At 39.5% G+C, this 144,179-nt stretch overlaps 1 protein-coding gene across 3 annotated transcripts; it reads left to right on the forward strand.

Annotated features, from left to right (window-relative positions):
- Window positions 1–3,828: 3,828 nt before the first annotated feature.
- LOC117403969 (SET-binding protein) lies at window positions 3,829–87,499 on the forward strand. 3 transcript variants are annotated; one of them, XM_034925600.2, is made up of 4 exons: window positions 3,829–4,609; window positions 22,087–22,705; window positions 63,262–66,721; window positions 83,615–87,499. In XM_034925600.2, exons 2-4 carry the CDS (start codon window positions 22,232–22,234, stop codon window positions 84,085–84,087), a joined length of 4,407 nt encoding a protein of 1,468 aa, XP_034781491.2. In that variant the 5' UTR covers window positions 3,829–4,609; window positions 22,087–22,231; the 3' UTR covers window positions 84,088–87,499. The 3 variants fall into 3 exon arrangements, with proteins under 3 accessions (XP_034781491.2, XP_034781489.2, XP_058851999.1); XM_034925598.2 differs by having other exon boundaries at window positions 3,829–4,605; XM_058996016.1 differs by lacking the exon at window positions 22,087–22,705 and having other exon boundaries at window positions 3,830–4,605.
- The last annotated feature ends 56,680 nt before the right edge of the window (window positions 87,500–144,179 follow it).

Below are 144,179 nucleotides of genomic sequence, written 5' to 3' on the forward strand. Positions count from 1 at the left end.
AGAGTAACATACTGTACAATATCTGAATCAATTAAACTGTGCACAACCAGGCCGGGACCATGATCAACCCAAGACCTTTATAGCTCAGAACTTCTATTCTAAGTGTTACATACTGTACAATATCTCTTTTCTCTGGTAACAAGGTCCAGTAGTATAATAGTGAATGCAAAAACGAAACCTAGAATTAAAAAGACAAAACACAGAAGGTAGCTTGATATCTCACACAAACCACACGACAGCAACAAACAAACAGACAAGCAAGCGAACACAATGCACCCTAACCCTCTCCATTCTCTCTCTTTCCAACCTGGTTTGTAGTTTTAAATAAGCCGCAAGCAGAAACTGATTCAATCATTTCTGATGCCATCTTGCTCCTGCGCTGAGGACAGCTGTCAAGCACTAGAAATTGACTACACACTCTGAAATCCAGCGGGATCATTCACTCAAGGCACGAATGTAGGGGCAGGAAAACAAAACAAATTACATATTCACACACACACAATGTATGCCATGCTCAAACAATTCAATAGTGGATAAACAATCATAATACAAATCAACGTTCTAGAGCTGAAGGAACTTTGAGTGAAGAATTGAAGACTCTTTGGCAGACAATTTGCAGAAGATCTAAAAAACTGAAAAGACAGCGAGGGAATGATATGTTAAGTCTACATCATGCCATGTCCCTGGGGAATGTTATAGGGCATAAAACCAAAAGAAAGGACACAATATCAGCAGGCTGTTCACTGAAGAGAAATAACATTCCACCTTAATAAGCACCTAACAGTTTGGGTTGGGGTACCACAGAACAACATGGGCAACCCCACCATCACTGACCAACAGTAGAACTCAATGTACCACAACAGCTTGCTGGCAGCCCGCGGTAAAGGACATTGGACAGGACTGAAGAAATGTGTTCAATGCCACTAAACACACTGTGGTAAAATTGCACAAGTCTGCCACAATGATGGAAGTGGTCCAACAAAACAATGTAAAACACAGCAGAACAACACAAGGTTTTAAAGAACACAGAACTGAAAAACAGGGGCTTGGTCATTTCCTAATTATACGCAAAACATTTTACCAAGGGCGTGGTTCCCTGCCTTATGGTATGGGTCCCTGCCCACTTGTTTTTAAACCTGCCCTTGTGGTTTTTATGTTATTGAATATATATATGTTTATTATCAATTACTTTATTATGTGAGTTTATTACTCCAGCAAGTAAGGGTGGTGCCATTTCTTTGTTTTTGATGGTTTGTATTAGAACTGACTTCCTCAGCCCTATTATGAAGCTTTAACTTCCACTGGGTCTACCCTTTAAAAGTCACTTCAGAGGGATGAGGTGACAATAGCAGAGTTCACCAATAAGCTAGCAAAATAAGCATTGGAGCACTCAAGGAGTGTTGATACCACAAATGCCTTGTTTGCTGTCTAACTCGAAATATCATCCTGAACCCTGCCTCGGGTTATCTGTTTTCTTACAGGTTTTATTTCAGTACATTCAGCCCTGTCTGTGCTATCACATGTGATTGCATGATTCCACACATTTATACATGACATTGCACCACTACTGGGCATCACAGAATCTGCATTTGTTTTTAAATACCACTGTTGAGGTAGAATTTATTTGGACATTTTCCCAAGAACTGCTAAAAACAATGCAATAAAACAATCGCAAAGTAGAACTACAACAGACAGGTCTATTTTAGGATTTTTAAGTACAGTATTTTAAAAAGGTGTTTTGCTTTTTTTTATTCTTACCTGTTAATATGGCTTGCTGTGTGCTTTGTTCAGATCACACTTGTTTTTTTTTTATCAATAGTGTTCCAGTACTCAGGTAATAAGAACTTGCTGACAGCCTGCATACTCTGTTGTTTTCTTGAATCGGAGTGCAGGCTTCTGAGGTTTCTGAAATGCACTTTCATTTTAGCTATTTAATTTAGGTAACACTTTACATTGTGTCTCTAATTACTGTGCATTTACATAGTAGTTACTTAGTAAATAATGTGTATTTACACATACTTACAATGTTATTATGCACAGTTACAATGCACTTAGGGAGTGATGTAAGTATAGGTGCAGTGCAAATAATTGCGGATGCAAAATTCAAATTGCATTGCGGCCAAGCAATTATTTTGCACCTCGCCCTATGTAAGCTTAAGAGCAATGCAATTTACTCAAAACGCACAACTAATGATCCGCAATTATGATAACGAGGGTCTCAATGAGCGCATTGGTCTATTTAGCGGCCGCACTTGCAGAGATAGGAGTACAGAGAGCAGTAGTCACTGTGTGACATGTGTGGAGCATGAAAATACAAACCAAAAAAATGTCAGATTAAGGGCAGCATAAGTCTTCTTGATGCACAGAAAAGAAAATAAACATTTTCTGGGAAGGAGGCAAGAGTCCTTATGGCTGAGATCACTCATGAAACAGAGTTGTTTGGAAAAGCCTCAACCAACATCAGTTACATTAGTATCCTTAGGAAATGATATGTATTGGCCTTCCCTTTTTAGCATGACATCCAGAAATTTGCCTAGCACTCTGGAAAAGGTGGATTGGGCAATACCTCCAGACATTCCGACTGTGGTCTGAAAGGAACCAGAGGCTAAGCAGTGCAGAGAACACAGCACTGTCACATGTGCAGGGATAGCGGTCCCTAGATTGACGCTGGGGTCTAGCTCATCCCTCTGTTCAGCTATGAGGTCAAGGGTGACCTGAGGAGTGAGATGTTATCGCTTAGCACCGCATCCTAAGGCATCCCAAACAAAGTGCCCCTGGGATTGAATATGCAGACTCTTCTTCGTCTTGACCTTCTCCTCCGAACGTGTTCCTGCCTCTCTTCAACAAGAGCCAAGTGTCGCCGCATCAGGAAGTGTACCACAGCATCCATCCTGAAACCAATGACAGGTCTCTGCAGGTGTGTGCTTTTACACAGCTCTTAGTTACTCGCTTCTACAATGGTTTGCACCTTGCATAAGAGGCGTAAAGTTTTTGGAGGGGCAGCAATTGCCACAGTGCAAAGCAAAATCCTTAAATCACTAAATCCTTAGTATCCAGATCCCGCACAATTCCATTCTGTTTTCTTCATTTGAATGCATTTCAATATAATTTTAATGGATTAATGATGACAAAGTGCAAATTTGATAGCAGGTGCAGAACGCCAGGTGAACACCATTCTTTACGGTAGACTTTATGGCTGCTAAACACGATTTATGGCAACATTAAGGGGGTTTTACACCCGCAAATCACTGCGCGTATCCTTACATCACCCCCTTAATGTGTACATCTTTTTACAATTTATTTATTTGGCAGACACCTTTATCCAAGGTGACTTACAGGCGTTACAGGGCAATACAGGGTAACAATGCAAGATTCATATTTAAATACAGTGTTGTTTACAGTAAATTATACTACTAAAATACAATATCAAATAAAATGTAAGAAGTTAGGATTACAACAACTTAAACTACAATGACATAATAACACGATATAACCCTAATCCTACCTTAATGTGTTCATACCACTTTCAATATTACTACATGAGAAAGTGTACAAAACAAATGTGACTAGAACCACAAAATAAACTTTATTTTTTAAAGTATACAGTACAGTAATGTCTTCACATGTCTTCAAAAAGTTGTGAAGGATCTGTGTGGTTTAAAATGAGTGTGCTTTCAAGTTTATATCACCCGAGCCAAACCAGCTTGTCAGACTCACTGTCTTAAAAGAACCAATAACTTGGAAGGGGCTGCATTGTGGTCCTGTGGTTAGAACTGAACACTAGGAACCAGGAGAGCCTGGTTTTCAACGACAAGTGAAAGGGGGATACTGCATCTTTTTAGCAGCTCGGAAGGTGCGCCTCCCTTTTTGACAGGTAGAGGCGGCATTGAGTTCGCGAGCGCATCGCTTTGCTGTTGCATGTGTGTGAGATCATTATCAGAAACCGCTGCAGGACTAGTCAGAGACCGAGATGGAGCGAGAAGCGCACAGTCACAGACATAACTCTGATTGAGCACAGCCAGAGGGGTGGAAAATCACTGAAAAGCACCTTCTTCTGATCATACTCAGTCGCCTTTCACATCTTGACAAACTATCGTCACAACTCCGCCAGTGGGATTCGGGATTTATTAAGGATATTCGTTTGTTTTCGATGCAGCAAAACACATCAGCTAGATTGTTTTTTACTCCTGGTCTAGGATTTGAGAGGGGAGCTATGGAGGTTTCTCTGATTGACCAGCCAAATTAAGCACGGCAAGGGATATTTTTGCAACCGATTCGCGGCTTTTAACCTTTGTGTTTTCAAAGGAAAGCTAGGAAATCTGTCGACTTTGAACCAGGGATCTGTCGTACACATTAATTTGTCTACAGAAACCTTTTTTAATTTCTGCATTTTCTTTATTAACTAAGCTTTCATCAGACGCCATTTTCCTTTTTTCTTTTTCTTTTTTTTTTTTAAAGCGTGCTTCTGTTTGACAGATCTTGTCGAAGATGGCATTGCAGCTGCTGCACGTTTATGTATAATTTCTGTGGATTTTAAGTAAAGGCTAACAAATGTAAAATAAAGAGAGAAGATTGTCCGGGAGAGCGACCCAGCATTGGATATGGGTTAGTAAGTAACTATACTGCTGTCTCTTAGTGAGTAGTATGATGATCTAATGAGCTCTGTTTATAAAAACATGTTAGTTTTGCTTAGCAAACTGTAGGCACACTGAAAGACGAGCGGTAATTTATTCGATACGAAATGTTGCAGAATGTGTCCGTGTGTGTAAGTGTAACATACACAATCGCACGGGACTGTATAATTTTTGTGATATTTTTGAAGCAATCTGACAAAGTGTCAGATTGGAGACTATGATAATTAACATATGAGTCTAATACTATCCACGTGTACATCTTTAGGAGGAAAAAAAAACAAAACTTTATTGATAGATGATTTAGCATGCATATATTATAAAATTAGTTGCCGGATTAAACTTCACAGAAAGACGTGACTGGCAACCGTGCCTTGTGTAAGAGATCACAACAAAACTATAAACCTGCACGTTTGATGCTTTTGGAAAAATATAATGGAAAAAAAAACTGTTTGGTTCGCGGATATTGCTAAAATATAATGCAGTTCTTAGAAGACGTAAACGTGGTGTGTGCTCTGTGTACTGACTGCATACCAACAGAGCCTGTTTTTAACCGAGTGGAAAACGTGCTGGTTGATTGGAATTAAATGCCTTTTATTTTTTCATGTACAAAAAACAAAGCCAATACTGTAGGCTAACTTTATGTAAAAAATAAATAAATACAAAAACAAATTGTTTTGAGCAGACCAAGGTTCATGAATAACGTGTGGAAAATGTATTTTCCCCGCGAAGATGAAAGAAGAAAAAAAATAGTAGGACCATGTGAAGTGTTATGTGTTGTCCCTAATCTTTGAATGTCATGTTTTAGAAGACTTATATATTTCTGTATTGTTCTACAGCTGTGTTACAGTGTTTAAGACAAGTTTGCAATGTGCATTACCACGATTTATAAAACATTTAACGTGTGTGTGCGCGCGCGCGTTTTGAATTCAAAGTGCCAAGTTAAAAAAAAAAAAAAAAAAAAAAAGGTTTTGTTGACCTTTCCTTACTGGCAGGTGTATGCAGTCAAAGGGGAAAATATATATTCTTGAACCTTATCTGATGAAAAGGTTTTTTAAATTGACTCGGTTCCTGTTCATAGGGAACCCCCTTTGATTGCTCAAAGCCCACTGCAGTTGCTACTGCTAACCTGCTTTTTGAGGGGGTGGCGGACAGGACATATCTGTTGATCTTTGTAATGTAGAGGCTTTCACCAGCATTCTCCAACACGTATTTATTGGGCTTCAACCACCCGTGCCGATTAGTTTTTAATAGTGGACTGGAATAAAATTATGCTGTGTCTGAAAATAATTATTAATTTACAATGCCAATGGAGAAAGTCAATGTAACCAACAACTTGTTTCTCAGTTCAGGCTGAATAATGTAAGAAAACGGGTCATTAATGGCAACTGCTAAGATCCAGTTTGGCTCTCAGTGCTTGTAAATGACATACAGGTAGAAAGACTGTGATGGGTCTATCAGTATTGCAGAGAGCTCCACGTTTTCATTTGATGTGTGTTCAGTCAGAATAATGTCCATGAACATGTCTATACACTTGCTACAGTAGTAGATTTTAAGCCCTTATTCATGAATCTGTTCCGTTGTTTTGAAGAATGTTTTTGAATAGTATCTGTGACGATGGGTGAATATTATATTACAGTAATAATGCTCTACTGAAAGCCTGTAACTTTGAGTGCTCAAGACTGTAATGAGTCATGGGTCACAAAGTGTTCCATTGCTCATTGGGTAGGAGCACTTCCAGGATAGCTGCTATGCATATGACCTGCACTTCAGAAACGGTGAAATGCAAAAAACACAAACCTGTATCCAGACGTGTTGGATTGCTTTGCTTTGAAAACACACCAGTCATCATCGAATGTAGATTGTTGCTGGGCAATCGGAGCCAGAAGGGGCAAGGGATCTTCAGGTGTAACGGCAGAACAGCGTTCATGAATTCACAGTATTCAACTACAGTACTAATTACTGGCCTCCAGCAGCTAGACCCCCTGAGATTCTTATCTTTGTCAGGTCCCTGAAGCATAGCAACATCAAGTGTGGTCAGTCCCTAGATGAGACCTTAACTTAAAAAGCTCAAAGATTAAGAAAACAGAAGCAACAGAGCTCCAGATACGAAAGTATAAAAAATAAATATGTGACTCAGTGAATCCATATTAAAAACACGTGTAGGCTTTTCAGCCAGTGGCCCTCTATAGGATGCATATTGTAGGGTGCAATAAGCTGGTGGCTTATAAGGAAACTGTCCCCCCTGAAGGACCAGAACTCACCGCATTGGCTTGGGGCACATTCCTGTATTTGAAAGAGCAGTCAATGCATGCAGAAATGTAGCCAGCTAATTTGAGGACAGGAACCCATGGCACTATTTCAGAGAAGCACTCTGTTAATCATAATGCTCTGTCAGGTCAAAGAATCACCCAGGTTGCTAAATCCCATATGGCTTAGCTTCCCCTAAAAAAACAAACACAAAACAACTCAGCACAACGAAAAGAGGCAAGTGTATACTTTAATTTTCTAATTTGTTGGCAGTGTGTTTGTCTTGTATCTAACCTTTCCCATAAATGAGGTAAGAGTTAAGCCAAGATGGTTTGCTAATCTATTTTTACTTGTGGTTACGTTGATGTTTTTATTGCATGCTACTTCCAGTTTTAATGAGTCACAATGCAGCACCCAGGCAGAAATAACCATTTGGGATGTTATCAACAATAATATATCTTTGGTTTCCCTATACACCTGGAATGGTAAGGTTGTTTTTAGTTTCATCCAGTTTAGTATCTTCCTTGCAACCTCTAGAGGGAGATTATTCTGGTTACAGTAGATGACTATTGATGAGGAGGTCTTACTGTTGCTTTGTTATGTGCAAATAATTATAGATCCAGGTGGATGTTATGTTAGCAGGGAAATAACCAAGAACTGGAATGCTTTTTGACCTTCTGTTAGTGTTGAGATTGTTTAACTTCTGTATCGTGATCCAAGTTACGAGAACTGCCAGTCAGACCAGCTGGCCCTGGACACGTTCATGTAAAAAGAAGCAAGTCTGTGTACCTAAGATAAGCACACAACCAGTATTGCTTTGCCATTGTGCAAAGCTCCAGTGTGATCAGTATTGGATCGAATGCATCTTCGCTGAGTAGGAAGACTTCAATCTTTAGAACACATTTTCCACCAGACTTGGCGTAGGCGTCCCCTGTCTATGGTGTTGTCCTATTATAGTTCATATGCTGCAGGTATTTGACTAAGCAGGTAGCCAAGTCCATAAAAGGATATTATGAACACTATGTTGGCTCAAAGGCTTGTTTATTTATAGCTGCCGGTTGCTAGGATAATGGCCGAATGGGTTAGTTTGTAACTTGAGACATTAAGGTAACAGCAATCAGTTGTAAGCAGTTATTGAACATACTGTGGTCAAGATTTCCAGGTCTTACAACTTGATTGGTAATTCCATTCTTTTGGGCAAGAATGTGAAAGTCGAATGTGAAGCAGATTAAGGCTGTGTCTTGTGAACTGTGTTTGTAAGAGTTTAATGACCTGCACATTTAAAGACGTTCTGCTGGCCCAGAATAGCAGAGTAGAGATGCAAAGTTGGGAAAGTGTGAAACACAGGATTGAATGCAATGTTAAAAACAAAGCAAACATTGCCTTGCACTGCAGCATGTGCTATTCCAGGTTTTAATATGGGTTTATAAGCCTTGCCTTGCATTGACACACGTGCTATTCCAGGTTTTTATATGTGTTTATAAGTATAGTATTCTGCATGCTAGTGGAATGTTCCACCTCCAATATTCCGAATATGCAGAGGTGGAATATTCCTCTTCATATTCCGAACATGCTGTTTACATGGCGGAATATATATATTGGGATTGTTCAGTATTCCCAATACTAGTGGAATAGCCATGTAAACGCACTGATTGAGGTGAAATACATTGCAGTAAATCCTCCTAGTAAAGTCTTTAATGACCTAAACAGCTATACAATGGGCATCATATTACCACTCGTGAACAAAACCTTCCCTTCTGCAAATACCATGGAACACAAAGGCTTCTGTGGGATTGAAAACCTGCTTCTGTTCTTTCTGCCAGGCACATGTTGTATCCTTCAGTAGTTTTCATATCCAATAATTAACCAGAACTGCACATTTTCAGAGTCTTGAGATGCGATTTAGATTTTTCTGTTAGCTTGTGTCTCCCGATTTCCATGGAAACCAGCCAACGCTTGACAGGCGATGGAGGAAAGAAGTGAGACGACCAAGGGCGAGCAGACTTGTTGGCAGGTTTTCAGGGTTGAATATTAAGAGCAAGCATACCTGTTGGCAGTGTTCATGAGTAGAAAGTTCATCTTTCTCATTGACAGCCATTTTGTGTTCCAGGCTGCAGCCAAACAGACTATGTGCTACACAACTATTGGATTGGTAGTTTTTTTTTTTTTTTTACTGATAATGCCAGTTTTGTGTGGTAACTATAATTGCATTCATTGGTAATTGAATGCAATTGTTTACTGTCTGTCATATGAGTCTTATATGCACACATGCTGGATAAATGCAGATAGATCTAGGTATGTAGAGATATGTACAGTATTTCATGTAGGTATGGGTTGGTGAAAATAGCCAGAGTGTATTTGTACTTGGATCCTACTAGGGCTGTATATCAGGGGTTAATAGATTCATACATATTTTCAATGAAAGTAGACTTGATTTAGAATAGTCTTTTTTTATTTAATATTTTACATGTTATTCTAAGTGGATTAACAGTTACATTATCTGGTCAGCACACAATCACCCAAAGTGTTAACAGCAGGATTACAAAGTAAATACAAAAAGAGCTTGAGTATTCTAAAGGCCAGTGTTTAAAACTGTAGCCTCCTTTGCTTGAAGGCCTTTTTATTTCCAAAGAAGTGTTCAGTAAGGAGGAAGTAAAGCTACATGCGTTCTGGGGCCAATACAGAAGTGTTAATCAAAGAACATTTGAGATTTCATGATTAATTTGAAAAACGTACACAGAAGAGTGAAAGCAACAAATGCTGTAATAATGTAGACAGAACCTGCTGCTTTTTACAGAGATTTGCATTTTAATTGGGACTTCTTGCTTGACATGTGCACAGCTAGGATGATACCGACTTCAGGAGTGCTTTCACGTTTCACAAATGCTTCACTCCGTCTCTAACTGACAAGTGTTGCCGCTCCGATGTTTCGGGTAACGATGTGTTGAATGTAACACAGTGGAACAGAACAGGAACCCAAGACTGTGTGACGCTGCATCACAGCATGCTGCTGTTTCACTGAGAGGCATAACAGAGATGTTTCTTACGCCGCTCTGCAGGCTACTGCTTAATCTCCATCACATGACTGGTGGAAACAGGGTCTAAAGCTAGAGATTTCTAGAGAAACAGAAGAGGCTGCCTTCTCTCTCACAAGGTTGGAATGTTTATAGGCGTTGGGGGACTTTTAAACTAAATTAGTGAATGTTTTTTCCAGGTTAATCAGTATCAAGGGACACAAGACAATGATATGCGTGGGGATGTGCTTCTGGTGTGTCAAATAAGAATCTCTTTAGTTTATGATCCTTCTCCCATGTTGCCCTGGTAAAAACCAGTTTGTCTGCTAAAACAGATTCTGGGCAGTGGTTCGGTCATTACTGTGGTGGAAAGCCTGTCCTTACACCACTAATATACTGCCAGCCTTGGCTCTAGAACCAGGATTCTGCTGTTTTTCCGTCTCTTCTTGGTTGAAGAATGCGGGAGACTTTCATGTCTCAGGCATGTCTGCTCATTAAACTGCCCTTTGCCTTTGCCAACACCTCAAGTCTATGACAGTCTGGCAGAGTTGTTTTTGATTTTCTGCAGGGCCTCTGTGCTTGTGGCCTTAAAAGGGATTGTGTTCGCTAGTTCCTCTCTTTCTGAAGTGCCTATACTCTTTGGAATCTGTACATTCAGAGGGATTCAAGCTCACAGAGTGTTTTTTTTAAAACACTTGTAGGTCATTGTTGAAGTTGGTAGGGATTGTGGTCCGGTCAGTACTGTGTAAACTTCACTTATCTTGTCTTTTTATTGCTAGCAGTTGTTAAGAGCTGAAGACTGAGATCTAGGAGATGTTTAACCAATCTGCTTTGCATTCTTCAAATAGTCACCTACCAAGATGTAATACCTAGACATCTGGGAGTTATATATTGGGGCTTGAATTTCAGCGCGGGATTGCGGGAATCGTGCATTTTCCAAGTTGCTCCCGCATATCTGCAACTTTCAGTGCGGGAAAATCCCACAGAGATATTTTAAGACACCAAGCTACTGTATTTTTAACCCAATTTAGAATGCCTGAAACGCTACAACAATCTATAAGGAAATGGGTGTCAGTGACAAAAGCACTATGAGTCATTCTGAGTAGTGCTGGTCAAAATAAATAAATAAATAAAAGTAGTGCTGCATATTTTAAGTACCGCAAGACTTTATTCTCTCGGCTGCTATCTTTAAGGATTATAGAAACTCGGTACACTGCAGTAAGTAAACAGTTTTGAAAAAAAAAGAAGATATTAAGTCTATCTAGGTGTTGTTTTGCAAGCGGTGACTTTCGCTTTAGCTCTTAAGGTTACGCACATATTACTCAGGCAACATAAAAGACACCTACCTGGTTCACATTGTTTAAAAGTACAGACTCTGGGCTTTCCAAAGACTTATTCAGTGTGTGTGTGCGGTACTCATAGCCGGAACTACGATCGCCTGAAGTTAAGCCTCTCATCATGTGACAGAGCTCACAGCTTGGGTTTCGTTTTGAGCCTATTGCTCCATAGCAGCTAGACAGACGGGGGCGGTATCGTTGGAAAGCTTAGAAGCTCAGCTTCCCCCCCCCATGTTAATTTCATTTTGAGGTTCAATGGTGCAGTGTTTTTTTTTTTTTTTTTTTTTTTTTAAATGTATATTCTCATCCCTACCACATTAGTATGACTGATCCTGTTGCAATTTACATCATATGAGAGGAAATTGTGGCCTTTCATTTGATGTTACATGCATGCAGTACAAACTATCCAGTAGTTAAGCATACATAAATGAAAACAGTGACAAACAGACAGAAACAGGGCTGAGTGTAAAGAAATGGAGCTCTGGTTAAAAAGAAAAGCACCTTTTTCTTCTGCTGCATGCAAAAACTTCAGGCAATGGCAAAAGCAATGGAGAGTGCTCTGTCTCACAGTGATGAACAGCTGTAGGTCTCCTGAAAGCAGCTTATTTTAAAGCAACACCAGTGTGAATGATAATGCAGTTATATATATATATATATATATATATATATGCAAAAGTGCCTTTTCCTTTGCCATTCTCCCCTAAAATTTTGGACCCCCCCCCCATTGGGTGCTGCATAGGGGGGAAATCCACCCCACGCAACAACAATGAAATTCAAGCCTTGTATATAATAAATGTAGAGCACATCACATATATGTGTATGAATGTGAAATAAGACTCCAAAGGGGGCGTGTATAAATATGAACTTCGACCGAAGGGGCGTGTGTAAATGTGAAATACGTGCTGCCTGTGGGAGCACAGACAGTAACTGTACAGCATTAGCTGCGGGACCACACCCAGCACGGTCAGGTTTGGAAAATTTAAATGCTCTGCTGCTTTGGAGTAAATTTGGACTTAAGTTTGACATTCATTTTCCTCTGTAAACTAAGTCTGGTAACAGGTTGTACTGTATATGTGTTTTGTACACTCTTAAACATACAGATCAGTTGATTTTAAACATAGTGTGTTGACCCAAACTATAGAGGAAGATCTGAAAAGTGTCACTTACAATGAGTACTTGCCTCTATGCAGTCGTTCATTATCTTAGCAACCACATTTTTAAATCACTACAACGCATGGCTGTTTATTATCCATGAGCGGTGTGGCTCGCTGGCAGAGAGCCTGTTGACTGCATCTTCCAGTTATTTGAGTAAATGAAACCGCAAGTATTTCATTGTCGCACAAACTGCATGCTTTGTGTAACCAAGCTGCAGGATTAATTTTGAACTGTCATTTGGAATTAATCACAGTAATTGTGCAAGCCCCTAAACAGGTATTACGAGGCACACACACCAGTTATTTGAGCGGATCTGTAAATGCTTTAGTAATACGAGTCTGATTTTGTTTCTGGCAAATTGATTCTCTCGTTAATATCTAATTTGCACCTCAACAAAAGCAGCATATAGAATTCCATTGAAGTAAAGGCTTTGGGAGGCATTTTAGGAACACATGTCATTTAAAGGTCCAGCATGTTCTAGACTCTGTTACAATGGATGGATTTGTTCAATTTCTTTTATATCTTTTATTTATTATTTTTTATATCCCTGCTGCGAACACAGCGTTCACCAGCACCATCCTGTTTTGGGTTTCAGAGCTTCGAGCTTAATTATACGGCGTGTGTTTTGTGAGTGCGTTCGATTTACACTAATTTACTACGTGAAGCTGAGGGGCATGATTCTGCAGAGTTCTGCTCTGTGGATGCACTGAAACAGACATCAGCAGGCTGGTAGAAGAACAAAAAAATACTGCTTCCTTTTATAGTGAATCATTAATTGTGTGTATGATGCACCGTTTAATTAAATATCTTGGTGTTGACTAACATGGTGACAAAAGCTGTATAATTCCCATCTCCATGACCGACTCAGTCTCTGTATCTGTTCTCATCCACTTGTAAAAGCAGTCAGGTGTATCGTTTTTACTTGGAGTAGGGGTGTTACTCATTTAGAGTTTAAAAGTTAGTGAAGTGTCAAACGTTTTTAATTTTGTTTAAACGTTGTCAAAAACGTGCAGGCCAAATATTAAGAACAAGAGGGGGTCTGCAAATACATTTTTATTTTTCTTCCCCCAATTTGGCCTGTCCAGTTATGTTTTTTTCTCCTCACCACAGTGAGTCCCCACACAACACAGACATTCTGAGGGCGTTCTGAGTGAGTTTCCTCCGCTCTCACAAGCCTAAAGCCAGAATCGCTTTTACGCTGAGCAATCCAGAGCTACCGATCCCGGAGAACAGAGATCAGCCCTGCTTTTTATCCACTCTGAATGTGCTCGGTGTCTGGCCAGTAGGGTTTGCTGTTGTGTGATGAGGAGAAGGAATCCCTGCCGGTTTCCCATCCCCACCCCTGGAGCGTCAGAGCCAATGTGACACCCCCTTCGGGGTCCCCAGCAAAGTTCGGCCTCTTTGCACAGGTCGGATGTGAACTGGCGCCGTCCATGCTATGTCCCTCATCTTGAGCTCCAAGCGGCAGCGCTTTAACTGGATGAGCCACTCGGGGACCCCGAGACTTGAGTGATGTTTAATACGTTTTTTTAGAAAAAGAGAGAAGATAGCTTACTTACATACCTTTTTTTTCCAACTGCTGCCAGTCAGACAAACTATTGTACAAACTATTGCTATTAGTAAATGTGACAGAGCGCGAATGAATCCTAGTCAACAATCTCCCTCCCGACCTGGGAGAGCACGGTATAACAGGAACAGTGTGCCCCGGACTGGATGGTTTGACAGTTAATTCCAGGGTCAGTTGGAAGTCGGCCATCCAGAAAGGGGGCAGAGCCACAATACCAGAAGTCATCATCTTAATGGCTTAGGCTATGTGTCAGTCACAGTTTGGAGGATTGTGTGATTGGACTCACCGAAGGAGGCATGACTAAGGGTATTTCAGGGGATGTTGCCAAGTCACTAATGACTGTGTGTTCACCACCAGCACCGTGAAAGCACGCGAAGCCGTGCCTGGACGTTGCCTTTGTTTATTATTGTTTCGGGACTGAAACCCAGTATTAATTCTCTTTGCAAACTAGACATTGCTGTGTAGCTGCCAGCGCTATTATTGAACGGTGCAAAACCAGGAAAGAAAAATAAAAGACCTGTTTGCACCGTGAACTCTGTCTGTGTGTTATTGTTGGAGTGCTGCATCACCTCTACACCTGCACACTACAAACTACTTTCCACAGTAAATTACTTTTTTTTTTTTTTTCAAAAACAGAATATTGATCCTGCAAATGTCACAAGTCTTTCTTTGAGTTTACGTGATACTATACTTTGAATAAAATCAGTTTGGTGTGAAGATAACTAGTTATTGTCTCTTCTGTACAGTAAGTAGGATAGATTAGTGATTTGGATTTTAGCACTGTTTGAATAATTAGACTTCATAACATTTCTGTAATAGTGCAATTAATGCTCACCCTCTAATCAGAACAAACCGTTATCATACCCACGATGCTATTATGTTTTCATATTGCTTCACTGTTTTTATACATCTACTTTATATGTAGTGCTTAATTTAGTAATTTATTAGATTTTTTTCTGTCAAACAATTTAATGGGCTTTTAAATAGGCCAAGCAGAATTGTACAAACGAGATCGCAACATGTTGATAAGCGAATAATCTTTATTAAAGCTATAATGAAAAATGAAGTATTATATGCTGGACACACTGTTACAATCGTTGTGCGTAACTGTGTTGACATTAATACAGACGAGTCGCTTACGATTTAAGACCATTTAGTTGTTTCACAGAAAAAACTTGTAAATTAAATCAATTTTACTATTCACGTATTCCTCAATTGTGATTTGAAGGAGCGTAGAAAACCTGATGTAAAATGCTGAAAATCAGAAGACCTATTTATAGACACATATGCGGTAATTTATAGAAATATTTATTTAAAAATAAGTAGGAGCACTATCTCAATGTTTATTTTTTATTTTAACATTTTAAACTATATATTTAAGTATATATAAGTATATATATAAAGTTTTTAAACGTTTAATAAATGAAACGGAATCTATCACCTGTAGCTTGGAGTAGAGCATGGTGCTCCTGTCTTGGGTATGACCCTTGGAAACCGAGTCCGCTTTGATCCAGCTGCAAGTTTTGAACATATGGTGCTAATTAGAACTAACCAAGAACATTGCTCATGACCTTATGAATGAGGGTTAGTTTGCTTTGGTGGGCGGGTTTAAAAATAATACAAGGACTGGGCAGCAAGCTTGGAACTGGGATCTCCCAGCAACACCATTTTTAAACATGTATTCAAAGTAGCTTCTTGGTAAGTTTCCACAAGAGCCCCATGCTCTCTGAGGCTATCCGGATTCATAATTTGCAAGGACTAATCTCTGTCAAGATTTTTTTTTTTTGGAGATCTTGGGTAGCTTGTCAGCCACATGGTTTCCTATGTTTTTTTTTCCCACATGACACACGATTGTCCTTCAAAACTTTATGGTAGACAACCCCTAAGCTCAAACTGCTGAGCAGTGAATGCATGCCCCCTTTTTAAAGAAGCATTCCAATGAAGAGCCACAGTGAGGAGCTGAATTCAGTAAGATCCAGTTTGCGACTGGAGCTGGAGTAGAGTTGAAAAATGCCTTCAAAACCCATTTTTTATTGAGACCAGATAAAGACATCAAAGCTTGTCTAATATGCATATTTACGAGGTACTTCTGAGTGTCCCTTTTTCTCAGAGTGTCTTTCTTCCTCCCGTCGCTGGCTTGTGTTGCTGTCAAGGCAGTCAGACAGTTTCCCTGATGGGCAGAAAAGCAATAACAAGTGTTCTTACCAGGAAGCAGCCCTCCGGGGGGTGTCTGCACTGATTTCTCCCTCCACTGCGTGATATTATCGCCAGGCTTATTAATCTTGTGATGCCAGTCACTCAATTCAAACTGTATAATGTGTGCATTGAAGATAATGGATGGGGAGGTTTCAAACCTGGCTATCTGCTGGGAAGAAGACCTGGTTTTCATTGCTCCTTGGCAATGTTGTGTGTGTATAAAATTAGATTATAAACCCATATGGGAGGTTGATACAAACAAAGAAGTGCTTGCCCAGTCTTAACAATTCCCTAACAGTGGATGAAGTTGAGCTTTGTCGGACACTGTAACTTCAGATGTCAACAACATTTGCTCATATATTTATAATTAAAAAGGCTTTCTGAGGTTTGCGTTCAATCGGATGGCCATTTTTCCTATTGAGAAGCTGATGCACTTCCAGAGATTGTTTTACAATCCAATAACATCCTAACAATGTAGTAGGTGTTTGTGTGCCTGTATATGTGGATGCATCTTCATATATATACTGTATGTTTACTGGGTGTTTGTTCCCAGCTCTGTTTTTGATTCACTTCTCTGCCTCTGAGTTCTTTCCTTTGCCTCGGATTGCGCTGATCGATATTCAGGGAGGTGTCTGGTAACCTTGGCTTGTACACTCACTGGTTCCTGGTTGAAATACAAATGTGGACTCAAGTGGTCCCATAGATCCGGTATTCAGAACCACTGGTATAGATATAGGTTTGGAAGGAATTATGTGACCAAAATGAATACATTTCACAAAATCACTGTGAAGGCTTTGTTTTTGTTACTTTTCTCTTTTTGTTAAAACTTTACCTTCATTACGCCTTTGCTTTTAACCAATGCCTCTGCCAATTAGTAGAATTGAAAGAAAAAGGAGAATGTAGTATAAATTAATTGCCAGTTGGACATGTAAGCTTCTAATGGTGGAACGGTGGGTGTTTTTGCAATTCTATCATGTATAACTGGGCAGCATTCAGCTCTCCACACAGTTGTTGAATGCGGTCATATTTAAGTTGCTCAGCTGTTGGCTTTCATGCATTTGCTGCTAAGAAGGCCAGTGCAAGCAAATTGACTCCAGGCCAGCATTTTGATACGGGACAACTGGGGGAATAAAAGGGAGTGTCATGCGGGACAAGTCAGCCTTAATACCCACATAGTGACTGCATTAGCAGTGCACAGTATTGATACTGAAGATTTCCAAAGCTACAGAGAGCATGGAATACCCAAAGCTAAAGACTGAACAATTGGTCTACTTATTTTAATTATACTTGTAATACACGCTGGGTTTATTAAGAAAGTGGTCAATTCCACAGGAAATGATGTCACATCCGGAGCAAAACTTTGTGTTAAACTATCCATGTGCTGACGGCATGCGAGCAGTGGATTGGAAAAGCGAGCAGCTTACAGTCATAGGGCACCCTTTTTGTGTTAAATGTCCTGTAACTGAAGTCACTTGGAAAAAAAACCTAGTCTAGTAGTAGGAACACTATTGTGTGAAGTTGGTTGTGAAGTGCTGGGAGACCATTTACCAAGGTTCTGCACAGAGTGTTCTCATCCTGCCCTGCCTTTTCACCAGGTCCAGTGAAAAGGCTACTGTAGCTCACCACACACTGTCACAAAGATAAAGGCAATGCCCTTTTAATTAGGGAACATGTATCTCTCCTTTTTGTCCTTATTCCTCCCTGTTCCGCCAGAGCTTGGATTCCTTGGTTTATATTACTTTATGGAGTATTTTATTTGGAACTGGGACAAACTGCAAGAACTATCAGCTCAAAATAGCCATCATCAATTATAACTAGACTTTAAACAAACTGTCAAGATTTTAGTTTATCAGTTTTATGGATTAATATCCAATATACAGTGACTAATGTTGCTTATAGGTATAATAAATATGTAATTAACATCTAATTGACTTTATTGAGGTCCCACTACTTTTCAAATATGTATTGTAATGTAGCCGATACATTTCTTATTTTTGCTGCCCTTGATCAAAATTAATAATGAGTTTAACCCATATTTATTATAAAACAATTAGAAACTTTGAAAAACAATATTTAAAATTGTGTAATTGTTAGTGCTGATGTTAGCACGTGTTATGTTAAGGTCTGAAAGCATGTTACCTTTCAACAAAGGAAAGCATGTTACCTTTCAACAAAGGACTGAATTCGTTATGGTAAGGTCTAAAAGCATTTTACCTTTCAACAAAGGAAAGCACGTTACCTTTCAACAAAGGACTGTATTCGTCCCATGAAGGAAACCTTTTATTGACTTACCGACTTTACTGTAATGATTTGTTTAATTCTAGTTAGAGGTACCCACATTTACTCCTAATGATACACATCAAAATAAGATAAGAGGTTACGTTTGTAGATGTAACAGAAGTGTATCCCACAGCATGGGACTCGTGTTCACTAACCACTGTTAATGCAACCCATGGTGACTCGGGTCCAAGCAAGACGAGATCAATATGGGCTGCTCACTTGCTAGGGGTTGAATTTAGTGGGAGTTCACAAAGTCAGACCACTAAGGCAGTACATTAGTGACATCTTGATAGTTATAGTCTCTTAACTGGAAAATTGACCTTCTCACAAAAGAGCTTGATTTAGCAGGGTTTATTTGATCACATACATGTTTAGTCCTTGGGAAATACAAGCCAAACATGAACCCAAGTGTGATGAGTATATTTATCTATTCTGTAAGTGTTTTTAAAATTATTTTTTAAACTTAAAATGTCAGAAAATGTTTACTGCCATCTTCTTGAAAAATGACAATTTCCCTGGCTGCTATTGAATGTTGAATACGGTGTTTAGCCTTTTGGGCCATTGGGTCAGCTGGTATTTAAGATTTTGTGTAGACCAATTTGTATGTTGTGTTTCGCACAGCATACAAAAGGTTTGATTTATTAAGCTGTTGCTACAGTGTAAGGTAGACACTGATGTGGTTAAAGCAGGAGGCATGCATTCCTATAAAGTCCTTGGAAATAAATTACAACATTCTGAACAGGGTTTCATTCCTACAGCCACTGGGGCTGCAAAACAATACGTGTAATTCGGAGGAATTGAACCCCCCCCCCAACTTCTGATCCAGTATCTGACTCCTGCTAATGGCCTTTTCAGAGTGCTTGCCAGTCTCTTGGAAAAGCAGCGTGTGTTTGTTCCAATTGTCTGTGCGTCTCAAAAACTTCTAAACCATAATGGAAATCTTTGAGTAAAACAGCTAGTTGGTTGTTGGTAATTTAGATAACTGGGTGTTGATGGCCAGATCTTTCCTGTTTTATTCCATTTTGTTGGGCTCCTCAAGTAGCGACTACCTAACCACCTGCTCCAATGGGTGGGACGAGCAGCTGCAGGATTCACTGCAGCGATTCCAGCCTTGTAATGCCCTGGTCCCGTTTCAGTGGCATGCACTCCTTAATCCAGTGAGATATACATTTACAAAAACATGCTACTGAGCCAGTCTTTGATAAGCAGCACATGTAGGGAACGGTCTGATCTTCATGTGTTCCCTCAAAGAGGTCTGACAAAAATGACTTTAGAATGCTTTGGTTGCTAATGGTTGCTTTCTGAAATATTTTTGTAGCAGATCTTTTTGTAGAGGGCTTTTGTTTAATGGCTTAAATGGCAGTGTATCAGCATACTGCCACAGTTCAAATAGTACCACAAAGACTTGCATGAACTGCAGTCGTGTAAGGATCGAAAGGGTTAAACCTAAAATAATACTAAATCAAATTTACAAAAAAGCTTAATGTTTAAGCTGTTTAACACAAATGTACAAGCCATAAGATTTTCATATCCTTGTTTCACAAAAGGGGTACATTATATTTTTATAAATGGATGTGCAGCTGTTTTTAAATTGTTAAAAAGGGAACCAAGGACGGGCATGATGCATTCTGTCAGTCTCCTTTCATCTTTTTGCCAGTGCCCAGGAATAGGTTTCTCCTCCATTGTGAGGTGATTGGAAGAGTTACCAACCCCTTACACTTCACTGTGGGAAGGAACATTCTGCACCTTGGCAATCCACATCAGTGAGGTGTCAGCTAGCGAGGGGCCCTCTTTTGTTGCCACGGGAACAGGCTGTAGCACTTGGCTCCCAGCAGCGGGGAGCTCTCGATGACAGCACAGAGGGCAGCTGAGATTGGATAGGCCATGGAGCTGTTCTCGCTGTGCTTTGACCCTTTCCCCTCATCCGCAAGCTTTGATGTCCAACTTGAAGCCAGATTAAAGCATTATCAGGACTGCCATGTATTATTACTCCCAACACCATTGAATGAGATTATTGTTTCTTGAGGCTTTCCATGTAAATTTACACATTTAATCTGCATTCATAAGCCTATAATGAAAATTGATTTTAAATGTTTTTTTGGGGGGAAATAACAAGAAAACCTTTATTGAAGTTAGGGAGATGCAGTATGTCTGTCTCCGTGTATGCCCAGTTTAAACCCATGTTTGTGGGCTTGAGGGAGGAGACAGTTATACTTGTCTGCCTATTTATTATTTATTTATTTATTTATTTTTTAAAAAGGGATTTTTGAATTGTGTATCTTTTTAAACATTAACTGTTCAGTAAATGTAACCTCCTTCTGTTGGTGCAACACCAAAGCTTGTATCGTAAGCTAAAGCCACCATTCTAGTAGGACGTGTTCATCTTTGTTAGTCTTTTGGGAGATGTGAAACGTTCTCCTTTTGGGAGATGTGAAACGTTCTCCTTTTTGTCCACTTGGGAGGCAGACTTACTCGGCAGTGTAAAGGCACACTGGCAGGTCAATATGTGGGGGTTTCCTACAAATACAGACTACCGTATTGTACTTGCTCGGTGGATCAAAAAATGAAATGCTGTCAGATTAGGAGGTTCTGTGTCATTGGTGTGAGTGGCAATCAGTGTGTCTGTGTTGGGAGTTTGAAAAAGAATAGCTTGCTGTTTTATCCACTGCGGTGAACTGCATTGAATAAGCCTGATTCACTGCTTTGATTAGAAGCCTGTTGTAAGGCACAAAGAACTGCAGTCATCAGATAGGCCTTATATCTGAAATGTAATCAATTTCCCATTGACCACCCCAGGTCTACACAGTGACGTATCCAAATGCTGCTGCTGGTTAACTCTGTATTAATCCTGGTTTTTCTTTTCTGAAACAGCCTTCAGTACAAACAAGTTGAAACAGCACATTTCTTTTGTAGTTGAGAATGTAATTCTTTGAGAATTTTATTTTAAGCAAGGAATGGGGTTTGTGTGGGTGCCTGCTGTAACAAGCATGCGTACCCTTCACAACAGGGTGACCCAGTTCTCGGATGGTGCACTCGGTTTGATTAATCTGTGGTTTTTGTACAAGCATGTACAGTAGATCTGTGCTGTTATTCTTCTCTGCGAGGCTAGCTTGTGGGCTGAGGTGATTTTGTTTCCACTCCGTGTCGATACCTACGCTGGTGCACTTTATTAGCATCTTTTAAATCCATTTTCTTACCCTTTGCTTTTTTTTGTCCCCCTTTATCATTGTTTAGGAGTGGGTTGCTCGTGGATGTTTTGGGAATTAACCATTTTTTGCTGAATTTACATGCAAACCCTTAGCAATGAGCCTCGTTGTATACAATCAAGTGTATGAATTGTCACTAGTAAGCAGGTAAAAAAGGATATGTGTTACAACTGTAACATTGACCCTCTTTGATTTAGAAAAAAAGCATGTTCCCTACATAACCCTTCCCATATTGAAGTCTGATCTCAAACAAGACAAATACTGTTAACAACTAAAGCATTGTTATCTCTATTTATATTTATGTAAAAATGTTTTTTTCTTGGTCAGCCGCTTGCTGCACACATTCAAGCAACATCATGAGGCTGATAAACCCATTGTGTTATCAGGAGTCTCGTTACCGATTTTATGCCAAAGTTATTTAATGGTCTTTCTTCTTCTTCCCTCTTACAGTTACACTTTTGAAGTTTTGTCTACATCTGGGATTGCTGGTGCAGTAGAGTATTGGGATATCTGAGCCTTTTCTCACTGGGATTATTGCACAGCCATCTGAGAGACTCAAGATTTCCTTATCCCGAAGCGAGTGTCGGGATCGTCGATGGAGCAAAGAGAACTTAGTGGGCCTTCTCGACCAAAGGGAGGTGAGGCTGAATTTCACCCAGGAGGTGGCCCCCCCAGTCCGGGCAGCATCTTGGATGGGACTGGGGTTCCCCTCCCTGTCCCTGGCAAAGGGGTCCCGGCGGGTGGAGAGAGAGTCGACCCTGACGAGGAGGATGACTTGGGGCTGGGCAGGGATGTGGACTCGAACTCGAACACAGACAGTGAGAAGTGGGCGCAGGGGGACGGGCTGGAGGAGCAGGAGTTCTCAATCAAGGAGGCCAGCTTCTCTGAGGGGAGCCTCAAGCTCAAAATCCAGACCACCAAGCGGGCCAAGAAGCCCCCCAAGAGCCTTGAGAATTACATCTGCCCCCCTGAGATCCGGATCACCACCAAACAGCCGGGGGAGCAGAAGGCCACCAAACTGGGGAAAAGTAGCAAGGGGGCCAAGGAGGAAGGGCTTCCCAAAAAGAAGGTAAGAGAACTAGATTGGCCAGTGAAGTACGTGTTACAACACAAATTGGCGACACTGCTTTCAGATCTTGTCCACATATTGTGCGAAGTCTCATTGTTATGCAATAGGACCTACTGGGAGAGCTGGGATAGTTTCTGCCTTTTAATGTCTTCTCCAAAGATTCAGATCAGGGGTACAAACCTGTGCATTAAGATTTTCATTGCAGCAGAATGCTGATGGTATTGCCCTACACCTCCCTGTCTTTATTTGGACAGACAAGGGCCGACAATGCAGTGACGCAGTTAATTTATGCTGATAGTTAAACATTTATGCTGATAGTTAAACATGTCTGCTTAATGGCTACAAAGCTGCTCGCCTCCAGGAAATGTTCAAACCAGCGGTGGGCAGTGGTCAGAGCAATCTCTACCTGATCTGTTAGAGGGTTGGGCTAGTGAAGGCTTTATTAGTCAGGTTGCATGTTTATACGTGACTTCTGAAGTGACTTTAATGTTTGTCAAGTCGCTGGAGCTTGAAGAATGCTGCAGTTGAAGGTTGTTGGAGCTGGTACAATGTGGCTCGAGCACAGTAGTGTCCTGAACAAAGGCTCATTTGTCCTGTTTTAAATATACCAGTACCAACAGGTATCCTGGCAGACACGGGGCACCTTTTCCAGGCATGACACATTTGGAAGTCTAGGAGGAAAACACTTGTTACAATGGATAAGTCATCAATATCCAACAAAGTAGCAAGACCAAAACTTTTTAAAGAGCAAAATGCTGTTGTGAAATCGATGCCTTATCAATGGATTAAACGTACCATTTTCATGGAGTGGGCCAGGAGAGTACATTTCGGGGAGGGGGATTGGGGGGAGGCACACTTCACAGCTGTTGTTTACCTAATGTTTCCAGCCAAAGCTCTTTTTCCCCCCTTTTGTCTCATGCAAAGGAAGTGGAGGCTTCTGGGAGAATGAAAGGACTGCATTGTGAAACTACAGGTCTATCCAGTAATTGAATGTAATTAGGGAGAAATCGCTTGCTTGCAGAAGCAAACTGGAACTGCCAGCATCAGCAGCTTTGAGCAGGAACTCCTGAGCTCAAATTGATTTTCTTTTTTTCTCCCAGAAACCTTGTGGAATTTGGTTGTTAACCAGTAGCTTGCTGTAGAATAGAAACCTTGTCATCTGCTGTTTAGCATGTTTATTGAATGAGTAAGTGTGTGTGTGTGTATATATATATATATATATATATATATATATATATATATATATATATATATATATATATATATATATATCTAGATCTAGATCTAGATCTATATCTATATCTATATCTATATCTATATATATATATATATATATATATTGCATTTGCTAGTGTAAGGTATATGCAAGTCATTTCCACCATTAGACCCACATTAATTGTAACAACATATGGATGATGTGCAGCATCTGAGTTGCTGTCAAATGTATTGGAAATGATTAATTGCAAAACAAGGTTACTTATATTTAACAACAACATATTTCAGTTGTACTGCTTTACCTTCCGGCATCATACATATTTCTACTGTAAGCTATGCTAAGAACTTTTACTACAGCATGTAGACTTCAAATAATTATATCTACGGCAGTAGCTTTGGAAATATGTGTTGAATATTGCAGATTTTATATTCTTTTCATGTTAAAATCAATACATGCCACTGTTGCTGGAGAGGTATTGGATTTGTATCTCACTGTAAGCGAGGTAGTCATTTTATTTATTTATTTATTTATTTTTAACAACATGCAAGGTAAGGAACTTGAGGAACAGACAAGAGCTGCAGAATCCTCCTTCATGGCTCTTCACTGAACAGCTGCAGCATTCAAATCATTTAAAATGTGGGCAGTGTAATATGTGTGATGTGCTTCACCAGATGTGTGACTTGGATACACACAATCCACAAACCAAAAACAGGATTTGTATTTGTCTTCTTGTAAGGCTTGTGAAACCTCAAAGTATAGTACCAGATTTAGAAGCCTGCCAAGGCATTGCTGCTTCCATTTCAAACAGTGCAGGTGGCAACTCTTCACCGTAGCTAAGGCCTAATTAAGGGCCTGTTACAGAGCTGCAGCTTGCGAGAGAGCTGGAGGTTTTGGTCTCTGACTGGAGGCTAAACTTTACAGTTGATGAGCTCTGGGGAGCTGGGACAGAGTGCCTGGAAAGTAGTCTAATCCAGTCAGGCAATACTGCTGTCAGCTCACGTCAGCTCTAAACCGGCAGGACAGAAGGTCAACAATGCAACAGACTTCAAACGGAACAGTTTTCAATAGGGTTGAGGCTAGTGTTATGGGCCTAGAGGTCACAATCCGATGCCTCTTCTTTTGGGGTGTAACAGAGAGATGCAGCCTCCTCTACCCCAGCTGTTTGCTGGTGCAACAAAGAGCTGCCAGAATGAGCCATTGCAATTTATCATTATTGGTATAATCAAAATGCACGTGTTTCAGATTGTGACCTGCTTGCACTACATCTAAGTGCAATCGATACTTTCTAAGCTAGTCTTCCCAGTTATACTTGCACTCTTTTACTGTTGCAGTATTGAATTAAATGAAAATATGAAAGTGCAAAACAAGCCCTCTCTTTGAGATCTGCCTGTTTACAAGCTGACGGGTCAAGGGTCGGGAAGTAATTAGAACTGGTCAAGAGTTGCTAAGGGCAGAAAAAACTGGAGTGTCTGAGACAGCTGCTTTCCCTGAATGAGCAGTGACCCTCCCCTTTACTGGGCTTCGTTCAAAAAGCTTAGATATATGTTACGGCAGCTCCGATGGGCCGATTAATCAACTAATGAATTGATCGGAGATTCATTTTCACAATTTAATTGAGCAGAATTTAAAAAAAAAATTTCACATTATAAAATGTCACATATCCTCCCTGACTGCTTGCCTGTCCTGATCAAAGAGCGATGTCTCTTTTCACTGCTGGAAAGGGTGTTAATAGGAATAAATTAGCACACGATTTCAGAATTGGTAAGAGTGCTGCTGTGACAGATATAAAAAAAAATCTGCATCGAGATAAAAAAAAAAAGCTTGCATTGGACGGGTGTCGACTTTCTTTGGAAGTAAACAACAAAAGGCTGCAATGCATTATGCAAGTACTAGTACAGCTGTGTGGAGTGTAACTTCTGTGTTATACTTTTCAGTTTTAGTCTTTTAATTTATTTGAGCAAATGAAAACAACCTGTAGATTTTTTGTTTGTTTGTTTTATTGTAGACCCGCAATGCACTTGTAAATTACCCGACAATAATGCAAATCTGTAGTGCACTAATAGGCCTACAGAGTGTCTTTCTAAACCAATGGGTTTATATTTAAGTGCTGAAACAGGAGTTACTAGGAATAAAATAGCACAAGATTTCGGAATTGCAATGCGCTGCTGTGACATTAAAAAAAAAAAAAAGTCTGCATCAGAGATAGTATACAGTGATACCATACGGTATACATTTATATACTGTATATAAACAAAGCATGCATTGGATGCAAACAATGAAACGCTCCAGCGCATTAATGCAAGTGCACAATGTAACGTCTGTGTTCCGATCAAATCTTTGAATCGAGTGACAGCCCTAATATATATACACATACACATGGAAAGAATGCAGAATCACTTATCTAACATAAGAAATACAAAAGTAAATGAACCAATAGTTCAACACTTTACAAATAATGAACATAACATTTAGAAGAAATAAAATTAGATAATGTACAATACAGAAGAATAAAGGAAAATGAATGGAGGAATACTCAATACCGTGATGCCTGAAGGTTTAAATAGAAAGGAATAGTAGATCATTAACTATGTAGTAAATTACATCACAAACACGTTAATAGATTTAAATCGAAATAAGTGAGTGTAGTTACTGTGGCATCAAAAGCCTATAAGTACCTTCACTGTTTGTTTTCAAACAAACGTTCCCTTGACAAAGGAATGTTAAACATACGAAACATTGGGAAGTTGGCTCTTTTGAGCAAAAACGTTTACATTTATTACACATACTCCAAAAAAGCTTTTTTAAAAAATACTTCTGAAACTAAACAATATACAGCAAACAGAAAATTAATATAAGTAAAAAAAATAAATAAAAAATGCTCCTGCTTATGGTTTCAAGTTTAAAAGCAGCTCTCCCTCGGAGAAATAACCGTTCAGCTTTTCATTGCACAGCAGCTGTCGAAGTCTCTCTGGGACTGCAGTGAATTCTGAGAGAGGGATTGTTGGTTAATAACCGGTTGTCAAGCTCTGGAGTCACTGTTAATAACAAGCAAGGGCTTCAATATTCCATTGGCCTGTGTTTCAGTAAACCGGTCTCAAGCAGAAACAAACTCAAAGAGGCAGCTGCACCGTGTACTGTGTCTGGGAGACAGCAAGAGGAGTGTCGGCCTCTTGGATCCGATGGAGGAGTGTCGGCCTCTTGGATCCGATGGAGGAGTGTCGGCCTCTTGGATCCGATGGAGGAGTGTCGGCCTCTTGGATCCGTTGGAGGAGTGTCGGCCTCTTGGATCCGTTGGAGGAGTGTCGGCCTCTTGGATCCGTTGGAGGAGTGTCGGCCTCTTGGATCCGTTGGAGGAGTGTCGGCCTCTTGGATCCGTTGGAGGAGTGTCGGCCTCTTGGATCCGTTGGAGGAGTGTCGGCCTCTTGGATCCGTTGGAGGAGTGTCGGCCTCTTGGATCCGTTGGAGGAGTGTCGGCCTCTTGGATCCGATGGAGGAGTGTCGGCCTCTTGGATCCGATGGAGGAGTGTCGGCCTCTTGGATCTGGGAGGCACCAATGGATAGGATGTGCCCTTTATTTCAGTCCCCCTCTGCAGTGCTGAAATGAGTGGGTGAGCCGACAGCAATTAGCTCTGGAGGAACATGGTAGACCCACATTAGGAGGTACAGCAGTCCTGCCATCGCTTAATTATAAGGTGCGAAAGCAAAGAGACAGCATTAGTAATTGGGCAGCCTGACTGCGTGGAGAACCCGTGCTCAGATTAGATTGAGCCGGTTGTCAGTTTGCATTATCATTCAAGGACATGCCAATTAATTGCATGTATTCTCTTTTTACATGCAGTAGAGGTGATCACATTGCCATCAGGGTAATTCTTACTGACTGTGAGGTTTCTGATCTAAGTGCCTTTTCTTGTGGGAGAGTGGTGGGGATGTTGTGGGTAAACACTAGCCCACTAATTGAAGTGTTCGTGAGTGCTGCATGTGTGACCTAGGATTTTAGACTTGAATGTGGTGTTGATGTTTCTGTGTTCCCTTAGGTAGTACTGATATACCCTGGAGGAATCTGTACATCTACCAGCAGGCCAGCTAACTGCTGAAACTGATGTCCCATCTGTTCTGAGGATTTAAAAAAAATTCCAATTCCACCCAGGGTATTGTTGTCCTCCTCATCTACATCATCATCTAATGTCTGTTTTTCATTTATTGGATGGCAATGCTCCCCTAAAATAGCATATTTCTGTGTGTGACTACTTTTAATAATACAGAATGACCAATTATCCCTGCTGATGCAACAAATACGATTGAATGACAGGACTGGAGATTGGGGTGATGTCTTTAGGAGTGTGATGTCATTAGCAAGCCTTTTAGCGAGCTTCAATAAATTAGACCCACCTGAGGCCAGATATTGAAACACTGCTCTTTCTTGACTATTAAAATGTTGTTCATACGTAACACATTGAAGGCTGATCTAGCCATAGTGACCCATCATAACCGTTGAAAGGGTTATATAGCTATAGGTTTTACCTGGAGCTGGTACCACAATATATGTAGAGTGTTTGCACAGTAAATTGACAGCTATAGGCCGCAGTCCACCACCCGTAGAGGTGCTTTGATCACAGCCACAGTGAGCCCATTTACAGCTGTGTCCCTAGGCATGCTACTTGAAGCTGGTGGATAAGTTTTCATTTCAGCCCCCCTTCTAACAGGGTTGTCAGTTTGTGTGTTGGTTCAGTTGATGGAGAGGAACAGGTTAAATAAACGAAGGCTTGTGTTTGGGTTAAACGCTGCCTTTGTGCCGTAATGATTGGGGAGTCTGGCGCTGAGCAGATGGGCTGCCTCCGTCTGATTGTGTCTGGGTCTCTCTCCACCCTGTTTTTTTTATTTTGGCTGAACTAATAGGCCAGATGGTGGCAAAGAGGAAAAGCCAACAAGTGAAGCGAGGCATATGGGGAGCCTGTTTAAAATGGCCCCTGCTGGGGAGGGGTGATATAATAGAAGGGAATTAAGGAAAGGACTTGACTTTAGTGGGGGGGTGGGGGTGGGGTTGGTGCTGTTTTTCTGAAATTGGGGGGTTGGTGTTATTATCTGTATGTATTAGAATATATATATTTTTTCCCACACTCAAATGATTTAGCAGCATTCGTGTTTTTTGTTGACATCACAACCGTGTGTCATTGTAGACAGGGACACTGGGACAGTGCAGTGCATGCCGATTTGTGTGTGTGGTTTGGCACGTAAATCAAAGGTTTCTTTACCTTGTTTCCTGTGAGGACTTTAAATAGTAAATCATAATTGGAATTCAAATCTGAGTCATTTCAGTGGCAAGTTTTGAAGACTTTTAGGCTTTGTAACATGCTACAAAGATTATGAGTTGGATGTACAGTAATAGACGCATGGAACTGACAGTATCACTCGCTGGACGAATGATACTGTAGAACAGATGACCCTGTAATGGCTGCTATTCCACAATGGTGGACTTGAGTGATCTTCTCTACAGCTCGATTCGTGGACTGATGAGAAGGGGATGTTGTGGGAAGAACAGATATCCTACGTACATTTCTATGCAAAAACCAACGGATTGGTTTGTGTGGGCCTAGCTCGGTGAAATGTCTTGTTTGTGTGAAGCAGTAAGTGTAGGAAGGCATCTTGTGGTTTTGGCTTACTATGGTGGAAATGAAACCCTGCTTCCAGTAGAAGGGTGGGCATCCCTTCTGTGGTGAGACATTTAGCAAATGGCAGAAACTAATATGCAGCTGCACTCATAACCTTGCAGATTGGCAATAGTGAGTATTTACAAAAAAAACCCAACAATCTGCTATAAAAAGAGGCTCATCCAGAGCAACACAAGCCACTGCCTAGAATGCAGTCGTTTGAACCTGCTGCTTTGTAGAGCCGCTGTCATACTTTATAATCCATATTTAGGATATTCTGGTCAGATGGGATGAAGATAAGAGCACAGAGGTTGGGCCTTGTGCCATTTTATATACTGTATGTAAGTGAATAGAAGCTGCCTCTGCATGTATCTCTTGAGGCTATGCCGTAACCCATAACATGGTACCGTATTCAGATTAGAGCAAGCTCTACACTTCTCGATATAAATTTGTATGAGTTATTTTTTTTATTTACATTTTTTTAAACCACTGGCTAGTGTTCGGTTTCTGTCTGTTCCCATAACCATTGTGGTCTCCATAGTCACCGTCTGTACTCAGAATTGACCCCCAGCTGTGATAATGGTATAAGATTGCTATATTGTAGTAGAGGGCTGCTGGTGGTGGCAGATCTCTTTCAGAGACAACTCTCCTATATCTGCTTCCATGGGACCCTGAATGAAGCCGTCTCATTTGTGTCTCACGCTTGCTTGCTGGCTGGCTGGCTGCAAGCTGTGGCTGTCTTTGTTGTGTGATCCATTGAGCCGGAAGGGGTTATTTTTTTGGGAGTCGTGGGGGAGAAGGGGTGGGAGGGGTGGCATACATGGTGTATGTATGTGAGGCTTATTTCAATGTGTTTCACTACCATCTAAACACCAGCTGTTCTCCTATGTCTTGACTACCCAAAGCCACCCCTTTTCACAAACTAGCTTGTCCCAGGCTGTCAAATGCATGAGCTTCAGCAAAAAGAACCTGATCTGACAGGAGAGGCTCTTATGCGTGTGGGTTTTTCTCAGCTCCTTTTAGACGGTTAAGGAGTTTGCTTTTGAAAGAAGGAGAAATAACAACAGTGATGTTTAGCTGGGTCCAACAGGGAGCAAATTACCTGGATTAGCTGAGCAGAAAGCTGCTAGACTGCTTACTGCTATGCGGATGCAAATTTACTGTTAACCGTTCTGGAAAGAAAACGGAATGTTGGATCGAGCGTGGCTGAATGCAGATTACATGGATTTGCATCTTTAGCAGAAGGCTGGGAGACAGTATTCCCTACTTCACGGTAGCTATACCTCCTGACATTGCAATTCCCAAGTCTTTGTATTTTATAAACTCAGCCGGTGTGCAGAACATTCACTTTTCCTCCTTTTAAATGTTTATTTCCTCCAATAACATTCAGCGTTCTTGTTGTATTATGAATTGATAATTCATGAATTGTTAATTTATGGGTAGTTGACAGTAAATTGTACATGCACTATACTGTGTAAGGACTCTTCACTACGTGAGTTTTGTATGAAAATCAAAGGTTTATTTACCTTTTCTGATGTGGAAGTCAGTGAAAAATTGAGACCACTGTAGTACAAAAAATTAACTTGCACTAACATTTGTTCTCTTGCAGTACCAAATGAAACAAAATGGCTGTGATCAATGTTACTGTTTTTGCATGTTCTGCAGGGTTGGCATTCAGTAATTGGACACACTTAGTATAGGTTTTGTAATGCATGGTCCGTAATGTAATCCTGCATTTAGTAATACAATTAGACCAAGCATTTCTGTTTAGAAACATTAAGAGCTTGATAAACTTCATATCATCATATTTACTTTGTTGCTTAGTTAGTTTCCCAGAATGTCCTTTCTATACCTTGCCCACCTCTTGTAGCAATGTCATACTACCTATCTTTTCTCTGCTGCAACTTCCAATAGCACTTGGGTCTCTGGGTCATGTGCTGTTTCAAAAGGCAGAATGTGTAAATGCATGCTATTGGAAGGTCACTGGGGTCGGCCTGTTTTACTTTCAGATTCCTAACCTTTGACCAGGAATGCAGTGACACGGTCTGTGTGCAACAGTGTTTTGTGCCCTTAGCTACTTTGCCTAATAAATAATCTGTGCTTAAGAAAAAAATGTTTGATTGTGTACATTTCAGTGTGTGTGTGTGTGTGTGTTATTTTATTTATTAATTTTCTTTCAACTGGGTCGTGTCGACTGGATGACTCTCTTCTCCAGAGCTGGGAGAACTGCAGTGTCATCTGAAGACCTGCAATTCTTTATCTCTAGACCCCTTGGCTATGAAGACTTCATGTACATCAGAGAGACCAGTAACACATGGAAGGAAGCTGTCTTCCTGCTCTTTTAATAACGTTTCTGAGCAAAACTCGGGCGCTCCCGAAAGTGCTACTGCACCCTCCTATTCTCACAAACACTAATCCATTAGGCCCGCCCCGGCCTGCTGTCGCAGAGTTTGATTTTCCTGGAGAACAAGGCCACTGTCGGGGGTTACGGTCCTTGTGCCTTCACTGTTTTATTAGGCCGTTAGCCCACCTACTTCAATGATTCATAATGAATCGTTTCATCCTGTTACATGAAGTCACAGATTAACCTCATAAAAGGAGCTGGTTTTAGTGGTGGGAATTATAAAGAGCATTTATTTTACAACCTCTTGAACCCCTTGCTTTATAAGCTAGAGATTCTGTTTGGCGGCTACCCATTAATCAAGTGTTTAACTCATTTTATTTTTTTGCTCTTTTAAAGAACTGTGAGTAATGCAGGTTATGCTTCTACTGCCACCATAAGCAGTCGGCTCATAAACTCTATCAGAGGCTTCCCATTTTACTGCCTTAAGTAAAAGAGGAACGAGCTGACCGTGGGGGAAACGTCTCCTGTTCTGCTCCTTTATAATTGGATAGGGAGTAATTCTGCACTGGCATCTGAAAACTAGCTGTCAGTCCTAAAATCAAACTGCAAAGCTGCACTTTTCATTTTGATTTTCAGCACTTAAAATGCCACACGTATGGAAAAGTTGGTGTACTAAAGGCACTTGATGCCTGTAGAAGCAGGGTGACCCCTAGCACAGTATAATGCATTAGAAGATGGTTATAGCATGGAATCTGTCCTCTTGAGGAATACTAGATTAGAATTTCCTTAAATGGCTGTTGCCCTGCTCTTCACCCCCATAGTTCTGCAATCCGTTTTATACTAAAGTAAGTATGTCAGTTTACTACATTCTTCCATCCTTTACCCTTGTGTGTACTTCATCTGGTTTCATTTAATTTGCATTCCCTGAAGGTGGATGCAGGAGTCTGCACATAGATCTTCTTCCCTCCTTGATGCCTTCATGCCACACTGTCAACTAATCAGGCATCTCCTTACTTCTACCTGCAACAGCAGGAGGTTATGATGGTCAAATCGAAAACTATAAACCTGTATAAAGAGGAACTGTCTTAGTGCTGACATGTTCTAGGAAAAGCCCATAGGGCATTATGACAGAAAGACAATGATTCTTGGTGGTAAGTCTCCCTCCTGACCGGAGAAGGCGCCAAGTAACGGCAACAGAGTACCCTGGACTATTTGGCCTGACACTTCATTCCTATGGTTAAAAGGAAGTCGGTCATTTAGAAAGGGGGCGGAGCTTTGGTACATTAACTCATCGACCCGGAAGGGAAATGATGTGGCAGCCGTGGATTGGAGGAGCATGAGTGACGGTGTAAGTAGGGGACGAAGCGACGTAATCTGTTCCTTCAGTTATGGTTACGGAAGGACCAGTGTTATGTTTTGTCTTGACTGAAAAAACTTTGTTATTGTTTAGACAGTTAACACGATTCCGAGCTTTCGCCAAAGGCCAGCACCAACCCGGACAACGTCCCTGCACTTTGTTTCATTAAGGACTGTATATTCACTACGAGCACTCGAGCACACACTGTGGACTTGTGTTTGTGTTACGTGTGGGTGAATAAGAACAGGACTGTTTATTATTTGGGAACCAACCGTGGATTTAAACAGAGCAATACACGCTGCTGTATTACCTGTTAACATTGTTTATTATTTACTGTTACGCCATCAGGCAATTGGATTACAAAGCATTAAACAACATTGCACCTGGATTATAATTGTCTGTCTGTTTATTGATCACCTGCACCTGCACACTGTTAACCACTTTGCCACAGGCATATTACATAGAAAAACTGTGGGATTATTATCAGTGACTGGGGATATTCAGAGGGATCCCCACTGTGGTGCACGTGTGTGTGTGTGTGTGTGTGAAATGATCTCCAGACTGGGAATGCAGAGAGGAGCACAACCTCCAAATAGAAATCCTCCGTGGGCTGTCGCTGTCATTCTCTCTGAAAACAAGGTGCCCCATTGTGGTCAGAGTGGTCAAGCCAAAGCCCGCTATCATAATGACATGCATTCTAATGGCATAGATTTAGATGCTCATTTTAAATTTGCACTATGAAGATATTAAACCGTACATAGGAATTTTAAAGTAACTTTAAAAAAAGGTTTATATATATATATATATATATATATATATATATATATATATATATAATATATATAAATGTTTATAAATTTATAAATTATAAATCTAAGTTGGAAAAGTGTCAAAACAAGATGTCAAATTTCTAAACTGAAAACTACCAACTGGGCATTCTAGTATATTTTCGGAACTGATTTGTGTGGCAGGCATGTGAACAAACCTGTTCACCTTGCATGCATACATTCAAAACCTGTTGACTTTCTTCTGCAAGGTTTATACTAGGAAAGGTCCTTCAATGAATGCCTTTCTAAAATACGAACACAGGAAAATGACTGTACATAGATCAAGGATAGTGTAACAGTAGTTATCTCAGTATTGTAGTTTGGGACTCCTGGTTGACTTGTTGATCTATATCAACCTGAATTGCACGTAAACATGTTAGACTGGAATATGCAAACTGAAAGTCACTGAGTGACTGTGAAATAGGGAGTTCCATTTCAACGCTCTCCGATACAGCAGACACATCCACACCATCAACTTTAGTGGCTCAGTGTTTTTTATTGCCCTTTATCTGGGTGGAAAGGTAACCTAAGTCCTTTTACGGGTCATGTTTGACGTCCACGGACAGTTCTAAAAAGAATCCCACAAAGAGCACATCTGACATTTCACCATCAGCTAGCTGTTAGAAGCAGTTCACTGCAAGTTTGGTGGGTGAGGAGTGCTTTGTTACAGCAGCCCATGAGTGACAGAAAGGTTCAAATACCGGTAAGATAGGATTTTCAATAGCTTGCGGATGGTGGTTCCAGGTGACTGCTAAAAGAAATCTAAAGACCTTTTTTTATCTTTTCTTTTTCTTGTTTACATTCCATCCCGTGGAGGTTTACTAACAAAAGAGCTTGCTAGATGTTAGTTGAGGCATTTTGATAATTCAATGTCCCTATTGTTTGTGTGTTCACTGTAACTCTGGAAAGTGAAGCTGTTGATTGTTTAGATTTCCAGTTAACCCTGTGCACACTTAATTACTGTTTTGGTTCAAGAGAAGTGTTTGAGGAATGTCGTTTGGTTGGGTGGGTGGGTTTTTATTTTGTTTTGTATTGTTGTCAGAGGTGGTCCTTGCAGTTCCGTGCACTCCCCTAAACCCATCTCCTGAAACGCCACACCCGCCCAAGAAGCCGCTTTCTCCTTTGCGTCGCCTCAAATTGAACTGCAATAAAAAATAATGACAGTAATTCTTTTTAAAACATTGTCTCGTTTTTCTAAAAGCCTGTCTCTGTGTGTGTTTAAATAAGGCCAGTGATTTCAGAAAAGGGTTGAAATGTGAAATTGCTCTTTGGTAGACAGCCAGGCCCACGGATTAGAACACACGCACACACAGTGTACTTTGTTGTGTAGGTTAATTACCAGGGTGGCCCAGATGACTTGCGTCATCTTGTTTCCATCCAGACTTGTCTGTTTGTATGACTGGTTGGGGACTGAAAGATGTGTGGAAGTAAAGTGCAGTGAAGTGTATTAGGTGATATGCCCTGGTACAGAATAGCACAGCTAGAGGATTCCTGACAAACTGGAAATGGGAGGTGCTGTTGGTTAACAAACACAATCTCTTTCAATACTGTTTTAGAAAGCAGTAGTCCTTTGAATCGAGCCACATTAGGTCAGTATGCCACAGTGGAGATTTAATTTTAAAAAGTTGCATTGCTGTCTAAAGTAAAGCCCAGTGGACATGCTGTGGAAACACGCATGCACTGTTTTTAATGTGTGCTCCAGCGACACTGGCACACAGAATGGCGTGCGCTCAGCCCTGCTACTCAAAGTTGTTACAGCTTGCCATATATTTGCAAGCTGCTCATTTCTTATGTTCTATTCATTATACATTTCACAGCATACTTACAGAAATCTGTGTTGCATCTGTGCCCCGTAAAGTGTAATTTTTTTTAAACAGGGTGAAGTAAATGTCTAACTCGTTGCTAGATTGCGTTTGAAAATCGCTTGCTTGTTGGCACTAAAGAGCACCAATGTGCAGTGCAGGCTGAACAGGCAGCCCGGTTCTGCGTACACAAATGACCTTGACCACTACACCCCAGCTGTTGTGCTGAAGCCATAGAAACACGCACCTCTAAGCATGTAGGCTTGGGTGGTTGTCTTCATTCCGGAGTGTATGATGTCACGGTTAGATTTTGATTGCTGTAACATTAGCCCCCTGTGCTTGTGCAGAAACGATATTAGGATTTGCTAACACAGAAATGTCTGTGTCAGAGGGAGGGGGTAGATTTAGTTGCTGTTGGCTCCTATCATATTAATCTTTATTAACCTGACCTTGCTGAGTGTAACATTATTGCAGCTTAAGTGCTGTGGTTCAGAAACCCTTGGGTCTGTTACCAGTAGCTTGCATGGGGCTGAACAGCCAACACATTTCTTTTGCACTAGGAACCTGGATTCTGTTGATCAGTTTCTTGTGGTTCGAAAGCTCAGTTTTTGTGAAAACCACTAAGTCTTGATAACACCTCAGACTGTAGTGGCAACTTGTTCTTTTATAGAGAAAGAGCTCTGAGGATCAGGCCAGGCTTCTGTAATATGTGTGATGAGTAGCAGGTGTAAAGTACACCTCTAACGTGGATTAGGTAACATGCACAAGCTTGTTCTGTCTTTGTTTATGCAACCTTTCACAGGCAGCAGGCATTCCATTTAAACCTGGTCTCGATCACTGAGCCACTGTCCCTCAAATGGGTCTCAGCCACACCTACTGGAATTAGTTCTACACTGGAATAGGTCAGATACAGGAAAACTATGTTGTAACATGCAGGGCTCCAGAGAAACTTTCTAGGAGCCAATTGCTCCTGGGCCAAAAAAACAATTGGTCACCAAATCCAATTGTTACCCTATTCAACTGCTTAAAATACAACCACTTGCTATGACACTAAATGCAGTTCACAAAGAGATCTTTTATCAGTTTAATACAGCACCCTTTCACTTCCGTTTTTTTAGTTTGTTTAATTATTGACCTTTTTGTTGCGTTTTTAAAACCATTTTTTTCTTTACAGACCGACGTCGTAGCGCATTCATTAATAACGACAAAAGGAGAAGCAGCATTTTTTTGTTTTACAGATGCCAATGGTGCTTAACTCCACAAAAACAGTTTTCTACCAGATAAAGGTTTTCTTTGCCGGGGAGTGTTGCGTTTTTGTTTATTTTCTGAGCTGCCTCTCTTCTGCTCTCTATGGACAATATACAATATTAAAATAAATAGGCACTCCAGCAAGGGGAGTTTATATCTTCAGTACGTTGTACCTGCTTTTCACCTGCTAATAACTTTTAAACCTTTTGAGATTCAAACTTTTGGTATCCATTATTTTGGCCCATGACTTAAGATGGCTGCCATGTTGTGGTCAGTGTTTGGTTTCCGGATGGTGGACCTCAGTCAGTAGGTTTACAAGGCTGCACTGCCAATAATACACAAGGATATCTGTAGCCATTTCACATGCAAGACTTGAACAGTGCTGATTGGAATATGTAGTTCTCTCCTGGGAGCTGTGGCATTCTCTATAGCACGCTCCCCCATGGCTGCTTGTCAATGCAGGTTGCGGAGCTGAGCTCCTGCTTGCGGTCCTCCCTGCTGTGTCTGTATTATTAGTAACCGCACATTAACCTGTGGTAAGTTCTCAGCTGGTCAATAGAGAGAGGGAAGTGAGAGGTAAGGGATTCCAGTGTGTGTTTGTGGTTAGATTATGTATCTGTGTTTCTTCCTCTATGAGGCCAGATCCGTCAAAACATGGGAAGATTTAAAAAAAAAAAAAAAAAAAAGCTCTACACAGGATTTTCATGTGTGGATTTTCGCTCATAATTTTAAATATTCATTCGTTTTCAAGAAGTAATAAAAGCAATTATATTGCTCAGAACGCAGGCAGAGACAGCATAGCGGCAGGGGCAGGGGGTGTGGCCCCTGTGTGTGTGTGTGTGTGTGTGTGTGTGTGTGTGTGTGTGTGTGTCTGTATTTTACAGCAAGACATCACTGTGTAACACGTTAAAATAAAAAAAATATCCCAGGAGTAAAGAATAAGGTGTGTAGGACTTACTTTACCCCAGTGAATCAACTACAAAACAAAGGATGCTAAATAGCAGTTCAAGTTAAAGGTTGTTTTGTTTTCTTTTATTCCTGAAATAAATAGTACATAAAGTTGACACCGCATTTATTTTCTTTTTTTTCATTCCTTGCCCGTTTTCTGCTTGTGCCTTTTTGTAGCTGAACAAGCAAACGAAAACTGAAATGTAACTTTAAACACTTCAAATGAAACAAAATGTGGAAATGGCGTTGTAAAGTGAAGGGGGAAAAAACTCAGTTTTGGTTCTTGTTTATTACATTCCACATAACAGAAAGTCACAACAAAAAATATACAATCTATATAAAAATCTGTATAAAACAAAAAAATCACTTCACAACATTTTCAACAAGTTGGGCACTGTTTATAGAGGCATTTCAGAATGATGTGCTTGTTTTTTTTCTGTCCCATGAGATTCTGACTCTCTCTAAAGCAGCACAACACGTTTTTGTCCCAGATGGCTTTCCATAGAGATCACTGTGTGTGTGAGTGCGCATAATCTAGTTTGTTTACTTTTTGCTAAAGTGTGTTTTTTTATTTATTTGTTTATATATTAATCTCACATCATACAGAACTCTTTCATTTGCCATTTTTTGAAACTGTCACAAAACTTCTGGTGAGGCAGTAAATAAGTGCAAGGTATTTTTGTCAATTCTAGTGAAACAAACATCTGGTTTTTGTATCCGAATACATGTAAAAAAAAAAATTTGTTCGAATAGTCGGATGTTTGTCCTATATATTATTTATTTCTTAGCAGATGCCCTTATCCAGGGTGACTTACAATTGTTTCAAGATATCACATTATTTTTACATATAACCCATTTGTACAGTGGGGTTTTTACTGGAGCAATCTAGGTAAAGTACCTTGCTCAAGGGTACAGCAGCAGTGTCAATAGATGGATTGAAATAAAGGTTAGGTTTTCTTCCTGTCCTGTGTTGGGGGGGACGTGGCTGTGGCTGTATTGCCTTTCACTCGATCTCACTTAAGCACGATTGAGTTTGTCAGTGAAACGTGATCAGGTCAATCAGCTGTCACTACATAAGAGACTCCTCTCCTCACCGACGAGATGTCAGAAGCTCCAGATCTTTTTTCAGATAAGGCCTTCCTCGGAACACCAGTTGAAAAGCAGATAATTAATAGCACTAGACATAGTGCTCTCCTTTTACACAGATCAAACAAAGGGGTCGAGGCAGGTGAAGGCAGTGACTTTTACTGAAATAAAAGGTGCAGGTCACAGACTATAGTGTCAGGGTTCTGTTCAGGCTGTGAAAACCTTACAGCAACTGTCCGTTTGTCTGGTGCTCTTTTAGCTAGGTTAGCCTGGAAATGTCAGCATGGTTCGATGTTGGGGTTTGAATGGTCATTGTTCGCTTTGTTGTGGTCTACAACCTTGGAAGGTCAAGGCAGCTGGATACACCAGGCATCTGCTCCCTGTTTTGATTGGAGTCTCAAGCAAAATAAAAATTCAAGGTTTGTGTCCCTTCAGTTCACTCTTTAGTGAATTTCTGACACATCCCCCTGTCCCACCAAACACACAGGAAAAATATTATATATATTTATTTTATTATTGGACTGTGCTTTCTCTGACTGTCATTGAAAATATCCAAGTTGCTGGCAGGCTCAGAGAAAATGAAACCTTTTCCATTGCAGTGCGAATGTCTGGCTCGAACTCGATGGAATGTTACATACCTCCTCATGACCTTTCACCCACAGCCTCTAGAGTTACACATTCCACAGGGGGGGCTGTCATACACCCAGGTGAGAAGAAAGGCCAGCTATTAAAAACAAAAACAGGAATGGAGTGTAGTACCAAGAAACCCAGAGAGCCTCCGCTGCCTTCACAAACCCTAACCCTTACCTAAACCCAGAGAGCCTCCGCTGCCTTCACAAACCCTAACCCTTACCTAAACCCAGAGAGCCTCCGCTGCCTTCACAAACCCTAACCCTTACCTAAACCCAAAGAGCCTCCGCTGCCTTCACAAACCCTAACCCTTACCTAAACCCAGAGAGCCTCCGCTGCCTTCACAAACCCTAACCCTTACCTAAACCCAGAGAGCCTCCGCTGCCTTCACAAACCCTAACCCTTACCTAAACCCAGAGAGCCTCCGCTGCCTTCACAAAACGTATTTATTTCTGGGCCTCTTGAGATGCTAGCAGCTTGTTTTCAGGGTCATGCTGTCAACTGTATCAGACATGATTGCTTCTCAAAGCCACAGTATCCTATTGGGGAGTATTGTACAACAGGATAACAGGGCTCTTCATTGGTAACAAAAAGGGCAAAGACAAAATGGCCTTCAGTTCAATACATTTGTAGAGGGCACCGAGCCCCACTAAATGTAAGTCAAGGACAAAGTGTAGGGTTCATATATAATGCTAATTATTGACAACAGAAAGAAACAACACAGTTTAACTTGATAACAATTTATTGATTCAGAAAATTGTGGGGTTGTTTTTTGTCAGCCAGCAGCTTACACCTATGGCCAAAACTTTTGCATCATATAGAATTTTAGAATCAAGACATTAATTAAAATAAACTATATGAACATAATTTAAATTAGGGATGTAATAGGTTAAACGGTTAACCGATAAATAAATGCATACTTTTTTTTACATAAGTTATATCCGTATAATACAAATTGATAAAATGTGTCTGGCATTTTGTGCTTTTAAAGTAAATATCCAACAAAGCATGTGCTATTTACGCACTGCCTCTGAACTCTGCAGGTCCTCTGCCTGTAGCGTTTTTATATTTGGCAACACATGACGTCGGGTTAGGCATGATTAGTCGACTGAAAACTCATCTATCAAACTAGTCTCAAGCTGTCGATTTCCGGTGTTCGTAAGCGGAGCACAGCAGCTGGCGTCAAAATAGAAAAGGGAGAAGTGTAAAGGTGGAGCGGTCAAAACAAAATTATGTGTCGAATACCTGCAAAATAAAATATAGCTGGATCAAGAAGCTGTCCTTGTGGTACAATCGCGTAAACCGTGGCAGCCTAAAAGCATTTGTAATTTTCTTTTAAATCTTTTTACTGTTGGCTGTAAAATATTGCAAAGTCATTTTATTTGCTACAACTAGGGGTCACAGTGCAGCGATGTTTGAGTAAGATGTTTTATTTCACTAGGGGGTCACAGTGCAGTGATGTTTGAATAAGATGTTTTATTTCACTAGGGGGTCACAGTGCAGCGATGTTTGAGTAAGATGTTTCATTTCACTAGGGGGTCACAGTGCTGCGATGTTTGAGTAAGATGTTTTATTTCACTAGGGGGTCACAGTGCTGCGATGTTTGAGTAAGGTGTTTCATTTCACTAGGGGGTCACAGTGCTGCAATGTTTGAGTAAGGTGTTTTATTTCACTAGGGGGTCACAGTGCAGTGATGTTTGAGTAAGGTGTTTTATTTCACTAGGGGGTCACAGTGCAGTGATGTTTGAGTAAGGTGTTTTATTTCACTAGGGGGTCACAGTGCAGTAATGTTTGAGTAAGGTGTTTTATTTCACTAGGGGGTTACAGTGCAGTGATGTTTGAGTAAGATGTTTTATTTCACTAGGGGGTCACAGTGCAGCGATGTTTGAGTAAGGTGTTTTATTTCACTAGGGGACACAGTGCAGTGATGTTTGAGTAAGGTGTTTTATTTCACTAGGGGGTCACAGTGCAGTGATGTTTGAGTAAGGTGTTTTATTTCACTAGGGGGTCACAGTGCAGTGATGTTTGAGTAAGGTGTTTTATTTCACTAGGGGGTCACAGTGCAGTGATGTTTGAGTAAGGTGTTTTATTTCACTAGGGGGTCACAGTGCAGTGATGTTTGAGTAAGGTGTTTTATTTCACTAGGGGGTCACAGTGCAGTGATGTTTGAGTAAGGTGTTTTATTTCACTAGGGGGTCACAGTGCTGCGATGTTTGAGTAAGGTGTTTTATTTCACTAGGGGGTCACAGTGCAGTGATGTTTGAGTAAGGTGTTTTATTTCACTAGGGGGTCACAGTGCAGTGATGTTTGAGTAAGGTGTTTTATTTTACTAGGGGGTCACAGTGCTGCGATGTTTGAGTAAGGTGTTTTATTTCACTAGGGGACACAGTGCTGCGATGTTTGAGTAAGGTGTTTTATTTCACTAGGGGACACAGTTTGTTAAAGTTGCAGTTTATCTGTAGTCATTTCAAGCAACGAAAAAAAATCTTGTTTTTTACGTACTTGCTTTTAAAATGGATTGATAACATGGATTCAAGAATCTTGAAAAATGTTGATTGCTACGCTAAGTTTATAGGATGGTAACATGTATTTTTTTTTTTTTTTTTTTAATGGTGTTTTATTTTATGTGAAACCAGTGTCTCCGGTAGTGGATCAAGATTAACTATGAAGGAGATACTAGAAACTTAGAAAGGTGTACCAGTACACATATCATCAATGTGATACAATCGTGATGCAATTAAAGAGGATTTCTGCTCTGTGAATGACTGTGCTTGCCTTCTTTCTGTCCCATGAGATTCTGGCTTGCTCTAAAGCAGCACAACGCCTTTTTGACCCAGATGGCTTTCCATAGAGATCACTATGAGTGTGCGTGCATAATCTGGGTTGTTTACTTTTTGCGGTCTAAAACTTTTAGAGGCTGTGTTGATCCTGTTTGTTTGTTGTTTTTTTTTTTATATATATTAATCGTTTGCTATTTTTTGCTCAAATTCTGATGAGACAGACGGTAAAGAAGTGCGAGGTATTTTTGTCATTTGTAGCAAATTCGAACATCTGATTTTTGTATCCGAATACATGTCAAAAAATATTCGTTCGAATATTTGGATATTTGTCCCAGCACTAATTTAAATGCAGTGCAGTATTATAATCTGGTCAGGTGGTGCTTTGTTCATTTTTCTTTGTTCATTTCAAATGTCATTAAAAATAAAATCTAATCAAATAAATGTTTACCCTAATGTGTGTGTCTTTCATGTAGGACACTGAGACCTGCAATAGGATAGTAATGCATATCAGGAAATATCTTCCCTCATGTCCTTTAACCAAACATCCTTTTTTTGCTCCTGCAGATGCAAGCAGTGATTGTTCTTTCACAACAAAACAAAGTTCAAACTGTGATTGCAGAATTGTAGCATTTTGGCGCTGGTGGGGATGCAGGTGCTTTCCGTTCCTGCATTCGCTTTTTTAAAATGTGAAGTTTAAAACATGAAAAAGGTCTAATGTAGTACATTTTCAAATAGACACTGCCTCATATATTGGGAGTAATATTCTTTTTCCAATGGGGTTCTAACAAGGATGTTGGGTCTGCACCGGTTCCTAACACTAGAGACATGGTGCTTCATGTTACTGTAGCACTGTTGTGTCTATAGATGGGCTATGAGGCTTGCTTCAGTCCTTTGGCGTTGAATGTACTGAAGCACTCGAGCTCCGATCCTGACTGTCCACTGGTGCTTGCTGTACACCTCTCTGTGTTCAGTATCTGTAGAGTAGGAGATCCTTCTCAAGGAGTAAAAGCAGCTGCTGGGGAAGCTAAGTGCACTCTTGACAAAAGGCCTATTGTTGACTTACCAAGGGGGGAAGCCAAGCAATCCTGTTTATTGGTTTATGTCATTAGGCTGCATATCTTAACAGTCTTTCAGTCAAAGCTTGGGTATTGGATTAAAGGATAACCATGAAAATATGTGTACAAGCGGCATGACTGGAGACAGTATATAATAATCTGATGATATACAACCCCTTTGTGTAACACAGTAGAGCATTGATACCAGGGTGGGGTTTTTATGTAATTGGGAACATAGTTACCAAGCTCCTGGCAGAGATAGCAGTTTTGGCATAAATAAATGCAATTACTTTCATAATTAAAAATACAAATCTGTTGTGTTTTTTTATTTGTGTTATGCTTCTCTTGTATCACACCGCAAGGCATGTAATATATAACTGAAGATTTGGTCTGGATTTGTAAAACACATTTTGTATTTCTTTGTTTCTTTTTCTTTTTTTAGTCTTCCTTTCTCTGTTCTTTCCCTGGTTTGTTTATTTTTCTTGTAAAACACAATCTTATAATCCACGCCAAGCCATCTCAGTATCTTGGAGTAGTCCTGTTGACTTTGAGTGCCAAATAGAAGCAGTGAAGCAGTTTAACCCTGGGACACCATGTGCAGCCACCTTATTCTCTCCCCCTATGCTTGTGTTCGGGCTCAACATGAGCTGTGTACAGCTATCACAGAAAGCTTATGAGTACATGGCTGTCCCTAAATATTTAACACACCACATTGTGTATGCAGATTGTGTTGTACCATTCATAAACACAATTACACATGATGAGGATAGTTCCTACTCTCCAGAATTATACCATTTCAGCAGCCGATTGCATTGATTGTTTACCTACTTTCATGAACATAGTTGAAGATAATTGAACATTCTGGCCAATTTACAACTTTATCTGTTGTCACGGACTTGAAGAAAATAGTCAAGTAAACTAGATTTTTCAAACTGTAAAGCCCAAGTGGCCAGCACACAAAGTTTTTTTGTTTGCCCTTGGTTATACACTTTCTGTACCTGTCTCTACCAAAGGAATAGCTTTGCAAACCTGTGCATGTGTTCAGATCTTGATAGCTTCAAGGAAATGTCTCCTGGTGAGGTCAATGATATGGAACTGGAGGCCAGCCTTCTCCTGCTCCTCCTCTTCATCATTCACGGAACACATTCAGAGTCTTTATCTATCCTGAAGAAGGCAAACAGCCAAATTGTGTATTTACTGACTGGCCCACACTTGAAACCCCAGGTTTTGGTGGAGTCGAAGTTCTTGAAAATACAGAATTAAGTTGCTAAATATTTATTTCTGAAAATCAAAGCCTATATGTCGGGACTAAACGTTTTCAACAGCTTCTTAAAATAATTGTGAATATGGTGGCAGCTGTATACAAATGGGTGCCATCTTGAAATTGTTATATTTATAATATTCAGTTCAGAGTCGCCAATACAAACAGCCTTTGTCTCCCTGGCCCAGGATGTGAATTGAAGGTCCATCTGCTTGTGGACATTATTGATCACAAGGCAGCTGGGGGGAAATGAACCCATTGCAAAGAGGCTACAGCTTCTTTAAGAGCTGAATTTAAACACACAACGGTTCAGATAGAAGAACAAAGGTCAACCAGAATCCTACTCTCTTCCTGTGGCATCTCATTATGTTCTGCTAACAACTTGATACAATCACGCAACATGTAGAGTATTCGTTTTGAACAGCAATGCATCTATCAGTGATAAGACAGAGAATTGTATGTACAATATACAGTGTGCTGCCCTTATTATATCAGAAGAATTTTCTTCATGCTCAGAATAGTTACACTTTATTAAAGTGGTAGATGGGTCCTGAAGCGCTTTGTAAAATGTTTGCATATGTAACAGTATTAACATTATCTGAGCAAAACAGAATTAAATTAAAGTTGAAATGCGAAAGGAATGAGGATTTACACAGTGGGGGCTGGAATTGAAGAAAGAGAATGAAAATGTACTCGAACATCTTACTAAGTTTTGAAAATCTTTAGGGCTGTATTAGAAGGTTCGTTCGCTAGCCAGGAATTCAAAGATTGTTTTAAACCTTCAAAGGTTCGTCAGACGCCATTCTTGCACTGTGTGTGTGTGGTTTTTCTTTTTCTGTTAACAGAAGTAGTTTGACAATGTGTGAATACTGTAAATCACACATTTAAAAGTCTCTTGCATGCAAAATTCGATCTTTTTATTGTATATTGTATATTACTTAAACAACAGTTGCTGTATTAAAATCCAACCAAATTGTAGCAACTACATTGCACCACTGCCGTGTATGGAGCAGGATATATTATCCAAAGCACTGAGCGGTACCTATAGCGGTTGTAGTGCTTCAGTAAAATATGTACTGAATACCTAGTGTACAAGAGTGTAAGAGAAGTGCTATGGTAGAATATGTTTGAAACACAAAAAAGATACGCTAACATAATTTTAATTTCGAAAAAACTGAGCCCCAATCCGTCCTTCCCCCCTCCAGCTTGTGCTAACCTGAGGCAAATGTCTTCATTCAACATCTTGACGGCAAAGCGTTGTACAGCATAACCTGTATTTAAAGAAATGTCTCGAAACCTCTACTGTTTGGGATTTTTTTTTGTTAAATGCCCAGACGACCAAAAAAAACGTTGATTGCAAACTGTGCAAGCGGCTGTTGATGAATCATGGAGGCACATCCAATCTCTGGGGTCACTTTACAATCGTAAGTTCATATTAGTAGTAGTAGTAGTAGTAAAATGTGACTGTGACCGATAACCTGCTTGGAACGGTGACTGTTAAATTAAGTTTGTTTTGCCTCAGGCCGCTGCAGTTAGTGCTGCTGCAATGTAAGCTTACGCGCAAGCAGCATCAACTACGTGTAAATAAACAAAGTGTATTTTGATTTTTATTGACTGTTCTACATAATGTATTTTTAAACTACATATGAATGTTTTATTCCATTTATATGGCTTACCTGTAAAAAAAAATAGGATTTTCAATCAAATATAAACAAGTAACTATGGTGACATCACTAGTAAATTATGCAAATTATTACCATCGAAGGTTCGAACCTTCCTTCGGTAATGTGTTCCGAACCTTCGAAGGTCAAAATGTACCCTTCGTTGCAGTCCTAAAAATCTTGCCCAATGGGTTTTGGAAACAGAGTAAAAAAAAAAAAGTAAACCATGGAGGAATGCGACGCCAGCTCAAGCTCAGAAGAAAGAGAATGATTCATTGTCCACCTCATGGAAGCGAGATGCAGCGCTCCACCTGACATCAGTGAAGCAGGAGTGAGAATCTGGAGTAGTTGATAAACTTCAACAAGAGCTGCGGCTTGAATGGCTTCCTCCTGTGCCACTCCTGCTTTTGTATTTGTATACACGTTATCCGCAGGGCCTTGTTGGGATTCTACACTTGGCATGTCTGCCCAGCAGAGGAGAGGGACGTGTCAGTCGTGGTGCTTGTGTTCACAAAGTGGACTTGCAATCTTATTTCTGGATTATATTAATCCAGAATATTAAAATAAAGCGTCTCAGAAAAAAGAGTTGGTTGTACAAGGCAAACATGTAAGTTTTGTGACATGTTGCAACAACGGGTTTTCATTTCATGTCAGACATGTGTTTACATATAAGTGTATCTTCGAAAGGCTTTTTTTTAACCGTTTTTCTGACTGCAGCTGTCGGCTGACAGGTGACAGGATGAAATGTCCTGCTACTGACAGCTGTGCAAAGCAATTAGTGCAGAAATAATCAACTCAACAAGGTACTATAAAGGAGCGGAACCAAAGGGTATAATCGGGACTACTTGGAAGGGAATTTACTGAGGAATTACCATATTTTGTATAATGCATATATTGTGATTGCATGTGTGAGCTGGGGGAGGTGGTTGTAAGTATATTCACGTACTGTATTCATTCCCAATCGTTTAATCTCAAATGAAGGTTAGAGCAGTGCTTGTGTACTTCTCATTGCAGTGTTTAACTCGTTCCTGTGGCAGACTGGAGGACTAATGCTTTTAAAAGCAGGAATTGATATCGACTTGCAGGGCATTAAGGACTTGGTTTACAGCTTCTGCCAGATAGGGGGGGGGCCGGGGGCTGTGAACTGCGAGGAGACCAGACTACGAGGCTGCATGTCAGTCCTACTTTCTTTTTCCTTTTTTTTTTTTTTTTTTAAGCACTCCTCATCAGACACAAAGGCGTGTTGGGATTCATTTTGTTTGTTTGCTCTGGACCCGTCGAGCTGCTCACACAAAGCGCAGGGAGATCAGAGCAGAGGCTCTCTCAATAGAACCCAAGGGGGTCTCTGGGGGTTAGGGTCTGAGAGCGTGGTTCCCACAGGGGAGGGGGGTCTTTGGGAAAGGGAAAGGGAGAAAAGGGGGGTTAAGAGGGGACAGGGGCTGGGGCTGGGGGTTGGGTAGTCTCAATGCCAAGGGAACTGTGAGGATCATATTAATCACTGTTTTTGGAGGGAAATGTTATTAAGAAGTGGGGAATTTCACCCCCCAACTCTTTCTCCTTTGTGAGGAAGATTTATTGGACATCTGCCCAGGATCTTACAAATGCTCCAAAGAATCCAAGCTACAGTGTGTGTGTGTGTGTGTGTGTGTGTGTGTGTGTGTTTAGCGAGGGATGATTGCAGAAAGATTGGGATACCATTTTTTCAGCAAGTCGAACATTTCCGATTTTATATCTGCTGTCGACTGTCTGCTCTTGCGTAAATCTGAAGCCTCGTTGTGTATTTAATATTACAGATTGACATCCATCGGTGTCCCAATGTACTGGTTCAATTCCTCTCTGCTGCTTCTGTTTGAAATGTCTCCCGGGGTACTCCTCAAAGCCAGGTGCTTTCATCTTACCCAGCTGCTCCTGCTTTAAATACAATAGAAATAACCAGGCTTTTGGGATTAAAACATTTTCTTTTAATTTATGTTGGATTTCTTCGGAACTACAGGTTACCTAACCTAAAACCAAATTTATATATTTAAGTGCAGACCATTTCAAACCAGTTTGGGCCACTAGGAAGCCTGCTGCTGGCAGTCGATGAGGCATGGCTGTAGTAAAAAACACTTTTTATATATATTTTGAATAAAGTTCTGTTTGACCTCCCACTTCGCTCTCTGATTGCATGATTGGTTTAGCGAAGAGGAAAATGTATTTGTGCAGCTAGTGTAACCAGTGTATTGAAAACCATGAGAAGACAAGGTTCTGGTTGGTTGCTTTCCCTCAGGCTAGCGTGTCTTGTCTGCAGGCAAGCATAGTTAATCTGCCGCTTGCCCTCCCCTTGTAAAGACGTGTCCTCCTGCTGTGACCCTGCAGCTTGGTGAAAGTGAGACTGCAGGCAGCTGTTGGAAGGCCCGAGTGTTTCTTTCTCACAGATAAAGAGGAAAAGTCCCCGTCTGTACTGGGGCTAAACAAAATAAAAGAAATGAGAGCTCCAGTGAAAAGCAGTGTCATCTAGTGGTTACAACACATGACCTGAAGACACAGGGGGCTCTGTCAAAATCACATTCGTTTTTATATATAAAACGTGTTGATTGTAGTTTGCATTTGTACATTCTGTGGTGTACATGGCTCTAATTAATTAATGGATTTTCAAAGATGTGAATATATAAAGCATTTCAAATCTCCTCATCCTTTATTTAAATGCCCCCCCCACCCCCCTTTCTATAGTAATTCATGCTAAACGTGTAAAGGGGTCTGTGGGGTCCCAGTTGTCCAGTGTCCATACCAATCCTATTGTCTGCTCCTCACATATCAATGTGACCACAGGCCTGGCATCAGTTATGCACACTGAAAATGTATGCCTACATACATCTGCAGAGCTCTGAAGTGTTTGGAGCAGTGCAGAGCATAGTATTACATTCTAATCACAATTCTTGCTCGGTTGTATCACCTTGTGCCTTTAGGAATCTACAAATACTAATACTAAAACTCTGTATTGTAGTACTAAAGGTGACATGTTTTAACTTGATACATGTGTTTATTTCTTTGTATTCTTTGTATACTTTGTAATACACTTCTGCAGCTTGCAGTTGAATGTGCTTATTGCTATAAAACCTGCTGTGTAGATACAGTGTTAGTAAAACCCCACGTTAAAGCCAGTACAGCTTGCTGGAGCATTTTACAAGTCAATGCAGGATGTATAGGTATTGACTTCCATTGTAGGGTCCACTGAAGATTATCATCATTGTTTTAAAGATCACGTGTACATGTTTGAAATGCTGAGTTGTACTGTTGGGATTATTACTTGACAGTGTCTGGCTTCTGTGAGTTCAACCAGTCGTGAGTAAGTCTGTGTCTCTCACCCCCTTCCCCCCTCCCCACACCACGTCTGTGTGTAGTAAGAGTGTAGGAATGAACATTGAGCTCATTTTAGGGCAGTAAGCACCTCCTGTGTTGGTTTCTAATGGCAGGTCTCTCATGTAGACTGATTTGAGTAAAGTGGGGCAGGAGCTGGGACAGTGTACAACGAGGGGGTTTGTGTGGGAATGCTGAGCACCAGCAAGGGCTCTTTAGTCTGAACAGGGAGCAGGGAGGATGAATTTAGACAGTTTCTTATTTATTTTTATAGTTATACTGTAGCATGCACTGCTGTCTGCTGTATTGACTGAGTGAACCTACATGCACCATCTTGTTTGTATAATCGGCAGTTATTTATGATTGACAAACCTGTGTTGCCTATTATTGATTACAGGGAATGTATAGTAATAATAATATTAATGTTCAAATTGACTGAAGCAAACACGCTCAGCTGACCCCTGGTGGCTGTATGTTGGTGCTGCAGATATAATAGACAGGATTTTGGTCAAAAAGCCAACTGTCCAACATTTTGCTGTGGCTGGCATGCCTTTCTCAAGGGAGAATTAAAAAAAAAATATGAGAATGCAAGCTGTGGATTGGACAATGGCTCCTGCCTTGCTGGACATTGAAAAAGATTGTCCTCGGATAGTTTATGTTTTATTTCATCCAAAGGCGGCATTGGATATTTAGCCAGCCTATTCTGATACAGGTCAAATTTTACTACACAGACAAAGCTGGGCTTTGAGGCATAATCCAAATTTATTTATTTATTTATTTATTTATTTATTTATTTATTTATTTTCATCCCAAAACAGCCACGGAAAAATTGCATCCATTACATGCCTTATGCTGACTCAGAATGTAACAAATACATGTTTTATTGTGTGTTTTTTTCCTTCTTTTTTTAAAAAGTTCCATAGCTTTATTGTACACCAGTGCCTTTTGATATACAGCATAGTGGTGAGTTGTAGTGGTGTGGTTTTTAGGCACTGTGACCTGTCCTTCTGCCAATCAATTGTTGCCTGTTATTGATCCCAGGAATAATTAATAATAATAATAATAATAATAATAATAATAATAATCAAGTCAACACGCTCAGCTGACATCTGGTGGCTGTATATTTAAAATATCTACCTTTACCTAACATTATTTGACTTTGAAGTCTTTTTATTCTGTTCATGCTAATACAGTTCTGCCTTGCAGAGTATGCTGTTTCCACTGCGGTGACATGTTGCCACTATAAATATCTCTCCTCTGGTGATTTTAAGTATCCTCTTTTTTTACGCATGTAACAAAGGTAAAAAAAAAGTCTTGTAAGGTGTAAAGATTTAATGACAGCCTCAAGTCTCAAGTTCACCTGCTCTTAATACGAGTTCAGAACTTGAATTTCATGTTCAGAAGCAAAAACAGGAGTGTTGTTTCCTGCAGTACCCTGAGAGAAGACACTTCTAATTGGAGGGATCTCTCTTTAAACTGTAAGAACACGTGATACACTGGAGAGTTAATATCAAGATAATATAGCCAGGTGTAAATTATACAGTTTGTTTAACCAATCCTTTTGAATAAAGCTGCCGTACTATGTATACATTACCACAACAAACTCTATGCAGTGTTTTGGATACCATAAATTTATAGTGTAGTAACGAGACGGATTCCTGACTGCTGAATGAGTAACTGCAAAATTAAGGGTGTTTTGAATCTTGCCTGGCTTGTTTTTAAGTGTCCTTTTTTTAGTTTGTGTACATTGATACAGAAGGGAGATGCACAGCACAAAGCTGTTTGTGCCCTTCATTAAAATAGCTCATATATTCATGATGCCCAACTTCAATTCCATTCAGCCAAACCTTAATACACAATTTAAAACTGGCAAATACAGGAACAGAGGCCGCTGTGCCGTCCTTAAGAGGCGAAGTCCAAATTAACAAGGTCTCATTTTAGGTGAGACTGCAAACTGAGAAAAGGCTGGTGCCTGTGAAGTCTAAAAGTGGAATTGGTTTTTCAGTGTGTCAGTGAGCCTGTGTGTGTTCATCAGTGGAGGTTGATGCTGAATGTGTGTGAATCTGTGCAAAGGTGCTGGAGATTAAAAATGTCACAAGGCTGCTCTTTGATTTTTATTTATTTTTTGTTTTCCTAAGTTTATGCCCTGCCCCTTGCTAGGGTTCGAGTGCGAGGATATGTTTTGTTTTGTTTTGTTTTGTTGTTTTTGCTTACAAGTAACAGCAGCACTGTGTGGACTTCTAGGAAATGTCCTGCTCATAGGTAGCGCTTTGTTCTTTCTCTTAAGCCTCCAGTGAGACTGCCAGAGGACATTCCCCACCATGTTTAATTTTAGCAACACCCTTTCTCAGTGGGTGGGTTTTCCACATTATAGTACATTTAAGACTAAGCACTTGTGTGTTTTCCATTGAGGGTCTACTGCAGTAATCCAGCTCGGAAAGGAAGGTCGGTTCAGTGCCCAGATTTTTTTTTTTTTTTTTTTTTCCTTCGTGCCAGTGCCATCTTTGTCCTTTTTATGTTGCGAGTATCCTGTGGGGAAGCAATGAAAATTAAAAATGACAGCTGTTCTTCTAAAAGAGGTGACGTTATCGCAGCAGCACTACCCACCAACACCCCCTGTGCCTTTTACCACCCCTGCTTTTGGGTTTGTGGAGAAAGCAGACTAGCAGTGCAGAATTCGAGTTTGTTTTAGGTGTGGAGTGGCAGAATGAGATTAGAGTGACTGTGGAAAGCTATTCTATGTGGATATGTGTGTGTGTGTGTTGGTTTATGAGGGATGAATAACAGAGTTAGCCACAAAGCCATTTTTCATCAGAGGGACCTGATTTTGTCTTGTGTTTTTTCAGATGTTTAAGCAGGGGGGATAAAAAAGAAAGGAGAGAAAGCTTTCAGAAAGAGAGCGGGGGTTTGGGGAGGCAGACAACAAACTGAACCTGTGCCAAAAAGCTACCAACGCAGCAAGACAACAGCATCTGCAGTGAGAGTAATATCTGCAATGTGGAATGGTGTTGCAGAGTGAGAGACAGAAGGGAGGGGGTGTGTAGTGGAAGGGACGTGCCGCTCATAATAAAAAAAATGGCGATGTTTGAACAGCAGCCTTAAACGCCAATGTTTTTCTTGTCTTTTCTGAGCCAAAGGGGTGAAAGTGAAAGATACGATTTCCAGTAGCGCTGTCTGAAGATAGGCTGTGGTGTCTTGCAGTGTTAGGTTGTTTCTTGTTTTTTTGGAACGGGGAGTGTAATCTGCCTTGCGCATTGGAGAAGTCGGTGTTCTGGGCTAGCCGCCATGCAAGCCTTTCCTGTCCCCTCAGAAAACCTGCTCTTTTGTGTATCCTTTCCTAAGCGAGGATCTTCTGACAAGTAAGTAGAAGCAGCGTGTGGCAAACTGTTATCCATGCCAAGACATTCCTATTTTCCATGGACTTGATTTCGGGGGGAGAGGGGAAAGGAGGGGTTGACTTGGTTTCAGCTCAGATACATCAGTTTTGTTCTCAAACCCAAAGCTCTTCTATTATCCACACACTTGATGTTGGAGTCTCTCTTCGAGATTGTTCCATTCTCTAGTCTACACCATCAACCCCATCCTTCTTGCCCTCTTTCTATTCCTATTCCTTTTGACGCAGCTCTTATTTATTGACACACTTGGTTTACCTGTCAGACCTCAGATCATTCTGCATTGCTCCTCTGGAGCTGAGCAGTCTGAAGAGTTTCCATCCTTTTCATACCCTGGTCTTAGAGTCGTGGGCTGTTCCAGGAGTCCTGGGTTAAATCCAAGACTTCTTGAAACTGAGAGTTGTCTATTCACCTAGCTCGAAGGATGAGAGCTGCTTTTTGCATTGAGGTAGTTCTACACTTCATTTAGTTTATGTTTTTCAGTAAGACAACAAAGTTTCCAGAAATACCACAAAGGTCAAGGGGATTGAATGTAAGTAATTAGTCATGTAACCTTGAGCAGACTATAATATTTTATATTCATCAGTAGCAACACTATTACATTTGAGACATACCCAATAGGTTGTGCTAAACCCCAGCTGATGTCATTGTGTGGCTAATTAATTCTAGCACAACAGTATCTTAATTGCTTTGTGGTTAGTTTTTTTTTCTTTTATTATTTATGTATTTGCTGGGAAGTTATAATGTTAACTAATGGATATTAGACAAGACCATTAAAAACACAGTAAAAACTGCCTGAAGCATATAATTATATGGTTAAACCAGTTTTCACTGTATGTTCTTGGTTATGGATAATGGATAACTGGCTGTTAGCTACAGAATCTCCAACCAAAGCATAATTCTGTTGTAAATCCATTCACGATGTACCATCAAAATGTTGGATTAAGTGGTAGGGAATAAGAACATTTAAGATTAAGTGTAACTATGAGTTACAGAAGTTAAAGGTAATTGCAATAAACAAAACCATAAATAAGCAGATATTCAGCTATATGAAAAGTGTCTTGTTGTACATGTAGTACCTCCTTGTATTGTGTGAACTTCAACTGGCCTGAGCATTAGGAATACTAAACACTGGTGTTTTTGTAAAGCCTTGGATGAAAATAGTTACAAAGCCTGGGTAGTAGTTACCAAACCAGATATAGTAAGGAAGCTTCATTTGGATTAAACAAAAAGGCTATGAATCTCTGTGAACTGGTATTAGAAACCCAGTGTCCATTGGGAGGGATGGATTATTCTTCAGGAATATCCACTTTGAAAAGAGCAGTCTGTTGAAATGAGATCCAAGTAAATGAAAGATGTGTATATTATTACAAAGGAACCGTGAGCCTGAGCTCGTATTCTTCATTAGTCATTCAGAGCAGCAATTACTTTATTCAATCGCTGATTACACTTTCATTTATTTAACACAATTAACGCAGGATTAGCTTTCCTGACTTTAGCTGACACTTGCTCACGCTCTCTCAGCTTTCTTTCTCATTATATTCCCCTCAGTTGACTTTTCTCTTTTAGTTTCCCTCTTGCTTTTCTCTCCCCTTGTATCATCTGCTCTGTTGCCTCCTTTTTCTCCCATCCATTACCATTGCCTAAGGCTGAAACGGCAAACCACTTACAAGGTGCACCTTTATTCCTGACCGTTGATGTTGTACAGAGCAAGATGTTTTCCTGCAGTTCTGTATTTGTTAAAAAACAGGTAAGAAACTGCAGATTACCTGTACAAATACAGCACCCTTATTGCCAAGATGTACTCCCACCCTCAGTAAAGCGTTTCAGCTCTTTACTTAATTATTTCTCACTTTCTGTTTTCATTCCTTTTCTCTTATCCCAGTCCTTGTGTTTTTTGCTTTTTTTTTTTTACATACCCGCTCTGTCATATCCCATCTGTCTCTTCCTTCCCCGTTCTACTTCTCCTCCACTGTTTGATTTGAGGAGCCCTGGAAATCTGAGAGAGCTCTGCAGTATCAGGTAGATGACACCCAATCCCTCAGTTTGTTCATGCTCATGTGTCTCATGGCTCTGAATGGAAGTAATACATGACCTGCCAAATTACTGTACCCCGTGTCCCTTATTCACCTGCAGCTTTCCTTAATTGTAAGTGGAGACCAGCTAACAAATTGTGTAATTTGACCAATTAGCACTATGTTTAGAGAAACTGTAGCAGTGGTCAGGGAGGAAGTTGACCCAGTTGTGTTGGGTGAGTGACCATGTTCAGCAGGCAGTCTATCTCTCTCTCTCTCTCTCTCTCTGGATCTCTCTCTCTCTCTCTCTCCCTCTCTGGATCTCTCTCTCTCTCTCTCTCTCTCTCAGGGTCAGACAGAGGAGGATTGGCAGAATGTTCAGATGGCTATTTTGGGTAGCTGTGACTCATGGTAACCCCTGGTTACTGAATAGATATGTGTGGGGAAGTGGCAAGACACAGGCAGCCTATCATAATTCCATGAATAAAATCAAGTCAGAGGGAAAAAAATAAAATAAAATACACTGGCATTACAAGCACTTTGCTTATTTGCTGAGTGATTTGAATGCTAATGTTAGCTCTCTGCAAACTCTTTAGTTTTTGTTTTGAGGGGATTAACCCTTTCAGGACCAAGCATTTTTTAGTGGGATGCTCCCCCAGGACCAGGTGTTTTTTGGTTGTGTTTGACTCTCTTCCTATAAAAATTCACTAAAAATGGGGTAAGAAGAATAAAATCAAGGTTCTGGAATGGCCTAGTTAAAGACCCGATTTAAATCCTGATTGAGAATCTTTGATATAAGTTGAAGAAGGCTGTGCACAAGATAAGTCCTCGGAATTTCATTTTGAATTGGCATTTTTGGAGTTTTGCAGAAAAATTGCTGAAATAAATAATTGTAGACATCTGTTTCTTGTAACTTTTGTTTTTCGTCATCCACAAAAGCAAAACTTTTACTACAAAAGATTTGTCCTGAAATTCTTTGTTTTTGAATAATTTCTAGAAATTATAAATTCCCATTGGGGTATGTAAACTTTTGACTGCAACTGTGTGTGAGTAATTTATATATATATATAATATTGTTTGTGGGGTCTTTCCTTAGAGACGTGCCACAGTGTCACGTGACCACAATATGGCAGCCATATTGAGTCAGAGGTCAATGTTAAGGTTACGTATGCCATTTGTTTCAACCTGTGACAGGGTGGCTGGGCAGTGACGTCAAGGCAGAAGCAGGAACGTAAACAAACTGACACCAACAGTACTGCAGTTAAAGGCGGTGCCGTTTTATTTTAAATACAAAAATAAATCAAAGGTTTAAACAAAAAGAAACTTGCTCACATTGCGAAAATAAAAGGTTTAAATAAAACAAATCTTGAACACAAAATTATAAATACAGGTCAGGCTGGGCAGGCGCTGTCACTGGTCCTGTATATTTTTAAAGTTTAAGTTTCATTTGCTATCTCTCTCCTCGTTCTCTCCACTCTCGCTCCTCATACACCCCACCCAGAGCGCAGAGAGCTGCAGGCTTTTATGCAGGTGACCATCTCCCGATTTAGCAACAAATTAAATCACTTAATTAATTCAGGAGATGGCCACCTTCTGCACAAGGTTTTTAATTTATTCCTGGCAGAGGACGAGCACCAATCTCGCCTCTGCCAGAACACGTTAAAATAAAACAAAACAATATCAAAACCTACGGCGCACGGCCCTCGCCGTCATTTAAATACAATAACTAAATACAGAAATAATAACAGAACACACCACGCCTCGCCGTCATAAATAATAAATACATAAACACAAAATAACACGGGCAGAGGGGGAGACCCCGTTCTAAAAATAAATAAATAATACATTTTACAGGGCTCCTCGCCCCGTTACACAGCCCTACAAATAATAAGTCTGTACATCAAATGGTTTCTAAGATATGAAGTATTGAAAGTGTGTCAGGTTTACACATGCATCCCTTCAACAAATGCACAATTACTTTGTCTTAAATTATTTCGGTTGAAAGGAGGAGAATATAGGGTGAAAGCTAGACACAATCTGACCAATGGAAGGCTTGTTGCTCTCAACCCCATACTATATCCTGAGGCCTTGGGGAAGACTGAATTCCTTAAAGGATTACAGGATTAGGAATCTGAAAGGTGATGCAGTTGCTCAGAGGACAGGAAGTAAAAAGAGCAAGAGCTGCAGTGGAGAGATCTACAGTGAATGCATCTCTCAACGGCAGCCCTTTTAATTAAAGGCCACTGATTGAAAGATATTGGAGAGGATTAGGTGCTCTGAGGAGTCTGAACCAGTGTTGCTAGAAAACACATGCCTCCCTCCACTGCACTCCCCCTGGTCATGCTCACTCTTCATGGAGCTGGCTGAGAGACGCTGCTGAGAATTGTTGAGTCTCAAGTCTCAAGTCTCCTTGTCATCCCTTTCACTGTGTGTTTATTTAGAAGAGGCTTTGCTCTTTATTTATACTGTGCAGGGATGGCAATAAGACTCCTATTGCACAGTTGTTTCACCCATTCCAGGTTTTACTACGAGCTTGATTACCCCACTGTGTGTCTTATTAAGCTCATAGTAAAACCAGGAACGGCTATGCAATGGGAGTCGCATTTCCATCACTACTCTGTGTCATTTGATCTTTCTCAGAGTGGGTAGAATGAATAGGGGGGGGTTAGGAAGCTTGTTAATCCTTCACTCATTTTACTGTTAGAACAGCATCATAAGCAGCCAGAGAATCGGACTGTGACTGATAATTCGAAACAGTTCAATATCTTGACTGATATACACATGCATGCAAAGAAAATCAAGATCAATCTTCAAGGCCACATTCTATATGTAAATTCTTAATAAAGATTACAAGGTACTGTCAGGAACATTACATTTGTCACACAGAAAAAGTAAACCAAGTCCTCTAACAACCTCAGTGACAAGTAATGATAATGCCTTCAATTTAGCTTAAAGATTGGGTTCCTGTTTCTCTGTCCATCTAAAAACAAACTTGTTTTTTTAATATATTTTCTTTAGCTATTCATCGTATAATATTAAGCGTCCTCCTTTACCTTTTAACACTGCATGCAAGATGTAAGTATGTGGTTTATTGTTTGCAGAAGATGCAGGATGATTAAATGGTTTTAGATGCAGATAAATAGTTTTTTTCTTGTAGCATCAGAGTGTCCAGTATCTAAAGCTAGCTTCATGTACCGTTAATGCTACATCAGTGATCTGTGATTGGGGTTCAGGCTGACGGCAGGACATGGATTTATAAATTAATAAAATCACAATGTACCTATGAATAGGATAACACTAGTAAATCTAATTGTATTTTGTACTTCTTCTGATAATAATAATAATAATAATAATAATAATAATAATAATAATAATAATAATAATAAATTAATTACTCATTTAGCAGATGCTTTTATCCAAAGTAACTTGGAGACTGGGGGGTGAACTGTGCATCAACAACTGCTGCTGCAGAGTCACTTACAATAGGACCTTACGAAGGACGGAGTACAAGGGGGTTAAACAACTTGCTCAGGGACTATTGACACTGAACCAGTTAGTAATAACTTGGATAAACACAACAACGTTGCCATTCTAAGTTCATATCTAGTTTTGAAATCTCAGATTTCTATTTGTGTACTGGATTTCGGATTTCCTTCAGGAGAGATATCGGGGTGTTGCTAAGAGCCTTGTATGTCCTCTTTCATGCGTGACATTGCAGGGACCAATGGGGACACAAATCTAAGATGAAAGAAGCCTCTGCCAAGCTGAACTGTAACCGCAGAGAAGAAAAGAAGAATGTAAAACCGCTCCTATGCTGCTCCGAGCTGCAGAGCTGAGAAACGGAAGCTGACCTGTGCGCAAAAACAAAACTGCGGTTACATTCAGGAACTGGCTTTCAGAACAAAACTGCTTCACGGATCAGGCAAGCGAGAAGTTTAAAGCGAGTTACTCATTTCAATACCTGTGCTTCAGAATGGTGAAACCGCATCATCTTCTTTTACTGTACCATTTTTTTTGTTTTAATAAAATAGTGCTCAGTATCAAAAGGGACTCAACTAACTGTTACACAACAGAAATCTGGGATTTCGTTTAATGAATTGTGCTAGACAAAGAGAAAGAGGTGTGATAGCTTTTATTGGACTAACTAAATGATAATTAAACGCAAGCTTTGGAGACCTCAAGGTCTCTTCTTCAGGTGAAAGTAGGAAAGAGAAAACATCAATCTCATCTATCATCTCTGGACTGATAAGGCTACCATTTCATCTATCAAAGAATTGTGCTATCATTTTGCGCTTTGGTTTTTCATTGTCTAGATTGCTGGATAAAGGTAACACAAATACCTTTATCCATTTGTGACTTGGAAACGTCTGAGGAGCGCTTGAAGCAACTTGAGTCTGGGTTTCCAAAGCTCAGCACTCTTTCATGTGTTTAACACTGGGGCACTAGAACTTTATGAAGCCGTTTCATTGACTAATTATACCTTACTGCAGTCTAGTAACAGGAGATTCCAGATGAGCCACTGCTTCATTGCCAGGCTGCCTTTTTACAGAATTTAAAACATTTACCATTTGTTTTATAGTGTCATCAACACTCAACTGAAAGATAGTAATAAAGAAATACTTTATTTATTTAGTTGTTCTTGCTCTTGCTTTCTTATTAATATTTGTCAGTTTTTTATTCATGTTAAGCGCATAATAATAATAATAATAATAATATCTTTATCATGTTCTATTCATCGTGGTTAAATATCATGTAGCAAAGTGATGATTCATGACTTGACACCTATCAAATAAGCTCTCCAGGGCATTGCTGAACTGTTATCCAGGTAGCTCTTGGGTTGTTATGCATGGGCCCTCTTACAATTCCTAAGCAAAGAGATGTCGTTCCCTAGGACTGTGTGTATATCCAGTGCTGTGCTCCCAGCTGGATTTCATGCTTTATTGCTTTGTGATAAAAACACATTTACACTTCCATTCTACTTCTGAAGTGCTGTAATATTGAGCCATGCAGCTTCAGTGTGATACGAGTGCTAGATTCCGTTTAATTTATGAAACTTATAAAATTTATATAGTTTAAACGTTAAAATTAATAACATTTTGAGAGAGTGCTATTACTTAATTTTAAACAAATGTCTTGGCATGAAAGGAACTATATAAAATAAATTTGATTGATTGAAGTAGCTTTTTAGAAATTATTGCATACACATCTGTAAATAGGTCTTCTGATTTTCAGTGTTTTACCTCTGTCTTTTCTACTCTCCTTTAAAAATGCAATTGATACCTGCTAAGCTGTTCGTGTATCTCAGTCACAACTGGGTGTAACCATTTCAATAGAAAACATGTTAACTAAAGCTTTTGACGCATTTTCAGCCTTTCCTTGAGCAGTATAGCATATAAAAACCATTAAAACAAATTAACATTGAATGTATTGGAGCTGTCTTCCGTCTTGCTTTGTGTGACGTCCTGTCGTTGACTCGCTCTATAGTCACACATAGTATTCTATTGAACGCTTGTCCCGTTCCTGTATTATGTAGCTATTGTTTTGTTATGGCCACCCTTTGTTGGTTTAAAGGCTTAGGCACACACATACTTTTTGTTACTGTTTTTCCTTTTGTTATTTTTGCCCCCGAACGCTTTGCATTCCGACACAATTCACCCTGCCAGCGTTCACTGGTGTGGGGGGCTGTCAACGATATGATGTAACAGCGGCGCCAGAAAAGTTCCAATATGGCAGCCTGCATTTCCAGCTGACCCAGAAAACTGACAAAAAAATTGAAATACTGGCAAAACGCTTGACTTTTTAACAAAATTGGCGCAGCTAGACACATTTGTTATGTATTCAGAGCATTCAGGGGGCCTTGTTATTTTGAGTACAGTTCCCCTTTAATAGTAAAATTGATTTAATTGATTTTTTTTCTGAAACGACTAAATGGGCTTTGAAATCGTAAGTCTTACTTTTTCATTTAAAAGCAATAGCGACTCTGTGTTATTGTCAATGCAGTTACGCATTACGATTGTAATAAAGTGTGTCCAGCATAAAATACTTTCTTTCTCATTATGGCTTAGTACATGAAAAATGAAGGCTTGGCCGATTTTTTTAATAGCCCATTTAAGTTGTTTCACAGAGAAAAAAAACCTAAATGAAATATATTTTACTTAGTTGTAATTGACATACACTAATGGTTTAACAGGTATCAGTTTAATTCTTAAAGGAGAGTAGGAAGGTCGGGGTAAAACACCGAAAATCAGATGCCTTATTATACGATAATGATCTGTTTTGATTAAAGGGTGAGAATGAATTGCATTATTACAATGTTATGCAGTCTAATTATTCAAACAGTGCTGAAATCCAAATCGCTAATCTATCCTATTTACTGTGTAGAAGAGACAAGAACTAGTTATCTTCACACCAAACAGACATTTGCAGGATCAATACTCTGTTAAAATAAATAAATAAATAATTTACTAATGGCAATAGTTTGTTCTTGTCTGACTGGCAGCAGTAGGAAGAACGAACACCAAAAGATAAACCTAAAATGTAAGCAATCTTCTGTCTTTAAAAAAACAAAACAAACAAACAAAAAAAAAACATATTAAACATCTCTCTAGTCTCGGTCTCAGAAGAGCAGTTGCAAACTCAACTGACATCTCCCTCGGTAGGGTGCAAACTTAAAAAAACCCATCAACACAGCATTCTGTAATCTGGCTCAACAAAAGACATTCATTTGTTGAATCCTGTTCCTCCACAATTGAAATTGATTGCATGTCAGTTGCGATCATTTCAATAGTCAACCTTTGTTATGTTTTCATGTGTTTATCGTATTTCCTAGCACTGCTAGCATACTCTTACATTGCTGTTTGTCTGGGCCCCATCTCCTCTGCGTGGTATCCAGCACCAGTAGTAGAGGCACACATCGTAAGCATGGCCGTAACTAACTATGAGGACACCGAGGTCATGTCCTTGGTTGTTTTTGTGCATCATCAATGCTGATGCTCGTGTAAAAATTCTGGTAAAGTACAAAAAACTCCATAATTTTCTCTGTTGGTTTGCCGTGTAACATAGATTTGGAGGTTGAATAGTAAATACCAAGCAGTCATGTAAATCAGTAGCAGTCACGTGAGCAAAAGCATGCTGGCCATTGGGAGGTGAATGTCCAGTGACAATGATGCCATGTGACAAAGATAGGAAGTAGACAGGTGAGGGGGGGGACTCTTGTAGCCGTTATTTGCTCTTGTTCTTAATATTTGGCCTGCACGTTTCTGACAAAGTTTAAACGGTTAAGCAAAATTAAAAACGTTTGACACTTTACTCATGTTTAAACAATTTACACCCTTAGTGGCTGACCAAGTTGAGTGCTTGTTATCGGTAAATAAATAGGATTTTCGCATCACTGGGGGGGAAAAAACACAACACAGCAGTTAGAAGGAACTCCAATCAATATTCCTGGAAAACAAGACCCTAACGCTGCAACAGATAAAAACGGTACCTAATAGACCGACCTTTCAGTATATGAATTAATGTTGCCACAGTTTGTTAAATTAGGCCGGTGTACTGTAGCTACTGGACATGATATTAAATTACTGTTGGAACAAACTGCATATGCTATGTGATCAGTTGTAAAAAAGCAACATGCCTTTCTCTTTATTTTCCCTCAGGTGTATGGGTAGGTGTCCACATTTTTTGTTTAGTGTTTTTTTACTTCAGATGTAGAAGTACCTGCTCTGCTCAATGAAATGCAAAGAGGAGAAGTTATCACAAAACATAATTTCAACTGTACCTCAAACGGTCATGTTATTGACAGTTCTAGCATTGCAGATGTATCCTATATAAAGTAAATAATAAAATAATTGTATTATTAATATTCGTTAACCTCTGCCTTAGAAACTACTGTTGTAAAAATCCAGATCCAAGAAGCTTCATTTTTTTTTTTTTATTCTTCCTCAACAGATCTACGAAAAACCGTACAAACCTCCTGAGCAGAATGAAGGAGAAGTTCAGGGAGACTTCCTTGGGGAAACAATGAAACCAAAGTACCAGTCCAAGAACACTCCACATCATCTGGAGTGGTCCACAACACCAGCAGGGGGATCCAACTCCCAGGGTACTGTGACAGAAACGGAACCTACTGGAGAAACAACAGGAATGAGTAAGAGCTCTGCTGCAGACACCGTGGCCATGCTACCTAAACAACAGCTAAATAAGTCCAGTGGGAGCCCTGCAGCTAGTCCATTCCGCACTGGGACTTCCAGCACAATAATATGGACACCAGGAATGGGTTCTATACCACAGGCTTCCAACCAGCCTGAAAGCACTGGGATGAGTCTTTCCATGCTGAATCACAAGAGGGTGATACAGGAGGTTGCTGAACAAATGTTTGGAAACATCAAGAGAAAGTATGGCAGAAAGGACTCAATGAGGGGCCTTGGATCCCAGAACCTGGGGAGGCAGTGGATTAATGTGGCCACAAAGGAGTCTGAGGGTAAGAACCAAGAGAATATCACAGAGAAGTATGTACAGCCTGATAAAACAACCAGGGAGCTGCCGAGTGGAGCCAGTGCTTTCACTGGGAATGGCAAGGAGAAGGAGGGAGATAGTATGCGGGGGTCCATTTCTATCCAGACACAGGCTTCCATAGGGCAACCAGGACGGAAGAGGAGATATCGCCGATCATTTAAAGGTCAACTCCCTGTTCAGAATTCAGCAGAAAAGACTCTGTCTCAGCTGGCTGAAAAAGATGAAGGCAGCAAGAGTTTTTTAGACTCGTCTCCCACCTGCTTTAACAAGAAGGAATTGAGAACATCCAGAATTGAGGAGAAAGAAGGACAGCCTGAAGCTGTTGAAATGACTCAAGGTGAGCCCACTGAGAATGGTAGAAGCAGACTTCGAAAACAAGGAGCTGTTGGGAGACCTAAACTGTTTTTGGAAGCTGGTAGGTCCAGGAGCATGCAGGTTGAAATCAAACGTCCAAAGCAAAAGGCCAAGCAGAGATGGACATCAATCAAGTCGAAAAATACCAGCCTCCAGACTACCAGCAGCAGTTTGACTACTGTTGTAGAACCACCATCAGCTTTTCCCATCACCCCCTCAAGCCCACTGTATACCAACACAGACAGTCTGACAGTCATCACTCCAGTCAAGAAGAAGAGGGGACGGCCCAAAAAGCAGCCCCTACTAACAGTTGAGACTATACATGAGGGCACCTCTACCAGTCCTATAAGTCCTATTGCACGGGAGCCACCAGGGGCTGTGAAGAAAAGGAGGAAGAAAAGGAGTTTGGCAAAGCTGGTACAGATTGCTTCAGCAAATGAGGCACCTGCGAACCATATGAAGCTAAATAAAAAAGTGAGGAACTTGGGTGTCCTAGATAAGAAAACCATCAGGACAATTAACAAGATGAAAATGGTCAAAAGAAAGAATATCCTAAATGAGATCCTGTCTTGTTCTACCACCAGCAGCAGCTTGGCTATGAAGTCTAAGGTCCCCATGTCAGGTGCAGTTTCCACTGTGGCATCAACGATTGAAGCTCGGCTAGGCAAGCAGATTAATGTGAGCAAGCGAGGGACCATCTACATCGGCAAAAAGAGGGGGAGAAAGCCCAGAGCCGAGGTGCAGCTCCAGCAAGAAGAGCACAAAGTCAGTGAAAAGCACCCTGTGCCTGTTTTAAGACACTATGAGAACCCAGCAGTGCCTTCCAACCCACAGCCCACAGCTGGGATGCCTTTACCTGGGTCAGCACAGCCACCTGCTGTCCAAGCTGTGGGGCCTGGTGGGAACCTAAGCCCTGCCAGCACTGAGACCAGTTTGCAGGAGCTTAAAACCATGCCAAACCTGCAGCCCATCAGTGCGTTACCCACCAAAGCTCCGAAGGGCTTGCATGGCAGCAGCTGGAAGCTTTCTCCTCCAAGGCTTATGGCCAACTCACCTTCCCATCTCTCTGAAGTGGCTTCTCTAAAGGAGGTGACCCTGTCTCCCATCAGCGAGTCCCACAGTGAGGAGACCATTCCAAGTGACAGTGGGATTGGCACGGACAACAATAGCACATCTGATCAGGCTGAGAAAGGTCCAGCATCCCGCAGGAGGTACTCCTTTGATTTCTGCACCCTGGATCCTTCAGAAGCTGCTGCTGCTGCACTACAGGCCAGCAACAAAGCCAAGCGAGGGCACTGCCCTAAGCACGCAACTGCGGTAGCAGTAGAGACCTACCTGTCCCACGAAAGTCTGAAAAAGCAGAAGCACCGGCGTAAACGGAAGGGTCTCCAGAGCCGAGACGACCTGCAGTTTCTGGCTGACCTGGAAGAACTTATTGGAAAGTTCCAGGTCTTCCGTGTCTCCCACCGGAGCTACACCTTCTATCATGAAAACTCATACCCTAGCATCTTCCGGGTCAACTTCGACCACTACTACCCTGTGCCGTACTTCCCCTATGACCCTCTGCACTACCTTCGCAGGAACTCCGAGGTAAAGTCCAAGAAGAGACGTGGCAGGCCAGCCAAAGCCAATGAGCCGATGACAAAGATGCCTTTCCTCCAAGGGTTTGGGTACCCAATTCCCAACGGCAATTACTATGCACCCTACGCAATGCCTTATACGTCGATGCCTATTGCAACCAATATGATGAACCTGGGCTACTATGGTCAGTATCCAACTCCTTTATACCTGCCTCACACCCTTGGTGCAGCAACTTCCCCATTCATGAGACCAACAGTCCCTCCTCCCCAGTTCCATTCTGGTGCTCATGTGAAGTCAACTGCCGCTGCCAAACACAAGACCAAACACGGTGTCCACCAGGGGCCCTCTGCTGGCATAGGTGATGCCCAGTCCACCCTTGGGGCTCCTAAGGTTGGGGGCAGCTGCCTGCCTAGTGGCCGCCTCCACAAGCGCAAACATAAGCACAAACACAAACACAAGGAAGACCAGCTCTCTGGCTCGCAGAGGGAAGATCTTGGGGGACTCTTCAGTGGAGCCAAGAACCCCAGCTACTTGAACCTGTTGAGCGAGAGACTAGGAATGTCTGACAAAGAACCCTCCTTGCCCAAACATAAGGAGAAGCAGCGACACCAGCAAAACACAGATGCGCTGCCAAGGAGTTCCAGAAACATATTTGAAGTAGACACCCTCTCCATGCTGTCCCTCTCCGAGTCCCAGCAATGGAAGCGTTCTCGAGACCGAGCCGAACCAGCTGGAGACTTCTACGATCCCATCAGCCGGCGGCACTCTGAAAGCACCAGGAGCAGACAGGAGTCTGATTTGTTCGGGGACGTTCAAGCTTCCAGGGATAGTGAATCTGGCCTTGGGGGCAGGAGACGGAGCCTGGAAAGCTTTGGGGTGTATCGGGAGCAAAACATGGGCCCATTTAAGAGTAGCCAGAGTGAGAAGATGTACAGTTCCCCATCAGCAGCATCAACAAGTAAGAACATATCTAAAATGTTTATTGCTCATATTGCATGCTAGTTAAATGCCTTGAGCCATTAATACAAGTACAAAGTTCAGTGTCTCCATCCAACACTTGTTTTTGTTTTGCTTTGTTTTCCTTTTTGCATTATTGCAGTGGATTATCCTGGTTCAGATGAAGATAACTCATCATAAAAGCAATCTCATACTCTTACAATCACAAACTTTTTACAACTAAACTCAAAAGCAAAAAAAGCTGTTTCTTCATGAGGCAGAATGTTGGTTGACATCACAATGGTATCCAATGGTCACATGTTGTCATAACATTTTTATCACATGAAATGTATGACCGCTTGTGTTCAGGGTAAGACTCCTACAGAAAATAGTGGACGTTTTCCTGTGCGCAAGGGGTTCTGCGACCTGTCAGGCCCCCAGTGAAGTCCAGGGACAAAGCCAGCGCAGTTAATTTTACACCTAATAAGATGAAGATATTCAGTGGAGAGCCTGGGTCCATGAAAATCATACTTTTAGTTGGATGGGAAGATGTTTATTCCCAGCCCAGAATAAAGAAAAGGAGACCCTCACTCTCTAAACTAGGAGGGCTATCCTTGCCTGCTCTTGAGAAATATTATTCAGCTGCAAGGCTATATTCAGTGCAATACTGGATTTCCATAAATGTTAATGCCGGATGTACCCACATGAAACCATCTCCTAACTGGTCCCAACAAACAATTAAAAGTTAAAACAGTTATTATATTAAATACAATAAATGTTTGGTATAATGTTTAAATAAATGTTAGACAATGATTATTTAAAACCAGAGAACAAAGATGTATTGTCCACAAAAAGAGAGGCAACTAACAAGGCCTTGACATCACATATTCACTGCGATAAAATACATCCTTCCTGCTTTCCATCATTGGTGTATTATTTATTTAATAATAATAATAATAATAATAATAATAATAATGGTCATCATAATCTTTGTTAGATAATGTCCTTCATTATAAGGATCCTAAAGCTCTTTACAAAGAAAAAGCCATAAACAAATTCCATGCAATTGCAGGTTGCAAATAAAAACTAAAGCTTAAAAGAAATCTGACAATAGCCAAACACTTCTGCCGTTTTTACATATAATATAGTATCCCAAAGTGCTTTTGCAATAACAGCTATAAAGACCATACAGACACCACAGATCACAGAAATAAAAAACAAGTAAACAGAATGCATATCATTAACCCTTTGCGGTTCATTACAGCGCGCCTCGGGTGCATCAGGTCCAGTTTATTTTCACACGCGCAGTTTATTTTAGACGCGCTGTTTAAAAGTATTGTTTTCACAGTAAAACAGGTTTAAAAGGCACTGCATATCAACAGGACACTCAGTACTGCATCTCCAGTCCCGCCCCACCCCTTGTTCGCTGTATTTTTCACATACCTCTTCATAGTCGTGCATACCGATAAATCATCTTCTGATCACTCGTTTTATCACCAAACTCCTCAATAATGCGATCCAAGTCATTATTTTATTACTATAACTTGGGGTCTACTTAAATCGCGGTAAATTTACGTATTTTTCATGGGTATGTTGCGGAATAAAATTAGGATTTCGCTGACATTTTGCGGACCTGTTTAAACATTAAATTAACCTAAGTAGACAGCATTTTGGAGCACTATAGAGCCTAAAAATAGTGGTACTTGCTTCCTTAATGAAACAGAGTGCTGTCATTTGTTAAAGGCAAGCATGCAGCATCCCCCTGCAGTTGACTTGCCCATACATTGAAACTGCATGTTCTGCATCCACTGAATTGGTTGGAAGTTAAGGCAAATCTTTGCCAAGTTATACAGATGCGGATATCGATTAGAAACCGCCCAAAATCTCGGTTACTCGGGCATCTGGCATACTTTAATAAAGGCAATGTATGCAGCACGTTCGTTTTCATATTATTTGTCCCATCCAATAATTTATTTTATTAGTACCGAGTCAAAACAAAGAAAACATGGCTATTCAGGTCTAAAATTCCAACTGCGAAAAAGTAAGCAGCAGGTTGAAGCGAGGTGGCTGTGCTGGATCGTTTTAGTACTGATTTAACTTGAATACAGGAATACTTTTTGTCTGGGCTGACTTTCCACTTTGGTTTCTGAAAGCTGTTTATTTTACGTTCTGTTTAGCAGCCTCTGTAGTAGCCTTTTGTTTAATGTGTGATTCTGAAGCTAAATAGCGATCGATCGTATTTTCTCCAGAGACACATTGTATGCAAAACAATTACCTCAGTCTGCATTATTATTATTATTTATTTCTTAGCAGACACCCTTATCCAGGGCGACGTACAATCGCAAGCAAATACAAATATATTCAAGTGTTACAATATAAGTCATACAATAAGAACAAGAAATACAATAATTCTCAAGTGTGACAAACCACAATTCAATAATACAGCAGATAATAGTGAAAGTTACATCAGGATATGATTAAATAGTGATAGTTACATCAGGATATGATTAAGTACAAAATACTACAGATTAAACACTTGGCAGATTACAATATTCTGAGGTACAGGATTAAATGCAGTAAAATAGGGGGCAGATAAGAGCAAAATAAAGCATATTTAAATGAAGGGTGATAGTGTCCCAGGATACAACAGAGGAGTTCTACAGGTGCTGTTTGAAGAGGTGAGTCTTAAGGAGGCGCCGGAATGTGGTCAGGGACTGGGCAGCATGTACAGTTTCTTTGGGAAATATCTTGAAACGATCATCAGCCAAAATAAACTTTGCTTTTTTGTCGTCCATTTCTACTATTTTACCTCCAATGCTGAAAACTAGATTTTAGCAACCTGAATCAAAACAGTGCAGCACCAACTTTGTCCCACCCCCTACTGCACAGTACAGATCACATAAAAGCAGTAAAGAGAGGCTGATTAAAACTTTGTCATTTGAATAGTAAACAAGAACGTTAACCGCTTTGGAGAATTTTTTTGTGTAAATATTATTTGTGGACATTTTTTGTTTGTTTGTTTTTTGCTTAAGTGCAATGCACACGGGACGGTGAAGGAATTAAAAAGGGCTGTCTACAGAAGGAAGACACGTAGTTTGCGTTGCTTGCGTTACGCAGTAGTTCATTTAAACGAGGTTTCTTTTTTTCCCCCTCTCTGTACTTGTTTGAATGCATTGGCCCCTAAGAGGTGAATTTCGCGGTGACCCCTCAATTTCACGACTAGAGACCTGTTTTTTACGTCTTTTTGATGATGTCGGACAGGGTCTGGCATTGGACCAGAAAGAGAAAATTGTAATGTCGGACCTGGTCTGACATAGGACCACATAGGGTTAAAAAAGAAAAAGAAAAACATTTAAAACATCGGACAAAATAGCAGGTCACAAATAAAAAATAACACAACAAAATGAAAGAATGGAAGGCTTTATATTATAGCTTATAAACAGTGTCTGTAAATACCGATACGATATTACATAACTTTTGCTTTATATTATAAGCTTTCACAATTATTTTCAGCACATCGAGAGATCTTACTAGGAACGCAGAATCGAGGAAGGAGGGAGGCAGTGTAAATGCTGTTTTTCATCGAGTCTGTCTGTCTGTTTAGTTTGTCCGTTTTGGAAGAAAAAAATACAAATGTCTTAACTGAATCGACACATGTTATTATGTGATAACATTCTTTAAAAAAATAAAATATAATTGCCCTCTAAAAACCAGTTCACGCTGCCACTTATCAATTTCAGCACAAAGACTCCAGTGACTGCGTGTGCTCCAGAGCTCCAGAGAGCACACGCACTACAAGGAAAAACTGCGTCGGGAACATTAAACGATGAAATATTAGGGAGAAATAAAATAGACTACTATTCAAGATAAATAACAATGAAGATGGAGTGTGAAAAATGGCGTTTTGCCAAAAATAGTCCACCCACATCCACCCCCCAGTCTAACACTGCTTGTGTTGTATAAAAGAGTATTGTGGTATAAAACTATGATGTATTATGAGTTATGTAATATACCATAGATCAACTTAAAATTGTGGCTCCTTATAGCAGCTTTTAAAAAGTATTCAATGAAAAGAATAACTGCGTGCATGATTAACTGTGTGCAACTTTTTAGTGCAATTATGTAATTGTAGAATTGCATACAATTCCAGAAACAAACTGTTGTCTGTGACAATTGTTTGTTTTTTATTTGGTATTTTGAAAATTGCTTTTAGAATAGTGGTGCCATATTTAAAATGTAATTGTAACATTTGTTAGTTATAAAAGTACATTGAGATATCTGGCTGGAATGCATTCCCAGAAGAGGAAGCGGGCATATCTGTTTATTGATTGCTAGGTGCTTGAACTCTTTCTGATAGTGACTAGTATGTAACCAGTCAGATGTAGGTTATTCAGAGCTACAACAACAAAAAATCTATTTACTTTTAAATGTGATATGTATAGATAGATAAATTAAACACCAGACTTTTTATTTATTTATTTATTTATTTATTTATTTATTTATTTAAAGCTCTCCCCCCAAGCACCAGCCTCTCAGAGATATATGATTCACTCATTTTCTGATTTATTTTCTGCAGAAATGTAATAAAGGCTCCTTGTGTTAAAAAAACCTGGAAAGAAGCCAGGAGTTTAATGAATCTGGCCTACTCTACTGAAGGGGAATTGCAAGCCCAGGGCTCAGTTAGATTACATTCCCACTCCCTTGGGGGAGAGGGAGGGGGGAGTTGAATCACATACGTTCTCTGCACTTCACAGAATTTTAACTCTAGTTAAAATTAAAAGGATTTTTTTTACATGCATGCATAGAAAATTGTGCCACAGCTGTGCCCTTGACTGTCATTTGTTAAGAAAAATTGCAGAGACTAAATTGTTTTCTCTTTTTGTAGGATTATCCGTTATGTAGATAGCATTTTTTCACATCTGTCTTTTAATTAATTTAAAAAAAAAATACAAACACACAATTTAAATCGTGTGTGTGTATATATATATATATATATATATATATATATATATATATATATATATAAAAAAAAAATAAAAGATTGAAGAGGAAGGTAAAGTCTAATTCTATAGTTAAGGTAATACAGTAATTTTGTCTAATGACCAAGGTGTGGGAACCTCTTGCTTCAATAAATTAACATTATTCAGAGTGTTGTAATTTCCTATGTTTTAAAATGCTTTATCCAGTTTTGAAATACATGGCACAAGTCAATCAACTGCTTCCCTGCAAGGTAGTACATTAACAGGAAGTAAGCATAGTGCCTGCTAATCGACACAGCTTCTCAAAAAACCCAAAGACAATCCGATTAGCAAGAGGCAGGAGGAAGGGACATTTTGCAGCAATCGTCTCATCCCTGCCACCACCAAACCCAGCCCAAGTGGATCAACCAGTGGGACGTTTCCCTCAAAATTCTGACAAACATGTCGAGTAGAAGACATTCTCGATTTTGTTTCTGGAAAGCATGTCAATTGTTGTACTTTGTGCATCTTGGGTCAGGGGTGTAATCAATCGTCTTCTTCCTCCTCATCCTGTTTTATTCTTATCTCTGATTTGTTCTGGGTTAGGTTTTGTTCTAAGTGTTGACAGATTTTCCTTGAAGTCTGATTGGGAGTGTTGTTCCTCTAAGTAAAGGTCTTAAATCTTGGATTATTTGGTACATATTGCTACATTCTTCATGGAATACCAACCAGAAGGCAGGTTTGTTTTAGTTGTTGCGTGTTTTGTTTTTTTCTTGCCATTGTTTGTTGTGTTGACTGTGTGTCTTCTTGATCTCTCCATTTTAAGAGCATCTTTCTGGTCCTGAACATGTTTGATTGTGTGTCCCTCTGCTGGACAGTTTCTGCGTAACGCTTGGATAATGGAATGGCATTAAACTAGGATTGTAATGGGTTGACTGGATTAGGCGTGACGCACACACTTGTTTTGATAGATCTTTCTCTTGAGGATGCTGTGGTGTCCAGGGTTACTTGCCCTGTGGGTGGGTTCAATTCAAATTCAATTCAAATGAGATGCTCTTCCTTCATGTCTAGCCATCAGCACATACTCATTTTCAACTGACGGGACCTTTTTTAAGAGTCGTTCACACCTCATCCAGTGGTAAGTGAGTGTGTGTTGTTTCTGTGAGTAATATGCCAGTTCAACTTGAGAAATATATGATCTTGACCTCAGTCAGTTTTAATATATAATAGTACTTGTGCTGTTTCCAAACAACTGGTCAAGTTCTATTTTTACACATCCCTGGAGGGTAAATCTAGCAGCTGTGTCTGCGCTGCCATGTTGAGATGCATCTGAGATTCAGATTTCATATTTGCAGTGTTACGCTACTGCATGCAAATGTGCCAGTGACATGACCTTCGGCTGTGGGTATTCACATTCCATGTGCTTTAGTTTACTTTTTTTTTTTTTTTTTTAAAGTTGTTTTCGTGTTTGGTACACAGTTGTATTCCATTATTCCCATTGCCTAATTTTGATGTAATATCTAAATTGTGAAGGAAACTGCACACTTGGTACATTAGTGTTTGTTTTGACAGAGTACTGCACTTTTAACATTAATTATCTAGCATATTGCAGGGAAGAAATATTCTCAATAAGCCAGAAATACTAGTGGGCCAATGCGCTGGGCATAAAAAATATGTGTTATTTGTTAATTTGCTATTAAAGGAGTTAGATTTCAAACAAACGTTTCATAAAATGTGCTTGCGCCAGACAGATATTCCACCTTGTGTATTTAGGAACCATCAAGTAAAATTGCAGTAACAAAGTTTTCAGTCTTTAGAGGAAGTCATTCCAGGAGCATGCTTGTGATCTACTGTACCTCTGCCTTTATCGATCCACGGATTGGGTCTGTGGTAATGCCCTCGTGCAAACTGCATTCCACTTTTACCATTGGATCCATTTATAATGCTTCTGCTTTCTACTGTCAACAAGGAGCTGCCCAGCATAACGAGCTGAGATCACAGCATAAATCTTGATCATTTATTTGTATAAAAGACGAAGCCTACTTGTAAATTATGTACCGACAGCGAGAAACAGCCGGAGCAAGGTTAAATGAAATGAGGCACAGCGTCGAAATAATTTGTACAAAACTGAAGGAAAGACTGCCAGTCTCCAGCAGACCATACCTCACATGATGTCTGAGTGAAATCTGATAATGAAGGCCTCATACATGCTTCCCTCATTGGCCTTTACAGAAACAAGGGTAAAGGTGCTGAAGCCACTCCTGTCAAACGTGAAATCTTATTTCTATGAGAATCATTTGGAGTGTGAACTTATAAGGGAGTAGAAGCAATGAACAGCTCTTACCAATGTATCAATTTCAAAAGTATAAATCTGCTTTCCTTTTGCATTTAAACTTCTTGTGCTGTTTCAGTGTGTACATGCTGAAGTAAATATGCGCACACCTTTTACCAAGTTACCGTGCTCTTAAAATCAAGCCCTAAGTATGAAAAGTGAAAAGCACTCGCTTGAACTCCCAGTGATTTGTCTCCTGTTATTTTAAAGTGTTGTGCTCGTTTCTGTATGTGAATACATGCTGCCCTGTAGCTATGACAAGATAACAGTGCTTCACAGGGTTAACTAGGCTGCCGTTTGATGCATGCACTTGACCAGTGCTGTGCTGCACATCAGACACCACACGTACAATTGATTCAAGGACTGCTGGTACTTTTGATGTAAAGTTCGCACAGTACTTTGTGTGTCCTCTGGAGACGGTTGCCTGTGTTTTAGTTCTGGTATTCATCATCTCTCTAGAGCTTTTCTGTGCTGTCATCTTGTTGTTTGTTCCCCGGAGTGAACTACAGCACTAGAGATGAGAGAGTGTGATCCACCTCTTGATGCCTTTGGGAAGGATCTTAGTGGTGAAGTGTTGGCAGGGGTTAGCCAGAAAATCAGCTCTTAGCTGAGCTTAACAACCAGTGAAAGCATTGTAGATAAAAAACAATACAAAAAGTATGCTCTATACCAGTGGTTTCCAACCTCGGTCCTGGGGACCCACTGTGGCTGCTGGTTTTCATTCCAACCGAGCTCTCAATTACTTAACTAGATCCTTAATTGAACTGAGCATTTGCTTAATTAGACCTTTTTGATTGTTTTCAGTTCTTAAACAGTTGCAGGGTTAAAGTTACTTATAAAATGGTATAGCTAACTTGAAATATGCAATTGTTAAGAGCTGAAAACAATTAAAACGGTCTAATACAGCTAATTAGCAATTCAATTAAGGGTCTAGTTAAGTAATTGAGAGCTCAGTTGGAATGAAAACTAGCAGACACAGGGCGTCCCCAGGACTGGTTTGGGAAACACTGCTCTATACTATCTTACTAAACCATAGTGCAGCTATGGCTAAGTTTTGCATCACCCTATAGAATTAGCACATTTTGCGTCATAAATTCAAATGAAGCCTGCTTATGTTAACATATTCAATTACACACTGCTTTGTAGTTTTCCATATCTGACAATTGAAAAATGTGACATTTCGAAATCTAACATGAAATACTGTACTACTATTATGGCTTCTGGTATACTTTTGCGATATCATTTTGAGGTTTCTTTGATTCACATGATGTTTTTTTTTAATTATGTCTCGGTCCTAAGATTTCAGGTGATTCAAAGCTTTTGGCCATAGCTGTAGCTTGTGCCTACCATAGTTATTCTACAGTGACTGATCTGACTGGTCTAGTGGAATGTAATGTCATGCTGTATTATGATTTTTTCTGTATAATAAAATATATACACAAACAACTGTTAGGAGCTCTTACTGGAAATCTGCGGCTTCCCTCCGTGAACACAATACAAACTTAGATTCCTGCAAGAGCTATAAACCTTTATGCTTTCAGGAATTCATTGTGAGCGTTAGTCTTTACTTTATAGCTCTCTTCTCATTCAAGCTGTCTGGTAGGAGCCTATTACTCTCATTAAAAGACCTTGCAGTTAGGGGCTCCCGAGTGGTGAATCCAGTAAAAGCACTCGCTAGAGTGCAGGATGCGCTCTATAGCCTGGACGTTGCCGGTTCGAGTCCAGGCTATTCCACAGCCGACCGTGGATGGGAGCTCCCAGGGGGCAGCGCTCAATTGGCTGAGCGTCGTCCAGGGGGAGGGAGTGTTAGGTCGGCTAGGGTGTCCTCGGCTCACCACGCACCAGCGACCCCTGTAGTCTGGCCGGGCGCCTGCGGGCTTGCCTGTAAGCTGCCCAGAGCTGCGTTGTCCTCCGACGCTGTAGCTCTGAGGCGGCTGCACGGTGAGTGTGCAGAGTGTAAAGAAGCGGGCGGCTGACGGCACACGCTTCGGAGGACAACATGTCAGCGCAGGGGTGGTAGCGGTGAGCTGAGCCTAAAAATAATTGGGCATTTCAAATTGGGGAGAAAATAATAAAAAAAACTAATTGGCAATGACTAAATTAAAAAAAAAAAAAAAAAAAAAAAAAAAAAAGACCTTGCAGTCGTCTCTCCTGATGACTTCCTGCCCAAGTGCAGAGTTAAGGAACAGAATGCGACGATGTTGTCAAACTGGCCACACGTACACACACACACACACACAAAGCAGTATGTTAGTTTAATTATCATTTGGCTTGGGGTTCTCTGTGGCTTTGCATTAAGCAGGTGCTTGTGATTGATGCTGTTAGCCAGTTTAATTTACAGAGAACAGAAATTGGAAATACATATTTTGCTTTATGCTTCACTTTTCATTTTTGTGGTGGTAATTTGGATTGCTAGTGGTGTTATCTGCCACTTAATTATATAGTAATGTTAAACACACACACACAGATGCAACTAGGTAGTGCTCAATCTGTAGATCTTTAGAATTGTTTCTGGTCATTCCTGTGGCTTCCAAGATAACTCAAACATCAAATACTTTACTATTCAAAGAAATGAATGTAAAACCAATTAAGGGTCCTATTCACTGTTTTTAAGAAATGTTTTGTAAAGGACTGGGGTTTTTTTAAGCCCATTTTGAATTAATTAATTTCCAAACTGTTTTTGAGACGGTTACAAATGTATTTTTAGTTTTTTTTTGTTTTTTTTTTAGTACTTTATAAGTGTATTTACACTTTTATTCAAATAAAAACAGGGCTTTAAAAAAATAAAATCCTAAAGCTAGTCCTTAACGTTTTGTGAATAGGGTCCTATGTTTTGCATTTACTCATTGTGACCCATGAATCTTATTTTTTTTTTATTAGCAGACAGTACAATATTTAACTGCTGCAGAGACACTGAGCATATTGTTTAGCCACTAGACCGGAAGAGAGGTGAAATGTCAACTGTGTTTATCCTTGTTGCTCTCAAGGTCTGTAATTGACCAACAAGGTCTTCAAACATCCGATGAGCCTTTCGGAGCACAAAATATTGACTTGCCCTCAAAGCAGAGATCTGTGGCAGAGCTGTCTTTTGACCTTTCAGTATCCTTCAGAAGTCAATAAAAACACACGTTTGGAATCTGTGCTTTGACAGTAAATGTGTTCAGGGAATATTTTAACCTTGAACTCCGGGCTCCAGTTACCATGACAACAGGAAGTAGGCCTCTGCATTCAAGAGGGAAGAGGGAGCGCAGAGGCAAGTCCATAAATCAGTGTCCCTAATGAAAAACATGGTGTGCAGGTAGAGATTCAGAGGATAAATGGCTTGTGATGGTCCCTTTTGAAAATTAATGTCTCTGCTACATGGTTTGTTGGAAAAGAGGAAGCATGCAAAAGGTTTTTGGTGATTAATGGAGGTCAAGGAGCAGGAAGGAAGGGTTGATTTATAACCCTTTAGATTTTAAAAGCAAATGAAGAATTTTATCAGGGTAATCTCTGCAGTGTTTATTATTACAATTTGTATGCGGAGCAGCCATCGTGTGTTGTTTATTTATTTTTGTTTTGTATTGTGAAGCTGTCTTTTTAAATTGGCGTGAAGAGTGCAGTGGCAAAAATAAAATCTATTGAGAATACTATCAGTATGCCCACTAAGGGGGTGTCAGTTGAATAGGGATTTATTTTAGATAAGAGGTGGAGGCGGGCAGGGGATCAAACTAAACAATATAGTGGTGAATGTTGCAGCTGCGCTCATTATGGAAATGGATCCTTCCTTCCCTTTAACAGTCATTACACATGACCTTTACTTGAGCTGTAAAATACTCCACTAACTCAGATTCGTTCCCCCTGCCTCATGCAAATCCCTGATGCGAAATTATTAGGAATAAAGCACACACAGCATTGCTGAACATATATAAGTATGTTGAAGGAGGTATATTTCCCAACCCCGCTGTGACGGCAGTGTTGTAGCTTGGCATCTTGACCTAGAAGTGTTGATAGTCTGCATTTCCTCCTGTCCTGCATATCCTGCCGATGCTCAATAGTGCTTAGTCCTGATGACTGGACAGCTCACCCTACAGAATGAGATGTAGACATGTGGGTTGATAGGCAAGTGATACTGATCTGTTTGGCAACCATGACTGCTTGTCACCTGCTTTACTGCCAGTAGTGCAACTCGAGGAATCTATTCAATATAATTCAATGTTGTTTTTTTTTTTATTTTACAACCTTTTTGTAAACAGCATTTCAGATAGCAGGTGTTACCTGTAATCCGGAGGCATATTAAACACAGATGGCTTAACCTCCTTGAATCCTTGCTTAAAATGCTTCCATACATATCTTAAGATACATAGTACACTAGGTAATATCAGACCTTCATTTCAACCGGAAATCTTTTGTGTTCCATGTCTTTTTTGTGTTGCATCAGCGAGAGTTATGGGCAGGCAGGTGTAAATAACGAAAATGTTGCCGTTATGCCACAGAGGAGTGTGTTGTACAACACATTACTCTGATTAAATTAGAATGACACCCAGTGTGAATCACAAATTATGCTCCGGCAATGTTTTGCTTTGATTTACAGCCGCACTGTAAAAGCTGAACACCTTATTAAAAATGACTAAGGATTATTGCTTTAAAAAGCTTCATTATAAAAGCAACAGCAGAGCCTATTAGCTATTGAAATTGTGAGGGGACATATAAAAGTACAGACTTGATTTTTAAAATCCTTATGTGAAATAAAACCTACAAGCTTATTGCAGCTGTGGCGTGTTTAAAAGTCAGTTGATCACACTGCTCCCTCATTCTTATCAAAAAAAATTATCTTGAAAATGGTGAATAAGTGAAAGGCCCTTTTTTATACAGTTTTTACTGTCAACGTGGCCTCTCACGGAATTAACCGAATTCCTGAATTATTGGATATCGAGGGAGCACGGGCTGTGGGAAATACTGCTTACAGCTATAGCATTTGAAATAAAATGTCAAAAGAACTATTCCAGAATTATACAGGCTGCAAAGATTTTTACTTTGTCTTCATCTGACAAAAATCGACTGCAGTGTGAATACTAATGTAGGATGACTGGACTAGAATACATAAATATACAACTAAACTATACCTTTTATTTTTTTCCATTTCTTGACGGGTACTCTTAAGTGTGGGTACAGCTCTCTTAGTTCAATTTAAAACCACTGGCCGGCCCCTGAAGGAAACTGCGCCGCAGGAAGCACTGCTTTTAACTACCACACAGACTAGAACCACAGGGCACTTTAGAATAGATGGGTTGGCAGGGATTCAATTAAACATTCGAAGACCTCCCTCTAACGGAAAGTGCGGTGTGTCTTTTGGGAGTAAATATTAAAAACTTGTAACATCAAACTTTTTTCTACATCATTTGACCGAGCCACAGATGATTCACTTCATCTTATCTGGGTATTGGTTCTGTCTTCCATTACTGTCTGAGTTTTCATTAGTTTATGCAGCCTGGAGCTGATTCTGAGATGCAAAGATGGTTGGTACATTTTAGTAGATTTATACCTTGTGGAATTTTTTTTTTTCACTTATGTATAAATGTTTTGTAGCTAGATGGGTATACATATAAGAAAGATGAAACATAATTAGCCCAGTAATGCCCATTTCTGTATGACATATGATACAGTGCTTAGCTACCCCTCACACTCCTCACATCCCAGCATTTTTCATGTGCAGCATTGTGTTGCCAGATAGGGGGAATTGTTTTGTACAAGAAAGAGAATCTAGTTGCATAAATAAAGTAGCTTTTCTCATTTTCAAAATGCTTGTGCAGTATTTAGTTGAGAAACTGAAAGTTAAAGATGCAGAACGAGGAGTGCATAATTGCCCGTTCCCAACCCTTGTTGTGTTATGATTAAAAGGTTAACAATTCACTTAGAACAAAGAGATTTACAGAAATGACAGCCTTGATTTAGTTGGTCCCCTGCATGTCTGCCAACGCATCATCCTTTTAACAGTGATAGTCTGAGGAAGCCTGTCTCTGAGCCAGTCACACAGGCACCAGTGTGTTGGCACCTGTCCATCCAACCACTCGTCTAATGGAGGTTGGGAAATTGAACTCCAGAATATATTTGGTTCAGGGTAGGGGGTTAAGCCTATTTGTTTGGTTCAGGGTAGGGGATTAAGCCTCTACGTTTGGTTCAGGGTAGGGGATTAAGCCTGGATGCCAAGTATTTCTTTCTTTTGGAAGAATGCCATCTCAGCTCTTTAATAGTCCTGTAGTAGTCGGACTCAGTGTAATATATTGTGTGAAAGTGCTCAGTGACCCCTGATACACAGCTGGAGCATTGGTAGGATACTAAATCGGAGGGAACAGTGCTCCCTACAGAGACACCAAAGAGTTTCTTCCATCTACATACCAACCAGGCCAGAGTTGATTTATTTTTTTGTGGTGTTGACTGCTTTTTTGTCTGTTCGCAAATGTGTGTTGTATTGTTTTTTTTTCAGTGGCCGCAAAATTAAGTTGGATTGCTCATTTAGCAGCAATTCTCACATCTGAATGTGGAGTTTGCTATTCAGACACAAGGGAAAAACTCAAGAGGTGAAGAAAAATGTCACGCATTGAGTGTTCTGGTACCAATGCGGGAGGAGAAGATACTTTCAAGGTGGAGAATAATGTGTGTGATAGTTCTTGTGCCCGTGATAGGAATAGTTGGATAGGCAGACAGCTCGCCCATCAAATACATGTACAGAAGAGTATGGCTCAACACCAGCTCTGCGTTGCTCATTCTATCTATTACACTTCTAATGCACTAATGCATTTTGTTCTAATAAATTCGCAAGCCTAGTTATTTTGGAAACCTGCCCAATCTAAGGAGATGAAGGAGAGGAGGGAGTCCTCCAAGGACAGCTGTACTCAGGGTAGATTTCAGAGATGGAATACATTTGCTAGCAGCATTTTGAGGGCAAGGCTGAATCTGTGAACTAATTCCACAGGAGGCTGGCGCCTGCAGAATTTCTGTTTTTGGTCTGGGCTTGGTTCCAAAACCCAGAAGTGGAAAGGCAGCGAATGAATCACCTGTGCCTCTTAGCCACTCTGTTTATCACTTGAGTGTACAGCTTCTACGTGAATGTACTTCTAGTCGTACATAAGGTTCATACCACCCTTGTGGGAGTTGATAAGATAGATGTTTTCTCTGCAAGTTATGCACACATGGTTTTAGAATGCATGCTAATATACACAAAAAAAATCAGTTTGTTCATGTGGTGATGTAGATATTTTTGTAGGGCCTCTGTACTAGAACCCAGGTGGGATGGTTAGCCACCTAAGAGGGAACTGTTTTCAATGCAAGTCAATTAACTCTAATGAAATGGAATGGATGTGCTCTATGCAAGTCTGAGTTGGTAACTACTTCGAGAGTTTGAATCAAATTGGCCTGACTTTCCTTAAAAAGTGAAAAATTATATATATATATATATATATATATATATATATATATATATATATATATATATATATACACACACACAGACATTCATATTCCTAAGACACATACAAAAGCATAACAAACATAAAAACAAAACAACACTAGCAGCATCAAGGTACTGTAATTACAAAAAAGTCACCATTGAAGTTGCTACAATTGATTTTAGTATTGCTACATATTCTACCATTTGAGTGTTTCATAGTTTGCTAAAGCAGCTGCCACTTTTAACCAGCCTTCACATTTGAAGCCTACCTGAACTAGGTGACTGTTGATGTGTTTGAGACCAGATTCAGTACCTTTTGTAAGGCCCCAATGGTTTTTATAGTGAATATTGTGGCCCTCCATGAATAGCCTTTAGTGAGGACCACTGCTATAGGGGAGAGAGCAGGGTGGCCAATCATGGTGCTGGAGACCCACAGAGTCTTCTGGGTTTTGTTCCATCTGAGTTCTCAGTTACTTACTGAATCAATTATTTTCTTAATTGGTCAACACACGTTTTTTTCCAGGTCTTTAGCCATTGATGATTAAAAGAAAACCTGCAGGATTGTGGCTCTCCATGACCAGGGTTGGCCACCCCTGGGATAGAGTATTAACTATTATTATTATTATTATTATTATTATTATTATTATTATTATTATTATTTGTTTATTTAGCAGACGCCTTTATTCAAGGCGACTTACAGAGACTAGGGTGTGTGAACTATGCATCAGCTGCGGAGTCACTTACAATTACATCTCACCCTAAAGACGGAGCACAAGGAGGTGAAGTGACTTGCTCAGGGTCACACAATGAGTCAGTGGCTGTGGTAGGATTTGAACCGAGGACCTCCTGGTTACAAGCCCTTTTCTTTAACCACTAGACCACATAGCCTCCCACATTTATATTTACATACAATTACCCATTTATACAGTTGGGTTTTTACTGGACCAATCTAGGTAAAGTACCTTGCTCAAGGGTACAGCAGCAGTGTCCCCCACCTGGGATTGAACCCACGACCCTCTGGTCAAGAGTCCAGAGCCCTAACCACTACTCCACACTGCTGTTATACTGGTATCCTCAATGCTGTTGTCTGTTAATATTTCTGCCAGGTGATTTTAGCATGTTATTATTTATTATTATTATTTATTTCTTAGCAGACGCCCTTATCCAGGACGACTTACAGTCGTAAACTAGCACAAAGCCCTGGTTTAACTTTCTGGAGTCCTAATGATTATAGAAGGACCCGTTTTGGCTGTTATTCCCAAGTCACACTTTACCAGCCCTATTTAAATAAATGGATACATATACACAGCCTTGTTTGTGCACAGAACACCAACGTTATTTGCACCCCAGATGTTGAGAGATAATTTGTTGAAACAACACTGTTAATGGCTGAAGTAGACATTTCTGTGGGTTTCCAGTCATTACAGCAGGGGCCTTTGTGAGTCCTTATGTGAAATAAAACCTACACGCTTATTCAGCTGTGGAGTGTTATTTTGTTCTCGTTCTCTCAAATAAGAGTGCCTGTGTTGGCCACAACCGTAAGTAATGATAGTCATTATGGTATTTTTTTTTTATTTATTTTTTTTAACAAGGCAGTTGTGTTCCTAGTGATTCCTTGGAAAAGATTGGTGTTGGGATCCATATGGAAGTTTAGTTTTTTCATAGGTACATATAATTAATGAGGATCAGGCTTGGGAATGCAGTAATTTGAGTCCTGTTTATAGAAGAACATATGTGAGTCTGAGATGGAGGGAGAGAGAGTGAGAAACGTGTGTTATTACTTACAGTAAATGAATGTTATCCAAAATCCAAACATTACATACATTTGAAGAGTGTATCATGTTTTGCTTTGATAATAAATGTATTCAGTCAATACATTTGTACTTAAACATGTGCATTACAAATATGTGGCAATGTCTTTGTCTAGATCTTTGTCTTTTTATTAAACAAAGAGGGACCCTTTTTTAAATCTAGAGGTGCGTAAAAGATTTATGACTGTGCATCTGCATATCTGCAGTGAAACAGGAATGAAACAGCTTAGCCTGTTAATGAAACTGGGTGGCTTTAAACACTTGATGATGCTGACGGTTAACTTGCAGAGTTCTTCAAAGACGTACAGAGATATTTAAATATCTGTTGAGAACAATCAACCGATTAACTCTGACATTAACGCTGTGTTCCTTCTTCCCTCTGCAGAGCCTAGTCCGCCACTGAAGCAGAGGTTCAAGAGGAAAGAGATTGAGGAGATGAAGTGTGAGGTGCGTCAAATGTGCACATTCTCCAAAATCCTTTCCACCAAGAAGAACCTGGACCACGTCAACAAAATCTTGAAAGCCAAGAGGCTTCAGCGACAGGCGAAGACGGGCAACAACATTGTGAAGAGGAGGAGGAGGGGCAGGCCCAGAAAGCAGTCCTTACTTTCGGAGGAGGAAGCAATGGGTCAGATGCCCGTGCTGGAGAAATGTGTCGACCTGCCTGGGAAAAGAAGTTCCCGTGCCCACTTGGTGCCCGAGCCTCTGGAGTTTGCCAACCAAGACTCCATCATGGACGCCATTGAGGCCGTCGTCCACATGGCGAGGGAGCAGCCCAAGGAGCCATCAGGAAGGGGGCGCAAACGTCGGCACAAGGAGCAGGAGGAATTGAGGTTGAAGAGACCACGGAAATGTTGAGGGAATAAGAAAGAAGAAACCCCCGTAACTGGGAGAAAGTATGGCAGCTCCGGTCTTACACCGGCCGGCTATCCAACATTGCACTCTGCCCATTGAATTCTTCTTGCACTTTAGCCATTTTTGATAATTGTACGGGCATTCTCTGAGGACACCAATGGAGAACTTGGTCCCTTCGACAAGAATTTACCTTAAAAATAAATTATACATGTTTGTTGCACCTTCAGTAGTAGTGCAACGTTTGTTGACCATCTTAAGACAAACCGTCATGATGGAACAAACTTCTGCAAATGGCTAGTGTCCCTACTCCAGAACTCTCCTTCATCGTCCACCAATGGCTATGCCATACGTAACCAGCAAGTATCTGAACAATGATCATTAGTTTACACTGCATAGCTTCAGTGATATTGCCTTGCATTTCTCCCTTCGTCACAGCACAGTGCATTCAGTGAATGTCTATTCACCAACCACCCTCTTCTTGGTTCATAAAGTCTTTTGTAGTATAAAGGAATTGCTGGAGAACGAGGTCACTTTGGCATCATAGGAACCAATATACGAACATTTTCTTCTGACGGTACATGCCTGTTTTTGTATAATGGGTTTCAGAAAGTATGTTTAATTTAATGGCTTAAAAGAAGAATAAGGAAGAGTGCTTGTACCCTGGAACAAGAAAGTTGGGTATTGATCTTAACCAAAAAGAAATAGAGCTGGGTGTGACTCAAGACAAGAGTGTTTCCAAAAACAAAAACATCCCAATCCATTCATTTATGTGAAATGGGTTCCTACATTGTCAGGAGCGTCGAGTTTAGAGCAGTTATTTTTGGTAATTCTGTCATTGGGCTGGTTCCTTTATGTTTGTGGAAAGAGTCAAAATGATGGACCCGTTTATCCTGATTACAAATCCCATTTTAGTCTTCCAGTAAGTCTGTGTGTGTAGAGGGCCCCTTATTTAATGAAACACAGATGTGTTTTCCTTGGGAAATAATTGAAAGAGAAGTAGAAATGCCTTGGTAGTGGGGATGGGATGGGGAGTGAGTTCAGATGAAAAACCAAACTGTTAACCCAGCTCATATAAACCAACATATACTAGAATTAGGGACTGTTGAGAAGGATTTAAATTACACGTTACATAATCAATGAAAGTGAAATTAAGCTTCTTCCAACAGTTTAAAAAAAGGAAACTGAAATTACACTTCCATGTTTCTAAAGATATTTAACCCTGAACTTCCCTTTATATATTCTCATTAGTTTACATAGTTACCTGTTTTACTGTCAAGTCCTGTTAGAGATGTGCTTGTGTGGTACATTTGTCTAGGGCTGGTTGAGCTGTACAGAGCAATATTGTTGTGATCAGATACAGTAGCTATTGCACAGGACTACAGGTGGCAGGACCCAGTCCTGTTGACTTCCCCTGTCAAACTGAATGCCAACTCAATGTGAGCAAATTCTACGGATTCAGAAAGCAGAAGTTTAGAGAAGCTTGTCAAGGATTAACTAATGTTTAATTTTATTCCACACATGGAATAATCTTCAGTTCTCCCTCTTCCATCACCCTGGCAGTCCAACAGTGTGGCAATAAAATAGGGAAATCCATTGTGGCAACAATCTCAATTTGATTTAAAAATAGGCTGGAAATATTGACCCTGTATTACCTTGAGTGCTGACTCCAGCATTGGGATCCAATTACAGTTATGTATTTATATATGGAAAACAAGACATTTGTTTTTCAGCCTTAATATAAATAGTAGACAAGGAGTGCCTTATGTTCATTTTACAAGGCATCAAATTCCAAAGGTTTACTAAAATTGGACGTCCAGTTTTAAGTCACTGATCCATGATGTGTTCAGAAGAAAACATGCTGTTAAAATGTCAGTCTTCAGAAGTTGAGTAACCCGTTCAAAATCAAGTTTTACTGTAGCACTTACTTCAGGCACCCACCACAGATGTAGCCCCATATACCCAAGTTGCTGCTGATCCCAGTCCCGGTCATTGTGATTTATACTCAATCGTATTTGCCCTGTGGTGTTCCCACTTCTGTGATTGCTATGCATCAAGTACACCAGCAAGCTGCTGGTAGCAAGAGATGGGAATATTCTTAAAATCAATCAGTAAATTCAGCTTTTTGTTTTGGGTCCACCCTTTCACAAAGATTAATAAGTGGTCTTATTTAAGTTTGAAAAATATATATATATAATAATAATAAAAATAATGAAATGTAGTAATAATCATTTGCAAGTTGTGCAAAAAGTGACTATCATTGCAACTATCGCTGCAAAGGATCTGAAGGGCCTCTTTGCAGTGGAGCCTTAATCTGAGATTGAATTCATAAAGTAAAAGTGAAACTGTAAATATTGTATATAAACTGGATTAGATTGCATGGATGCAAACTATGTATTGAAAACATGGGTCCCCTTTTATATGGTTCATGACAAGTCCTCAAGAGCCTGAAGGTTCCTGAAGAGCTGAAATTAAAAGAAACTGCAATACCTTTTGGCCTGTCTAGTTACCCAGTCAGTCAAGTAGCCCAGTGTCACACATTATTCTGCTCCTTGTACAGCGGTAACACAAATGTAATCTGCCGTTTGGGTCTGATTGGTTTGGGAATAAACTGTTTCATTGGTATAGGTCATTTTAAAAAGACCTTAAGTCCCAGCTCAACCACAATGTGGTAATTATTTATTGTAACCCTCTTGCCCCAGTTCATAGGCTCAATGGACAAACACTAGTCAAGGTGCATCCTTTTGTAGCTATGATGCAAAGAGGAGGGGAAATGTAGCTAGCATACGGCTCATCCACAATGTAATTCCCAAATTTGTTGGCACCGGTGGTACCCTTTTACAGCTGGGTTAACTGAGGGCTTGTGTGTGAGCTACACACATTTTAATGATGCCTTCCAGAACTCCTGGAGACTCCGGTTCCATATTCATTGGCTGCTCAGAGAAATCAGTCAGGGAATAAACAGAGCCGTTGGAGTCAGGCTTAATCCACTTATGTGGTGAGATACCTTCCCCTACAATTATGAGACTGGCCCCTCCTCACAAAGCTGGGACCTGTTCTGTCTGTGAAACACTAATGAGAAAAATAATGTCCAGACTGACACACATTTCAACACAGGCTATGTATTAAAATGATTAAAGGTGTATTCAAGTTTTTACAGATAATGTTGTTTCAATAATAAAGTGCTAAATGAAGTATTGAGATAAAAAATTAAACTTTAATGTAACATTGTATATTACAGGAGCACAAGCGGAGCTCTTAACAGTGCTGGCATATTTTAGTTTGTATACATAGTGTTTTTAACCTCTTTTAATAGAGTGGGTTTTGTTTTCTTTTGCATGTTCAACTTGATTGTATGTATACATATTTTAGACAAGGGGACGTTATTTGTATTTTAATTAAATACGGATGAAAACTTGTACATTGTTTGATATGTTTTTTTTGTAATGGATTTTTAATTCATGAAGCATTTTTGTACATTGTATGGATATTAAAATTGCAAATATTTGGCATATATATATATATATATATAGGTACATATACATACACACGTATATATTTATATATATATATATATGCTGGCATGCTTTTGTTCATGATCTAGTTGTTGGTTTAATTTCCTTTTTTTTATTTTGAAAGAGAAGCTCATCTTTTTGCTGCCATTTTATTGGTTAGCAGTGTAGAGCACTTAAAAAAAAATAAAAGTTGACCTTGTTAATATGTTATTCATTGTGTGAAAATAATAAATGAGTTTATTGAAAGCCACAAAAGAGTTAAACTAATTCTGTTCAAACGTTTTTCCAACTGCACCACATAACACTTTCTACAAGAGCGCTTGTGAAGATTGTGCGCACACATTACAAACAGCTGGTAGTCTTCCTTTAGTTGCACGTTTATAACGTGGCAAAACGTTCAGAGACAGGTGTCAGTGCTAGTAGATCGTTATCACTATCCTTTCACCTAGATATAGGATCTGTTGTTGTTGTTGTTATTTATTTCTTAGCAGGCGCTCTTACCCAGGCCGACTTAGTTACAAAAAATACATATCAAGAATTATAGTACAATTAAGAGCAAGATACAAAATACAATGACTTCAGTCCAAATAAGAGCAAATACAAAACACAGTACGATTTGATATCGGGGCTAGATATAGAATTTGATCAGAACAAGATGCTCTCCAAAAATCTTATTTAAGAGATGGCATGATGTTTGCGTTAGAAGGATGTCTTAGGCTTTTTAATGTACTGGTGTTAGACAAATTCAGTACACCTGTGATACATGGCACACATCTAGGCCTTCCCTCATAAGATATGCAGATGAATCCCAGAAAATGACTGAGAGCTGATAGGCATCTGGCTGGAAAGTGGATGTGTATAAATTACAGGTGTTTAGTGAGCAACGATGACTTTACAACCCAATCTGATTCACTTAATAAAGTGGTAGTCATTAACTGGTCATGTATCCCTACAAAACACCTGTAGCACCTTGCAGACTTCAGTAAATTCCATCCTGGCTTTCCATGGTAGCCCTAAACCTTACAGAAAGTGTTGGCCTGTGTTTCTTTTCTTGTATAACCCCTGTACAGTACCTCCTTGCTACTGCCTCTCAACAGCACACCCTAACCTTAAAATGACTGCATCATGTTACGGAAATACCTTGCAATTCAAATTATATATATATATATATATATATATATATATATATATATATATATATATATATATATATATATATAATTTGACAAACTTCCTTCTGAGCCTCAGTATATCATCAAAAAGCCTGACAAGGACAAGTGCTTTTCTACAGTGACACTGCTCTATATTCTGCCCTTTCATACCCACCTATTACATCTTCAAGAAGTGACTACTTACATCTGTATTTTAATCTGTACAAACTTAAACTGCAAAATCATTTGTAATTTAGCAAGTGAGATGGAATGTATGATTACTGTATGGTCATATATGAATTTGGAGTTAAATCTCTACATACAGTATTTAAAGTAAATATATAGGGAAGAACATTCTAGCAGGACTCTTGAAAGCAGACCTCCATCTTCTGGTGCAAGTCAGTATAACAAGCGGTTGACATGCAAAAACGTCAAGGGATTGTATGCAATGGAAGCTGGTTGTCTTCTCATCTTCTGCATTGGGTTCAGTTCTACTTTCCTCCCCTACACACAGGTTCGCTGTGGTCCCAGCAGTCCACCAAGAATGGCATGATTGCATTCTAATGCAGTGTTTCCATCTGCCACTGGGGTTGAGTTGACAGTAATTTGAAGGCAATCTGATTAATTTCCATCAGCAGCAGAGGGATATAATCACCATTTTAACTAGGACTCCGACTACGAAGTGCAATGCTGAGAGAATTCAATCTGATCGCATCGCTCTGATAAAATAAATTACCAAATGGACGTCCAGCGCGAGGTTGCTAGATGCATGTTTTAAACTATGGATTACAGCAAAATATATTTTTTTAAATCTGGTAAATCATGGAGGTTATACAAAATGTGATACATAGAGACCATCAACGGCTTTCGTGTAGTTGAAAGAAACTTAGACATTTGTTTCCATTTCAACAGGGATTTATACAAGTTTGGAAAACGGACTGAGAGAATTCGCTCTGGCCTCGTTGTTCTGATGGAGGAAGTTGTATAACCAGTGTCCATATACAAATGAAAGGTAGCAGTCTGACAACAACCTTAGATCGAGTTCCAGTGTTAGATCAACACAAGGCATGCGATGCCTACCCGTCTTACACCTGTTATTTGGATGCAGTACAGACTTCAAGTCATGCACTAGATCAGGGGCGGTCAACCCTGGTCCTGGAAAGCCACAATCATGCGGGTGTTCTGGGTATCTTTAAATCATCAATGGCTGCAGACCTGGACATTTCTTTATTGTTGACCAATTAAGAAAGTAACTGGTTCAATTAAGTAATTGAGAACTCGGGAGGAACGAAAACCAAAAGACCCTGTGGCTCTCCAGGACCAGGGTTGGCCACCCCTGCACTAGTGTCTCAGAGCCTAGAGGCTATACAAAATCATGGGGAAACATTAAAAAGCACAAACACATTACATTTTTACCAATTCTGTATTTTAATTTATAAACTCCAACACAATTCTATGTGCTTAAGCATTGTTATCTGAAGCCAGGCAAGATGAGGCATGAGTGAAATTAGCCCAATACCGCGATTTTTACAATATTCTTAAGAAATAAAAATAATTTCATAATTTTGTATTTTATACAAAAAAAAAAATATCACATTAACGAAACTGTACAGCTCTGCTATGTACCTGCGTGTAATATTCACCATGCACACAGTGCTGTGCAGTGATTATGTCATGTCACTATATGCAATCTAAGCAGGAAATTAAAATACTACACACTGTAAACAAGAACCTGGATGTCTCTAAAAAGGCTAAACATGTCTGCAGCAGATCACATAAAGCAGTATCTAGTAGGACTTTTACACAGCGATGAAGGTAAGCTCTTGTTCTGTATGTCCTTCAACGTTACTGTAGATCACTACTGAAAACAGGCATTTAGATTCACCGAAAAGAGAGGCGGAAATCCTGAGTAGTACAGCGACTGCTTTACTTGCAAAGAAACAAAAAATGATGACTTTCATATTCCAAAAGTCCACTTATTAAATTTTGACCTGACAGAGGCATTTGATTGCGCAAATATCCCTTTTGAAAAATTGGACAACCAAAAGTTATGGAAATTCTTCAGACAGTGTGTAGCAAATGGTGGAGATGTGAATACTTACCTAAAGTTGTCAAGTATCACAAGCAGGAGATTATGGAATTGGTAAAACAGTCTGGTTGACAGATGCACAAGATCAGTATGGGTTACACATTTTATTTGTTTTGCAAGACCTAACTTGGTGAACATGCACCTGACGTACTGATACTGAACTGAAAGCTGTCCTTGCAGATACACTTTACCTACAGACTGTTAATTACAATACCGTTTCACAAGCTATTGTAAAGTGCTTGAGTAACTTTGATGTTAATGTTGATGTCAGTGCATTTATCTGTATATTTGCTGTTTTAAAAAAAAATCTGTACACATAATTTATAACATATTTCCGTGCACATTCCGCGAAATACGATACTTTACCCGTGACACTGCCGTGAATTTTAAAGAAAATTTCTACGATTTTCACAAACTATCTGATGGATGCCATCCTTCAAACTATCTGACGGATGACCTAATTTAATTAAAGCCTTGCACAAACACACAGTTCTGTAAGAACTGTAAATATATACATGCAATAACCCTACCCAGCAAGAAGAGGAAAATCACCTGGATGCATTTCAAATCAAAACATGATGAAGGATAATACAATATACCATCTTTCTTCTGGAGAAATGTTTTTTTTTTTGTTCTCCAGCTGGTGTGTGAATAAGTAAGGGATAAACAATCAGGGAGCCTTCCTTTGTGTTTTCTGAAAACACTGCATGATGTTCTGCAACCCTTTAACCAACTGACTGCTACTGAATGTATCAGGTACGTCCTCCTCGAGGAATGCAAAAAGGGTTTCCTACTCTCCTTTAATGATTCAATATTTTACTTCAATTCACCTGGATTGTTTTATTTAACTTGTGAAGGGACTGGTAATCCTTCAAGAGATTCATTACTGCACTCAATTCAATTACAGTCATTCTCTTCTTTCAGTTCATCTCTGCTTGTTTCCTTGTGGACGATTTGAGAGAATGAGATGGATTAAAAATCATATACAACAATAAAATGGATTAAAAATCATATATAACAGAATGCCACCAGTTAGCCAGTAAATAAAACCACCATTCTGCTTACTACTTATAAGACCCCTCATGGTTTTGGGTCTTTATATTTATAGAGCTGTTGGTATGCTCCTGGCCACACCTTGAGATCAGTGAATGCTGAACTGTTGTTAGTTCCTTGAAGTCATCTACAATCCGGAGGGGCGAGGAGAGCCTTTAGTTGCCCTGCTCCCTGCCTCTGGAACTCCGTCCCAAGCCATGTCAAGAATGCTGGCACAGTCAAGGCTTTTAAATGAAATTTAAAAACAGATTTGTTTGCATTGGCTTATTCTTTGATACAATATATAGTAAGTAGTTATAGGTGGGAGCAGTAGTGAATGCAGCAAGGTATGGAGCAGTTCAGTGGAAGTACAAGCTGGTGCAACTACTGGTACAAGTGGGTGCCATATAGTCCAGCAAGGTCGAGAGTTGTAGTGTTTACAGATGCTGTTTCAACAGGTGTGTCTTGATAAGGTGCTGGAAGGTGGTCAGAGACTGAACAGTGCTGATATCCGTGGGTAAGTTGTTCCACCACTGGGTGGAGGGTGGAGAAGGAGCGGGCTCTAGAGGCGGGAGAGCAGAGGGGGGGTACAGCTAGTCTGCCGGAGGTGGCGGAGTGGAGAGGGCCAGAGGGGGTGTAGGGAGAAATTATAGTTTGGAGATGGGAGGGAGCAGAATGGTCAAGATAGCGATAGGCGAGTCAAAGAGTTTTGAATTGGATACGAGCAGTGATAGGGAGCCAGTGCAGAGAGCGGAGCAGCGGTGTAGCATGGGAGAAACAGGGAAGGGAGTAGACAAGGCGAGCGGCAGAGTTTTGGATGAGGTGGAGTGGATGGGTAGCAGAGGCAGGAAGGCCGGCCAGGCAGGAGTTGTAGTAGTCAAGGTGGGACAGTGCCAGGGCCTGAACTAGGAGCTGTGTGGAGTAATCAGTGAGGAAGGGGTGAATTCTGCGTATGTTACTGAGGAAGAAGTGACAGGAGTGTGCCAGACTCGAGATGTGCTGAGAGTAGGAGAGGGAGAGGTCAAGGGTGACACCAAGGTTTTTGGTTGATGTGGAGGGAGAGAGGGTGGTGGATTCAACAGGAATAGAGGGGGGGGGAAGAAAAGGAGATCTGATATTGAGAGATTGAGATTGAGATGGTGTGAGTGCATCCAGGAGGAGATGGTCGAGAGACAGGTAGAGATACGGGAGGAAATGTCAGAGTCAGAGGTGGGAAAGGAGAGGAAGATCTGGGCATCATCAGCATAGAACTGATATGATAAGTCAAGGGAGGAGATGAGGGGACCCAGGTAGCAGGTGTAGAGAGAAAACAGGAGGGGTCCCAGGACTGAGCCTTGGGGGACACCAGTCGAAAGATGGCAAGAGGCAGAGGGTGAGCCACGCCAGGACACTCAGAGAGGTAGGAGGAGAACCAGGTAAGAGCAGTGCCGGAGAGTCCCGGGTCAGCAAGGGAGGACAGGAGAATAGAGTGGTCAAAGGCAGCAGAGAGGTCAAGGAGAATTGGGACAGAGGAGGGAGGCGGCACGAGCAGAGAGTAGAGAGTTTGTATCGGAGAGAAGAGCAGTTTCAGTGGAGTGTGCCAGGTGAAAACCAGATTGGAGGGGGTCGAGCAGAGAAAGTGATACCAGAAAGAGAGCTGGCAGTGTATTGTTCGCTTCAAAGTTTTTAGAGAGGAACGGGAGGAGGGAGACAGGACGGTAGTTCTGGAGGGATGAGGGATCCAAGGAGGGGGGTTTTAGGATAGGGGCGATGCAGGCTTGTTTGAAGGCAGAGGGGAAACAGCCAGAGCAGAGAGGTGTTGAGAAGAGAGGAAATAAAAGGGAGTTGGGCAGGGGCAGCAGCCTGGAAGAGGTGAGTGGGGAGGGGGTCCAGAGCACACATGGTGGGTTTATGGCTCTGGAGCAGTGAGCACAGATCAGAGTCTGAGAGGGGCGAGAAGGAGGGTAGATTAGTAGGGGTTGCAGAGGGTGGTGGGGAGGAAGTGAGCAGAGGACTGGGGGTGGGTGGGGAAGGAGGCAAGGTAGTGAAGAGTTTGCGGATTATTCTTGAGCTAGATTGACTGGCCAGTGGCTTATTTATTTATTTATTTTAGAGAGTTTTTATTGTAAAGCGCTTAGGATGCTCTGCATGAAGAGCACTATATAAAAGCAAATTGTATTGTATTGTATTATATTGTATTTATATTATCTAGAATCGTAGCATTTTGTGAGAAAGTGTGTAAAGAAGTAAGAACAATCAGGAATTTATCTACTCTTAAAAAGAAGAAAAAAAAGTTTGAAAAAAATACTTTTATTCAATACGCTGGGTGGTGGCATTCTGAAGTGATTTTATTCATGGCCACTCACACTAGTACATACAGCCTTGCTTTGTTTACAGTGGAAACCCCTGTCCCATAGGGAAGCAAGCAGCTTGAAGTGACAGGAGATAAGGATGGAGATTAACTTTATGAAATAGTATACACAGGGAAATTATATGTGCTCATCAACAATAAATGTTGGTGTAAAAAAAAAAAATACAGCTTTAGATCTTAATGAAATTAATAATAAACCAGGTGGCAGTCAAGGGGTTAATATGATCTTTTATCTATTTTCCAATTACAGCCTTCAATGCTGTTGTATAGTAATGCACATTCATTAACCCACATATCTTTGCACTTATCATCAGTCATGGAGGCACATACACTCGGACACAGGCACATGAGCTTATATAGGAAACCAATGGAGCAACTGTATTTTAACAGAACACATTGTATACCCAATAATACGCCTTTGCAAGAGCAATCTAAATGTATTTTCTAAAACGAATCTTAGGGAAAACTGTAAATATGTGTTTGTTTGCTTTGTTTTTTTTTTCCTAAGGGGCTTTTGTCACGATTGTATACAGGGTATTGTTATGAGATGATGTATTTATGATATCAAATAATATGTCTGCAATGGGCATAAAGTATGCTTTATATACAGACTCTATTATCTGTATTGCTCTTCTGGGGAGCATGTGGCAACCTTCTTTTTACACTTAACATCCTACAGTGCAATTAGCTTTCCAAAGCATTACCGTGAAGTGTGAGAACATTTGATTAATTAAACTGCTGCTTAGTCTGTTCTTTGTTTGTTATTGAATCTGAGGCAATTCACATTAAAAGCCACATTTACAACTGTGCGTCTTTGTTTCCAACAAAAATAGAGGCAGCACGCTATGAAAGTAGCACTAGTATTCCTTTTGACAAGAGTTTACAAGGACAGTTTCTCAGTGCTGTGTCAATGGGCGTCATTTTATTGTAAATAAGCAGAGGCTATGCTAATATTTTGGACGGCACGCATCATAAGAATCATAAAACGTGCACTGCATAAAAAAGGGTGTTTACAATGACTTTGTAAAGATTTTTGATTTTAGAATTTGCAAGTATCATCCCCTCTTCATTTATACCTACTCCATTGGAACTGCACTTTGAAGCTGGCTGTAAACTCATATCACAAAGCCATGATAAAATATATTGTTTTCGTAATAACAGCACTACTGCCATTGCTTACCTAAGTCACAACACTTCTACCTTGAACATGACTCATTAAAAACTGTACAAACAATAATAACCTGTAGCTATATATTTCTGAATTATTTTAATGCCTTTTTATTTTCTTTTATCGTTTTGATTTGCAGACATTAGGATAATGGTAACTATGTTCTGGGATGGATTACATGTTTGTAGAGTTGGTGGGGCCAGCAAAGTTCAAAGGTAACACTGTCATATGGTGTTAATAAATGAGCATGTCTGTTCAAGGAAGCAGGGTACAGACATATATAGAGAAACATTATGATGACTCACCATTGAAGCATCAGGAGCTACACTCAGAATCATTGCAAACATCCAGTAAAATGATTACAATGGCATTTTCAGCTACTTACTCTTTATCAATACCACTATGATAGCAACGTTTTTTACACAATTTTGTAATTTATAATAGCAATAATCCCCTCTAAATCAGTCTGTTCCTGGTGATTAATTGCCTTTTTGTCAGACCTTAATCTGTCAACTTAAGCCTGAAAAATAAAACATGAACACCATTTTTCTCTGCTTTGGAAACGTTTCAGTATTCGGTGGGGGATATGCTCTTAACTCTCCAGTCTGCTTTTTCATATGCCATTTGACATATGCCTTTTCCAATCCACAAACACATTTTTCATGCTCTATTTTAGTAAAAGTATCTTTCCTCGTCGTCACACTTTTTGTATTGCTTGACATTTCCGTTGACAAACACCCCAGTCACTTACAAGTATTCCATCTTAAAATAGCAGTCCATTAATTAGGTTTAACAAGGAAAAAGCTCAAAGACTGGAAGCCCCAGTTCTTTCTTAAAGCTGCTGCCCATTTCCAGGTGTTTATTAAAGGAGTGGTAACGGACTTGTTAGCATTAGCTTTATTACCTATTTATTTCTATTGTTGAGCATTTTTTTTATTCTTTTCTTGTATGTTTCTCACTTTCATTTGGAATATGCAGATATGTTGAAGACTGCACTCTAGCTGAAAGATTCCTCCTGCTCCTTACTAACGGTGACCAAGGTAATAATAAAGGTAAGACATTGAATTTTAATTAAACACTCTTTTAAAAACATTGGGTCAGATTCTAAAAATCATTCTAAACACATATTCTAAATCAAACTTAAAGACTTATCTTAACAAAAAAAGAGAAAGAGAAGGAAGGAATGGTAAAAAGAAGGAAGAGAGAGAGAGTCATGCTTAGGGTGTTTTGTTTGAGTGATATCTAAACTATAGCCATCAAGTTACAAAAACCACTGTTTGTATGATCTGACACCTTTTTGAAGGAATTATTGTACAATGTTGTTGATCTGTGTTTACAAACATTAACTCTGTCCAGCACACTCGGTTATTTTGGAAAATGAGTTCCTAAAACCTCAATAGTCACAGATGACTATGAGCTCAAATGACAAGAGGAGTTCAGTTGCTTTTGGTAAATCAGGCAGCTGGGTCAACTTAAGAATGGGTATTAACACCATAATGCAAGCATATTGAATTAAAAAAAAATCATGCAAAAATGGCTAAGTACTCCAGGCCATTCTTTGCCATTTATGAATTGGGTAGCACAACAATGGAATGCAAATGGCAGGGAGGTGTGACAGGGTGCAAGCCCTGCTGCATTGCTGTTCTTCCAGTATGGCAGGGATAGGGTTAATACTGTCCCTGCCAAATACACCTGCAGACTGTGGCTGGCACTTCATTGATGAATTAACAATCAATTAAGCCCAGCCACAGGTGTGTATAAGGAGCAGTCTCTCCATTTGTGGGAGACAAACACAGGGCAAAAATATTATTGTTGTGTTTAGGGGTAAATAAACATCACAAATATTAATTCTTTGCAAAACACAGACATTTTGATTGGGAAAAATGCAATTATCCAACAGAGTATTAAAAAATAAATAAATAACAAAACAGGTCTAGGTGTCTTCACTTTCTTAAAACTACTGTTTCATTAAACAAACAAAAACAATCTTTTTCATGTGTTTACAATATGCAGCTGTAGTATTTATTGTAAAGAAAAGAGCTCTGAGGGTTGCAAGGACCAGACAGAATTTCTAGAAATTTCTCGAAAACAAATAATTTTAGGGAAAATCTTTTGCAGCAAAAGTTTTGCTTTTGTGGATGAGGAAAAAAAGTTACAGGAAATAGATGTCTACAATGGTTTATTTCAGCAATTTTTATTTGCAAACTCTAATTCAAAAGTATTCATACCATTTTGATGCTATGATAGTATTGTCTGCACACACACTTACTCTAATCTCTATATCTAACCCATGATAAAAATAAACTGTGCATTGATATTTTGTTTAGTTCTGTTGCTATAGCGTTGTCAGAAAGTATTTAAGTTATTTAAATAAACAATGCAATGGGTGTTTTGGTGGCGGTGCGCTTTTGCACTTAAAGGCTACAAAGGTAATTCACTCTCTATTTGTATTATACAGAGAGAGAGAGAGAGAGAGAGAGAGAGAGAGAGAGAGAGAGAGAGAGAGAGAGAGAGAGAGAGCGAGCACAGAATAGCGTGTAGCTGCCACCACCTTTGATAAACCGTGACGGTCTGGATAAATAACTCAGGTTGCAGGATATTATACAATTACGGTAGCTAGGGAACAGAGTGAGGCACCAGGAAACAGCTATAGTAAAAGAGTATCTTTACTTCACAAAAAGGTATTAAAATAATCTGGGTGTATAAATTAGTACAAGCAAATTGAACAGCAATAGAAAACATCCAAAATAGTGTCTTGATCCAATCAATTCATACAGTAAGTCAACTTTCGTATTCAAATCAAATGCCATATATTAAAACTAGGCTTTAAGTTAAATTACCATACAGCAATTAACCAACCTTTGATATAAAAGCAATCAAATAAAAACCAATACGTGTAACTAAAACAAACCAATACCCAACCTATAACAACAAACAAAAACCACACAATTGACACACAATATTTCAGTGAAAAACCAATCACACACGTTTCAATTATAGAACACAGTGAATATACTGAAATTAAAGTTAAGTTAATTACTGCATGGATAATTGACAAGATACAACAGCAAACTCAATCAATAAGCACATAATTACTAGGTCAAAATCATTAGACTGTAATTAGTATTTTGAAACTGTTTAGAGTTTTAACACAAACCTAATTTAGTTTACAAACCCAGTTATATCAGTAATTCCTAAACTAGTCTAAGCGTTTTCACATAGCAACAATATAGACTAATAAGATCAACAATACATACACTTAATGAGGTAGGCAACAGTATTCAATTATCCATAGTTTACAATTGTACATAAACCCAGCGAAAACATAAAAACAGACAACACAATAAAACAATGATAAAAATACAGAAAGAAAACGTCCCTTCAATGACAAGTCCCCCCAGAGTCTCGTAGCAGCGCACAATTCAGTTCTGTTCATTTGGTTTCGACTAAGTCTGTTTCAGTTCCACAGGCAGTCCTGAACCCTGTCAGGGACCCCTCAGTAGCAACACACGTCAGAACGGAAGTAAAACCCAAAGGAAGCTCTCCCGGTCATTCTTGCACATCCCCTGCTGGCTCGTCACACCATATATATATATATATATATATATATATATATATATATATATATATATATATGTGTGTGACACACACACTCACTGTATGCTGTCTATTTATTACATTTACCAGGATCAGATGATCTGTTGTTTAACTGTCTGGTCAATGCATACATACACTTTTAATCCTTTAAAAAATAAATAATGTTTAAAACATTTGAGTCCACATACTGTATGTGTGTGTGTGTGTGTATATATATATATATATAGTGCATAATACATGTTTAGTATGGTATTCTCTGAATGAGCTCGGAGTGTGATTTTAGAAAGAAAAATGTGCAAGGTAAGCAATGGGTTAACACGCTGTGAGAATGTTAATCCGGCATTTTGATTATCTCACTGAAGCTTGACATCCAAGCCTCATTATATCAAGAACAGTGTTCCCAAACATTCCCTGCAAATCCCTTATATCCACTAACCATGTCAGTGTATTATCTCAACAGACGCAGTTGAGATTATCAACTATTCACATCTAAAAAATATGAATTTGGTGCTGTTCCCCAAGGTACCTTCCTCTACTGTCGTCACTGAAGTGGCTGTAATCAACAAGAAGAGACTTGCTATTACTGACTCAACCCGAAGCTGCAAGCCCACTCCCTCAGGGGAGAGCAGATGTCCACTGAAATATCCTTGATAATGCCCAATCTGCTTGGCTGTATTGATTTCTATTGAAGATGACCCTTTTCTTAGCTAATGACACTGACTCAGAGATGCAGCAAGAAATTCACATTAAGCACTGCGTCTCTCCCAGATCATTCTGAGGGCCGTAGGGCATCTCAGCTGTGCAAAACAAAAAGGCAAGGTGTCTCACTGCAATGGGAAGAAGACACGCATCACTTAATAGCTGGATCACATGTTCAAATCAAGCTTAGTGGCCAATGTGAGTGTGTGTGTGTGTGTTATCTTTAACTAGCACCTTCAAGGATGTAAAAAAAAAATAATATTTAGTGGTTAATTATTACGTTGCTCTAAAACCCAGTTAATTTTATAAACTATAGTTTCTCGTAAAAGAGTTTCTCCAAAAGTCATCAGCTGGCATTCTGACTGTGATTTTCTCTGGTTAATGAAGGGCAGTGGTGTGGTGAGGCTGCATGCCAGAGATATAGAAGCAGTCCTGTACTGTAATTACAATACCACAACAGAGTAGCTGTTACGCTTTCAGTAAATGTATTTGTAAGTTGAAGACTTCGGCTTTGATTGCAAATGGTATTAATCTCTCTTTATCATGACCTTCATCATTTATTACACACACACACACACACACACACACACACACACACACACACACACACACACACACACACACACACACACACAGATTCTTTAAATCAGAAAACAGCAAACAGCTCTTGACAGCTCTTTAAACTGTTCAAGCAGTGAGGATTGGAGAGCAGACAGCAGGAAGGCTTCAGGGTTTTGCTAACTCCTTGATAGAAAATAAGTCTCTGTTCTTGTACCTCAGTCCCACCCAGCAATAACATGGGGTTGATACAGACCCCCACTGGGAACCAGAGAGCTCCAAAACAGAGACAGGTCTAGATCGCTGCTGCACCAGGGAATAGAAAGCTGCCATTCATTTAGAATAAACACAAATGGTAACAACTTGAGTTAGAAGGTAGCCTCTCCACAAATCTTGGAAATCTTACAAAGCTATAAGATCTGGTTCTAATAAAGTACATATTTTTGTGGGTTAGGAAATTCATCCTATGACTAAGGAAAGAATGAGTATCCCACTAGCACCAATAAATGAACCGAGGTCGTTTAAAACTTCAAGCTCATGAAATCATTTTAACAGCTTTTCCGATCTTAACCCAGGGCAAGACTTTCAAATGCTGTACACGTGCCATCTAATAAAATATATATTCTAATATGATTAAATTGTGTTTTCTAAGCAATAGTTATATCTGTTAACAATATTTTCAGGCATAATCTGTTTACTTGAAATACATTTTTAGAAATCAACATTCCATTTGTGGTTGCTGCTTGTTGTTAACAGGGTTGAGCACTTTGTATATATATATATATATATATATATATATATATATATATATATATATATATATATATATATATATATAGTGACAGGGCAGAGGCCCTGCACACTGGGTAATGTGTGTTTTGTGGCTGCTTTGCACAGCCACAAGGTAATTGTTGAATTGTTTTATTGAGCCAGATCACTTGGCTCTGATTTAAGTAAGTACACCTGCCTGTAATTAGCAGGCAGGTATTTAAACAGGTCTGTGTTAAGGTTAAGGCCTGAGAAGAGACCTGTGTGGTCAGACCTGGAAAGGTATAGTGTTGTACACGTATGTGTTTGGGTAACTGGTAAATGGCTTAGCCGTCCAGATTATTAGTTTAGAAACTTAGGAATAGTTTATTTCAGGGTTTCAAAATGGAACTAGGTTTTGTTTTGTTTTTATAAACACAAATAAATATGCAGGCACTGTCCTGTTGAATTTCACCTGTTGTGAGAGTTTCTTCATTTTACACAAGAAGACAGTGTGGAAAGGTCCTGAAGAGTATCAAGCTTACCCCAGTTTGCCACATACCCAAGTTTCTAAACTAATAACCTGGGCGGCTAAGCCATTTACCAGTTACCCAAACACATACGTGTACAACACTATACCTTTCCAGGTCTGACCAGTGTCTTCTCAGGCCTTAGCCTTAACCTTAACACAGACCTGTTTAAATACCTGCCTGCTAATTACAGGCAGACATACTTACTTAAATCAGAGCCAGGTGATCTGGCTCAATAAAACAATTAAACCATTAAACAATTACCTTGTGGCTGTGCACACATACAAAACACAATACATATTAGGGCTATCACTCGATAAAAAAATTTGATTGGTTAATTTATGGGTATTAGTTGATTAATCTGTGCACATTTTTAATAAAGGTAATGATCCTATAGCGGCTGTCCTGCATTGTAATACTTAAAAAATCAATAATCTAAAAAGCTAAATAATCCCAATGGGAATTTGGTCTTTTTAAAACCATTTTTATTATTATTTTTTTATTTTAGTAGATGTAACAAATATTACCTTTCCATCCTATTACCCTAATAAAACTGATTTAGGGACTAATAACTGAAGCCCCAAGGGCCAGAGCAGCACAGTCACGTGTTCTGTTTAACCACTCTGGGGTAACCCCTAAACAGCAAAACTATTAGCAATGCACACACACAGGAAAAAAAAACACTCAGAGGCTTATAACTAAATCAGCAGTTTATTATGTTGGTCAGGATAAATGCGCCACGCTGGATTTTTACCACAGCGTTCACCACATTTACACAGCGCTTCCTCCAGTTTCACCTGACGAATACTGTAATGTATTTTTTTTTTTATCTGTGATTAATTCTTTTTGTGCATTTTCATTTGCAAGTATACTGTGACATTAGGGCCTTATCAAGCACTATATTCTGCAATTCTGAATACTGACTTTGGATACTGTTTAAATTCTGGAAACTGTTTTTTTTTTTTTGCTAAATTGCATTTCCTTTTCCATTGTATGCCGTTCTGTGCATGGGTAACATTTTGATTTCATTTTGCTGTTGGGTGGTTAATGGGGAAGTTTACATACTGCTACAATACGTACCAGTATGTACTGTATGTGGACTGTATAACCGTCACTGAAGTCAACATTTTATAGGGTCGGATACGTGAGTGATGATTGTATTTCAATCGAACTATACAAGCTGTACCGAGATTGTGCATTATTGTATACTGTAATTGATTCATTCACTGCAGTTGTTTCAACCGTTTTCATAAGGACATTTAACTAAAAATAAACTTGTAAACACTGTAATTCTGTAAACGTGTGAGTTCTGTTACTTATATGCATGTTAATGCCACGGCTCGTGTACCCGTGATTAACTCGACACCTTGGATAAGTCAACACTAAATGGCATCCCCGAGGTTGACTGTATAATTAATATATATATATATATATATATATATATATATATATATATATATATATATATATATGCTGTGCGCATGCAATGAAATGCATCTTCCTGTTAATCTTGTGAATGTACTTATGTAAAATATATGAGGGAACCACCTCCTATTTTTAAAGATGGCTTATCAGAGCTTCATTAACGCTGTGTAGAGAATGTTGTACAGTTTGGTGTCCGAGAGTTAGAAATCCTCTGGTTGTGTTACAAAAATGCTTTTAAAAGGTTATCAGTACAAATACACAACCTGACTTATTTTTGAATATCTCCATACATTTTAAACAGTTTTGTTGCCAGCAATAATTCTGCCTTTATTGCTGAATTCAAGTACATTTGTGTGGACAATTAATTGAACATGGTGGCCTGGGAACATGTTTTAATGAGCGCTATGTAATATCATATTTTATACATTATTCTGAAGTGCCTTTTAGATACACTGCAATCCCAAATGCACATTGCAAATAATAGTAACACATGCTAAGTGTTTGTAATTGAAAGATGAGAGCATATAAAAAATGGAACGCATCATCACAGAGACACAGTCAACATGATCGAGTCAGCTTTGTATACTGTATGTACTGTGAAATGATATACCATAAACCAGGACCAAAATGTATTGTAAATAAAGTGTTACTGAACCCATTACATTTGTAATAGTTTGCAACTAATCCCTTACTCCTGCTTGCCATGTTTTAAATTTGCAACTCAATGGAAAAAAGAGTAAGTGGAAATATGAATGGCACTTTCAAGCACCTGGGACTGATATATAATTAACATGCAAACTAATCTATTATATTTCCAGATTTCTCTCATGATGAAGGATGGAATTATCTTGTGGCATGACAGGATCTTTCCTCATGTTGAGATGAACATGTAAATTGAGAAACAGAACCAACCTGTAAATGATGTAAAGAAATGACAATGAAAACAAGCAGAAGCTAATTGCAATGCAGTGCAATAGAATCTGGGGTAGCTGGTGAATCCTTAGAGAACATCTCTGAATATGGATAGGTTTGATGCTCAGATGTTAATGTCTATAACAAACAATGACAAGAAGAAATAAATGCATACACATATATACACACATACCCATATCCATGTATACACATATGTCTATCATTATTCTCCCATCCAGATACTTACACATGTGTGCTGATTCACATTGTTAAAGGGGGCCCACACCTGAGCTAAAACACGTTATTAAACAATATAGTTTTTATGTCTTGACCTAGATAGAGGAGTTAATCATTTGAGCTTGGGAGGAAGCCTGGCTGCTGCATTTCTACAGCAGGCAGGAGGAACACAGCAACACTGCTGCTGATTTATAGAAGGGAGGCATCCAAAGAAAACAGTGTGGAAAACAGCATAATGAGTGTTCAAGCCAAGGAAACGCACGCCTCACTAGCAGTGCCTCAAGCTCTGTTATATTGGTGAGCTGAGTCCAAAATGTGCTGGATATTACGGAGATTCTAGAGACAGATATTCTTTGACATTCACGTGATAAGAGTGTGCCACAAAGCCAATGTGCACATCGGTTCATATGATGTATAAATCTACACTAAATCTACACTAAATGCACAGTAATTAAAGACACTTAATGTAAGTGTTACCAAATTGTAACATTAAGTTAAGTATTGTACAGTCATTATTTTTTAATTTATATGAGCAGTGTAATGTTGTGTTATTAGAATTATTTTGACATTTTGTCTACCACTCTGTAGTTTTAAACCCTTGAGTGGCAGGTTAAAGATAGGGGTGGAGTCTGGAGTATATAGGGGAGGTGTGCGTGTTCTAGAGTTAGTGATGTTGGGGGATGCCAGGAGAGAGGAGTGGAGCCACATACACAGAGAGCTATATAATGTTTTCTGCCTGCCCTTGTGTTGTGAACAGTGCTTGCAGGATTGCTGAGGACATCAGTCCTGCTTCAGACTTGTTGCATGGAACTACTCGAGTGAACCTGGGGTTGGATTACCTGGCTGTTAATGTCAGAACCCAGTGTTACCTTGCAAGTGCCATTGCTGGTACTTGGACTGACTCATTCACTGGCTGTTAATGTCAGAACCCAGTGTTACCTTGCAAGTGCCATTGCTGGTACTTGGACTGACTCATTCACTGGCTGTTAATGTCAGAAGCCAGTGTTACCGGTGTGTTTTTGTTTGCCTTGTTTATTTTTCCCCACCCCTGTAAATATCCTTGTTACAAGACCGGTACGGTCTAAATAAATGCTTGGTTTTGAACTGCAACTTTTGGCTGTCCAATTTGTGTACTCTGTCCTCAGCTCACTGCAGTGCAATGTCCCACGCATTGCAATCAATCAGAAGCAATTTTTTTCAAGATGGTATATTTTTTCTCTCTTCATGTCTGTGTTCCAGCAGGCAAACAGAATAAGCAACGCTACCTTTAATACTTTACTACACCTGCTTTACTGTGGACCCTGAAGCATGGTGCTTTTGTCCTTACTGCAATGAAGAATGAAACCAAATGATGACCAACAATATGGTAACTTCAACAGCGATGGTAAGGGTTGTTTTATGCTGAAGATGAAACCGGGAGCTACTGTATGTACCAAACTCCAGAACATGCTGCTGAATTAAGGGGATTCTCAGGTGCTTCCATCTCACCCAGGAACTACAACTACCATTCATTGACTGATGATAATAATATTATGAGAAGGATGAGCAAAACATGTTGTTTTGTATTAGTTCTCATCTCCCACTCAAGAATCCATAATCATTTGGAAAAGTATGTGCTTATGTATGGGACTATGATAGACTTTAGTATTTTGTTTAAAGACAATGTACATGGTTTTATTTCAAAATAAACTCAACATGTGATTTATCTAGCACTGATGTCTTGTTGAGTATTACTGCTCAATGTCACGTATGCCATATGTGTGTGAATCAGGTGATACTTTCATTTAACTCATGACTTAGGAGGTTTACTAAGGTTTCCAGACAGAAACCGTTTGTGACTGACCAAAGTCAATTTGAGAAGAGTGGATCACCTTGCTTAACAAAGTTCTTCTGTCATCTTTAGATTCCATGAAAGCACCCACCAGTATGTCGGTTGTCCAGCCTAAGCTTTCAAATGATTATATACGCCCACATTATTATAATATTTTGTAGAATATCAGAGGCCTTGAGAAAAAAGAAAGGGTCAGGTTTGAGTTTAGTGAAATCAGTAATTGCAAACACTCTACCCATCTCTGTCAGCATGTGTTGTTACTTTCCCCAGTGCTGCTGGGGCAGTCTATGTCCGCAGGGAGCCATTTGTTTTTGGTTCTGCTCTTTTAAGATGACAAAAGGCAATACACTATTTTGTCCTTAAAGATGACAGGTAATGAAAAGTTCCATTAAAGAAATAGGATCGAGATTGTGGATTAGTCATGACAAACGGGGTACATAGCCGCTTGCTCCCAAGAAAGGCAGGAGGGTCTCTGTATTACACGGCATAATCCACAACCCACACCCCTTCTCTTCAGGCAGCGTTGGGGTAAATGCTTGTGTAAATCAGATCATATTCTATTATATATGGGGCCTTCCAGCAGGGCACAGAACAGCTGGAATTAATCTAAAGGAATGTGTTGTATTTGTGGATATCAACCACAGGGAGAAAAAAAAGAAAAATCCCTGAGTGAAGCCAGCATGAGGCCCCTTGCCCTTAGGCTTGGAAACACTTCATCAGGTCCTGACAGCTCAAACATCTTCTTCTCTCCCTCCACCAGTCCTTTCCAGAAGGGTTAGGGGGGTGTTGGAGGGGGGTTATGAATCTTTCATTTCAGAAATAAAAAAGAAGAAAGACATTTGGATATTTTTTTCTTCAACTCCCATTGATTTCCTCTCAAACCCTTATCAATGCAGCAACCCCTCTTACTGTGTGGTATCATATTGATTTCTTTCAGTTTCTGTAATTACCTATATATTATATAATTATTATTATAAGTTTTATTATACTATCCATAGGAAAAGGCACTCTGGGCATTCATATTCTTCAACATAAGTGATTCAACATTTAAGAAGATCTTATGATCCTTTCTCATACTATATAATGAAAGAGCAATTTTGGGAGTATAATTGAAATAATATCTAAACGCACATTGTTACGAGTCAGAAGATGTCAGAGGGTGCAGTGATTGAGTGGTCAGAAGATGTCTGAGGGTGTGGTGATTGAGTGGTCAGAAGATGTCCAAGGGTGCAGTGATTGAGTGGGTATGATTCTTCTGCAGTTTAAACAGGAAGATAATACAGAAATTACTTCAGCTCCATAACTGCCCCTGTTGTTTTGTATAGTGGTTATGTTGGGCTGAGGAGTGCTACTGTGTTTGTGTCCCATCATTGGTCTGTGATGAAATATTGAGATAAGGCTTCCCTGCTTAATGTGTGAAGTCTTGTACTAACCTTGATTACTCAATGCCTGATCCTCATCTTGGAATTGAATAGCAGTCCATGGGTAGCAAATGATTTGCACTATGCTGGTTAAATATGGGTGGTTGACAAATCTCTTAAAAAGTCAATGGAGAGAAGCAGCAGTGAAGCAGAGAAAACAAGTGCATACATATTGTAGTAATTGAGTTGATTAGATAAGCATTTGTAGGTAACAGATTACATTGTTCTCTAATTACTGTGTATTTGCATAGTAGTTACATAGTAAATACATGTGTACTGATATATAATTACAATGTTATTATGCATTGCTACAAAGCGCTTAACATGTACATCTTCTTGTACAATATATGTAAGTACACAATTGTATCAGAAAAGGGTTAGGGAAAGGGTTAGGGTTAAGGTTAGGATTAGGGTTATATAATGCACAAAAATATGCACATTAAGTACATTGTAACTATGCATAATGACATTGTAATTACGTGTAAGTAAACATGTATTTACCAAGTAACTACTATGTAAATACACAGTAATTAAAGCCAGTTAATGTGAACTGTTACTCATTCATGTACACTGCATCAGCCTTTAGTTGAAATTAATGATTGACCAGTTTTATGGCCCATGGTGCAAAGCATACACTACAGTTTTGCACTTTTGTACATGCTGGTAAAGATGTTCATCCATAACTTTAATCACTCAACCATAAATTCTGCAGTAAAATCGTAAGAAACAATTTTAAGTCTACTCTGTTTCCACTTTTAGGTCTTCAGAGATCTTTTGTAGGCAATTTAAACACAGCTGTCCTGCTCTGAGCCAACCTAAAGAGTTTTAGGATCAACCAAGCTCTACAATAAACCCAAACTGTCCCTTAGTGTGCTCACATAGAGGGAAGCAGCCCCGGTGTCGATGTCACCTTGTGAGCAGCAAGCTGATCTCACCCCAGACATGAGACCAGAGAGATTATAGGCTAGGTGTTTCTGTGGATTTATTTATTTCACTCGTGTACGAGACCCTGAACAATTATCTTGGAAACCACTCTGTAAACAGAGCAGCACAAATGTATTCCATTAGGCTAATATATTCTAATATGGGTTTACTTGAAAGAAGTCCTGTTGGGCTTATACCTTCATCTGTGGTCGTATATTTTAAGAGGAGATAAACTACTGTGTGCTCTTTTAATCCAGGCTCTTAATTTAATTCAACAATATAATTAAATTAAGAGTGCCTTGAAAAGTGAAATGTCCCCAAAATTCAACATTGACTATCAAATGACAGAATACCTTCTAAATTATATTCTTCCCAATCTGTTGCCAGCAATGCAATATTCAAGTGGATTCCATGCTACTGTAAAAATCAGAGTATAGGTCAATCAAATCCACCTCTAACTCAACAGATCCAGTGTGAAACCCAAGGTTCAGTTTGACTGTGGTAATATATTTTGAGATAAGCTATTCTATAGTTATTCAATGGAAGATGTTCATTTCCAGCAATTCAGCAACAATCAGGGAGTGTCAGTGAAGCCTTTGCTTGGGCTGGTGACAGGCATTTAAAAAAAGGAAAAAGACTTTCCAACAGTAGTGTTATCAACACAGATTTCTTGGAAATTGGTGGATTAAATAAAATAGTGCAGGAATTATTAATCAATTTGAGAATTGTTGTAAGACTTATAGCATTTCATATATTTCTTATTGTGAGGTTGAGACCAGCCCCCCTGGCCTCAGATTTGGAGAGGGAGGTGCTCTGTAGATTAGCTGCTCCCCTGCTGTGCTCCCTGCATGAAATAAATTCCTGCACATTATTTTTTCATCTGTATAAAGCAACCAATTATATTACAGCTGTGTCTGACCTGACAGTGGCAGGACCTATTATTCCATAACACAGTTAGATCCCACTAATTGACTTCAACTGCTTTTATGAAAATAATAAAAATAATAATAATAATCTTTCACAGCCACCTCAGTCAATGTCACATTGATATGCAAATATCAACCTGATGGAAACTGCTTAAGAACAAGAGAAACTCCAAATTGAATTATCTCAAGGCTTTATTCCCCCCTCTCCCCTTAATATCTGAGAAATCCACAGCTCTCAATCTGTATATCTGTCTAAAGACGAGGAGCATTTTTCATGGAGATAAACAGCAGAGCAAGAGTGGAGGTCGCTATGGCAACCCTGTGACTCATGACAATGTTGTTGGTGAATGAAGCCATTAGTGGTGTTGAGCTGTGTGCTATGCTCTTTAAAGCAAGCTCCCCAAGAACCTGTCAGCAGCTGCCTTCTTTCAGCTTGTCATTAAAGCAATCGCGGATCTTCAATCCAGAGTCTCATTACTTTTTTACATGCTGCTCAAGGAACATCATGCTGATCATGGATATGTTTGCAGCCCACTTTATGACAGATGCTCCTTATACATACATTTAAAAAAAGGAGCACACGGATTGAAAAAAGGGTGTGTTCGGCACATTCTCCTTCTTTTTTATGTGCATTATTCAAACTTTGAATTGAAACACTTTTTCTTTTGGTTCTAAATTAGGTGGTGGTGGAGCAGGCTATAATTCACTTGCCTATTTACTCCGCATTTCCCTTCTGGAAGTTGGGTTCGAATCTAGCTCAGATCACGAGTGAAACCAGTTTGGTGGCCTCAGCTTAGCTGCTCAACATTAGTCCACATCAAAAAATGACCATACAGTTTGGCAATCTAAGCTAGAGAGTGGCTCAGGATGGAGTGTCAGGGAGTCAGGATTGAGTGTCAGGGTCAGGATTGAGTGTCAGGGAGTCAGGACTTTAGTGTCAGGGAGTCAGGAGTGAGTGTCAGGGTGTCAGGATTGAGTGTCAGGGAGTCAGGAGTGAGTGTCAGGGTCAGGAGTCAGTGTCAGGGAGTCAGGATTGAGTGTCAGGGAGTCAGGAGTGAGTGTCAGGGAGTCAGGATTGAGTGTCAGGGTCAGGAGTGAGTGTCAGGGAGTCAGGAGTGAGTGTCAGGGTCAGGATTGAGTGTCAGGGAGTCAGGAGCGAGTGTCAGGGTCAGGATTGAGTGTCAGGGAGTCAGGAGTGAGTGTCAGGGTCAGGATTGAGTGTCAGGGTCAGGATTGAGTGACAGGGAGTCAGGATTGAGTGTCAGGGTCAGGATTGAGTGTCAGGGAGTCAGGATTGAGTGTCAGGGAGTCAGGAGTGAGTGTCAGGGAGTCAGGATTGAGTGTCAGGGAGTCAGGAGTGAGTGTCAGGGAGTCAGGAGTGAGTGTCAGGGAGTCAGGATTGAGTGTCAGGGAGTCAGGATTGAGTGTCAAGGTCAGTATTGAGTGTCAGGGAGTCAGGAGTGAGTGTCAGGGTCAGGATTGAGTGTCAGGGAGTCAGGAGCGAGTGTCAGGGTCAGGATTGAGTGTCAGGGAGTCAGGAGTGAGTGTCAGGGTGTCAGGATTGAGTGTCAGGGTCAGGATTGATTGTCAGGGAGTCAATCATTCTTATCACAATTCCAAAATGCCAAACTGAAAGTGTAGGAGAAGCCATGATTAATTCCAGGAACATCACCCTTACCCCTAAACCCTGCTTAATAACCAATTTAGACAAGGTTAACCGTTTGCAGTCCATTTATTCAGCGCCAATCAGGCGCGTCGGGTCCAATTTATTTTCACACAAGCTGTTTATTTTACACTCGCGGTTTAAAAGTAATTTTATTCACAGTAAAACAGGTTTAAAAGGCACTGCATATCAACATGACACTCAGTACTGCATCTACAGCCCTGCCCTACCCCTTGTTCGCTGTATTTATCAAGGTCCGACATTGGACCAGAAAGGAAACATTTTAATGTCGGACCTGGTCTGACATAGGACCGCAAAGGGTTAATTAATATTATGTAAGAGAATACACTAAATGTGTCTGCAGTGCACCTGTTGTGCTTCATTGAGAAGCAACATTTAACAAAAAATATACCTTACAGTTCTAGACTTGCAGTTCTAGCATATGGAGGGATAAATGAAGTTCACTAAAAAAATTTTGCTTAATGACTGTGGGATGTTATTCTTGGTAAAAGGTAGACCCCTAGTGGAGGAAAGTGGCAACTAATTATTTGCCGCCTGCTTTACGGCTTCAGTTGGAAGCTTGCTGCTGCGTAGAAGGCGGGCTTACTTTTCTCTGCTCCGATACATTTTCTTTTCTTTTCTGAAAACAGAATTCATAATGTCTCAAAACAGCCCATAAATACAGATACAGGTGTTGTTAATATGTATTGAGTCATGTTTGCAGTGTTTTATGGATTCGGGTGTTGTTAATATGTATTGAGTCATGTTTGCAGTGTTTTATGGATTCGGGTGTTGTTAATATGTATTGAGTCATGTTTGCAGTATTTTATGGATTCGGGTGTTGTTAATATCTATTGAGTCATGTTTGCAGTGTTTTATGGATTCGGGTGTTGTTAATATCTATTGAGTCATGTTTGCAGTATTTTATGGATTCGGGTGTTATTAATAGTCATGTTTGCTGTATTTTATGGATTAGGGTGTCAAATGAAAATAAAGTCAAATGAAAATAAAGTCAAATGAAACCAGCTGAATAATGTTACATTAACATTGAATTAGATACCGTATACTTAATAAAAAACTGACAAATGAAAAAAATGTGACATTTCAAAATATAACATGAAATACTTTACTACTATTGTGTCTTCTGTTAGACTTTTGTGATATCATTTTGTATTTTCTTTGATTACGTAAATAAAAGATCTAAATTATGCTTATCTATTTATTTTTTTTATTATTATGTCTCAATCCTAAAATTCTAGCTGATGTAAAGCTTTTGACCATAGCTGTATATTGGGTACTTTGTATAATTTTAAAATAAAAACAGGGTCAGCTCTGTTTTAGTTTAAGCCGGTTACTGGAAATGTTTTCTGTAATGTTATTTTCTTATCCCAAAAAACGGATCCGATCCCCCTATCCTGTGCTGGAGTATGGCTAGTACTCAGTAATGTGTCTTGATGTGTGAGTTGGAAGCTTACTACTGCCATAGAAGGAGAGAGAGGATAGTGCTGTATGAAGCTGCCTGCTCCAAACACAGCTGTGTTTTATTTGTCAGGAATAAATACGCTGCATGCACCTCAGCTCCTGCTCTGGTGTGATTCCTTCAAGGGTAGCAAGCCAGAGTGTCATTGAATAGCACAGTATAAAGGATAGTTCAAAATGCGTCACGGTATTATGGCATTGAATGTACCGCTAAACAGTACCTTAAAAGTAACTCCTACACCACTAGAATAAATATCAAGAACATCGCAGTGCCCAATTAGGAACCTGCTTGAAGTGCCACCTCTCAATTTGGGATAGAAGATGGCTCAGGACCACCCCACACTAACGAGGCAGGATGGCAAATTGTACCATCCCCCCAAAGGGTATAATACCTTTCTATTTGCTTTAACACTAGAACTGCCACGGCAGTCATTTTGACGGTTTGAGGTTTTCAAATTTAAATTGCTCTGCATGTCTGAAAGTTATGCAGTTGTCAGTTTACGGCTTTGCCTAAATATATATGTATTGAATACCCTGACGGTGTTTGAAAGGTAGGGTTGTAAAAATAAGGACATTATAATCCCGCCCACCTAGAACCACCAAAGCAGTCATTTTGACTGCCTTTTACAATACATGTTTTTATTTTGAATATAACCTTCAATATTTTATTTTTTTAATATACAAGCCTGTTATCTCTACCCCCACTGAGCTTACCTCTGCAGTGCCAGCTGCTTTGCCTGTATCGTCTCCTGCAGCAGCTGCAGGCGTGCCAGCCATGCCAACCGCTTCATCCACAGCAGTATCAAGGACAGTGACTCCAGCTGCATCACCAGCACAAACAGGCATTCAGGAAATTATAAATCCCGGTGTTGACGCTGTGGGAAGATGGGCCACACAGAATGTTTTGACTGAAACCTCAGGTCCCATGCTGTATGCAAAATGTAACATCGATAGCACTCAGTGCTTTTCATTTGTTGATCGATATGCGAATGCTATACCACATTCAACGCTGTACTGTAGCAGAGGCACATAGGATACAAAATGATGATTGGCAAAAGAGTTGAAAAAAAAACCCAGCCTGGTTGGAACAGTGAACAAAGCAAGAAGAGAGCTTTCACCACCTGCGCAAAACTTGCAACCACAGCTGTACTCCAGTACAGTTTTGAAACACAAAGCTTACAAGAACAAGCCGAAAAAGAATGTAATTATTCTCAGCTCCCTTCATACGTCAGTTGCCATCGGGACTGTTGACAATAAAAAACTGGAGACTGTGGATTTGTACAATGACACAAAGTATGGAGTGGACATTTTATACCAGATGGCACGTCAGTACTCAGTGTAAGCCGGTTCTCGCCGGTGGCAAGTTGCTGTATTTTACAATGTACTGGACCTGGCAGCCATCAAATCCTTCATTTTGTACAAGGAATGCACCAGGGGAAATATCAGTAAGAGAGATTTCATCTTGAAGCTAGCCACTGAACTTCTGCAGAAACATTTCAATCAGAAAACTGCAAAGCAGCAGGCAAATGCAGCTCAATCTGGATTGCTGCACCCAGTGACACACGCAAGAGAAAACAATGCCATGTAGCTAAAAGCAATACAAATAAAACTTCTGATATCTGTGCCCAGTGTGAAAGAGCAGTATGTGGTAAATGGACAGGAAAAGTTAAGAAGTGTTACATCTGTGTGGATTGTGCTACTTAGGGTGTTACTTTAAAGTGCGTTTTCCTGAAAGCGCATTCGTGTTACATAATGGGAACTGAGTTATTTTCTTTTTTTATGTTACTTTAAAAAAAAATCGTTTTTACAGTTTTGTATGCACATATACCTGTTCACTTGTTATAATATATGTTAGAATATAAACCCTTTTATGTTTAATTGTTAATTTAAATATAGTGTTTCGGCTGTGCGGATGTTTGATACGATGTGCTTGAATAAAACTTTTGAGTTGTATCTGATAGTTTGTCTTTCATTTTAATATTGATGTTATTTGAAATGTAACCGTCACAATGACTGCCGGCGGTGGTTTTAGGTATGAGTATAACCACGGCAGTTCTACTGTTAAGACAAATTCAATAATGAAGAAAACCCTACAGTACTGAAAACCCCCTAGAAGGAGGAAACCTCCAGCTAACGTACATGGAGGTCTCTGTAATCAAATGAGTTAGTACAAAAACTTACTGTGTGCAATTATTACAGCAAACTATTTCAAATCAATGTCCATGTTTATTAAATGATTACTGATATATGATTTTGAAGTTTTTATGCCTCCCATTGCATGGCCTCATAGAGATAAGAGGTCATTGCTGGGTGCAGGGAACTGTGTAAAATGATCCCATCAATCCTGCTCTAAAGTCATAGAGAAGCTTGTCAGTTAAAGACTAGTGTCAACACCTAAGCTGTGTAAATAGATGAATCATTATCTGAAGTAATGGCATGTTGCATAACCTTTCCTCTGAACTGTTCTTCCATCAGAAGATTGGGAAAGAATGAATTATTGGGAAAGAACAAATACAATAAAAAAGGATTATACCTGTATAATTCAATTGATGCCTTTGGTTAAGCTGCATCTGGGCATTGTTAAACCAATGTCTCCACTTTGCCGGTAGCATTGACTTGTTGCATATGGTGTAGTACAGACACGTTTAATAGAAATTAGGCTGATTTCCACATATCCTAATGGCATACTCACACACTGCAAGGACATGCTACTTTCTCATCAAGGTAAAGATCCATGAATTTTTGTAATTCTTTCCCCATGATCTAACACAAACATAACTTTAACTTCACAGTCAAATGACTTTTACTTTGACATTCTATGGGCCTCTTAGCAAAGGATATTAGCAAAGGATATTAGCAAAGCGTATCAAAACGGGATCTTATTAAAATATTCTCTGGTCTTTAATGCACCAGCCTGCATCCAACAGGGTCAGTAAGCTTTGCTCAGGGTCAGTCCACTCTTTAGCTCATTCACCCCGCTTTGTCTAAGTCTCTGGTATGACAGGCTTTGCCTCGTGTAACATCAGATCTATTTTATTTTCAGCAGTGACAAAATTACTTTTCACACAATCTGGCAAATGCAGCAGCAGTTAATGCGGCTTTGCTCCCTGTTCTGTTCACACTGGAAACTAACCCCAGATTTAATGCAGCTAAAGCCAGACTCTGCAATGCATCTCTGTGATCTGCACAAGTGTAAAGCACATCTTTACTTGCATGACACGTGCTTAATCAAAAAAGGAAGCTGCATTATTTTTCAATTAATCTGGTAGTTATTAATGCAGACTTGAAACTACCCCTTGAGGTGGATTAGTTAGTCCAGTAGTCAGTCGCACTCAAAGATGCATTAAGATGTGTGAACAAAACAGGTTGCGAATCTTGCTTCAATACCGCTATAAAGTGCTAGTGTGAAAACAGTAATTCAGGACCATATTCACAAAGAATTTAGGGCTTAGATTAGTTAGGGCCAGTTATTTTTAATAACTTTAACGTTATAAAGCTTCAGATTAATTCAGGAGAGCGTCATAATGTAGAACTTGATAGTTGTTAGCAGTATGTTTTACTTTCTCCAAAAAATGGTGCTAACATAGCACTGCAGTAAATGCTTTGTTAATGTCTGTCAGTGTTTCACATTGAACACAAAACACTGAACATTTAACACATAGGGCCTCATTCACTAAACAGCGGTAATGTGTTTTGCACGCAGTAAGCCCCTTTACTGCGTGCTTTGTACACCTGCTGTATTCACTAACTAGTGGCAGACAGCATGTGGAAAAAGTATCATGTTTGAGACATGTTAAATATAATGAATAATGTTAATGGGTGGAAATGTATGCAAATTACGCTACCGTGAGGGAGGTATTTCATATGCAAACCATAGTCACTTAAGGGTGCTAATTTTACTAGGTGCCACAGTGTGTGTTAACTCTTTGTGGTCCTATGTTGGATCAGGTCCAACATTACATTGTTTTCAGTTTGATTGGCACTGCTGAAATGCAAGAGTGGAATGTAAAAGCAAGATTGAATGGAAATATAAACAGGAATGAGGAAATGTAAAAGGTTGCGCTGTTCCAAACAACACGTGTTACATTTCAGGTCCTTTTTAGGACCCTTTAGTCTCCATTTTTCAGTGGCAAAATACTCATTAAACAAACAAGTCTGTGCTATCAAAAATACATATTTTATTGTATATGGAAACTGAACATGTACAAATTCTAATAAATAAAGACAGTAAAAAAACCTTTGTAAACACATTCCTGTGCTTCAGTATGTAGTCGCGTCATGCATAAAAAAGCAGCTTCAGTCTTTTCAGCAAAAAACAACAGCACTGAGCACAAAGGAGAACTTGCATGCATAGCAAAAAAAGAAAGGTATAAAGTTTCCAACCCATGAACAATAAAAAAGCATTGCTGATACAACTAGTGCTGTTATCAAAGTCTGGTAGAAGGGAGCACATCTATTCCAAACTGCCTTTCATCCATCTCTCTTAGCAATGGATTCTTGCACCTCACTGCTGAAGGGTTAATATACTATTAAACTGGAAAGAAATGGTGGAATGTTTAATAATAGTAAGTGTGGAGTGATTGTTCAAATCAGTAGTAATAAATGCCTTGAGTATTGTTTAGTTCTGCATAAATGAGAGCAAAGGATCTTTGAATAAGACATAAACAAGCCCTGCCCTTGTTTAACAAATTCTATTGTCTTCTGGTTAGCCACACCCACAATTAAAAAAATACTGTGTGTGCAAAGATAAACATGATTTCTGAATAAGAGACTAAGAATAACCACAGGGTTTAAGCTAAAGTTTCTATGCTCTATGAATATGACCCATCATTACACAATTTCATCTACACGTTTAATGTACTGCAATGGAACATATTACATCTACTACATATGGTAGCAGTTATGAGAACAGTACATTTAAAATGACTTGGAATTTTTTAGGTCAATACGGCCTCATGGTTTGAAAATGAAGAGTAGGAGACGGTAATGTTTAGCCAATATGTTAAATGTCAGCATCTTTTTGACATTTTTGACAACAAGCAATATAACCTGAAGCAAGGAATAAATGGTATAGGAAGAAACTGTCTCTCATTAACTAATTTAAAACTTGAACCCTGGCCAGTTAAGTTGACCTAAAGATTCTAATCATTCCCTACCATGTCTGGTTTTAAATTTCAGCAGTTTGAAAAGAAAAGCAGACATGCACAAATTAAGTTAGTCCCTGTCAAGATCTGAACATGGTGCCAGACATGTAGATACATACGGTGGCTCATTAAAGTCAGGGACAAAAATTAAAAATTATCTCCATGGAAAAACACTGGCTTTGACAGATGCGCAACTTGAAACACCTGTGAGATTGCCCTTCCCAAGATGGCCGCTGCAAGCCGACTCTATACCTAAGGTATGCTCCATCTTGGTGCGGACCAGCGGGATGATAGCTCTAGCATCACCACCTGTCAGGAGGACAGATTTTATCCCACCTTCTTACCTTCACCCTGCCACAAGATAAATGATCTCAGGATCGCAACATTTCAAACCGCTTGTCAAGATCACAGGATAAATAATCTCAGTATTTTGACAAAACAGTTTAAACAAAACACTTTCATTTATCTTGTGATCTCAACATAACACATTTTCTTTTTTTTCATATCCTCAGTGGCCACCGTAGATAAATGTTCATAGACAAAAAAATGACAACCCCCTGAGATATGTACCACACGCCTTTGTGTAAATGAGTTGTCCCTACTGCTACTGATTCTGCTGTTATATTTAGTAATGCTGAGATATGAACCACACATGTGTGTGCTACTGATTAGTTTGTTATATTTAGTAATGCTGCTTTTAGTATTGTGACAGTGGCTGCTTAACAAATGTTCCTTAGTAAGGGGTTAAATCATACATGGCAAGTTGCTAGATTAATTCAGAATGCCCAAGGCATCGCCATACATTTTACAACCAGAGATGCTGCAGAAATAAGATGATCCCGCTTGAGTGAGTCCTTGGAGGTCAAATTACAGTTCCTGCCCTTTGTCCTCTGATTGCTTTTTCCTGCACTTATTCATTCGTTGTGTGGGTCATGTTTAGCACACACAAGCTCAATGACAGGTCAGCAGTATGAGAGTTTGATTTTTTTTCCACATTCTTTTAATAATTGGAGAAATCTGATCCAATTCCTAACCAATCTACAATGGATGTTTGGACTGTGTTTCTTTATACAACTGCAATAACCAAGAAAGCAATTAGGATAGCTATATGCATGGATTTCTTCCATTCTGCTATTAATTTATTTTATTGAACTTTTCTGAACTTGGATGTCAATATTATCACTATGCCAATATATTTGATTAATGAAACATGTATTTACAAAGATGAGTAAGAGCAATTAAAGGGATATGTTGTTGGTTCTGCACATAATGAATTCAAACTGGAGTTAGTATTTCACTTCACTTGAGGTCATTTTTTGGGGAGCCCAAAGAAGGATTATAATTCCCTGTTATTACTACTCCACACCTGTCACCTTAGCACCCTCTTTGGGAATTGCAAAGCGCAGGTAATCCCTGGACGATACCACCTGGAAACCCAGTTAAGGTTACCCAGTACAAACGGTAACACTTTACATTAAGTGCATCTAATTACTGTGTATTTACATAGTAATTACTTAGTAGATACATATGTACTTATACAAAATTACAATGTTATTATGCACAGTTACAATGTAATTAATGTGTAAATCTGTTTGCATGATATAACCCTATTCCCAAGCCTAACCCTATCCCTAACGTTAGCCCTTTTCTGATACAATTGTGTACTTACATATATAGTGCAAAAAGATTGACATGTTAAGTATATTGTAACTATGCATAATAACATTGTAATTATGTGTAAGTACACATGCATTACTTTAGAATGTTCACCACAGTGTTCTGAAAAAAGGACACCATTTCCTACTGTAAAAAATAGATTTGTTGTGAATTTCTATAGGAAGAGATTCAAATACAGCCAAAAAACGTCTGGTTGTGGGGGAGCATCCCACTGAAAAATGCTTGGTCCTGAAAGGGTTAAAGCGTTACCCCAAGATCTTATGAGCTAATAAGAAGAGAAGCAGGAGAGGCTCATTTTTTAAATGATAAACCGAAAATGTAATGGCTATAAAAGGGTTGAAAAAGTAATCCATTTGTGAGGAAAGACATACTGTAACCAACAACAGACTTGGTCCCCCTGTGGTTTTCTGTCACCTTGCGACAGCTAATGTTTCTGTTTAAGTATTCCGATATTCAAGCAGGATAAACAGAAAACATAATAGCTCTGCATGGGCAACGCAATATAATTAATTTGTCACTCATTGGTTGTTTTAGTGAACCGTCCCAATTCCTCATTGTGATTAAACACTGTTTACAAAGACTTTAACAGTTGAGGGAAGATAAACATTCTATGGTAACTAAGATAATCAATCTGTAAAATGGATAACATCAGTTGTAACCCAATGAGGAATATCAGTGACTGTCTTTTTCTCACTCAGTTCATTTAATCTGACTGTATCTCACCATACACTGCAGCAGTTTTGTTTCTAAAATCCTCGATGGACCCTGCATGTATGTAAACCCATATTGAGGTGGATCTAAAAGTGACTGGATAAGGGCATGGATTTCAGTGGATGTGATTTCATTTTGTCTGGTGTTTATTAGAATAGGTATGATTTCAGGTGCATGTGCTGTAAGCAGTTTTGATCCATTGATTCTGCTTGGTTCACAGAAGGAAAGAAGAACACACATTAATGTGTTATTTAAACTGTTACTGAAGAGGCTGCACTGTTTAAAACACAACACATTACTTTTTCTAGCATTCTGCTTTGTTGTACATATTCCTGCATTATCTTTTTTGACGTAATCACAATTGTTTTGATATTTATATTAACATACCCCTGGACATAAATCAGGTTTGATTAATTTAGTTTCACATTGGTTATGCATTGGGTCTTCCCATCAAAATGTCTTCCAAATTCACAGCATCAGCTGCTAAAATCCAGCCTGTTCAATCAGAAACATTTCATTGGTAAGCCTGTATTTGTTTCACGGTTATCACGGAATTGCTGTGAAATATGTTTTTCCCCATGAAAATTCCTATTTCTGAAAGAATGTTTATCAGTTAAGAATAAATACAGCAAATGTTTGCCTTATTGACTGTGACAGAGTGGTTTGTTGGATGTATGGTAAAGTGTGTAACAATGCATAGGTAAGTAACAGAATGAAAACAATCCTGTTTCCACAATAAATAACTGTAATCTGTATACTGGGTACTGTGTGTAGTGGGGTAAAATGGCTGCTGACTAAAAAACTACGTTTCCCAGAAGGCCATAGTCAAAATGGCCGAAGTTAATTGTGTAACAGGACGCAGCTGTGTCTTGTTAGGGCGGGGTCCTGGCTGTGTAAAGCCAGCCTCGAATGCAGTTCTATGCTACCAGGGAGAAGGTTGTAGAGCGAGAGTTCTGTAAGTGCTCAAGAAGAACTGTTACTGTGTGGAATAGCTGTGCTGTTGGTAAAATTACCAATTGTTTTTTGTACAGGGAAACAGCTTAGCTGTCCTGTCCTAGATAGGGACTGGTGGTTAGTTAGCACTCCTTGTTGAAGTAGGGTTTTGTTTGTTTATTTTTGTTTTGCCACTGTACATAATAAACGTACGCTACGGCGTTTCACTGCAGCTCCTGTGTTTTGCGTATTTCCTACCATGGGTTGCCTTGGCCATTGCTCACTCTACCACATGACGCACTACCTGCTACGCTGCATTTAAAAACCTGCAGCCGGTTTAGTTTGCTTCCGACTGGTAAAAGATTAAACACACTGCGTAGAGCGGCACAATTTCTTTAAAATGTCTTCAACGCAAAAGATACCAGCGGCATGAAAGTTAGGAAATATTTCTGCTAAAGATCGCTCTGTCCAGCACAAAAAGGGGATATTTCACATGTCTGTTCTTAGTTTTTTACATATATTTATGTTTTTATTTTGTTTCATAATTCACTGATGATGAAAATAGAATGTCTTTAAAAGGTAGATATAAAAAACAAAATATTCTACAATTTAGCATTTACTGTTATTCAGGTAAGCATTTAAATATTTAGGTAATTTAGTTGTATAATAACTCTAGAGAAACGGGATGACTTATTTATTTCCTGCCCTTATTATATGAGCCTTCCAATGCCTTGGGCAGGAAATAAATAAGTCATCCCGATTCTTCCCTCATTTATATTAACAGCAGCATCACTTTTACTGCTGCTGACTTGGCTTTGTGCTGGACTGTTTGCAAAGCAGTTGAAATATTATAGTGTCCAGCTCGGTCATCCCTCACCTTAATGAACATGGATCTTTCTCCGTTATTCTCCGTAATGCCACAGAGGTCAGAAAAGACTCTGAACACATGCATCTACCTCGGTATTTGAACGAATTAAAACATGTTATCATTTTCTACTATTAACTTAAATGCAATCAGTCTTTTGGAAAGAATGTTTTTTTCCAGTGTTTATGTTTATCAGGAGATAAGACAGTTAACATGAATTATTGAAGCAAACTGTTTGGAAAATACACCAGGAGACCAGGTGTTAAAGCAGTGCTTTAAAATAGGGTGTATACTACACAGTACCTTTTACGAATATTGAAGATTCTTCATGTTTAGTCTCTGTGTTCCTGTATTGTAGTTCCTGCTTAAATTATTATTTGTCTTGCTTACTAACTGTACAAACATAAATTGCTCATGTACAAAACTCATCAAGTGGGGTGGGTAGTGCACACAGACATACTAATATGCTTCCCCAAAGACTCAGCTGTAAAAGGGATCAAAAAAGTCAACCCAAGTCATACTTTCAATGTTATCACAGGACCAGGGCCAGAGAACACATTTGGAAGCTGAGTGGATACATTTTAAAGTGACAGAACTGAATGAAATCAAGAGTAATGAAATATTCTTAATCTTAACCTCTAGATTTAACAGTTTTTGAACACTCGTTATTAATATAGCTTAAACCTTTCAGATTCTCTAAACTTAAGGCCAATAAAATATAAATATTTATTTTAGTTCAGCCTAGAAAAACCTTGCCAAACTAGCTACTAAAAATTCCTAATCTTAACCTTGAAGTATTTTAATTATAACTATCCTTTCTCTTTCTTTAAAGAAGAAAAATACAAACATGTAGCTGCACCCCACACTTTGACCTGTGACCTAAGACGGCTGCCATATTATGATCATGTGACTTCTTGCTTTCCGGATGTAAAATCGAATTCCTTGAGATATTGTCTTCATACTCAGTACAATGATGTATTCTGTGTAAAATCTATTTCCTTGAAATTGTGTCTTCATACTCAGTACACTGATGTATTCTGCGTAAAATTGAATTCCTTGAGATAGTATCTTCATACTCAGTACAATGATGTATTCTGTGATTATCCCATTCAAGTTCGATCATAGGCATCCTAGAAGAAAAATTAACTGTTAAGTGTTTTTTGTTTGCAGATAGAGTTCCACCACAGTGTCAAAGCCCAGTATCTCTGAAACCAGTTGAGGCAATGACATCACATTTGCAGGATAAGTCCTGCAAGCTAAATGTGTTGCTGACCATGACATTGACCTCCGATGGCTGCCACAGTGACGTCTTTTGAAGTTACGGCTGATGTGACACTTTTACATTGTCTTAATGTTTGATACTTCGCTGTTTTATTTGTTAAAATTCCATTACAAGTTGTGTGCCGTGAACATTAACCGTTCTAGCTCTCCATTCTTTTAATCTCTGACCACATTAATGATACAAACCACACGCTTTCAGGGAGTGGCTTCAAGATGAAACTATGGCTAAAGTCGCAAATAATGGGAGTTAAAACATAATTTAAAATAACGGTGATCATTGTGATCATTGTGATCATTGCAGCTGTTATTTGAGAATGTCATTAACCCTCGTATGTACAGTATGAAACTTCTCTGTGAGGGTACTGGTTATTTGTTTCAAGTCCTCCTCTGAAATCAGATAAAAAAAAACATGTAATATTAATTATGGCTTGCACCTTTAAGAAGATGCCCATACCAGAACGGAGTCTGACTCTTTATTTTAGACTGAAAAATAAAACTATTTCTGAATGATTCGATGTTATTAGTTTCCCACACCATCTTAGGCACTCCCACCCTGCAATACAGAACACCTACTGTTCTCACAAGCCGTAAACTTGGCACGAAGTCCAGAATAAACACAGTTTAACCCATATGCCTCAGGGCTCTGAAAGGCTTGGCTCAGTCTCACGACTGGCAAAGAATTTAACAAACTGATACAACGGAAAAGTTCTAAGCATGTAGGGACCAATTACTTACCTGAAGCATTTGTTTCCAAAACCAAAAGTAACTTCCCCTTGTGTATCATGTGGCAAACAAACCTGGAACCCACAAAACCACCAGGTGACCTTGAAACTGTCTTTGAAAAGGAAATTAAAACTTGAATTGCCTGGCTTTTTTTTAAATTGAAGCTCTTTCCTTCTTGAGTGAACTCCCTGAGCACAAAGTTTTGAAAGTAAAAAAAATTAAAAAGCAAACAAACAAATAAACATAAAAAACAACTAGTTGAGTGGAGGCAAGATGTTGCAGTGAGTTAGCACTAGCTATCCACGTCTGTAAGCCAGCTAGAATCTGTCCTTAGTCGTAAGTAAAATGATTGGCTCAGTTTGGTCCTGTGACGGGGAGCCCCGGCCCTTTGTATATATGACGGCGAAAAGCCAGTGTTTGTTATGTATTAGGGTTTGGCAGGACGAGCGAGGTGCCGTCTGCCATTATCTGTTATTGTTTTGTATTGTTTTAAATTCCTTGTGAGAATGCGTGACTGTCAGCTACCGATTATTTAACTGGCTGACAGTCACGCATCCTTATGAAACTCGTGCAGACTGTGGCCGAGGGGTAATAAGACAATGAATAGCTAGTTAACCCCTCGGCCATAATATAAAATATTTGCGTTTGGCTTGTAAAACGTGCTGTTTTCTTTGTAAAAGTCTTTTGTTTTGTACAAACCTTTTATTTTGTTTAATAAAGCACTGAGCGCCGTAGCATCTCAGTTTCGATCCGCCATTACTTGTTGTGGTTTCTGTTTCTGGTCTGACATCATCCCCTACAACTGTGCTTGTGACAGGCCCTGAGGGGGAAAGTACTGCAGTTTCCAAAGAGGCCAAACATTGGATGGGCATGGAGAATGCTATCCTTCAAAGGCAGACTTAAAGCTTGTTCACAGCTTGTGTTATCGGTGGACAGTGAATAAATCCATTAAAGTACGAAAATAGTAAAACTAATAGATCTAACCCTTTGCGGTCCATTTATTAAATGCGCGTCAGGCACGCCAGGTCTAATTTATTTTCACACACGCAGTTAATTTTAGACGCGCTGTTTAAAAGTATTTTTTTTCAAACGGGTTTAAAAGGCCCTGCATATCAACAAAGCACTCACTAGGCATCTCCAGCCCCGCCCCAGCCTTTCGTTCGCTATAGGTTTCACATATGCTAAGAAATAAATAATAATAATTATTATTATTATTATTATTATTTGTTTATTTAGCAGACACCTTTATCCAAGGCGACTTACAGAGACTAGGGTGTGTGAACTATGCATCCGCTGCAGAGTCACTTACAATTACGTCTCACCCGAAAGATGGAGCACAAGGAGGTTAAGTGACTTGCTCAGGGTCACACAATGAGTCAGTGGCTGAGGTGGGATTTGAACCGGGGACCTCCTGGTTACAAGCCCTTTTCTTTAACCACTGGACCACACAGCCTCATAATAGTCGTACATACCGATCGATCATCTCCTGATCACTCGTTTTATCACCAAACTCCTCAATAATGCAATCCAAGTCATTATTTTATTACTATAACATCTCAAAAAAGCTCTGGAAATGTCTGTGATAGTCGCTGTGCGGTTGGTGCAGTATCAGATATCTTGTTTCCTTATGACCGCCCCTATTGTAATGTCAGGGGCATGTATGCCTATTCATGAGATACGCCTTTTTTTATTATTATTTTTTTTTTATCGGCTTGTCTCGGCTCCTGTCGCTCCCACTCGGCCATTGAATGGTTTTCTCGGCTTTTTCCGCTGAAAAAACAATGGACCTGATAGGAATAATTGCAATGTCGGACCAGGTCCGACAATGGACCGCAAAGGGCTAATCCACAAGGACCTCATATTTTATTTATACATTTTATTCCAAGTTTCCAGTTCTTTTCCAATGCCACAACATTGCATTTATTTATTTATTTATTTATTTATTTATTTATTATAAATTTAGTAGTCACCAATTGATTACCTCGTTTTTCTCCCAATTTGAAAGATCCAATTATATTTTAGACTCGGTTCACCGCTACCACCCTTGCACTGACTCGGGAGTGGCGAAGACGAGCACACGCAGCCCTCCAAAGTGTGTGACATCAGCCGACCAAAATGCAGATCTTTTATATTATGGCCGAGGGGTTAACTAGCTATTAATTATCTTATTACCCCTCGGCAGGCCTGCCATGCAGCCAACCCAGAGCTACAGCGTTGGAGGACAACGCAGCTCTGGGCAGGTTACAGTCAAACCCGCAGGCGCCCGGCCAATCCACAGGGGTCGCTGGTGTGTGGTGACACCCTGGCCGAACTAAGCCCTCCCCCCCGGGTGGCGCTCAGCCAATTGTGCGCCGCCCCCTGGGAACTCCCATCCACGGTCGGCAGTAGAATAGCCTAGACTCAAACCGGCGACCTCCAGGCTATAGGATGCATCCTGTACTCCACGCGGAGCAACTTTACCGGATGCGCTACTCGGGAGCCCCCCACACCATTTTTTATTGATATATTTTAAAATGTATTGTTCAGATAATTTCACACAGTATATTAATCTAATTATACTTAATATATATCTCGGGTCAATCATTTTCCTTCCTCAAGGGTGGTATTCAATATTATTTTTGATCAAAGATTTAGACCTAATTACATATAAACCAGTGTCATTCTATTCTTCCCTCCCCACCCATCTTGGAAACTCCCATCCAGTCACCCAGTTCTTGCGTACCTGGCAAACTTGGTAGTTAACTGCATCCATATGCACAGAGGATCTCAACTGCCATCCATTATGCAAAAGCAGTGGCTCTGGCAGGGAACACACTTTAACCAGATCAAATCATGGAAGCATCAAGCATATTTTGGGTGCTTCCAATACCAGATCAAATCGTCAGTCAAAAAGCTAGTATCTTATTGTCCTTCATTAAAGAATACTTCCAATTATAGACGAGGAATGGATTTATAGCTTACCTCAATCCATTACGTTCATGCTGTGTGTCAGAGTGCGCCTCCTCCTCCCCAGCCTCTATCTGCTTTTTTGTGTTTGTCCAACGGGGAGGCTAGCTCTCCTGCTCTGCTGCCCATGGTTTCCCTACGGTCAGCCTCTCCACTTATCTGTGAGCTCATTTATGGGCCGGGGTATCTCGATAGATGAGGCCAAAGGCCAAGGAATGTAATGTAAAATAAGTATAATGTAGTCGTGTTGTCTAGTCTAAGCTTTAATAAATAAATTATCGCACGAGTTTCCTGACTGAAACATAAAACAATAGTTACTTTTATATTAGATTAATCATTTTATTTTTTTCTTCATGGTTTAGCAGCAATATTACAAGGCATTCCTATTATATCACATGACCTTAAAAGGTTTCAGAAACAAATGTACAAACAGCACTCAACAGAACTGGAGATGAATCTCACATTGTATACAGTAACTCTTCCCATATCAGGATTCTTCCTTTATCTTAATACAATTGCTTTTAAGAGCATGCATTTATTTAACCTGGTAAATCCAGTAGTAATCCACCTATAAATGTAAACAGACATGATATTGAGCTTAAACATCTGCTGGCCTTTGTGATGTATGTTCTGGATAGCACTGTTTCAACAAACAGTGATTTAAAACCTTGTTGACTGCTGAGTTCCTGGGAGAAAGGTAAACACAAAGTATAATGGAACAATTGTAAGTGTTTCCTCATCAGTCAAACCTTTTTTAATCATGTGACTGCTTTAAATATAAAGCTGAGGGAACATGAAGCCACTTTTTCAGTAACAGTGGCTTGAAAACCAGGAGACCTAATAACCTCATCTCCTGAAACCAAGTTCCAAGCCACAGGGTGGCTTCATGTTCTCTCATCTTAACAGGCAGCTGTAACAGGGGTTTCTGGGGTCTTAAATCCTACTACTTCCTACTATTTCGATAACACTTTATAGATGTGAAAGAGATAATATGTCATGCATTATACAGCAGTTATAAACTGTACTTACAACATCTTAATAAATATTTAAAATGTATTATTTTTATATAGACAAGGCCTATCTGCCGAACTGGTCCATGATTACAGCTCTCAGTCACTCATTCCACCTCTGACTGTACGCTTCATGTAACTGTAGAAACTGTACAGTGCACTTAGGAGTTAATCAAGCTAGGGATCCAAACGGTTCTTTTATAAACAATCTTTGCAAGGGCCGAAGCCATGAGCTGTTGGGATCTTGGCAAGCTCCTGTACTTTATACTTCATATTTCTTTACTGTGCCTCATATTCCTTTATTTGGATGCCAGCAGAGAAGATAATGTATTCCAAATGTGTCAGGAACCGGCAAGCTTTAACATGCATTCATTTCAAAGCTTGAGAACTCTATACTTTTAAATATGGGTAATGAGACTAAAAAAAAAACAACTTATATGTATGTTTCTCTTAAACTATTTGATGGCATAGCAACATGCCATTTAACTTAAAAGGCATACAAAAATAAATAAATATTCAAAGGCTGTTTTTTTCATTTAAAAATCTGATAGCAGGCAGAAAGACAGACATCATGTTTATTAAGATTATAGAAGGGTGGGCTCTTATTACCTGAGGTGTTACAATTATACATAAAAGAATAGTGACTAGTTTATGTTAGAATGTAAGCTCATTAGATTACCAAGATGGTTAACCCAGGATGTGTTTTTTTTTTATTTACGGAATAGTGTGACTTCTGAAATGTTAAGTTTGCAGTGTACAGCCTGTCGAACCACAGGGATTTCCTACTGCGACTGACTTCTAATCCAATAGAGCGGGTAAGCAGGTATTTTCTTCATAAGAACATTCTTTGGGTTTGTTGTTTAGTTTCTAGTATACCAGGCCCCACAATGAAGTGGTTGCTATGGTTACTTAATGACAATGAGTACATGAATGTAAATAAAGGACAGGCAGGGTAGTTGATAACTTTGTCGCCCCTTTTGTTCTTTTGTAAGTGCTTTCTCTTGTTTCCATTCATTGTTGATGCTTGTATATGTTGTTAATGATAGTTTCATGAGTCTGGAAGGCTCCAGTTTATGCATTGATTTGTTTGTCTGTTTGTTTCTTTAATCAGGGGTGGAGGCACAATGAAAATCAATATTGTTGTTTAAATAAATAAATACACATTGCCACTCCACATCTTTTTTAGAGGGAGCAGTGGGTTGGGAATGTATATGAAAAAGAGCAACTTGTAAAATCCTGAATCCACACACTGCAGGAAATTGCATATTTTTAAGGCAATTTAGTATGGAGCGTGTTTAAATTGGGAGCTTCTTTGGTAAGCTTTGAAGTTCGGAGCTACATTTATTTAAAGACTTAGCAAATGAGATTTTAAAAAAGGAAAATGAGAAGATTAACATGGTGGTTAACGCTGTGTGGTCCAGTAGTTAAAGAAAAGGGCTTATAACCAGGAGGTCCCCGGTTCAAATCCCACCTCAGCCACTGACTCACTGTGTGACCCTGAGCAAGTCACTTAACCTCCTTCTGCTCCGTCTTTCGGGTGAGACGTAATTGTAAGTGACTCTGCAGCTGATGCATAGTTCACACACCCTGGTCTCTGTAAGTCGCCTTGGATAAAGGCGTCTGCTAAAAATAAAAATAAATAAATAACGCTTTTCATAAAGTGTCACTAACAACCCTGGAATTACACTGGAGTAGCACTGCAATTACGCATATGGTTGTGTAATTGAGATGCAACAACATGTTTAATTACGAAATGAGAAACATGCTAGTCCTTTGTAATTACACTGGATAGTATATGTGGCTCATTTACCTTAGCAGTAGAACCCTGCGGGCATTGTTACCTGGTAATTGACTCGGCTGGAAAGGTAAATTGATTTTGCTATTCATCACTACCTAGTGTGCCATTCTGTCTCCCCATAGTATTAATAAGCTATTGTCTTTTATACTGTAGACACCTCTTTATACCTTATAGTATATACGCTATTCGACTTTCCCCTATATAATTAAGCAAAGCGGTGGTTCTGGCAGGGAACTCACTTTAACCTTATATCAAATCATGTAAACATCAAGCATATTTAAGCACTTTGAATACCAGATCAAATTGTCAATCAAATAGCTAGTATCTTATTCGTCCTCAGTAAACAAGACATCCAATGATCAGCAAGGAAGGGATTTATACCTTAAAGATATTTTCATGTTGACACTTCTGTTCAAAAAGATTCACAACAGGGTTGCTGATAACCAAAGCAATGGAAACGGGAAGGCAGGTGTCTAGCTGTGTCTCAGGCTGGAGTCTAAACATTATATTTTCTCTGCTGGGACCATACGCCACTATAGCATCAGTGTAGAGTAGTGGTTAGGGCTCTGGACTCTTGACCAGAGGGTTGTGGGTTCAATCCCCAGTGGGGGACACTGCTGTTGTACCCTTGAGCAAGGTACTTTACCTAGATTGCTCCAGTAAAAACCCAACTGTATAAATGGGTAATTGTATGTAAAAATAATGTGATATCTGTATAATGTGAAATAATGTATAATGTGATATCTTGTAACAATTGTAAGTCGCCCTGGATAAGGGCGTCTGCTAAGAAATAAATAATAATAATAATAATAGCATCCCATCCCCACTACACTTAAGATTGACTACAGGAAATTCGCTATTTCACATGAATGCAGTGCACACTATAAATAAAATAAAAAAGACTGATGGAAATTGGATTTGAGAAATAAAGTGGCCATATCCTCCTCTGCCATCTTTCAGTGGCATCCTTGGCATTCAAAAAGGATTCCTTGTGTGAGTCCCTGTGCTGTCGCAAGGGTATATAATCACAGGGAGGCTGCCCTACCTTCCACTGTCATATCAAACCAAGCCAACATTTACAGAGAAATATGTTGCACTCAAGAGCAAAAATCACTTTAAAAGGACAGATAAATGGCATGGTGACTATGTAATGTCATGAGTACATTGCAATAATCATGGACCGGAAGAAGGTCACCTCTGTATGAAAACAAAACAAAAAAAAAACAAAACTGCACCACGACACAACCTCTACTTGTTCACTATAGTTACTGTTGTGTACATTATATGTGTATACAGCATCCCGATATCATGTTTTCAAATACATTGCATAGAACACTATGAACACCCATTTATGAAGACACCTTTTCTTGGTGGAAGCTGTAAAAGGTACAGGATTAAAAACAGGACACCATGTGAACTGCCTGGAATCAGGTTGGTCTTTCATCACTGTCAATTGCATGAACATGCCTGGGCATGGAATGAACTATGAGTATAAATAGTGACCACTGTTGGAAGAACATAATATTGCAAGCATGGAGGCAAATTCACTGTTGAGACAAGACTATTGTTGCCATTGTTGAAACATAAAACAGCAACTTAAGGGACTTTTATTTTATATATATAAGGATATGTTCTCCAAATACAGTTCTTATGGCAAGGCAGTTATCTTAGTTTCATAACAATGCCCCCAGTTAATTAAACACTTTACACTGAGTGTCTCTAATTACTGTGTACACAGTGCTTTTAATATCTTCATTCATTTTTCACAATTCCCTGGTCATCAATTAACACTAACACTCTACATTAAGTGTCTCTAGTTACTATGTATTTACATTTGTAGTTACATAGTAAATACATGTGTATTGACACAATTACAATGTTATTATACATAGTTACAATGTACTTAATGTGTACATATTTTTACATGATATAACCCTAACCCTAACCCTAACCCTACTAACCCTAACTCTAAACCTAACTGTACCTAATTGTTTTCTGATACTATTGTGTACTTACATAAAGCGATCAAAAAGATTTACATGTTAAGTACATCCAAAAAAAATGTGGAGTCTGAATATACTGCTGTCTTAATGTACTAGGATGCTAGGCTCAATTATGTGTTTAATAATCTCAAATTGAAAAACCATTTGTTATACATAGAGTAGCACTATGTTAACAACAAATCTTAATAATACTGGTAATAACTGTTCTAGATATCTACAGGTTGTTCCATGAGGGAATATCATTTATAATGCCGCTCAGGATGCTCTCTATTAAATTGGACGGGCCACACCCCATTGACTGCACCACACATAAGAATGATCTGAATTCATTGCTCTTTGCTTAAAGACATTTCACACCTGAGAGAAATAGAGGCACAACCAATATTAGCAAGGACGCCTCTGATGCCTGACTTATGGGACCACTCAGACCTGTGGGGCTGACAGAAATCTTTCAGATGGATGTGAAATGCGCAGCCCACAGCAAGCACTCTAGAGCTCAGTGTGGCTGTGTAGCATCATGCTCTAGTAACGGGTAACATGGCAAAAACAATCCTTTTGACAAAAGGGGGGTGAAGAGGCTAAATGTGCCAAGAATGATCAGCATATCCAGATCATCTTTTGGCAGGATGCGTCGTACCTGCAAAGAGAGAGCCTGCAGACTGACACAACAAGGAAACCACCAGCATACACTGAAATATATTAGAGCTCAATAACACTGAAGAGCCTGTCAAGTGGTATTACCATGAGTCACAGTCCTGTGTAATGATGCTGTAAATATTCCCAGGGACATGAAGAGCGGCACAAACTGAGAGCTCAAGGCCATTAAGCCAGGCAATCATGATGAAGAATAAGAAGGTTGATCTTTGTGCTGTCATTGCATGTCCCTGACCAAAACTGGTCAATAGGGATTGTACTCGCAAATTGGCAGTGGCAATAATCATTCACACTGTGGTAAGAAATCAAACACCGTGAATAGATAGCACACAAGTAACACACTCTAATCCTAGAGAGCCCAGTGGTATCACAGCACCAATGAAGTAAAATAAATTGCTCCAAACATAATGAAGCAGAGACACAGATTAACTCAGGAAGACTGTCCTTGTGTTCTATCCCTACCTGAAGCCCATTCTAGTCCAAAAGCAGGTATTGTTTTCTTAAGTGTACTTACAGTACTGTAAATTGTGCAGCCATTGCATTGCAGTTTTTAACATGCTTTCCCCATAGTTATACTCTGCATTTACCATAGTTTACTCTGGTTTGCCGTGTTTATTAATGTCATACCTCCCTATTCTTTACAATGCTTACCTATGCTTTAGCATGCTTTTACTGTGCTTTATTACGTTTTGCTGTGTTTTTACTATGATAAACTGTTATAAGGGAAAGAAAGACACATATTCAATTGATTGGGAATAGTATTACCACAAAAAAAGAATAAATAAATACATGTATGATAAAGCATACATTATAAAAACAGTATGTTAGAGATTATATATACATCTCAAGCACATTCATAGATTTAAATAGAAATAAGTGAATGTAGTTACCATGGCATTGAAAACCTATAAGTACCTCCACTGTTTGTATTCAAATACGGTTTCCCTTGACAAAGGAATGTTAAACAAACACCAAAATGTTGGGACGTTGGTTTTGATATACATATATATTTGTACAGTAGCATGCAAATTTATTAGAACACCTTGTCATTTATATCCTTTTATACACATACCTGCATGGAAACCTCTGGGTGTGAGAATTTCAGTTTTCGGTTAGTAAGCAGTGATATAGAAACAATAGGCACTCATGTGTGAAAATGTTAGCCCACTTTGTTCTTTAATCTTAACAACTTCTAAAAAGTCTCATGCATTTTACAATTTGTGTCTATGTGTTCCTTTTCTCTAAGTATTTTAAATGAATTGCATGTGTGGATGTGACAGAGAACGAATGAATCCTAATCAGCAATCTCCCTCCCGACCTGTGAGGACACTGTATAGCTAGAGCAGAACGCCCCGGAATGGATGGTTGGGCAGTTCATTCCAGGGTCAGTTGGAAGCCGGCCATCCAGGAAGGGGGCGGGGCCATGATACTGGAAGTCAGTGCCTGAATGCTGTAGGCGATCTGTCAGTCACAGATTGGAGGAGACATGATTGGCTGTGCCACTGAACGACGGAGTGATGGAGGGTATTTAGAGGAAGTGGCCCCAGTGATCTGTTCCTTCGTTATTGTTACGGAAAAGACCCGTTGAGAGAACGGAAATAATTAATAAGGAGCGTGAGTATTAAGTGTTTTGTTTGTTTTGCTAACTGTCTGTGTTTGTCTTTATAGACGGCTAAATATAAAGGAGCTGTCGCTATTCAGCCAGCATCAAACCCGGACTGCACTGCACTGTTACTCACTGTTCACTGTTCAAAACACCACTTGCACCCGGAGCACTCGCTGTTGGACTGGTGATCGTGCAGGTGTTTTAAAGTGTGTGTTATTGTATTATTATTTCGGGACTGAACCTCATGGTTTTTACTGGCTGTACACATCGTTGTGTATAGTCAGTCGTATTATTTAAAAGCAACAATAAAGCTTTGTTTTGACCATTGAACTGTTGTTGGACTGTTGTTTATAATCACTGTCTCACCTCTACACCTGTGCACTACCAATCACACGTTCACACATGGACTATTAAAGTCCTCAATTAAATTACACAGTCTTTTTTTTTTTATTATTTCCCAAAGTTTCCGTTACAGTGGTTTGATTTCATATGCACAGGGGATAACCCCCCCGCCCCCTGACAGAGATATAGCGGAGGCTTCACATTAGTTAGCTGTTGAGAATATCAGATTCTGGTGGTATATGGAGGTACATCTGTCTGCCTGTATGTCACACTTACAGGTTTGCATATATCTGGTGAACCACCTGTCCAATTGTCATGAAACGTGGTATTAACATTTATTTAACAACATGGCATGATGTATGCACATAGCAAGAGAAGTGGCAGTTAAACAATGTATTGTTAAGCTACTTCCTCTTTTTCATTGTCTGAGATTTGAGGTGTGTGTGTTTGAGGAGCGGTGAGGTTCTACAGGGTCACAACCCTGGCACCATGCTCACATGCTCTTTGGAAGTAATTAACTCATAACAGCTCTCATGAATAATAATAGTATTGCTTTGCTGCCGTTCAGTACAGTATTTATAAATGCAGTTAATGAGTGTCCCTTCTGCCACTTCAATCACAGCTGAGCTTTATTGCTCACAAGTGTCTCATTTCAATTAATGCTCTTAAAAAAAAAAACACATTAAAACCTAGCATGGTAATGCTCTCAGCTCAGAAGTCTGTTTATACAATTTTTACACTGTGCTTTTATTTGATAATAAACTAGTCTTGCCCTGTGTGTGTGTGAATGCAATCACACAAAGTAACCTGGATCTGCATTATATATGTTTGTTCTTTACTTTCTGTATAAAGATCCGGTCCACAGTTCTATAACATTATATATGTCACTTGGTATGGATGTAAAAAAACACACAATTAGAATGATTACCCTTATATACACGTAGCCAAGCCTAAACAGAGCCAATCCATCTCTCTAATCATCTTCTTAGTTCCCCATATAAACTGTTGCTATTTTCAGCTTCTCACTTTCAAGGGCCTAGGCACATCTCTTTCATACAGTCATTGAAATGTCCTCACTGTAATGGAATTCCTTAAGAACGCCATTCCTAATCCCTAAAGAAAGGGAGAGGAATTGGCGAAGAGGCTCAGCTGGACCATGGAATAGGAACAAGGCTTGAGCTGGGCATGATCTGAGATCTGCACACAAAGGAGGCCGGTGTGTGTTTGTGTGAGAGGCAGGGGGGTATAAAGGCTCATGTCTCAGGGCCCAGAAGGAATCTGTGAGAATTTGTTCACAGCTCAAGTCACTATGCAAACTCTACAAAAGACCTCCCAATCAGGGTTGCAAAAAGGGAGAAGATTCCTACTCAGACAGCAGCTGCAAGTTCATTAAAAAGAATCACCCATGAATAGAAGGATTACTGCATTCATTAATAGGCAAAAAAAAGTGAAGAGTTTTTTCTTTTTCTTTTTTATTTAGTAAAATCCTTTTTTTCTTCATTGCTGGACATGGCATCTTAATGCGAAATCAGGAATATTTTGCCTGTGGCCCTTTCGGGACTGATAAGACCCTCTGGTATCTTTGTAGAGTCTTCTTCCAGGCCCTTAATAAAAAGAGATGTCCTTTGAAGGGGCTGAATGATTTTGTTTGGAACAGCAGCTGCTCATCAGCAGTTCCAGCCGAGGGTAAACCTCTCCTTTTTCTCTTTTATATTCCAGCTCTTTCTGTCACTTTGAACAGTTTTAAATCTATTTGCACATTTAGCTGTTTGGAACATCTGCTGTGTGCCAAACTTTTCTGTTATACATTGCAAACGTTGGGCTTAAAAAACAGTATAGTAGTTTGCAGTTAGCAGACCAACTGCTTAATTGGGTAGCCATGGATTTGACTATCTCCCCACGGTTGACATAGCAAACTTAGTGGGGATTAGAGGGCAAACATAGTGCAGTGTGGAGTTTGTCACAAGGTCCCCTAGAACCAGCAGATAAAACTATTTGGTTGCATTTCAATGAAGTCAACAATTTCTCTAAAAAACTCAACCCCTACTACAATATAGAGGATCTTGGTTCCAATCTTGGCACATCACATAGCTCACTTCATCTAGAACCATAACATTATGGCGAATGGAGTTGCTCTCTAGTTAAAAAAATTAAAATCTTCAGATGGGATTTAGGCTCCATATGTTTTTGGGGATACTAAAAATCCCATGACTCTTTTGGGCAGCAGTGTGGAGTAGTGGTTAGGGCTCTGGACTCTTGACCGGAGGGTTGTGGGTTCAATCCCCGGTGGGGGACACTGCTGTTGTACCCTTGAGCAAGGTACTTTACCTAGATTGCTCTAGTAAAAACCCAACTGTATAAATGGGTAATTGTATGTAAAAATAATGTGATGTCTTGTAACAATTGTAAGTCGCCCTGGATAAGGGCGTCTGCTAAGAAATGAATAATAATAATAATAATAATAATAATAATAATAACATCATACATTCAGTATTTGTGGCTGCACAGATTGCATGACCCTTTTAACATCATACATTCAGTATTTGTGGCTGCACAGATTGCATGACTCTTTTAACATCATACATTCAGTATTTGTGGCTGCACAGATTGCATGACTCTTAACATCATACATTCAGTATTTGTGGCTGCACAGATTGCATGACTCTTTTAACATCATACATACAGTATTTGTGGCTGCACGGATTCCATTACTCTTTTAACATTATACATTCAGTATTTGTGGCTGCACAGATTGCTTTGCCAGAAGCCTTATAAAACAGGTACTGTAAGTTAGTTTTAAGGTTCCTCTTCTGCTTGCCCTGTAGAGATTCTATACTTTAGAGCTTCTCCACCTCTTCAGTCCATTCTTATTTACCTTTCCAACCACAGTACAACCTATAATTCTCTCTTTTTATGTACACTGCTGAGAGATGATATAAGGAGACAGACTGTCAGACCTGTTTTTGACAGGCACTTCATAGCTGCCAAGCTGCAGAATTGTTTCTGAAGGCGATTCATCTTGTTTTGCAGATAAACCCCAGTGCTTCGGTTCACAACACCCAAGCCTTGGCTGTCAGAAACAGCTTTCAGATAAAAGCCAATCACCATTTAATGCTAGCTTCTGCAGTAGGAAGCTCTGGCATGTTAAAACTCAAGGTGAATTCCTTATATTTTTCTAACACTGAACATAACATACATCTATTTTGCTGATACTGAGTAATTGTTGGGGAACTAAAGTTAAAAAAGAGAGCTCAATGAGGTCATCATTTATTGATCTATAGTGCGATATACACACCTCCAGACAATGAAATCTCATTAGCGAGAAGAACTCTCTGTGTCGCTCAGTCAGTAAAGCATTTGCTTGTTGTCTCTAAGCTCATTGTCTTACATTAAACTATTTTAAGCCAATGTGGTATGTGATATAGAAGAGTTGACCATAGTAAATCTTTTACCAATTTGTTTTAACTTGAATATAATAGTACAGTGAGGCAATGATACTGACGATCCCCTTGGCTTGTTGTAAAAAACACATATTAAAATAAATAACTTCAATGGAATAAGTAGTATTGGCACAACTTTCTCACGGCTCATTAAAATGTTTTTGTGGAAGGAGTCTTAAGGGAAACATTTAACAAATATTAATTTTTACAGTCCTTGGAGACAGATAAAAAGCAAGCAAGTAGAGTGTTCTGGTTTCATGTGCTATAAACCTGACTGGCCATGAGTAGGTGTGTAAAATTGGAGGATTTCTGTCATATCAATCTAAAATCTTACAAAAAATTGTAAACAGCCATTTTAATGCAATGTAAGTTTAATTAATAGTATAATTAGTATGATGTGTGACATTAAAAATAATAACGTAGTCCCTCCGTAATTACCACAGAAAACCCCACTGGCACGCTACTGTCATAGCATCTATCTCTCTTTGCTACCTCCATTGGCTGCCATTATTTAGCAGAGTACTGCCCTTGCAAATTGAGCTGTTTGTGGTAAAGAAAGTCTTGAACAGTAATTTTTAAGGATTACATCTTGAGTTCAGAAATTTGTTTAAAAAAAATATTACAAAAAGTGGACTTTTCCTTGGCAGGGAAGGAAGTTTTGATTGACAGAGGTGTTGCAGGCAATGAACCTGAGACAGGATGTTGGTTTAATCCATCTTGTGTTGAGGGATCTGTATTTCGAGCTGCGGGTTGCAATTGTTTCTTATTATAAATGATTGCGACTTGAACCTGCATATTCTATCCTTTAACCCAGTGGTGCGCACATTCTTTATATGCCACCCCCCTTTCTTAGCATACATTTTGTTGCCCCCCCCCCCAGCTGACACTATTTTAACAGATGTTTAACTACAAAAAGTCCAGATTTAGCTAAACACATACACGCTCACAAACACATTCTTACAAGTTTTTAAAATGTTACTTTCAGATAATTTAATAAAAACCAGTCTATAAATCTTTTTTTTTTTTTAACTTGGCGAGTCAACATTTAACTGACATGTTAATCTGGGTTTCTAACAAATAAATCACTGAATTTAAATATTTTTATTACACTTAGCGAGTCAACATTTACCTAACAGATAAATCTAAAAAAAAAACATTATCGTTCAGCAATTAAATCAGAAAATATAAATCTGGACTTTCATAAAATAAATATTTATTTAGCTAAATCTGAAGCTAAATGAGCCCATCTGATTATTATTATTATTATTATTATTATTATTATTATTATTATTATTATTATTATTTATTTTTTAGCAGATGCCCTTACCCAGGGTGACTTACAAAAAATACATATCAGTTAAATATGATTTATCATTGTATGCTGCAGAGCTGCCCTTACACTCAGAAAGCCAATGTCTCTGCTTCCCCACCTCCTTTGCATACTACAATGACAATGTAGTCAATTACACATTTCAAAAGTTTTAAGAATGTGTTTGTTAACATGCTAAAGAACAAGCTAAATCAGAATCTTTTATTGGTTAAATCTGGAAAATAAATACCCAATTTACATTAAATCCAGGAAAAACACTGTTAAAATATATATACATGGAAGCCACCATTTTGGCTCTGTTCACTGCAGTTTCACTGGGGGGAGTATGTCACACTTTGCACACCACTGCCATAACCTAGAGAAGGTGGTGGTTGTATTTATGTAAGTGGATAAAAAAAAAAAATAAAGGAAAAGTTCTGATTCTGTTGTACTTGATAAAAAATATGATTACAAAAATCTCAAAGAACCAACTAGGATTTTTAACAGACTATAGAATAGTGAAGAAGTGAAGAAGAGAGTTTTGTTGAAATAAGGATGGCAAATGTTAAAGAGGCAACTGGTTCAGGTCTTAAATATCACACTTATATTAACTCATTCATTCTTGTTGTTCGTTATAATCACTTTAAATGTATGTTTCTGTTTCACTCATCACATTCTGGTGACTTTTTAAAAGTCAAGAGTTAAAAACACCACTGTGACTTTGTGACAGGCTAGCTGCAGTGATGACGTCAGACCAGAAAGAATCACACACAGAGGCAGTAATGATGAGTGAAACTGAGCTACAATGGCTGCGCTCAGCACGTTTATTAAACAAAATAAAAGGTTTAAACAGGACACGGCACTTGAGGCCAAAATAAATGGACAAACAAAACGGATTAACACTAAACAAACAGGATGAACAGACAAACAAACACGGTGAGTACAAATACTTATAACAATTATTATTTTAGTTTACTTTACTTTACTTTCTCTCCCCTCACCGAACACACAACCCAGAGTGAGTAAAACGTGCATCTATATATACTCTTGTGCCGGGATTCAATTACTAATTAATTATTCACTTGAATCCCAGCACGTGAACTAATTATGTGCAACCTCGTGCTCACATATTAAATACTTTAAATGCACGTGAAGTGAAGTGCAATCCCTGTGCCTAAATACAATTATACATTTTAAATAACTCGTGCTGCACACACCCATTTATATCCCGTGCAGCCATATCTATACACCAACATTAACACACGCAACATACAACATAAAACAAAAAATTACACACAGGGGTGGGGCACATTGCCACAGACCTCTATAGAGCTCTCAAACATGTCTTCTCATTAAGTACAGCTGGTAAACCAGAGTGTAACCATTAACCTGTCCCTCTGCAAAATCCCAGTAGATGAAAGAAATACATAGTGTTTTAGTTAATTAGTTATATGTTGCAGTAGTAAAGTAATACTAATAACCCAATTCTCTTTGAAGAGCAAGTGCAGTATTGTCTGTTTTGTTCCCAATGACTGCTATACTGTACATCCCACTAGCTGTGTAGAATAAACCCACACCACCAGCCCAGGCCTTCACGGCCATTCCTGATACTTGTTTTTAGCCATGGTCACCATTTTGCACTTAGCTTCATCCTTTTACAATCTACTCATCTTGCGATTCATGTATTGATTAAGAATGCTTTTCTTGGAACATTCAGTGAGGCTGAGGTCATATTTCAGTGGGACCCTGAGGCAATCAGCAGTGTGCACAATATATAAATAAATAGTAGAGCAAAATCAACCTGAGACCTCCAAAGCAGTCATAACCCCAACACATTAACCTTTCACCTCCAAGAACAAGTGAAACTGGTCTAAGCTAGTCCTTTGTCTCTCCATGCCATGAAAACACCCGTCTGAAACGAATCTAGCTGAACCATCATTATTCTACATATTTCTATGAGTACTGCAGGCTTGCAGAAGAAAGGGTAAGAAAAGGGATGGAATCTTGCTTATTTTTCCTACAAGACACATACAACACATGCTGGTGAGCACTGACTACTTTATTAGCAGATCTCAGTGTAAATTGGTCAAGTTGTGTGACAGACACGCAGCATGGACCCTTGGGCTACATTCTATGTGTTAAAAGCTTCAAATAGATAACTGCTGTAGGGAGGTTATTTTAAGGGCTCCTACAGCTATGGCTAAAAGTTTTGCATCACCTAGAATTTTAGGATGGAGACATCATAAAATAATATGAACATGATTTCCATTACATGAGAGGAGGTGTTAAAACTTCATGCTGATATTGGACTCAGCTCTTGCTAAGACATAGCTTCTTTTACTGTAAACTAATGTGATCCATCTGTGTTTCCTTCCATATGATGATGTAGATATCCTTCTACCTGGTGTTGATGGCTGAAGTGTAATGCTGGCTCCAGGGATCAGCCTATTTTGCCTCCCTGGCACATCAGCATGACAATCGTCTGGACTGAGCTGAGTAGGATACTTCTTTGGGGTCTTCAAGTGGGCACCTTACACTCTTTATTTTTCGACGACTAGCCCACGACACCTTCAGAGGGTTCGACAGTGATTCTGATGTCCCAGCATCACCCCACTCAGCTAAGCCCCTCTTTCTTACCTTCCTTTACATCAACGTTGCTTTCTTTCTACGATGCTTGATGTCCCCAACCAGAATCTTTTCGGCTCAACCAGAGCAGGTTGCTGCTCCTCTCTGCTGCTTCAGATAAGTTCTTCACTATGCGTTGCAACTCTTGACCACTGAATCTGATGTCTCTGAGAAACCGGGTTGTGGAGTGTTTCCACAAATCCTCGACAACCCACCTCCACTGGGTAAACCTGGACTTCAGCAGCCAGTTGTGCGTACCAAATTTTCTTCTTCATCCATAGCATCCTCCCATGGCACTGTTAACTCTACCAGGTGAACAAGGCGTGCATCAGGTCAAAAGTTAGTGGTGGCAATCTCAGGTGGGAAAATAAGCCATTGTTCAACATCTGCCAGCATTTTCCAGTCTTTAGCAGCTTCCAGTTGTCCTAGACGAATTTTGGTTTTAATACCTTTTCTTAGTGATTGCTCCCCTTTTTCTTTGTGTGTCATATATTGATGGAATTTGTGGCAACCTGTTGGTCATGCTGCACTTGTCTTCCAATGCTAAGGCCACCTGGTCATGACGCCAAGTAAACTGTCCTTGGCTAGGACCCACCTTACATCCTGTCAAAATGTGTCTTAATGTAGCTGGCGATGAACATAAAGGACACCACGGATCCTCTCCTATCCATAGATTAAGGTTGAGGAAACTGATCCTGCTCTGTTCCATTGTCCATAGATCTCACCAGCCGATCTTGCATTGTTCCACACTCTTCCATCTTGTCCATCCTCCCTGTTTGGCCTGGGAAACTGCCTTTATGCACATCATCCTCTCCTCCTGCTTTTACACTTCATTGGCTACCAGCTTCCTTTGTTGAGCTGGGGCTGCTTTGTGCCATGTAGGAGGAGCTGAAATGAGACCAAGGCCTCCTCTTCCATGTTGTACTTGCCCCATGATATCACTGATACGAAGGGCAGCCTTTGCATCTTCCACAGCTTCCTTTGCCGACCACTTTCTTCCAGTTTTCAATACAGGTGCTGCCTCCACACATTCGTCGTGTGACTCTACCAATGTCATTTCCAATAGAACCTTGGAGCACTTAAACTCTTCGGTTAGAGACTGGCAGCTGCAGTATCCCTTTACCTGCTGATGTTAAGTAAAATATCTAAACAGAATTTAGATATTTTATTTAGCATCATGTAATCAAAGAAACTTCAAAATGATATTGCAAAAGTCTACCGGAAGCCGTAATAGTAGTACAATATTCCATGTTTCGAAATGTCACATTTTTCCGTTTTTGTTAGTTTTTCGTTAAATATTTGGAAAACTACAGGACCAGTTGCTTTTCTTGGTGCAAAGTATTGATTGGCTGGGTTTGGTGGATTATAAAATTAATTGGGACCAATTGTGTATTTGGTGTCCAACTGAGCTTTCAATACAGCAAGTCAAACTGAAAAAGCCGGCACTTGCGCGGATTGATTTTAGGTTTGATTGACAGTTGATGCAGTGACATTCCAGCAGGCATCTACTGTCTAATAGAAGACTGCTAGAGATGGTAGCCCTGATTGACATGGGATTTTAGGAGGCTGTGTGGTCCAGTGGTTAAAGAAAAGGGCTTGTAAATCCCATCTCAGTCACTGACTCATTGTGTGACCCTGACCAAGTCAGTTAACCTCCTTGTGCTCCGTCTTTCGGGTGAGATGTAATTGTAAGTGACTCTGCAGCTGATGCATAGTTCACACACCCTAGTCTCTGTAAGTCGCCTTGGATAAAGGCGTCTGCTAAATAAACAATAAAACAAAAAAATTTAAATTAAATGTGTTTAACCACAGCACCCTTCCACCTGTTAATCCATCCAATTATCTGCTTTCCTCTGTCTATGAATCTTCCTAGCCATCTAAAACAGTTTTGTCTACAATATGAAATGAGATGCTTTTTAATGCTGAAGCTGGCTCTATGAACATGTCACACTGCGAGCTGGGGTCACACACAGTCCTAATCTATTCTTTCAACTCAACAGATGTTCTACATACACTCAGTATCTGTTGTATAAAAAAGCTATTGAAATAAATCTTTATCTTTAATATATATGGTCACACACATGTAAAATATTGACATGTTACTATATGCATATTTTAATAACAGTTTTTAGAATTCTGTTTTTTGATGGGAGTGACACGTTTAACCCTATAGGGGGATAACCTTCAGATTCAAGCACAGCCAGAGTCAATATTTACACATCTGCACACTGATGTATTTTATACAGTCTTGATAACAGACACCTAAAGGCAGGGAGAATGAAATCAGAGAGCTTGATCAGGCACCTAACTACAGTTCAGTACATGGTGTCAATGAACACCCATGTGTATTCTGAATGTAGGCGTTTGTGTTCAGAGGCAAGTAAGGTATTTGTCAGCAGCACATACCAAGGTGAAGCACAGCAAGACCCTGTCGCTTCAGGGAGCAGAGCACCGTCAGGAAGAAAAGCTGAAAGACAGAGTATTGTGCCAACTGAAGAGATTCAGTCAGTACACAGTGTCCTGGTGCTGTATGTTGACTTTTCATCTAATAAATACCAAGCTGATCAACAACACCATCTGGAAAAAGAACATGAAGTGATTCCAAAAACCAATTTGTTCCATTCAAAAAGTCCTCACACTGTCATCATCATATTTCACATGTTCACATCTTGGATAAGTGAGCTCCTAAAATAGCTCAAATTAGGTTTTTATGGGTGACACTTTATATTAGGTATCTCTAATTACTGTGTATTTACATAGTAGTTACTTAGTACATA

The sequence above is a fragment of the Acipenser ruthenus genome, chromosome 1, assembly GCF_902713425.1.
Source record: "Acipenser ruthenus chromosome 1, fAciRut3.2 maternal haplotype, whole genome shotgun sequence".
NCBI lineage: Eukaryota > Metazoa > Chordata > Actinopteri > Acipenseriformes > Acipenseridae > Acipenser > Acipenser ruthenus.

What these genes read in the sequence shown, in the direction of transcription:
- LOC117403969 (XM_034925600.2), top strand. Translation starts at nt 22,232, where the DNA reads ATGGAGCAAAGAGAACTTAGTGGGCCTTCTCGACCAAAGGGAGGTGAG. An exon ending in AAGGGCTTCCCAAAAAGAAG is followed by an intron (nt 22,706 to 63,261) that starts GTAAGAGAACTA and finishes CTTCCTCAACAG; the next exon opens with ATCTACGAAAAACCGTACAA. An exon ending in CCCATCAGCAGCATCAACAA is followed by an intron (nt 66,722 to 83,614) that starts GTAAGAACATAT and finishes TTCCCTCTGCAG; the next exon opens with AGCCTAGTCCGCCACTGAAG.